The 144,179-nt window shown below is 43.0% G+C and overlaps 1 protein-coding gene across 2 annotated transcripts; it reads left to right on the top strand.

The window, feature by feature from the left end:
- Positions 1-46,083: 46,083 nt before the first annotated feature.
- PANK1 (pantothenate kinase 1) lies at positions 46,084-116,728 on the top strand (the record flags this gene model as incomplete). 2 transcript variants are annotated; one of them, XM_080694273.1, is made up of 7 exons in its annotated part: positions 46,084-46,765; positions 86,321-86,673; positions 99,905-100,158; positions 107,378-107,554; positions 108,061-108,184; positions 115,245-115,370; positions 116,669-116,728. In XM_080694273.1, 7 exons carry the CDS (start codon positions 46,084-46,086, stop codon positions 116,726-116,728), a joined length of 1,776 nt encoding a protein of 591 aa, XP_080550399.1. The 2 variants fall into 2 exon arrangements, with proteins under 2 accessions (XP_080550399.1, XP_080550400.1); XM_080694274.1 differs by lacking the exon at positions 46,084-46,765 and adding an exon at positions 47,209-47,545.
- Between the last annotated feature and the right edge of the window lie 27,451 nt (positions 116,729-144,179).

Below are 144,179 nucleotides of genomic sequence, written 5' to 3'. Positions count from 1 at the left end.
AAATAGAACTAGAGAGCTGAGGATGTGGCAGAGTGTTCCCCTGGTATGTGCATGGCCCTGGATTCAATCTGCAACACTAGAGAGGGAGGGAGGGAGAGAGAGAAAGAGAGATAGAGAGGAAGGAGGAGGAGGAAGAGGAGGAGGAGGAGGAGGAAGAGGAGGAGGAGGAGGAGGAGAAGTGGTTGTTAGAAATGTATATAGCTCTTTCAGATAAAGAAGGAAAATGGTTTTAAAAACTAAATGAAGCCAGGCATGGTTAGGAGGCTGAGATAGGAGGCTGGAAGGTTTGAGGCTATCCTCAGAAACTTAAGACCCTCAACAACTTATGGAGACCCTGTTTCAAAATAAAAATAAAAAGGGCTGGAGGTGTAGCTCAGAGGTAGAATGCCCCTGGTTTCAAACCCTAATAACAAAGCAAACAAATAAAAACTAAATGAAATGTGAAAGAAGAGAAAATAATTTTGTTGATATATTTGTGAATTATAAATGCAAGCTGGGCTTTGTGATGCAGGCCTGTAATCTCAGCACTTAGGAGGATTAGACAAATAGTAAGACTCTCAGAAACCTACTGAGACCCTGCTTCCAGAAAGAAAGAAGAAAGAAAGAAAGAAAAGAAAAGAGGGAGAGAGAGAGAAAGAAAGAGAGAAAGAGAAAGAAAGGAAGAAAGAAAGAACTGGGAATGTAGCTTGGAGGTAGAATGCCCCTGGGTTCAACTCCCAGTAGCACACACACCAAAAAAAATTATAGATACAATCTGCATTGGAAGAACTATGTAATTGTCTTTTGTGATACTTAGTTCTGCATTTTCCGTATATCTACATAAGGAAGCAATGTCTGTAAATCTATAAGAAAACAAACGAATTAAGCCTTGCCTTGCTTTTACTGAAGGACTTCTAGGAATGTGTATCTGCTTCTATGTGCTATTTTATGTTGATGCTTCACTTATATTTTACATAACAAAATAAGAAACCCAATCCTTTCTTTTTAGGTGTTTTGGCATTATTTTTCTAATTTTTCTATTTTCGCAAACACCATACCCATTAAACAACTCTCCATTTCCACTCCCGCCCCTAGCCTCTAATAATCACTATTCTACTTTCTATTTATATTGACATACTCCTTTACAATCCATAGCCCACACTCACCCATGGTTTTTACTTTCTGTGGTTTCAGTTATCCATCCATGATATATTAGTCAGCTCTCCACTGCTGTGACAAAATACCTGAGAAAACAGCATGGAGGAGGAGAGCACTGTAGCTCCAAAGGTTGCCATCCACAGGGCTTGAGCTAAGTAAGGGAGAACGTTACTGAAGGCACACAGGTGGAGGAGAACTACTCACCTACAGCAGCCAAGAAACAAAGAAAGAAGAAATGGTAGAAAGCCAGGCATGGTGGCACACGCTTGTAATCCCAGCATTTGGGAGGCTGAAACAGGAGGATCGTTGTTTGCAGACAGCCTCAACTACTTAGTGAGGCCCTTTGCAACTCAGTGAGACCCTGTTTCAAATTAAAGAATAAAAATAGGGCTGGGGCTATAGCTTGGAGGTAGAATGCCCCTGGGTTCCATCCCCAGTGCCACGAAAAAAAGAAGGAGGAGGAGGAGGAGGAGGAGGAGGAGGAGGAGCATAAATGGCACAAAATGCGGCTTTCCAGGGTCACCCCAGTGCCGCTGGAGTTAGGTGAAATCTCAGGGTAGTTTTGATTTGCATCTCTCTGATTGCTAATAATGTTGACCATTTTTTCATGCATTTATTAACTTTTTTTTTTTTTGGTGGTACTGGGGATGGAACCATGAGCCTTCTACCTCTGGGGTACACTCCCAGACCTATTTTATATTGTTTATTTGGAAACATGGTCTCTTAAGCCAGCGGAGGTTGACTCCGAACCTGCGCGATCTTCCTGTCTCAGCCTCCCAAGCACAGGGATTACAAACGTGCACCACCATGCCCAGCTGACCATTTTAATTTCTTCTTTAGTGCAGTGTCTATTTAGTTCACTTGCCCATATTTGATTGGATTATTTGTTTTCTTAGTACTGAGTTTCTTGAGTTCTCTGTATATTCTAGATATTAGTCCTCTATTGAAGGAGTATTCTAATATTCTAGATATTAGTCCTCCATCTTTTCCCATTCTGTTGTCTAGCAGTTGACGTTTTTGATAGTTTCCTTTGTTGTACAGAGCTCTTCAGTTTAATGCAATCCTATGTAATGATCCACCTTTTAGTTTCTTGTGCCTTTGGGAGTCTTGTTGAGAAAGTTTTTACCTGTGCCTATGTGTTTTAGTGTTGGACCTATGCCCTCTTCAAGGAGCCTCAAGGTCTCTGATCTAATTTCCAAGTCTTTGATCCATCTTGAATTGACTCTTGTGCAGGATTAAAAAGTGGAGTTTATTTCCATTTTTCTGCATATGGTTAACCAGTTTTGCCAACACCATTTGTTGAACAGGCTATCTTTTTTCCAGTGTATGTTTTTGGCTCCTTGTCAAAAATCAATTGGCTGTATGTGTACAGATTTGTTTCTGAGTCTTCTAATCTGCTACATTGCTCTATGTATCTTTTTTTGTGCCAATACCGTACTGCTTTTATTACTATGGCTTTGTAGTAGAGTTTAAAGTCAGGTATTGTGATTCCTCCTGCATGGTTTTTGTTGCTGAGAACTACTTTGGCTATTCTGGGTTTTTTGTTGTTCCAAATGTATTTAAGGACTGATATTTCTATTTCTCTGAGGAATTACCTTAGTAATTTAATGAGTATTGGGTTGAATCTGCTGTAGATCATTTTTGGAAGTATGGTCATTTTGAGTATATTTGTTCTGCCTACCCACGAACATGGAAGATCTTCATCTTCTAAAGTCTTCTTCATTTTTTAAAAAAAATTTATAATTTTTTGCAGAGATCTTTTACCTCCTTGATTAAGTTTATTATTAAGTATTTTTTTGTGAAATACCCTGAGTGGAAGTATTTTCTGACTTTTTTTCTCAGTGGATTTATGATTGGCATACAGAAAAGCTTTTGATTTTTTAAGATTGACTTTGTATCCAGACACTTTGCTGAATTTATTGATTAGTTCTATAAGTGTTTGGTTGAGTTTGTTGGGTCTTCTAAGTGTAGTATCATGTCATCTGCAAATAGGAAAAGTTTGAGTTCTTCTTTTCCTATTTGTATTCCTTTGATTTCCTTTTCTTGCCTTATTACCCTGGCTAGAGTCTCAAGCACTATATTGAAAAAAAGTGGTGATAATGGATATCCTTGTCTTGTTCCTGTTTTTAGGAAGAATTCTCGCAGTTTTTCCCCATTGAATATGATATTGGCTGTGGGCCTATTGTAGATTGCCTTTATGATGTTGAGAAATATTCTTTCTATCCCAATTCTCTGCGGTGCTTTTAGCATAAATGGGATGTTGGATTTTGTCAAATGCTTTTTCAGTATCTATTGAAATGATCATGTGATTTTTGTCTTTGGTTCTGTTTATGTGATTAATTACCTGGATTGATTTTTGTGTGTTGAACCAGCCTTGCATCCCTGGGATGAACCCTACCTGGTCATGGTGTATGATTTTCTTGGTGTGGTTTTAAATGCATGTTGGCTAGTATTTTGTTTAGCAGTTTTGCATCCATGTTCATCAACAATATAGACCTGTCATTTTCCTTCCTTGAGCTGTCTTTATTTGGTTTGGGTATTAATGTAATGTTGGCTTCATAGAATGTATTTGGGAGAGTCTCGTTTCTTTCATGAAATAGTTTGAGGAGTATTAGGGTTAGCTCTTCTTTAAAGGTTTTATAGAATTCACTTGGAAAACCATCTGGTCCTGGGCTTTTCTTTGACGGTAAGCTCTTTATTGCTGTTTCAATATCTTTGATTGCTATTGGTTGGTTTAAATTTTCTATATCTTCTTGACTCAGTTTAGGCAGATGTATTTATCTAGAAAGTGGTCAGTTTCTTCCACATTTTCCATCTTGTTGAAGTATAGTTTTTCAAAGTAGTTTCTGATAATCCTCTGGTTTTCTACACTAACAGTGGTAATCTCTCCTTTTTCATCTCTTATCTATGTAATGTAAGTTAGGTTGATTCATTCTCTCTCTCTCTCCATCCCTCCCTCCTCCCTCTCTCTCTTTCTGGTTAAGTTGGCTAGTGATTTATCTATTTTGTTTATATTTTGAGAGACAAGCTTTTTGTTTTATTGTTTTCTGTATATTATTCTCTACTTGTTGATTTCTGCTCTGATTTTAATAATTTCCTGTCTTCTACTGGCTTTGGGGTTAGACTGTTTCTGTTTCTCAAGGGCTTTGAAGTGTGTCATTAGGTTATTTATTTGATAATTTTCTGTTCTTCTTATGTGGGCACTCAGTGCTATGAATTTTCCTCTTAATTCTGCCTTCAAAGTGTCCCAGATGTTTTGATATGTTGTATCCTATTACCATTCATTTCTAAAAAATTTCTTAATTCCACCTCTTATTTCTTCCATGACCCATTTCATTCTTCATTCAGCAGTGTGGTGTTCGGTCTCCACATGTTTATGTAGTTTCTCTGGGCCTTATAGTTGATTTCTAGTTTCATTCCATTATGGTCTGAAAAGACACAGAAAAGTATGTTACTTATTTTTTAATTTGTTAGTGCTCACTTAGCAAAATAGATCTCAAAACAGATCAGGATATGATCTATTTTGGAGAAAGTTCCATGAGCAGGTGAGAAAAATATATGAACTCTACTGTAGTTTGGTGGAATATTCTATATGTGTCTAATAGGTCCATTTGTTTGATAGTGTTCTTTTGGTCTGAGGCATCTTTACTGGCCTTTTGTCCAAAAGATCAGTCTAATGGTGTGAGAGGGGTGTTAAAGTCTTCCAGTATTACTGTATTGGGACTTATATGCGATTTAATATCACAAAGAGTTTGTTTTATGAAAATAGCTGCTTCTATGTTTGGGGCATAAATGTTGACAATCATTATTTCCTCTTGCTGTATTGTTCCTTTTACCAGTAAAAAAATGACCTGCTTTGTCTCTTCTGATAAGCTTGGGCTTGAAGTCTAACTTGTCTGTTATTATAGTTGCTATTTCTGCTTGTCTTTGAGTTCTGTTGTCATGGATTACCTTGTTCCAGCCCTTTACCTTTAGTTTCTTACTATCTTTATTTGTAAGGTATGTTTCTTGCAGGCAGGAGATAGATGAATTCTGGTTTTAAATTCATTTTGTCACCTTATGTCTTTTTATTGGGGAATTTGCACCATTTATGTTCAGTGTGATTATTGAGGGATGGTTTTTAATTCCTAACATATTGAAATTTAACTTCTGATTGAGGAAGTGTTTGTTCTTCTTTGCTTAGTTGTTTGCTGGGTAGAAATTCTTGTTACTCTGGTTCTGGCATGTATTACTTATTTCTTTATAGTTAATCTCTTTTTTCTGATATTACTTTTACTTCTTATTTTTTCTTTTCTTTCTTTTTTTTTTTTTTTGTGGTACTGGGGGTGGAACCCAGAGGCTTTCTACCTCCGGGCTATATTCCCAGACCCATTTTATATTTTATTTGGAAACAGGGTTTCACTAAGTTGCTGAGAGCCTCACTAAGTAGCTGAGGTTGGCTTTGAACCTGTGCGATCCTCCTGTCTCAGCCTCCCAAGCACGGGGATTACAAGCGTGTGCCACCATGCCCAGCGCTGATATTACTTTTTTAAAAATATTGTCGATCCCTTTGGTTTCAGCTTCTATTCCTTCTTCTATGCCAATTATTCTTAGGTTAGCTCTTTTAAAATGGGCCCATTGAGCCGGGCGTGGTGGTGCACGCTTATAATCCTCGCGCTTGGGAGGCAGAGACAGGAGGATCGTGCAGGTTCGAAGCCAGCCACGCACGCTGGCTTAGGAGACCCTGTTTCCAAATAAAAATGTAAAAATAGGTCTGGGAGTATAGCCCGGAGGTAGAAGGGCTTCCAGGAACTCCAGTACCACCAGAAATAAAAAATAATAATAAAAAAAATAAAATGTGCCCATATTACTTCAATATCCAATTCATGTTGTCGAATTGGTTTTTTCTAAGTTATATGTGTTCATTTTTATTGATCATCTAGGAGCAAGATTCTATTATTCATGTGGTCTAAATCAATGGTTTATAGTTTGAATTATGCCTTCACTTCAATGATTGCATCCTTTATTTCTTTCAGACTCTCTCTAAATTCTTTTCAAAAGTCTTGTATTATTTCTACAATTACATTCCTTATTTGATATTCTAGAGATTTCTGTAATTCTGTGTTCTCAGGTTCTGTTATTGTGATGTTGTGAGAGCTCATTGCTTCCTCGTTATTCCTCATTCTCATGATTTCAGAAATTTGTATCTGTTGCTTTTGATAGATTTCTCTCAGTCTCTAGGTGTCCGCTGGTATATCCAAGGGCAAGTTGTGTTGTATTCAACAGTGAAAGTTGAGTAGGAGGGAAGTGAAGTCATAATGCAAGAATAGGGTAAAGCCACAAAAAGGATTGAATAGATTGAAAGTATGAGTTTGGTAAGATAATTTATAGTAGATATTAGAGATAGTGAATATGTAGTGATATTCTAGTAGCAAATGTAGAGTTTTTAGTATAGTGATATGAATTGGATTTTTAATACAAGACAAAGAAGAGAAAAAAGAGAGGAAAAAAGAAAAAAGAGAGAAGAGAGAAAGTAGGTATGTTCAAGGGAAGAAGCTTGGAAGAGGGGTTGGGAAGAGAGCAAACAAGCATACTCACTCACACCAAAAAAAAAAAAAAAAGAAACAAAAAACAAAACAATAACAACATAATGCAACTCTACAAATATATAAATATTCAGCAGACTGGGACTCTGTGCAGACACTGAGTGCCACTGGCACCTTTTCTGCTGCAAGCCTGGTTCTCTGAGTCTTTCTCAGTCTATGCAGATTGCTAGTATCAATGGGGTTAGATCTAGAGTTAAGTGTGGAAACCTTTTCCACAGACATATAGTCTTCGTCTCCCCCTGCCTCCATAGGTAGCAGATGCCTCTGAGACAAAACTCAATGTAAGAGTCTCTGTTATCCACAGCTAGGGCTGTGCTGGTCTGATTTCTTCCCATTCTCCATGAATGGGGGGTCTGTTGTGATCCCGGAGATTCTATTAGTGGGATCTAGTGTGAAGCATAGGTCTCCCTCCACACTTTCCACTGATGCCGAGCCTGAGTATGAGCTTCCGCTATATCCAACAGCAGACTCCATCCCCACCTTCACTGGGTTGAACTGTAAAGTCTCAGACCCAGGGAGTTTATCTCAGCTGTGTGCGTCCCTGAGGGCGCCGTGGTAAGTGTTCTCCCGTGGGGACGGTAGCTTCACTTACTGTAGTGTTAAGGCAAGTCTGGATCTCTAGAGAACATGGTGACCTCACTGCCACTACTGCAAGTTGTAACCAGTGTTTGTGCAGGAGGAACTGATGGCTTACAATTATTTTTTTTAATTTTTTTTATTGGTGCATTGTAATCATATATCACATTGGAATACAAGACTTGAGAGGATATACAAGCACACATCAATCCCAGCTTTGCTGTGTCCGTCGCTGGCCTCACCCCTCAGCAGGCTCCAATCCGAGCACCATCTTCACCCAACCAATTGTACCACGTTCTCGAGGGTGCGTGGTGGTAGCATTCTGCCTCTGGGGTTATTATTCTAAAGGTTCCAGATGTAATGCATCAGATCTCTGCCTCCCCTGAGTACTGGCCACTGACATTGCCACTGCCTCCACCATTTCAAATCTTTCCCAAGCTCTTTTTCCACTCTGAATGTTGTCCAGTGTTCCTAAGCATGCGTGACGGTAGCATTCGACATTTGGTGTAATTTCTCCAAAAAAATAAGGTTGGTAGGATCCAATTTCTGCTTCTCCTGAATACAAGTCTCCACCACCATTGCGGAGACCACTTTCAACACCGCATTTCTCTGCTAAACTCTCTCCTTACAGGTGATGTCCAAGATTCTTAACGATATAGAGAAACAGTAGTCCTCCTTCACGGGGAATTTTCCCATAAGTTCTAGTGCATTTTGATAAGTTTTGTCTGCATCTCCAGTATCCTGGCATCCGCCACAGCCTTCTTAACCTCTCTCCGATATTTTTCTTTTTTCTTTTTCTTCAGTATGTGTGGTTTGAGGAGGTAGTGGGATCAGGCACTCAGTAGCACTGTGACCTGGCCCAGTTTCCCCATGGGTTCATTGTGCTCCACACTACTCCACCTGGGGCCCAGAGTCCTGTGACCCGGGCCCCGGCTGGTCTGGGATTTGGTGTGTCCCGCCCGACCCCTGCCCGGGACCCAGGGTCTTACTGGGCCCGGTTTCTCCAGGGGTCTGGCGTGCTACGCACAGTCCGGCCCAGGGCCCAGAGTCCCGCGACCCAGGCCCCGGCTCTTCCGGGGTTCCGGCATGCCCCACGTGACCCCTGCCCGGGACCCAGGGTCTTACTGGGCTCGATTTCTCCAGGGGTCTGGCGTGCTACGCATGGTCTGGCCCGGGGCCCAGAGTCCCACGACCTGGGCCCCGGCTGGTGTGCCCCGTGTGACCCCTGCCCGGGACCCAGGGTCTTACTGGGCCCGTTTTCTCCAGGGGTCTCGATGGCTTACAATTCTGATGATCTGTAGCTGCTTGCTTCAAGTCCTTGGTTATTTTCCTGTTCATCTCTGGAGTCGGTTGCTGTGAGGCAAGATGGCACCACAGCAAGTCAGGCGGGTTTCTTTTCTGCTCTCTGACTGCTTTTTTCCCCTTATGCCTTTTATTTATTGTGTTTTTTTAAGTTATGGTGTTTTATGGCTTTTGTAAAACACTGTTTTTAAGGCAGTGGAGATTGGGTGTCAGTAGAACTGGTATGTGCTGCTTCCCTGGATGACCATCTTCCCAGAAGTCTTCTATGTGTTTATTTACTTGCTTATTTTGTGGTACTGTGTTATTGGATGTAGGAACATTCTACCTCTGAGCTAAACCCCAACCCTTTTTATTTTTTAGTTTGAAACAGGATCTCACTAAGTTCCTGAGACTGGCCTTGAACCTACAATTCTACTGTCTAAGCCTCTCAAGTACTGGAATTATATCATGTGCCACCATGCCCATCTTGATATAACCCATTTTAAAGAGAGAGAGAGAGAGAGAGAGAGAGAGAGAGAGAGAGAGAGAGAGAAAGATATGTCAGCTGGGTGTGGTGGCGCACACTTGTAATCCCAGCATTCGGGAGACTGAGACCTGTGGGGATCGCAGTTCTCGGACAGCCTCAGCTACTTAGTGAGGCCATCTGCAACTCAGTGAGACCCAGTTTCAAAATAAAGAATAAAAAATAGGGCAGGCGGTGTAGCTCAAAGGTTAAATGCCCCTGGGTTCTATCCTGAGACCCGCAAAAAAAAAATAAATAAAGAAAGAAAAATATCTCAAAGAAGTATCTTGCTAATAAAGGGTCCTATTGGATCAATATTCCATGTTCTATTCACAGGCAGGATTGGATTTCACCACCTATATTCTTTCCTTATCAATTCCTGGTTTTGTTTAGATGCCCATTCTTCTTTCAGATGGTTCATGACCCAAAAGAACTCAACCTAATCCTCATCTTTGGGAGTTTATCATTTCAACTCTAAACCACTTATGGTAATCCTAGCACATTGCCAGTGAGAACTCATTCAGCCTATAACTTTCCCCTGTTGCTGGCAGAGGAGTGGGCATATAACCTAAGTGGGCCTACTCAGACTGAAGGAAAGGTTTCTATGGTATAGTGGGTGGAAGGTTTTCTACAGAACACTAGCAAATAAATGCATCCCTGTTTGCTGCTGATAGCCATTTCTTTTTCTTTTTTTTTTCCTTTTTTTTTTTTTTTTTTTTTTGTTGTTGTTTGCAGAACTGGAAACTGAACACAGGGATATTTTACCTTCAAGGTATACCCCAGCCTTTTTTATTTTTAGTTTGAAACAGAATCTCACTAAGTTGTAGAGGGCTCACTAAGTAACTGAGGCTGGCTGAGAACTTACAATCCTCCTGTCTCAGCCTCTCAAATACTGGAATTTCAAGCATGCACCACCACTCCTGGCTGCTCAGAGCCATTTCTTAATAATGAGGACCTTAGTGTGGAGACAAAGCATATATACAAAGAATGATCACACCAAAAGAATACTAAAGAAATGGGAAGAAGCCCCACTGCACTGGCCTTGAGTCCTCTGAGTTCTAGACAGTCTGTTAATAAGCTTCATTGTGTAAACTAGCTTGAGCTGAATTTTGTTACTTACAGACCAAAGAACCTGATAATTCTCCTCTGCTTTTCAGGAAGTGTGAATGAAGTTTGAAATCCATCTATCTATCTTACAACTCTGAGGTCTAACAACAGCTCCTGCTATATCTCCTTTTGTTTTTTTTTTTGTTTTTTTTTTTTGTACTGGGGTTGGAACCCAGGAGCATTCTATCTCCGAGCTACACCCCCAGCCCTATTTTTTTATTCTTTATTTTGAAATAGAGTCTCACTGAGTTGCAAAGGGCCTCAATAAATAGCTGAGGCTGACCATGAACCAGATCCTCCTGTCTCAGCCTCCCAAATGCTAGGATTACAAGCATGTGCTATCACCCCTGGCTATGTTGCCTCTTTGTATATCAATTGGTCAGTGTGGCTATATGGTTTCCATATGACCTGCACAAACTGCCTGGAGATTTTACTCCTCAGGAATTTTTTTGTTTGTTTGGAATTTATTTATTTATTTATTTATTTATTTATTTATTTATTTATTTATTTTGAGGAGGTTTTGATGGTTTTTTTCTCTCCCTCTCTTGGTGCTGGAGATTGAACCCAGGCCTCATGCTGGCTAGGCAAGCACTCTACCACTGAGCTACATTCCCAACCCCTCCTCAGGAGGTTTCAAAATCCAAGAAAAGGTTTTCATTTCTGTTGCTGAAAGAGGAATGAGGAAAGGAGTTAACCCATTTTACCAGGAAATAGCCTGTGGCTAGATCTAATCTAGAGAAAGAGAAGTTGTTCCTCCGTGTGTTGGGTAGGGGAAGGTGGAGGGGATGCAGTGCAAAACCACTGCACGCTGGTACAATTATTTATTTATTTATTTATTTATTTATTTATTTATTTATTTATACTGGAGTTTGAAACCAGGGGCATTCTACCTCAGAACTATACCTCAAGCTCTGCATTATTATTCATTTTGAGACAGGATCTCACTAAGATGCTAAGGGTCTCACAAAGTTACTGAAGCTAGCCTCAAACTTGTGATCCTCCTGTCTCAGCCTCCCAAATACTGGGATTACAAGTAGGCATCACCAATTTTGGCTTAGACCCCACCTCTTAAAGGTTCCATGACCACTCAAAAGCACCATGGGCTGATGACCAAGCATTTAACACATGGACCTTTGGGGGATATTTCAGATCCAAAGTATACTTACCAGACAACTAAAGGATAGACACTGAGGTTGATGCTGTAGAAAAATCTGCTTTATTTAATGCACTTGCCAGAAGAAAGCAGCCAGAATGTAGGAAGATGGTCTTTGCTTCATTTCCTTCTTCCAGGTCTCAAGTGGATATCCAATTGGCAGAACCAAATTAGTAAAACTAAATTAGTACCCAGAACTCTAGCTGCAAGAAAGCCCTGAGAAATATAAATTTCATCTTCCCAACCTTGAAAATACAGAAGGACACAACCAGAAAGGTAAAATGGAAGTTGAGCAAGCCAGTAAATAGTATCTGTGGCAGAGATAATGCTGGATCTTCATTAAACTCATTTCATGTTTTTTATAGGCATATAACTAAATTCCTCACCCTCCCTGGAGGTTAGTGGTGCCCTATAATTGATTTCAGTAAATGAAATATGTGCAGAATTGATATGTTACTCAGAGGCCTGGCTCCAACAGCATTCTGTGTGACCATCCAAACTCTGTTCCTAACTGGCTGGATGTTGAGGCTCAGGACAACGTTGGAGAGGAGCATAAAGATGGTGGAGCTTTTGTTAGCTTGGGCTCTGCTGGACTGCATGCAGAGAGCTCCCTCTCTCCACCCTCACCCTACACAGGGTGAAGACTATGTGTGTTTATTGCATTAAACACTGAGATTTGGAGGTTATTTCTAGGCAACTAATGCCATTACTAAAATCACAACTGAGACCTTGAAGCAGAGTGTTTCCAAAACAAAAACCTACAAGAAGTAACACTGATTTAACACACCAGTTGTGGGAGGAAAGGAAACTGACGCTTGAGGCTGAGAAGATGGCAATCTATGCTATGCAGTAGCAAAACATTTGGCAAAAATCTTCATATAAAGTAACTTAATAGGCAGCCATATGCTTCCTGATTTGTCAACTCCAAGAGAAGCAGTTTGAGAGAGCCAAACTGTTCGTGTATTTTGGCTACTATTGGCTGGCAAGTAGTGGCAGTTTGCAAGAAGAAATGAAAGAAAATGGGAAAATTATATAAATTTGAAGTTTTAAAGTAAACTACTTCTAGATCTTGAATTGTAAGGAATAAGATTGAGAAAACTGAGCAACAAAGAGGCCTTCTAGGTTACCATCAATAGCAAAGATCATATTAAAGCTGTGTCCTTCCCACTCAGGCCTGACAGCATTGTACTGTCAGTCTCCTACAAGCAAGGCTGCCTCCTGATAGAGGCATGAGTAGAAGGCAAAACAACAGAAAGACTGAGAGCTATGTCCAGAAAATACTGGGGATTGTGGCAGAAGAACTGTCTACAAGGAAATAATGAGAAGCTTGTCAAGCTTCTGAGGAATCATATTTCCAAAGAAAACAAAAGTCTGGGACAAAGACCAGTCAAGGCATAAAACAGCTCTCGACTGTCTAAGAGGAGGAAGTAGACTCTAGAACCTACGTACTCCTACAGAAAGCCTGCTCTCTTTCTCTCTCTCTCTCCCTCTTTAGATATCATTGTAGAAAATAATGAACAAGGAAGATAATTCCCAAAAAACAAAACCAGGTGTCAGAAAAATGGACAAAATAACTCCTATCATAGAAGAGAAACAGGCCAGTCAAGGAATTTTCCCAATGCCCTCTGATCTAAGAAACTTCACAATGCCTGCAAGAATTCTTTAGGTCAGTGATGGCTTTGTATCTTTTATTTCCCCTTTCCAAATGGGACACTGAACTTGTCACTACTTACTATTATATGTTTGAATATGAGAAAGGAAAAGGAGATAAAGAGCTCTTCACCCAAAAAGAACCACATCTATATTAAATGGACATGACTAAGTATCACCAGTTCTTTTCACTGAATACAGAGACTTTAAATAATCTCCTGAGAGTTTGGATGGAGGAGTATATTCTCTGCATTAGAGGAAGAATTAAATGGAAACTTACTGACCAAAAGAGCAAACTAGCAGAGACTGACCATGTGTTTACCAAACTAATTTCTTTCTCCTCCTTAGCACTAAGCTAAACTACATACCCCAGCCTACAATAGGATAGGGGTCCTGTAATTAAGTTATGCCCAGTGAGATGTGGGTAAAGTTGATGTATGATACTTTAGGCCTACTCCTAAAACATCCCACACAACCCTCTATGCTCTTTTTTGCCCCTTATCTACCAGCTGATTGTCAACACCAAAGATCCCAAAATATTGCAGGGAGCAGAGACCCAAGCTGACCATATGATGTCTATGAGCAACAAGTTATCTTTTCTGGTATCGAGCCAACCAAAATTTGGAATTATTTGTTAGAAAAGCTAGCGTTAATTGGGCTAACTAAAAAAAGAAAAGAAAAACAAAACAAAAACCTTACCATACAAATTTAACATGCTAAATGTTATGTGAGAAAAGAGGAGCAAACAAGACAACCTAAAGGAGGAGAAAGGAGGGGGGAAGAGGAAAATCTCTAAAGCACACAATGTACTTAAACATATCGAAGTCAATTACTAAGCCAAGCAAGGGAGTGAGGGACGGGGAGGGAATGGGGTGGGATTTGGGTAGGGGTTAAATCAGCGATGAGTACATGTTTGTACACACAAGTTTTTTACCCCAATAAGTTTTATGAATATAATGCACCAATAAAAAAAATTAAAAATAAATAAATAAATAAATAAATAAATAAATGTTATGTGAGAGAAAGCATAGCTAAATGTATAAGATTCCAGGTGAATGAATACATTATTTCATCTGATGGAGGATTACAAACCAGCCTGAGATAATCAGAGGCCCCATGAAAAACAGGATCCCTCAAGATTAAGGATGTGAAATATCTCATGAGGTGAATGAGACAGCCAAGCTGGCTCTATTATGAGGTTAACAGACATACCAGAAAACTAGAGGCTAAAAAGTAGACCAGTCTTTAAAGGCCACAAAGTTAAGAAAACATACCAGAAGATAGAAGGTTGAGGAATCAGCTCAGCCTTCAAAAACTACATGGTCACTGGAGAGACCAAAAATCCAGAGCCATGAAAGAAAAGGTCATTAAAATCTAATCTAGTGAGGCAGGGCAGTAGTCTGCCATGCACCAAAACCCAATTAGGAATTCTCTCAGATATGGAGCAATTTCCAGGTGTTGAAGGGCAATGCATGCATTGAATGGTCACTGAAGTTACCTTTAATTTTTGTTGCTTGTTTGTTTGTTTTGATACTGAGAATTGAATCCAGGGCCATTCTACTTTAGACTACACCCCAGCCTTTTTAATTTTGAAACAGGGTCTCACTGATTTGCTGAGGCTGGGCTTGAAATTGTAATCTCCCTATCTCAGCCTCCCATATACTGAAATTATAGGCATGCATCACTGTGTCCTGCTCCTCTGCTTTATTTTATTTTATTTTTTGTGGTTCTAAGGATTGAACCCAGTGGCATTCTACCTCTAAGCTACAACCCCAGCCCAATATTTTTATTCTTTATTTTGAAACAGGGTCTCATTAAGTTGCAGAGGGCCTCACTAAGAAGCTGAGGCTGGCTGCAAACCCAGATCCTCCTGTCTCAGCCTCCCAAGTACTATGATTACCAGCATGTGCCACCATGTCTGAATCTTTTATTTTATTAACATAATAAAAATTAAACCCTAGCCTGGCATGGTGTGCACACTTGTAATCCCAGTACTTAGGAGGCTAAGACAAGGTTTAATGAGGCCTTCGCCAGCTTAATAAGACCCTGTTTTAAAATAAAAATATAAAATGGGCTGAGGGTATAGGTCAAAGGTAGAATGCCCTGGGTCTAATCCCTAGTCACACACACACACACACACACACACACACACACCCCAAAAGCAAATCCTGAGGTGGAGACTGCAGATGTTAATGAGACAGGCTTCTCACAAAAAGTCATAAAGAGAGCAGGCACAATTAAAACTCCACCTCTACATGTGATAATAAAACAAGAATATCTATGGGTTGAGGTGGGGTGAGATCTCCACCCCAGATCCTCAGCGTATCTCAGTTCTTGTCTCTAGAACCAAAAGAATTGAGTTTAGGAGACATAAGAATCAGAGTAAGCAATTAATAGAAGGAGACCAGGAATGGCAGCAGGACTCTCACACGAGGGATCTGGAAAGGGCTTCGGCTCCCTAGTGGTTGCACTGGGCCTCAGTTGCCACTGCTGCAGAGAATGCACCTCAAATCCCTGTTACTGCTACTCTGCTGTGCTGGCTCTGCAGCCCTGCAAGCCTGCTTGCTGCGGCTGCCACTGCTACCAGCACCTCTGCACTTTTCTCTTCCTGCTAATGGCCACTTCTTTCCTTCTCTCCACATCGATCCTCTGCTTATTTGTGTCTCTACTTCTCTCCTCATCACTGCTCTACTTCCTTTCCTGCTGCTCTCCTCTTCACTTTCAGGAAACAAGCTTATATATCTGGCAAGTCCTCTGATGGGTCCTTAGATCTGGGCCCTGCTCGATTGATCCATTTTCAATTCTCTTTGGAATCCTTCATCAGTCTTGACCTTATATCTGGGACCTTATTGATTCATGTTTAATCCTTTTGGAATCCCTGATCAGTCTTGACTTAGAATTCAGGAAGAGATGCTGCTCTGGCCCTTACTCTAGCTTGTCACCATTTATCCTTTATTATCCCCTCCTATTCTACTGGTATTCCTAACTTCTTTTAGGGAATAGGGATGATGATCACTTGAGATGCTTTCTGATAAGGGCTGACAGAGGAGAAACAGCAGCTTGGGTCCCGTATAGGGTTTCTTGGGGTTTGGGAGGATCAAGGGGTCCATGATAGAGTTTTCCGAAATATCATCTGTAACTCCATCTGGAACACCATCTGTCATTCATCCACTCAGAAACACACAGCCTGATGGTCATGTAAAGCAGACATGGACTAAATAGCAAAACCAGGCAAAGGGGCACTACAAATGGGAGGATCCAGGACCAGATATATGACTCATGGGATTGAAATAAAGATTATAACCATCCTGGTTCAGCACAGGTACCTCCCATTTTAACTGTAAGAACATCAAGTGTCCAACAGTTTTAGAGCACTAGAGAGGCAAGAAAATTAGTACACCACAACTGGTATACTAAGATGATGAGACTTAGTACTGAACATTCAAGAAATGGGATATCAGAAAATAAGAAACCTTTAGCAATAGAATTTTCTATCATTGGTCTTTCTAGGAGAGGGTTATCATAGGTGTATCCACCCCATCCCAGTCTGACAAGTTGGCACCTAACCCTTCTGGGGCTTGGATAATACTTCATCCGATACAGTGTGGCAGGGGTTATTATAGAAAAGATCCAGGGTTAGAAAAGCTGCCAGAGACCATTTTGTAACTGTTAAGAAACTGCAATGAAGGAACAGGTGGTACATTAGTACAGATGTGGGGTAGAGATAAATAGAGCCAAGCCCTAAAAAGAACATAACAAACTGTACCCATTAGTGAAAGTTCTCCTAAGTTCCGAAAGGGGTAAAAGCATTGCTTCCACCCAGGCATTGTGGCACAAGCTTGTAATCCCAGTACTTGGAAGGCCAGACAGGAGAATCATAGGTTCACAGTCAGCCTTGGAAATTTAATGAGGCCCTTCACAACTTAGTAAGAACTTATTCCCAAATAAAAAATAAAATCACTCTGGAAGTGTAGCTCAGAGTTAGAATACTCTTGGGTTCAATCCCCAGGGACACACACACACACACACACACACACACACACACACACACACAGAGTGTTGTTTCAGAGGATCCTCAAAAGCAAATAAGAATTGAGAGTTCTCATATACCGGGATACCAAAAAATACATTTTTAAGGTCCAGGAAAGAAAACCAGTAACTGTCTTCAGGATTTTTGAACCACAGGATGTAGGGACACAACCACCTAATTGATGAGGTTTAGGTTGACTTTGTACTAGCCTCCAAGATCCATTAGGTATTTTTACACCAACAATGGAGGGGTGTTGAAAGGAGTCAACAACTGTTTATCTAAAAGACTCCTGATGCTGGACATGGTGGTGTGCATCTGTAATCCCAGTACTTAGGAGGCTGAGACACGAGATTCCCAGGTTCAAGGACAGCCTCAGCAACTTAGTGAGGCCCTTAGCAACTTAGTGACATCCTGTTTCAAAATAAAAAATACAAGAGGCTGGGATGTGTAGCCCAGAGGTAGAGCACCCCTGGGTTCCATTCCAGTACAAAAAATAAAAATTTAAAAAGACTCCTGTTAATAGGGACAAGCTTCTCTTGGGCTTGTGATTTAGAAGGGTATTATTTCTGTTTAAGGAAGCAGGTTAGGTTTTTGAGATGTCTAGTGGCAGGCGGCATGCATTTTTGTTCTAAGTTGGGAGAGAAGATTCCTCCCCACTAATGGGTTAGGACACTGAAGTGAAGCATTACTAAAAATTAGTATGAAAGAAAATATTTCCCCCAAGAGCAACTGAGAGGAGGTATAAAGTATTAAACCAGAGACTGACCTGATGCCCAGTGACAGCTGTTGACCTTTTTAGACCCAGAGCCGTGGTGATAAGTCAAGAGAGAACATGTAGCACTGGTGGTCCAGTAAAAAGTTGCTCGTCTTACCTTCAACTCTCATAGTTACCCGAGGATCTTAATATTGGTGAGAATAGGAGTCTTGGGAGGCTGGGACCCATCGATTGGCGGGTTTTCATTGGACCATTTAAGTGGAAAGCACTGACCCCTGGGTTCTAGGCTTCTAAAGGAAGTCTCTTTCAATGGTCTCCATGGCAGATGGGACTGGGGTTGGGAGGTGGGCACCTTTGTCAGGACACTCCCTTCTGCAGTGTCCTGGCTGAGATTGGGAGGTAGACACCTTTTCTTGGGGTACTCCCTTCTCCAGTGTCCTGGCTGGTGGCACTGGTAGCAGTTACCAGTCCTTTTGGTCCTTGGAGCCAAGAAAAAGCCTCTCAAAGCTGAGATTAAAGTGTTGGTTTATTTCTGTGTGGCTTCCTTCCTAGGGGTTTCCTCCTGGTCCGGGTTGTAAAAAAACCAATGTAGCCAGTTTTAAAATGTCACCTAAGGTATTGCTTCCTGGCCTCAGGCCACCTTTTTGAGGTTTTCACCTGACAGAAGCTGCCACGCTAGGAAATTATCCTTTCAAGAGAATCTGCCCTTCAGTGGAATCTGGGTCTACTGGAGTAAACTTTCATTCTTCCCTTAAGAATTCTAAATATGTCTTGGTATTTTCCTGTGGTCCTTGGTCAATGGTGGGAAGTTTGGAGTAGTTGAAGAGTTTGAACTTTCTTGGGGACCAGGCTGATTTACAAACTCTGTCTACACCTTCATTCTGCTCTAGAGACATAGAAAACTTGGTGAAGAGCTCTCTGGCCTCTGTCATCCTGTTCTTTTAACTTTCTTTTTCACAAGCAATGGCAGAGGCATCAGCCCTAACACTCATTGTGCTTGCCCCCCACCCTTATTGTGAGCCCCTCTGAGGTAACATTCCCAACTCCAACAGAAGGGGGATTTTACTGGAAGGCTGATTCTCAAGGTTTGAGAAGTCAGAAGTCCCTGGGTAGAGCTGGGCATGTTAGTACATACCTATAATTCTAGTACTTGGGAGACTGAGATAGGAGGATTGCAGGTTTGAGGCCAGTCTCAGCAACTTTGTGAGTCTCTCAGCAGCCTAGTAAGCCCATGTTTCAAAAATAAATAAATAAACAAATAAACAAATAAATAGTCTAGGGGCATAGTTGGAAGTAGAATGCCCCTGTCTGTGTTCAACCACCAGTAGTACCAGAAAAAAAAGTCCCTGGATAGAGCATGCAGGTGGAAGTGTAACACCCTGATGGGCCTTGGTGGATGCAGAGAATCGTTAAGACCTTTCAGCAATATCCAGGAGTAGCCCAGACCATGCCCCAGCAATTGCATACCTCTAGGCTCTAATGTACATACACAACACTTCCATAAAGGGATGGAGAAAGGAGAGAAAGAAATATCCAAGTTATAGCACGATGAAACAGGAAACCACCATGCGTTGGGTTGGGGCAAGGAGGTCTCAGTCCCAGACCTACAGTCTACCCCAGTTCTTGTCTTGAAGAACCAGAAGAATTTAGCTTAGGAATCACAGAGTTAAGTTTAATAGGAGGTAGAAAAGGAGCAATGGGCACAGTCAGATTGCTATCACTGCTACTCCGCTTTGCTGGTGCTATAGTTCTGGTGATGTTACCACCATTTGCTGCTATCACCACTTTTCTTTCTTGTTTGTATTTGGGAGAATGAAACAGGAGGATCACAGGTTCATAGCCAGCCTCAGCAACTTAGTGAGACCCTGTTTTAAAATAAAAAATAAAATAGAGTTGGGGGTGTAGCTTAGAGGCAGAATGCCCCTGAGTTCAATCTCCAATACCACACACACACACACACACAAAAAAAAAAAAGTTATAATAGTATTTAAAACCAGGTGTGGTGGCACACACTTGTAATCCTAGTACTTGGGAGGCTGAGACAGGAAGATCATAAGTTCAAAATCAGCCTCAGCAAATTAGTGAGGCTTTTAGCAATTTAGCAAGACCCTATTTCCATATAAAAAATAAAATAAGGCTAAGGTTATAACCCAGAGGTAGGAGGACCCTGGGTTCCACTCCCAGTATCCCCCTCACACAGTTATAATAGTATTTATTTATTTATTTATTTATTTATTTATTTATTTATTTTGGTACTGGGGGTGGAACCTAGGGACATTCTACTTCTGAGCTACACCCACAGCCCTTTTTTTTATTCTTTATTTTTGAAACGGGGTCTCACGGAGTTGCAAAGGGCCTCACTAAGTAGCTGACACTGTCCACAAACTGTGATCCTCCTGTCTCAGCCTCCCAAATGCTGGGATTATAAGTGTGTACCACCACGCCCAGCTATCATAGCATTTATATAAACTAAAACCACACGAAAATAATACTCACATCTACATATCTTAAGAAGTTAAACTATTTAATGATTTCTTGTCCCTTCCTTACCTCATCTTTGAGTATTCTTGCTTTGTTCCTAGTCATAAATGGTACACACACACACCTGCTTTTACCAATTAATATTTGATTGGAAATTTTCCCACAGTGCTACATAGTCTTCATAATGATCATGCTAAGAGACCACATGACATTCCCTCTAACTGATCATATTCCTATACCTAGCCCTATATTTTATTCTTTGTTTTGAAACAGCGTCTCACTGAGTTTCAAAGGGCCTCACTAAGTAGTAGCTGAGGCTGTCCTTGAACCGCGATCCTCCCGTCTCAGCCTTCCTTGTGTTTTGATGGTCCTCTAGCAATCTGTCACACAGCACACAGCAGCCAGACCTAAACCATGTTTCATCAGGGCATAGTGGTACACCCGAGTAATCCCAGTACTTGTGAGGCTGAGATAGGAGGATTGCAGGTTCGCAGACAGCCTCAGCTACTTAATAAGGCCCTCTGCAAGTTAGACCCTGTTTCAAAATAAAAAAATAAGACATATCTGTGAGTGTAGCTCAGAGGTAGAATGCCCATAAATTCATTTCACAGCAACACACACACACACACACACACACACACACACACACACACACACTTCACCTAACATGGTGCGCACGCTTGTAATCCCAGCATTTGGGAGGCTGAGACAGGAGGATCACAGTTTGTGGACAGCCTCAGGTACTTAGTGAGGCCCTTTACAACTCAGTGAGTCCCTACTTCAAAATAAAGAATAAAAAATAGGGCTGGAGGTAGAATGACTCTGGGTTCCATCCTCAATACTGCAAAAACAAAACAAAATAAAAAACATGTTTTTTGCCAGGTGTGGTGGCGCACACTTGTAATCCCCGTACTTGGGAGGCGGAGACAGGAGGATCGAGCAGGTTCGAAGCCAGCTGCCCTGGCTTAAGAGACCCTGTTTCCAAATAAAAATATAAAAAATGGGTCTGGGTGTGTAGCCTGGAGGTAGAAGGGTTTCCAGGAACCCCAGTACCACCCCCACCCAAAAAAAAAAAATGTTTCTTTAACAACTCCCAACCATTGGAGGCCAAACCATTTTAAGTTACTCACGCAGAACTTCAAACATAGGCTCTTCCTACATTTTCAGCTTGGCACTGTTCTCCCCACCCCCACCTCACTTTATATTTCCTATGTTCCCTGAAAAGTATATGGAGTCATGTTGAGGTTTCCTTTGCCCAGAATAACTCTCCCACCCCTCCTTTCTCCCTTCTACCTGGCAAACTCCTGCTCATCCTTCAACACTTGCTGTAAGCATTGCCTCCTCTGGGGAGTATCACTTGTCTTCCCAGAGGGAGGGACAGGCTCCTGTTTCCACACTCCTAGATATAGTCAAACATAGCTCCATTGTATTCTGTACTTTCCATGCTTACTGTCAGCTTATCTCTCTCACCAGAGTATGATTATGTTCAATTTGGCTTATTATTTCTAGCACTTCACTATCTGGCACATATCAGGTACCAATGTTATTTTAATAATGTGACAATTAGCTGGGATGGTGGCACATGCTTGTAATCCCAGTACTTGGGAGCCTGAGACAGCAGGATTGCAGGTTTGTGGCCAGCCTCAGCTATACAGTGAGGCCCTCCACAACTTAGTGAAACCCTGTTTCAAAATAAAGAATAAAAAAATAGGGCTGGGGTGTAGCTCAAAGGCAGAATGCCTCCAGGTTTGATCCCTAGTACTGAAAAAAAAAAGTAATAATTGTAACTAGTGCTAATTTAGCACTATTTACCAAGCACAGTTCAAATTGTTTTTCACATAGTATCTCAGCCCTCTAGATGGCCCTATAAGACAGGTACTATCATCACCATTATATATATAATTTTTTTTTTTTTTTTTTTTTTTTTTTGCGGGTCTCAGGATGGAACCCAGGGGCATTTAACCTCCAAGCTACACCCCCTGCCCTATTTTTTCTTTATTTTGAAACTGGGTCTCACTGAGTTGCAGAGGCCTCACTAAGTAGCTGAGGCTGTCCGTGAACTGCGATCCTCCAGGTCTCAGCCTCCCAAATGCTGGGATTACAAGCATGCGCCACCACATCTGGCTTTATCATCACCATTTTAAAGATGAAGAAATGGAGGCACAGAAAGGCAGGGCAACTCACCACACATCATCTCACAGTGAGTAATTGAGCAGCATGAACAGCAAGACCAGGAGTTAAACTCACACAGTGTGATTCGATTCTGGAGGACATGTTCCTATTCATTACACTCCCAAAGTCACGTAAAAAGCAAAGACACAGATGGCTGTGCTGGCTCCTGCCTGGCATGCCAGTACTTAGGAGGTTGGGACAAGAGGATTGTAGGCTCAAGGACGACCTCTGCAAGTAGTGAGATTCTCAGTAACCTGAGACTGTTTCAAAATAAAATAAAAAAATAGGGCTGGGGTATAGCTCAGAGGTAGAATGCCCCTGGGTTCCATTCCTAACACCAAAAAGAAAAAAAGAAAAAGAAAAAGAAAGAAAAAGAGAAAGAAAAGAAAAGAAAGAAAAAAAGCAAAGACATAAAAAAAAAGCATTCTCTTAAGCCAGGCGTGGTGGTGCACACTTGTAATCCCAGTACTTCAGAGACTGAGACAGGAAGATGGAAGGTTCGAAGCCAGTCTTAGCTACTTAGTAAGCTCTTCCACAATTTAGTGAGATCCTGTTTCAAAATAAAGAATAAAAAATAGGGCTTGGGGTGTATCTCAGAGGTAGAATACCCTTGGGTTCAGTCCCAGTTCCAAGAAAAGCATTCTCTCCTCTCCTCTCCTCTCCTCTCCTCTCCTCTCCTCTCCTCTCCTCTCCTCTCCTCTCCTCTTCTCTCTCTCTTTCTCTCTCTCTCTCTCTCTCTCTCTCTCTCTCTCTCTCTCTCTCTCTTTCTTATCCTCCTCCTTCTTCTTTTCTCACTTCTTTTCTTCTTTTGAATTTGGCTTAAGATAAATCTGTGCGAATTTTAAGATGTATTATAAGATGAAAACATTTTTCTGGATCTTGACATATCCAATGACAGTGTTATTTAACCTAATGTCATTTGTGCCGAAAAGGTGAGAGTTCCAGGGCCACCTGCCACCCAGGCTGTATCTAGCTACACGATGTGATAGTCAGGCAGCCAAGTCCAGTACCCTGAGGATGGCAGCAAGACAAGTGCAGGGAAGTGCAGGTGCGCCCACCAGCCTGGCCACAGCTGCCTAGCTTCTCCCTGCAGCTTAAAACATCGTTTTAGGAGGAAAGCACTTCTATGTGCGGCTGCCTCCTCCCCCTCCTCCTTCTCTTCCTCATTTGTGTGCAGTACTAGGGATTGAACCCAGGGCATTCTACACCGAGCTACACCCCCAGCCAATTTCTTCATTTTTATTTTGAAACAGAGTCTCACTACTTGCTGAGGCTGTCCTCACACCTGTGGCCCTCCTGTCTCAGCCTCCCAAGCACTGGGAGTACAAGGGAAGCCACCATGCTGGCTATGTTGGGCTTAAAAATGACCAAATGTGTCTTACTCTCTTTTGGAGACTACTCCCCTCTGTGTGGGAAGCTGTTTTTGTTTTCTATCTTTCCTTGACTTTAAACTTTCATATTTCTAAAGAAAATGCCCAAATATTAATAATTTAGTTCTAAACTGCAGCACCAATTTTTCAATGTCATTTTTTATGCCATAAAGTAAGTTAATCTAACAGGATGAATATACATTTTTGGCCCATGTGGTGGCTCATGCTTATAATCTCATTACTTGGGAGGCTGACACAGGAGGATCACAGGTTTGAGACCAGCCTCAGAAATTTAGTGAGACCCTGTTTCAAAATAAAAAAATAAAATTGGTCTGGGGCCGTATAGCTTGGAGGTAAAACACCCCTGAGTATGTATATATACATACATATATATGTATATGTATGTATATATATTCAATATATTTCAATATATTCAATTTTTTTTTCAGTACTGGGATGGAACTGAGGGGCATTCTACCTCTGAACTGCACCCCTAGCCCTATTTTTTATTCTTTATTTGAAACTGGGTCTCACTGAGTTGCAAAGGGCCTCACTAAGTAGCTGAGGTTATCTACTAACCGTGATCCTCCGGTCTGAGCCTCCCAAATGCTGGGATTACAAGCGTGCGCCACCACACCCAGCTTTATTCAATATATTTTTGAAGCTAGCTCCCCATTAACTCTGACAACCTGAAACTGCCATGCTTTGAAGGAACCCACGTTAGCCAAGCAAAGACATCAGGTAGAGGGAGAATGATGATCAGCCAGCCCAGCTGTCCAGCCATTCCAACCTGGGTGCCAGATATGGAGATTGATTCAGCTTCAGCAGAGAGGATGTGGAGAATGACTGAGGAAGCCAACTGACAGCCAGAAGAAAGGCTTCAGCATTGCCTTTGTCTTGTTGGATTGCTACAACCAAACCAACCAGACTGGGTGGCTTCTAGACAATAGGAATTTATTTCCCACAGACCTGAAGGCCCGAGACAGGTCAAGATGCCAGCACAGTGGGGTTCTGCTGAGAGCCCTCTTCAGAATCGAAGGCTAAGCTGGGCGTGGTGGCACACGCTTGTAATCCCAGTACTTGGGAGGCTGAGACAGGAGGATTGCAGGTTCCAGGAAAGCCTCAGCAACATAACAAGACTCATTTCAAAATAAAAAATTATATTTATATAATTATATTATAAATATACGATATTTATATTATTATATGTTATATATTTATTATAGTATTAATATAATATAATCTTTTTCTTTTTTTTTTGTGGGCCTGGGGATGTAACCCAGGGGAGTTCGACCTGCGAGCTACACCCTCTGTCCTATTTTTTTTTTTTTTACTTTTTTTTTTTTAATTTTATTTTATTGGTGCACTGTATTCATACATCATAGTGGGATACAAACTTTTGTAGACATACATGCACACATCGCCCAGTCAGCCCCCACCCGATCCCCACCCCATTCTCTCCCCATCCCTCCCTCCCATGCTTGGCTTAGTGGTTGACATCTAGTATTATAGCAATTTATCCAAAATTAAAAATGATAATCTCACATAACAGTTTCATTTGTCTGATACCAAGCTTTTGATGACTTAAAGATAACATTTCAATATTTCTTTTTGCTTTCTTTCTTACCAGAGAATATTTTTTTCTTTTTTTTAGGTGAAACTATCATATATTTATTTTTCAGAAAAAAATCTGTCCTGATATGGAATATGGACTCTAGATACCCAAAACAATCTCGAAGCAAAAACAAAGCTAGAAGATGTATATTTTCTGATTTCAAACCATATAAAGCTACAATAATTGAAACAGTGTAGTACTGTTCTAAAGGCAGATATATAGACCATTGGAGTTAAATACAAGCCTAGAGCTAACTTCTTCCCTATATTGTCAAGTTATTTTTGACAAGGTTTCCACGAACATTTGGTGGTGGAAATAATAATCTTTTAACTAAATATTGTTGAAAAATAATAATTACATGGAAAAGAATAAAATTGGACCCTTACCTAATCCCACATACAAGTATTAACTCAAACTAGATAAAAGACCTAAATATAAATCATAAGACTATAAACTTTTAGGAGAAAATCTGGGTCATAAAACCTCACAACATTGAAATTGGCAGTGATTTCTTGGATATGATTTCAATGGCACAGGCAACAGAAGAATATACAAACTCCCTAAAAAATAAAAGAAAATATTGTATATCCAAAGACAATGTAAACAGAGTTAAAAGTTACTAATAGAATTGGATAAAATATTTCCAATTGCTATATCTGAAGGTATATTAATATTCCAACTAGAAATCCTAAAAATTAACAACAATAAAGGCAAACAATACAATTTAGAGATAGGTAAAAGACTAACATAAATAATGAATCTCCACAGATAACCAATCTTAGTTGTCTGTTGGATGGAAACTCTTGTTTCTCTGGTTCTGGTGAGGGTTACCTATTTCTTCTTTGTAGTTAATCTCTTTGAGTATTTTCTCTAGCGCTGGTTTTGAAGACATAAATTCCTTCAGTTTCTGTTTGTCATGGAAGCTTCTTATTTCTCCATCTAATTTGATAGAAAGTTTTGCTGGATAGGAAATTTTTGGCTGGAAGTTGTTTTCTTTCAGAGTTTGGAATATGTTACTCCAAGCCCTTCTGGCTCTCATGACTTGGTTTGGGAAGTCTGGAGTGATTCTAATTGGTTTGCCTCTGAATGTCACTTGGCCCTTTGTTTTTGTTGCCTTTAAGATTCTCTGCCTGGCTTCCACATTGGTCATTTTGACAATTATATGGCGTGGGGATCCTCTTCTCCAATCCTGTCTAAAGGGAGTTCTATAAGTTTCCTGGATCTGTGTATCAACCTCTTGCTCTATATTTGGAAAATTTTCTGCTATTACTTCCTTGAAGAGATTGTTGATCCCTTTGGTATCACTTTCTTTTCCCTCCTCTATTCCAATTATTCTTAGGTTAGCTCTCTTAAGATGGGCCCATATTTCTTCAATATCAGATTCCTGCTGTTGGATATCTTTTTCTAGATTAGAAACTATGCATTCATTTTTGGATTGCTCATCTTCTAAGAGCGAGATTCTGTTCTCCATGTGGTCTAATCGGTTGTTTGTGCTTTGAATTGAGGCCTTTACTTCATTAATTGCATCCTTTATCTCTTTTTGGCTCTCTCTGAGTTCTTTTCGAAGCACCTCTATTATTTCTACAGTTATTTTCCTGATTTGATCTTCTAGAAATATCTGATTTTCTGTTTTATCAGGTTCTGATGTTGTGGGGTTGTGCACATTCATTACTTCAGTGTTATTCCTCTTTCCCATGATTTCGGAGGTTTGTGCCTTCTCTGGGTTCTTCCCTTGGGTCACTATGGCTTCACTTAAGGTGCTCTGGATCTCGAGTCTGTATTATCTCAGACCCTACTACTCCTTTACTGGGTTGTATCACAGAGTCTCCGACCCAGGGAGTGAATAGAGGCTGCTTTAAACTATGGGGGGTGCCAGGTTGCACGCTCTCCTATGGTGTGATATCTCTGCCACCACCACTCCCTCACTGGGTCGAGTCCCAGGAGGCACAATACTGGGATTTCTCCTTTGTGGCCCGCAATTTGACTCACTGTTCTTGAGTACGCAGATGTAGCTGTACTGGATTCGGTGAATTCACTGCTGCTACCGCCGCCGGTGGCAATATGGCGCCTCTGCCACGCCCTCGGCCATGAGGCTGGCGTATTTTTTCTTCTCTGGTTTTGATTTCCATTCTGAATCCCTGCAGCGTGTGCTGAGCTCAGCCACTGGGAGCTTTAAATGCTGTCTGCGCCGAAAGATCCCGCCTGGCTGTTCCGCATCGGCTCACCTCGGCTTGCTGTAGCAGTCCGCTGAGTTCGCCGCTGCCGCCGGCAGTATGGCGCTGCTGCCGCGTCCTCGGGCGCGTGTGTCTCCTCTGTGGCCCTGAGCTCTGTTCTCAGTCCGCTTTCTCTCTGGAGCCTGGTGGTTTTTTTGTTTTTCTGGTGATGGTGTTTTCTGGCTATGAGAGGCGCTCTTTTTGTGGTAATGGAGATTGGTTGTTAGCGGGACTCTTAAGCCCCGCTTTTCTCGGTCGCCATCTTCCCGGAAGTCCCTCTGTCCTATTTTTTATTCTTTATTTTGAAACCGGGTCTCACTGAGTTGCAATAGCTGAGGCTGTCCGCGAACCGCGATCCTCTGGTCTCAGCCTCCGGAATGCTGGGATTACAAGCGTGCGCCACCACGCCCGGCTTAATATAATCTTATGTTATAAAAGTATATAATAACTCAAAGGTAGAAAGGCCCTGGGTTCCATCCCGTGTACCAAAAAATTAATAAATAAAATAGCAGAGAACCTGTCCTCATGTAGTAAAAGGGAAAAATGTCTCTTTGGAGCCTTTGTGTATGAGTGTGTGTGTGTGTGTGTGTGTGTGTGTGTGTGTGTGTGTGTTTTACTGGAGATTTAACACACAAGCATTGTACCTTCAAGCTATGCACCAGCCTGTTTTTATTTTTTGTTTTGAAACAGGCTCTTGGTAGGTTGCTAATAGTCTCAATTACTGAGGCTGGCCTTGAATCTGTGATCCTTCTGTCTCAGTTTCCCAAGTACTGGGATTACAGGCACACTACACCCAGCTCATTTCTACTCTTAAATAAAAGCCATGTGTGCTGGCACATGCCTGTAATCCCAATACTTGGAAGACTGAGACAGGAGGGTCACAGGTTCAAGGACAACCTCAGCAATTTAGTGAAATACTGAGAATTTAACAAGACCCTGTTTAAAAGAAATAATATAAAGTCAGGCTGGAAATGTAGCTCAGAAGTAGAATGACTCCTGAGTTCAATCCCCAGCCCCAGCACACACAAAAGAAAATGAAATGAAAAATTATAAAAGACCTTTTGTGTATATGTGGGGATTGAAGCCAGGAGTGCTCTACCTCTGAGTTATACCTACAGCCCTAATTTTATTTTTATTTTTTAAAGAGGGTCTCACTTAGCCGGGCGTGGTGGCACATGCTTGTAATCTCAACATTCGGGAGACTGACATGGAATGAACAGAGTTTGCGGGCAGCCTCAGCTACTTAGTGAGGCCCTCTGCAATTTAGTGAGACCCTGTTTAAAAATAAAGAATAAAAAATAGGGCAGGGGGTGTAGCTTGGAGGTCAAATGTCCCTGGGTTCCATCCCCAAACCCACACACAAAAAAGAGGGTCCCACTCAGCCGGGAATGGTGGCACACGCTTGAATCACAGCATTTGGAAGGCTGAGACAGGAGGATCACAGTTTGCAGCCAGCCTCAGCTACCTAGTGAGACCCTGTTTCAAAATAAAAAAAAAAATAGGGCTGAGGGTATAGCTCGGAGGTAGAATGCCCCTGGGTTCCATCCCCAGTACTGAAAAACAAAACAAACAAACAAACAAAAAACAGAGGGTCCCACTGAGCCGCTCTTTAAAAGGTGGTACACAGCCGGGCGTGGTGGCGCACGCTTGTAATCCCCTCGCTTGGGAGGCGGAGACAGGAGGATCGCGCAGGTTCGAAGCCAGCCGCGCTGGCGTAAGAGACCCTGTTTCAAAAATATAAAATAGGTCTGGGAGCGTAGCCCGGAGGTAGAAGGGCTTCCAGGAACCCCAGTACCAACAAAAAAAAAAAAAAAAAGGTGGTACACAGTTGTAATCCCAGTCCACAGTTCGTGGACAGCCTCAGCTACTTAGTGAGTCCCTTTGCAACTCAGGGAGATCCTGTTTCAAAATAAAAAGTTAAAAAGTAGGTCAGAAGTAGAATGCCCCTGGATTTCATCACCAGTACCACCAAAAAAGAAAAAAAGGGTCTTACTAAGTTGATGAGAGTTTCTGTACTTGTTGAAGCTGTCCTTGAACCTGGAACCTGTGGTCCGCTTGTCTCAGCCTCCCAAGTGCTGGGATCACAGGTGTGCACCACCATGCCAAACTGAAGGCCATTGTTTTGATCTAAGCTACTGCACTATGCCCCAATATCAGGCTAAAAATCAAAAGTTCCAAGTCACCAAGCTGGAACTAAGCAGCTTATCTGACCTTTTGACAGAAATCAGGATTAGAGAGACAAACCCAAATTTCCCAAACAGGCCATTTTTAATTGGCATAATGGTGAAGTTCCCTCTGCCATAATATTTGCATTAAAAAGCTAATATGAAGTAACCTGATATTAGCCAATTATTTTTCTATTGTTCAATCTTTTTGTCCTCACCTTACAAGGAAAGTCACTTTGAAATAATCCATTTTGTTTTTTTGCTTTTAGTTTTGTGGTCATTGTTATTTTGCTTTCTTCATCCCTTTTTCTGTCTATAAAACCAAACTCTTCTGCTGTATTCCTCAGAACTCTTATTCTATTTTATGGAATAAAGTGTTGCCCAATTCTAGAATGAAAATAAATACTATTAAATCAGGTTGTTATTGTGTGTGTGTGTCTGTGTGTGTGTGTGTGTGTGTGTGTGTGTGTGTCTGTGTGTGTTACTGGGGACTGAACTCAGGGGTATTCTATCTCTGAGACACATCTACACCCGATTTTATTTTTTATTTGGAACAGGGTCTAAGATGCTTAGGCGGGGTTTAGACCTCATATCTATCTCCACCACCCAAGTACTGAGATTACAGGTGTGCACCACTGCACCAGCTCCATATAATTTTGTCTGTTGATACTGTCTGTGCAACTAAATTGGCTCCTATATTGAGGGGGGAGGTTATTCCTATGTTCAAAAGCAGCTGCTCACCAGCTGGACACAGTGGCACACACCTGTCATCTGGAGTCACATGTGTGACCTCTCCAGAGCAGCAGTGGGATGACAGCTGAAGGCTGGTGGCCAAGTTTTCATCTGCTGCTTCAGCCCAGTGGCCCAACAGTAGCCTGTGCACGCTGGCCTCCAGCTGTCAGGGGTTGCTGTAGCCACTTGGAGTCCCAATACACAGACTACCTGAGCCTGCCCTGTATGGTGGAGAAAGCTCAGGCTTAAAGAGTTCCTTAATTTGGGTTCAAAGCCAAGCTCTGCCGCTTTTAATTTGTGGACTCTTGAATATTTATTTATTTATTTATTTATTCATTCATTGACACTGGGGATTGAACCCCAGGGGCATTCAACTTCCCAGCTATGCTCCCGGCCCTATTTTATTTTTATTTTGAAACAGGGTCTTCCTAGGTTAATGAGAGTCTTCTCACTATTTGCTGAGGCTGGTTTTATTTATTTTTTTCCTTGCGGTACTGGAGAGTGAACCCAGTGGCATTCTACCTTTGAACTATACCCCCACCCCTATTTTTTATTCTTCATTTTGAAACAAGGTCTCACTAAGTTGCAGAGGGCCTCACTAAGTAGGTGAAGCTGGCTGAGAACCTGCAATCTTCCTGTCTCTGCCTCCCAAGTACTGGGATTACAAGTGTGTGCTACCACACCTAGCAGAATTTTCTTATCTTTAAAATGAGAATGACAGCCAGGCGTGGTGGCGCATGCTTGTAATCCCTGCACTTGGGAGACAGAGACAGAAGGATCGTGCAGGTTCGAAGCCAGCCTCGCTGGCTTAAAAGACGCTGTTTCCAAATAAAAAGTATAAAATAAGTCTGGGAGTGTATCCCAGAGGTAGAAGGGTTTCCAGGAACCCCAGCACCACCACAAAAAAAAAAAAAAAAAAAAAAATGAGAATGAGAACTGGGCATGGCAGCACACGCCTGTAATCTCAGTACTTGGGAGGCTGAGACAGGAAGATCATAGGTTTGAGGCCACCCTCAGCAACCTTGTAAGGACCTCTGAAACTAAGCGAGACCCTGTTTCAACATAAAAAATAAGATGGGTGTGGTGGCATATGCTTGTAATCTCACTTATTTGGGAGACTGAAACAGGAAAATCACGGTTCAAGGACAGTCTCAGCTACTCCTTAGTGAGGCCGTTTGCAACTCAGTGAGAACTTGTTTCAAAATAAAGAATAAAAAATAGGGCTGGGGGTGTATGTAGCTCAGAGGTAGAATGCCCCTGGGTTCCATCCCCAGTACCACAATAAATAAATAAGAATAACACCTAATTTCATAAGCTTTTATCTGGTAATATTTGGGATAGAGTGCAGGATTTAAATAAGCCTTACGAAGGAGGCTGAGGCAAGAGAAACTGAAGTTCAAGCCAGCATGAGTAACTTAGCAAGACCTTGTCTCAAAATAAAAAAATTAAAAGAGTCAGGGTCAGCTGGGCATGGTAGCACATGCTTGTAATCCCAGTACTTGGGAGGCTGAGGACAGGAGGATCACAGGTTGGAGGCCACCCTTGTGCACCTTGGTGAGGCCATTTGCAACTTAGTGAGATCCTGTTTCCAAGTAAAAAATAAAATAGGGCTGGGGGTGTACTTGGAGGTAGAATGCCCCTGGGTTCCACCTCCAGGACCACACACACACATACAAACACACAAAAAGGGCTGGAGTTGACAGGCGTGGTGGCGCACGCTTGTAATCCCCACGCTCGGGAGGTTGAGACAAGAGGATCGCACAGGTTTGAAGCCAGCCTGAGCTACTTAGTGAGACCCTGTTTCCAAATAAAATATAAAATAGGTCTGGGAGTAGAGCCTGGAGGTAGAAAGCCCCTGGGTTCCACCCCCAGTACCACAAAAACAAAAACAAAAACAAAACAGTCCTTCCCTTTGTGATCTGGATCCCAGTGCCTTCCACCTCTCCACTGGCTCATTCCATAAACATTCACATTGACTCTTCCGTCTCTCAGCTTTGGCAACCTTGTCTCCCATTCTCCCTACGGCCATCCTGTCCCTCTGCTCCCTTCGCAGCCAATTCTCAAGAAAGTTTCCATACAAGTCATCCCACTGCCTCACCTACCCATGCTACAGTTCACTCAGGTCTAGATTCCAGCGCGATCACTCCTCTGAGATTGTTCTTGTGCAGGTCACCAATGACCTTTGGATGCAATCTGCAATGTCCCCTGTATTGTCTTATTCTACTGCTTGGTCTTTGTTAAACACTCCCCCCTCTTAACTTCTGTGATACCATACCATACCATCCTGTCTTTTTTTATTTGTTTTTTTGTGCTACTGGGGAAGGAACCCAGGGGTATTCTACCTCTGAGCTACACCCCCAGCCCTATTTTTTTTATTCTTTACTTTGAAATAGGGTCTCACTGAGTTGCAAAGGGGCCTCACTTAAGTACCTGAGGCCGTCCGCGAACTGTGATCCTCCTGTCTCAGCCTCCCAAATATGAAAGTCTCCATCCTCAGCCTCCCCTTTTTCCCTCTCTCTCTTTTTTCCTTCCTTCCTTCCTTCCTTTCTTCCTTCTTTCCTTCTTTCCTTCCTTTACTTATTTTTTGTGGCACTAGGGATTGAACCCAGGGGAATTCTACCTCCGAGCTACAACCCAAGCCCTATTTTTTTTTTTTTTTTTTTAGTTTTGAAACAGAGTCTTGCTAGGTTGATGAGAGTTTTACTCTTTGCTGGGCTGTCCTCGAACCTGTGAACCTCCAATTCTCCTCTCTTAGCCTCTCATATGCTGGGATTACAGACACTGCCACCAACGGCCCCAACAGGGTTTTCTTTTTAAATGCAAATTAATCCACTCCTGTCACCCTCTACCTCACACTGTCCACAGTTTCTCACTGTGCTTCTCTGAGTGAAACCCAAACTACTTCCCGTGGACCACAGTGTTCCTAGCCTGCAGTGCCTGCCTGCACCTTCAACCTCATCTCACCCCACTGGCTCCCTCGTGAGGCTCCCTCACGTGGCCCTCTCCAAGTCCCCAGTTCCCTCCAGTCTCAGGGCCCTTTGGCTGCGGTGCCCTCTGTCTTACTCTTCACCTAGATTGTTCCTGCCCATATTTTGAATCTTAGCTCAGTTATGAACAGGCTTGTTTACAAACAAAAGAAACCCTGTGCTAGAGTGGCTTGAACACCTCGAGGTTTTCTTGAATCTTACACCCAGATTTCCAGACGCAGGCATCGTGGGCCAGTGCAGCCGCTCCAAGAGACCACGGGACTCTGCCTCTTGCTGTGTCTCAGCTACAGCACCCTTCATATACTAACCTCACACATCTGACCTCATTCTTGCTGCCTCGAGGTCACAGCAGGATGCTGCACCTTACAGGGGAAGATGAGAGTAAAAGGACAAAGTTCACTTTGAATTTTTTATTATGCAGAATCTTACAAAAAATAGAAAAATACAAACAGCCTTTCATGAGTCCTCACACAGCTATAAGAGTCATCAACCTGTGGCAACTCTTGTTTTATCTATTACCGTCCCCTCAACTCACCCTCCCTCCTAATATTTTGAAGCAAATTCTACACATCCTGTCATTTTTTTCCCCCAAAGTGTTTCACAGTGAATTTCTTTTCTGTTTCTGTTTAATTTTGCTTGGCTATGTTTTTGAGACTGATTCTTGCTACGTTGCCCAGACCAACCTCCAACTTCTGATCTCAAACTGTCCCTCAGCTTAGTCTCCCACATAGCTGGTACTTCAGGTACACACAACTGCTCTAGGCTCACTGTTTCTTAGTTTAGTTTTTTTGTCTGTGTGTGTATATAGGGTGTGGGGGGGGGAGGACTGAGGATTGAACCCAGAGGGGTTCTACCAACTATAACACCAACTTTTTAAATTTTTTAATATTGAAACAGAATCTCACTAAGTTGTTGAGGGGCTCCCTAAATTGCTAAGGCTGGCCTCAAACCTGTGATCCTTCTGTCTCAGCCTCACAAGTACTGGGATTACAAGTGTGAACACCATACTTTGCTCCCACTGTATATTTTTTAAATATATGTTTTTCCTTTTTAAACATAACCAATATATTTCCTTTTTAAACATAACCAATATATAATAACACAAAAATATCAATTTCTTAATATTATCAAATATCCTATACTAGCCAGCATTTGGAAGGCTGAGACAAGAGGATTGCAGTTAGCAGACAGCCTCAGCTACTTAGTGAAGCCCTTTGCAACTCAGTGAGACCCTTTTTCAAAATAAAGAATGGGAAATTGGGCTAGGGGTGTAACTCAGAAGTAGAATGCCCTTGGGTGTGTGTGTGTGTGTGTGTGTGTGTGTGTGTGTGTGTGTGTGTGTTTGTGTGTGTGTGTGTATTTATTTAATATATATCCTATACTGAAATTTTCAATAGACTCAAGTAATTTTTTGCATATGTAATGGTGCTGGGGATCAAATCCAAAAGCCATATTTTTTTACAGATTAAATTATCCAAATAAGAACCGTGCATGGTGGCAACACTTGTAATCCCAGTACTTGGAAAGCAGAGACAGGAGGATCACAAATTCACAGCTAGCCTCAGCAACTTAGTAAGGCCCTCCACAATTTAGTGAGACTGGTTTAAAATAAAGAATAGCCAGACGTGGTGTTGCATGCTTGTAATCCCAGCATTTGGGAGGCTGAGATAGGAGGATCTGGGTCCACGGCCAGCCTCAACTACTTAGGTGAGGCCCTTTGCAATTCAGCGAGACCCTGTTTCAAAATAAAGAATAAAAAATAGGTCTGGGGGGTGTATCTCAGAGGTAGAATGCCCGTGGATTCAGTTCCCAGCGCTGCTGAATAAATAAATAAAAATAAATAAATGAATAAAATTCTTTCTTTTTCTTTTTCTCTTTCTTTTTCTCTTTCTTTTTCTCTTTCTTTCTTTCTTTCTTTCTTTCTTATGGGGATTGAACCAAGGGGCATTCTACCTCTGATCTATATTCTCACCTTATTTATTTATTTATTTTATTTATTGGGGATGGAACCCATTGGCCTTTTACCTTTAGGCTATACACCCAGACTTACTTTTTTTTTTTTTTAAATTTGGAAACCGAGTCTTGCTAAATTGCTGAAAGCCTAAGTTGCAGAGACTGGCTTCAAAACTGCGATTCTCCTGTCTCAGCCTCCCAAATACTGGAATTATAGGTGTGTGCCACCACACCTGGCTTTCAATTTATTTATTGTTAAAATTTATTTATTTACTTATTTATTTTCGGTACAGGGATTAAACCCAGAGGCATTCTGCCTGCAAGCTATAACTCCAGCCCAATTTGATATCTTTCTTTTTGTGTGTGTGTGGTTTTGGAGATTGAACTCAGGGGCATTCTACCTCTGAACTATACCCTAGCCACATTTTATTTTTATTTTGAAAGAGTCTCGCTAGGTTAATGAGAGTCTCACTACTTGCTGAAGCTGTCAAACCTGTAATCCTCCTGTTTCAGCCTCCCAAGTACTGGGATTACAAATGTGCACCACTGTGCCTGGTTGGATTTGATATCTTATTTGGAAACAGGGTCTCAGTAGGTTGCTGAAAGCTTCAGCTAAGTTGCCAGGGCTGGCTTTAAAGTTGTGATCCTCCCGTCTGTCTCAGCCTCCCAAATACTGGATTACAAGTGTGAGCCACCATTCCCGACTGAAATTCATTTTTTAAAAAGACAGGTCATGGACCTGTAGAGTTTCTTACAGTCTGGATGTTCCTCATTGTATCTCTATAGTTTCCTGTGTCCTATGTATATCTTATAAATTAATGGTTGGAACTACTAGCTTGATTAGATGACAATTTGATTTTGGTTGCCCCCCCCCCACTGCAAGACTATTTTATAGGGAATATTGTGTTCTGCTTATTATATTACCTTTCTGGGGCTATGAAAAATAATTCATGTAAGGCTGAAAGATTTACTTTGGCTCAGCTTATCAGTGAGAAATAAAGCAACCCAGTCATTGTTACAGAGGCAATGCCAGGTATGGAGGAGCACGCCGATCCTAGGACGTGGGAGGCTGAGATATGAAGATAACAGATTTGAGGCCAGTGCACAGGAACTTAGTGAGACCCTGTTTTAAAATTTAAAAAAAGGCTGGGGGTGTAGATTGGAGGTCAAATGCCCCTGGGCTCAATCCCTCGTGCCAATGTACACATATATATTTACTTATATTATACTGCACTAGTTTCTGGGGCTTTCCAGACCTGAGTTCAAATATCAGTGAGGCCATTTTCTGTTGTGTGAACTTGGATAGCAAGCCTCTCTAAGCTCATTATCTGGAAGATGAGGATAATAATGGTACCCAGCTCACATGGCCACTGTGACCATAACAATGACATCTGCAATGGGCTTGGTACAGTGGATATGGCATGTGAGGACCCAATGGATGTTAGGTTAATATGACAATTCCAGAAACAGTCTCTCACTAAGTTGGGGGTATAGTATAGTTGGAAGTAAAACTTGGTCCTTCTTTGGTGAGCATCTGTACAGTAGTAAATCCTTTTATCTTAGGAATTCCTTGGTCTCAAGAGTTTTGGTTTAACAAAACAAAACTATGTTTTTTTGGAGGAGGGTACTAGGGATTGAATCTAGGGACGTTCTACCTCTGAGCTACACCCGAGCTCTTCTGTTTATTTCTAAACAAGGTCTTGCTAAGTTGTTTAGAGTCTATAAGTGGCTAGGCTGTTCTTAAACCAGTGATCCTCCAGTTTCAGCCTCCCAAGTACTAAGATTAGAGATGTGAATCATCCTGCCTGAAAAACTATGTTTTTTTTTTTCTTTTCTTTTCTATTTTTCTTCATGCTACTGGAGATTGAACCCAGGAGCATTTCACCTCCAAGCTACACCTCTAGTCCTATGCTTTGTTTTGAAGCAGTGTCTTGCTCGGTGGCTGAGTGTCTCATCACTTCCTGAGTGTGGCTGCCTGTCAACCTGAGAGCCTTCTGTCTCAGCCTCCCAAGTACTAGGATTGCAGGCCTAGGCCAGGCCTGGCTTTTTTTTCCCCTCTCTTCCTTTCTTTCTTTCTTTCTTTCTTTCTTTCTTTCATTCTTTCTTTCTTTCTCTTTTTTCTCTTTCTTCCTTCCTTTCTTTTTTTGGGGGGGCGGGTCTCGATATGGAACCCAAAGACATTTGACCTCTGAGCTACCCCCACCTCCTGCCCAATTTTTTATTCTTTATTTTGTTTTGTTTGTTTGTTTTTTGTGGTACTGGGGTTCCTGGAAGCCCTTCTACCTCCGGGCTACACTCCCAGACCTGTTTTTACATTTTTTATTTGGAAACAGGGTCTCCTAAGCCAGCGCACGCAGCTGGCTTCGAACCTGCGCGATCCTCCTGTCTCTGCCTCCCAAGCGCAGGGATTACAAGCGTGCGCCACCACGCCCGGCTTATTCTTTATTTTGAAACAGGGTCTCACTGAGTTTCAAAGGGCCTCACTAAGTAGCTGAGGCTGTCTGTGTACCTCAGTCCTCCTGTCTCAGCCTCCCAAATGCTGGGATTACAAGCTTCTGCCACCATGCCAATCTCCTTGGCACTTTTAACATTTAAATTTTTTTGTTAGAGGTGGGCATGGTGGCACACACTTGTAATCCCTGCGTTTGGGATGCTGAGACAGGAGGACCGCACAGGTTCAAAGCCAGCCTCAGCTACTTAGTGAGGCTCTCAGCAACTTAGTGAGACCGTTTCCAAATAAAGTATATAATAGGCCTGGGAGTATAGCCCGAAAGTAGAAAGCCTCTGGGTTCCACCCTCAGTACCACACACAAAAAAATATTTTAAATTTATTATTTGTGCTGGGCATGGTGGTACATGCTTATAATCCCAGTACTTGGGAAGCTGAGACAGGAGGATCCCGCAGGTTCAAAGCCAGCCTCAGCTTCATAGAGAGGCTCTCAGCAACTTAATGAGACTGTTTTCAAATAAATATAAATAGATCTGGGAATGTAGCCCGGAGGTAGAAAGCCCCCGAGTTTCATCCCCAGTACAAGAAAAAAAGTTATTTGCACACGTGTGCGTGTTTGTGTGTGTGTGTGTGTGTGTGTGTGTGTGTGTGTGTGTGTATGAATGTGTGTGGTACTGGGGATTAAGCCTAGGGGCATTCTACCTCTGAATTACACCCCCAGTCCTATTTTATTTTTTCTTTTGAAACAGGGTCTCACTAAGTTGCTGAGGCTGGCCTCGAATTTGCAATCTTCTTGTTTTAGCCTTTCAAGTACTGTGATTACAGGCATACACCAACACTTTTTTAATAAGGTCTTGTTGAGTTGTCTACACTGGCCTTCTGCCTTAGTCTCCCAAGTGTCTGGGATTACAGGCAAATGCCACTGAATCTGACAAAAACTATGTCTTCAAGTGTACCCTTTCTTAAAGTCCACACTGGAGCTGAGGTAGTAAAGCGAACAGAAGCCGTATCATGGTTTGTCTTTGTTTCTGGTTGACTTATTTGTGGGGCTGTGGATCAAATCCTGCTTTTTGGTTTCACCTGGTTATGCATAGGCATATTTTGATTTTATTATCACTTTTGCAAGTAAGTAGGATTTTTATGGTGATACTGTGTAATGATGGAAGAGTGGGCAGATTTTATCTGTATGTTTTCAGAAAATAGCAAGTAAATTACAAGTCTGGTTTAGAGTCAATAAAAATCAGGTTACAGGGCTAAGGATTTAAGTTAGTGGTAGGTCCCTACCCTAGTATGCAGGAGGCCCTGGGTACATCCCCAGCACTGCAAACAAAACACAACAAAACCTACCTTGCGAACTTCCATTTTTTTTATTTTATTTATTTATTTATTTATTTTTGTATTGGAGGTTCAACCTAGAGGCATTCTATCTCTGAGCTACTTGTACAGTGGGTGACCGTACTCTCCATTGATCCCACCCACACTTCTTCAGTGTGAGCCCTGGGGATTCAACAAAAGCTCCTACTTCTGGTTTAGGAGACTGAGAGCTATCAGAATTGCTTCTGGGGCCAGGCAGGTAACATACATTAGCTTTCCTGCTTTCTAACCCAAACTTAATTGAAAAACACCCAGCTGAACAAAAAGAACTTGTTGACTAAAGAGGATCCTTTGTTGATCCTTAAAGAGACAAAAGAAGAAATATTACACTGATATGTAAATTATACTGAGTCAGGCTTTTTTAAGGAAGAACATCAAAATGGACATGGCTGGGCATGGTGGTGCACACTTGTAATCCCAGTACTTGGGAGGCTGAGACTGGAGAATTGCAGGTTCATGGTCAGCCTCAGCTACTTTGTGAGCCTCTCAGCAACTTACTGAGACCCTGTTTCAAAATAAAGAGTGAAAAATGGGGCTGGGGGTATAGCTAGGAGGTAGACTGCTCCTGGGTTCAATCTCCAGTACCGTTAAAAAAAAAGAGGAAGGAAGGAAGGAAGGATAATATTAGCCAGATGTGAGACTGGAGGGTTACAGGTTTGAGGACAGCTTCAGCAAATAAGTGAGACTTTCATCAACCTAACAAGACCTTGTTCAAAATAAAAAAATAAAAAGCCGGGTGTGGTGGCGCACGCTTGTAATCCCCGCGCTTGGGAGGCTGAAACAGGAGGATTGCGCAGGTTCGAAGCCAGCCTCAGCTACTTAGTGAGGCTCTCGGCAACTTAGTGAGACCCTGTTTCCAAATAAAATATAAAATGGGTCTGGGAGTATAGCTCGGACGTAGAAAGCCTCTGGGTTCCACCTCCAGTACCACCAAAATAAATAAATAAATAAATATTAAAAAAATAAAAAATAAAAAATAAATAAACAAAGGCTGGGGTTATAGCTTGGAAGTAGAATGTCCCTGGATATTCCATCCCAGTAAAACACACACACACACACACACACACACACACACACACACACACACAAATAGCAGTGGTTCAGGATACTTAAAATGGCATCAGGAGGCCTTGTTAAATCTGGTTTCAAGACAGTTCACAGCAGAACCTTTGAACTGGGCTGCAGACACACCCCTTCTCCCGTGTAAGCGGATCATTATACTGGGTCAAACCTCATATTCCTGAGACACCCTTTATTAACCTATAAGGACCTTCTATACAATGGATCCCTCTCCCCAACTACCCAGAAACTAAGATGGCACCCAATTCCTTTCTTACAAGACAGCTTAACTTTGGCCAGCATCAATCATAATTCTTGATTAGCAAACTGAAAAAAAAAAAAAACTGGGGGTATCGTTCAGTGGCAGAGCTGGAAATGCAAATGGCATTTTGTAAAACCTTGGAGCACTTACTCTGGGCAACCCAACCACATACACTCTTCCCGGGGTGGCCACCCTCACTTTGGCTTAATGAAACTTGTAGTCTCCCCCTCTTGGTGTGCTTCAACTTGTGTTTTAGGTTGTTAGCTTCTACCAGAGGAGTACCCACCCCAGGCTGGGCTTGGGATAACTCAGAAGGGTTGAGGCTCTGTCCAGGGAAGACCTTCCATTAAGTGACTCAGAAGAATGGAGCCTTGATAAATGAGGATTTAGCCACAGGGTACCTTTAGGGAGCAGCAGTGTGTGTGGATTTACAGGAACATGGGGTATTGAATGGGATGGAAGAAGAAAGCTGAGGCAGGTGAGGTATGTAGGACTCAGATGCTCTACTAGAGGTTTATATGTATTACACATTGTCTGGCATCCATGAAGAAATTCAGGAACCAGAGTGTCATGATCTGATCTGCATACTTATTTATTTTGTGATACTGAGGATGGAACCCAGGAGCATTCTACCTCCAAGCTACACCCCAGCCCTATTTTTTATTCTTCATTTTGAAATAGGGTCTCACTAACTTGCAGAGGGCCTTACTAAATAGTTGAGGCTGGCTGCAAACCTGTGATTCTCCTGTCTCAGCCTCCCAAGTACTGGGATTATAGGTGTGCACCTCCAGGCCTAGCTTGCACATTTATTTATTTACTGGTGTTACTAGGGTTGGAACCCAGGGAATTGCACATGCTAGGCAAGTGCTGTACCACTGAGCTACATCCCCAGCCCTCAATGCAGATGTAAAAAGGAGGACTCAGTAGTAGAGCTCTTGCTGATCCTGTGTAAGGCCATGGGCTCGATCCCCAGTACCACCCAAAACAAGGAAGATATGTGTTGTAAAGGAGCCAGGAGCAGTGGCACATGCCTATAGTCCCAGCTACTTGGGAGGCTGAGGCAAGAGAATCACTCATGCCCTGGGCAACATAGCAACACCCTGTCTCTTACAAAAAGAGTTAAAAGGAAAAACTCCCTCGGTTATTCATATATAACACTGATGTTGAAAAACCAGTGATTTCTCTGTCTTTCTAGTAAACTGTTAGCCCCTTGAAGACAGGGAAGGCATTACTTTATCTTTGTATCGTCACCATCTGTCTTAGTGCTGACAACATAATACACACTTAATAGATGACTGACATACTAATGAATGAAGAAGGAAGAGACGGTCTTGTGGCTTCCCACCTCCCTCACTCTTTCCCACACATTATTTGCTTTGTACCCCTCCTGGGGCACGTGACAGCTCACGCCTCAGTCACTCTTCTGCACGCCCCCGTGAGTAAACCTGTGACCAGCCACCTGGCTTTCTCCCTACGGCACACAGGGGGTAACTGATCCAGGGCACCAGCCTGACACGGGTGAAAGGCAGCAGGTGAAGACGTTCTGTCCCCTGTACCAGGACTTCTGCCCTGGTTGGGTCTCAGCCACCTGGCTCGGGGTGGCTTCGCCAGGCCTGAGAATCAAGCTGAAGAGAATGTGTCCTTGGAGATCCTGCCATGCTAAGGCTTCGATTTGCCATCTCCGGTGTAAGTTGCTTCCTAAGTCATTCAGTGCACTGATGTGTGAATTTGGAAACTATATATTTAGTATTGAGGGGTGGCAATGGCATGATTTTCAGCAAGTTTACAGTAGGAAGTGAGAGGGAAGTTGGGTGAAATACTATTGAAGTCACGTATTCAGTCACAGATGATTACTGATTACCAAGAGCTTCCTAGGGATAGAGTGATGAACAAGAGCCATCACCTTAATGGAACTTACAGTGCCATTAAGTACTGGAATCTCAGTACTTGGGGCTGAGGCAGGAGGATCCCAGGTTCAAGGCCAGCCTCAGCAATTAAATAAAATGTAACTGGGCACTTCACATATATTAATTCATTTCGTCACTGTAACAACTCAGAGCTGTGCTATTTTTAAGATCATTTACAAATGAGTGAAAAGATGCGTTTTGTAGTTACAAACTGATAAGAGGCAAGAAGAGAGTATAGGAAGTTGGTAGAATACCGCAGGAAGACTTCTTGTAATCCTAAGGGTCAGGTAAGTTTTTCTAAATATGGGAGGTGGAAATGGAGACCTAAGGGGTAAGTAGAATTGTAGGAGACAAAAGAGGTCCGATGGGAGAGGAGTGCAGGCAATGGAAAAGATGTTTCAGGACCGGAAAGCAGCATAGGGAAAGCCAGGACGAGGTAGAGAGGGGGACAGGGACTAGAATTCTCTACATCTTCAAATAGTATGAAGAGATCAGAGAAGCAGAGTTGAAATTTCATGTGGAGCCCCAGCCTTGCCCTTTATAGCCTCAGCCATTTCTCTGTGGCTCAGTTTCCTTATCTGAAACAAAACAAATGGATGGACCAGTGCTCTTCCATGGCCCCAGGTTCTAGAGCTCAGTTGTAGATCTGCTGGAAGTACCTGCCAGACCCAAGGTGTAGGTCCAGACACTGAAGAATGTACTGAGGCCTGGGGCCCAACAGCCCGGCGGCCAGCCAGTCTTTGCCCTTTGTAGGTTAACTATAAACTATGAACATCACACACGGCAAATCACGCCGTGAATACGCTATGAGCATGGTTTGTTCTCCTCACTTGAAAGATGGGTGCACTCCTAATAGTAAGTGTAATAAGCTTAATGATTCCCGCTTTTCAAAGGACAAAACCATAACAACTTAGTTTAATGATCTTAATTGGCTTTATTTATTTTAGTACTGGGACTTCATCCAGGGACCTTCTCCTCTGAGTTACACCACAGCCCTTTTTATTTTTTGTTTTGAAACAGAGTCTTTCTAGGTTGCTGAGAGTCCTGCTGTGTTGTTGAGGCTGCCCTTGAACCTGCAATTGTCCTGTCTCCGCCTCCCAAGTATTGAGATTACAAGTGAGCACCACCATGCCTGGCTTAATTTAAACATTTTAAATTTTATTTTTGTGGTACTGGGGACTGAACCCAGGGACAGTCTACCTCTGAGCTGCATCCCCAGCATTTTTCTTTTAAATTTTGAAACAGGGTCTTGCTAGATTGCTGAGTCTCATTACTTGCTGAGGCTATCCGCAAGCCTTTAATCCTCCTGTCTCAGCCTCCCAAATACTAAGATTACAATCATATGCCACCATGCTCAGCTTAATTTTTTTAATCTCATTTATCTTTTGTGGTACTGGGATTGAACCCAGGGGAACTATACCTCTGAGCTACACTCTCAGCCTTATTTTGTCTTTATTTTGAAACAAGATCTCACTAGGTTGATGAGAGTCTTATTATTTACTGAGGTGGTCTTTGAACCTATATTCCTTCTGTCTCAGCCTCCCAAGTACTGAGATTACAGGCATGCAAATGCCACACCTGGCTTTAATTTCTTGTTCTGAAATAAGGTCTCATGAAATTGCTGAGGCTAGATTCGAACCTATAATCTTCTTGTCTCAGCCTTTCAAGTACTGAGAGTTTAGGAGTATGACACCACCATGCCCATGCTGGCTTTATTTTTAATTCTAGAATAGGACAACACTTCATTCCATAAAATAGAATAATGTTCCAATGGGCAGGGCAAAGGAAGTTGGTTTTGCAAACAGACAGGCTTGCAAAAGGCAGAAATAAATGCTAAAGTAAGTTGATCATTGCAGCTCCTTTCCTTGTAAGATAGGAGCAGGGAGGCAGAACAAGAGAAAATTGATTTATTAGTCAATATCACTTTAACATCAGGTTACTTCTCTTCCCCTAGGATTAGGGCAGAGGGAATTTCACTATAGGCCAATCAAAACTGGCCTATTGGGCTAGAGATGCAGTTCAGTGGCAAAGTACTTGCCTAGCATGTGGTAGGCCCTGGGTTCCATTTCCAGCACTACAAAACAAATCAAACACCTGGTCTATCTGGGAGCTCTCAAATTCAGATTTCTAGGGAGGTCAGAGAAATATGGTGACCTGGAACTTTTAGTATGAATGACTCCATTTTGCTTTTAAGCCTGGTCTGCGCAGTAGGTTAGTCTAAAACAATAGCTTTTTGTAATTTTTATTTAACTTTCTTTTTAATATTTATTGTGTTAAGATTTTGCTAGGCATTCAGGGTACTGTGCCATAAACCTGTAATCCTAGCATTTGGAAAGCTGAGAAAGGAGAGCCCAAGGTTCAGGGTCAGTGCTCGGTGATTTATAAGAGACCCCGTTTCAAAAACAAAAAATAAGCCAGGTGTGGTGGGGCACACCTTCAACCCTATTGCTTGGGAGGCTGAGACAACTGGAGAATCACAGGTTAGGGGCCAGTCTGAGTAATTTAGCCAGACTCTCAGAAACCTGGAGAGACCCTGTTTCAAAATAAAAACGTCTGAGTTGTAGCTCAAAGGTAGAATGCCCCTGGAGGTTCAACCCCTAGTAACCCAAACACACACACACACACACACACACTCAGGGTGGTATAGCTCCAAGGTAAAGCACCCTGGGGTTCAATCTCTAATATCCTCCCCCACCTACACACACACAGTTTGTACCAGATACTTTGGGGTAAATTTCTTCACAATTGCTGAGGCCTCAAGGGAATAAGTAACTTTGGTAAGATCCTCTCCATCCAAATTCGTCCTGTCTGCGCCATAGTCCCAGGGCGCCTTCCTACCACCAGGTGCATTGAGCAACGACTTTTTCTGGGGTTGCTCTGTGGCTGACTTGGAGTCTGAATCCAAGGCTGACTCCAAGTTCATGGTGTTGATCACCATATGATGCTACTTTCCCTTCTTAAAACAAGAGGCAGCTCCTCGTTCCATAAATAACATGACATTGTCGAAGTCCTTTCTGAGTGAGGAGAGCGCTTTTTATAGTTGGGGGTTGCTTCTGTTTACTTGGTCTCTTAATCCTGCCTAGTTTTGCCCTTCACTGTCCTTACGCTGTATTCCTAGTTTTCCTTCCTGCAAAAGACAACTAACGCCAAGAGATCACTCTGTGTGTGTGTGTGTGTGTGTGTGTGTGTGTGTGTGTGTGTGTGTGTGTGTGTCCCAGCAAAGAAATTTCACTCCCCTCCCTCCCCAAGTGTGCCTACCTTTCTATAAATAGTCTTCTCTTCCCTCCCCTCAGGCCAGAGTAGTTTGATCACTCTAGCGCCAGCACACGGATACACACCCTCTCACGCTGGGGGAGGGCAGGGGCGGGGCAGGGTGGCTACATGGGTGACCTTGCAAAGGTATCTAGCCCCCTGGGGACGGGATTAGCAAACCTGAAACCTCTGCAGATATTTGGCTCCCTCCCGCATTCCTCCTGAAACTGCGGGATCTCTCGCGTCTACTTCACCCAGTACCCTTTCGGCTCGCTCTGGACACAAAGCCCAATCCGCCCATCTCTTCTTTGCAAACCCAGAGAACTTCATTCCCCATGTTGAAACTCGTCGGTGGCGGTGGCGGGCAGGACTGGGCATGCTCAGTGGCAGGGACAGGTCTGGGAGGCGAGGAAGCTGCATTTGAAGTCGCACGGCCTGGGGATCAGGGGGAAGCGGCCGGCCCGGCCCCGGGCTGGGGGTGCGCGCAGACCCCGGACCCCGCGCCCGGCATGCGCCCGGCGGGCGGGACGCGGCGGGCGCGCGGGGGGCTGGGCGCCGAGGAGGTGGGGGAGCCGGCGGGAGGAGGGGAGGAGCGCCTGGCTCGCCATCCCCCGGCGCCGGCTCTGCGGCTGCTGAATCGGAAGCCGCAGGGAGGATCCGAGGAAATAAAGACGCCCGAGCATGACCTCCAGGGAGGCCGCCTGAGCCGGAGCGCGCGCGCGGCCCCGCCGGCCCCGAGCATGGGCGACCGCGGCGGGCACCCGGGGCGCTCGGCCCCGCACTCCCCCGGGGTCCCCGCGGGCACGGGCGCAGCCCTCGCCAACGGGCTGCTGCACAACGGCTTCCACCCGCCCCCCGCCTGCAGCCGGGGCCCCGCGGGAGGCGGCGACGCGGCGCCCACACGCCCCCCGCTCCGCTCCGAGCTGCAGCCGCAGCCGCCGCTCGCTCAGCATGACTCTCCGGCCAAGAAATGCCGGCTGCGGAGGAGGATGGACTCCGGGAGGAAGAACAGGCCGCGTAAGTCCCGCCGGGAGGGGAGCGCACGGGGACGCGGCGCCCGCGGTCCGGACACCGCACGGAGGGGGCGCGCCTGAGCCCGCCCCTCGCCGGGTCCTGTCCGCAAGATGGGCCGATCGGACACGGGCTCGAGCTCCGCGGCCAGGGCTCTACCAGGCGAACGCACTGCCCACCCTTGTTGTGGGTCGCTGGGGACATGCAGGCTGTGGGCGGTTGGGGTGTCTGGGATGGGCAGGAGCGGGGGCGCAGCCCAGGCTGCCTCCCCTTCCCCGAGCGCATCTTCCTGGGGCTGCGGCTCGGGCGACCAGCTTGCCCTTTGAATCGCAGAGTAACCGCCAGTACCTCGGGTCTATTGGCGAGCTCAAGTCTGGGAGGCGTGGAGTTCGACAACCCCCAAATCACAGCCTATTAAACACTGTCTCTCCGCAGCCAATGAGAGGGCCTGTTGGGAGGGACACACCCACTGATACCATGTGGGCCGGAACTATGCGGGCCAATGAGGAGGAGGGTGGGCTTTTTTTTTTTTTTTCTGGGAGGGAGGAGATAGAGTTGAGGGATTGTAATTGTAATGTACAACTCTGAAAGCCCAAGTGCGTTATTTCACAATCTGAAACTTGTATATATAATGGTAGTTTGTAAAGGGCACTTTCCCTGCTGGACATTCTGGGATGTAAATTTGTAAGTCGAGTTTACGACTTTTTTCTTATCTGAGCCGAACCTCATTCAACTGGTTACCTCTTTGAGTGTCTTTAATGAAGCTTATAAATGGCAAAAAGCAAAGTAAGTAGAATGCATGCTAATAAACAATCGCATTCAAACTTTCACCTTCTGCATAAGATTATTTTACTTGATGTAGAGAAATTGATAGGTTTTGGATTTCTGTAAAGGTTGCTATTTGACAAACAACTTAACACCACTTTTCCTAGTTCTTTTATTTTCTCCATTTGACTCAGCTTTTCTTCACTGAGTTAAAGTTTCTAAGACTTCGGAAAAACTTAAACACGACTAAGAGAATCCAATGTTTGTGTCTTGTAGGTCTTGAAATGTTAAGGTTGCAAGTTAAGGTTTTGTGTGGCGCTTTCCAAGGACACAGCAGATTTGGTTATGGTTTCAAGAAATGAATGTTGCACCTGAATGTATTTTACTTTGTTTTTAGTGCTTGTTAGAAAACGACTTTTTTTATGGACTTAATGTTGCTTGCCTATGATTTATTGGTTTGTTTTACTTATTTTGAAACCACGTTATTTTTCTGATCTACATTAACATGTACTAGACTTCGCAATGAAAATATTTAAACTATAATGAAAGATAACTGTATTGAAGTTTTTGTTTAGTATTTGCCACTTTCAATGGTCTGTTTCATTGGAGATATAACACCTCTGGAAACAATTTTTAGGGAATTGAACATATAATCTCTAACAATAGCTTGAAGACAGAAAAACTAACCTGAGTTTTAATTTGTGCTTGCACACCTATAGTAATTATTTTAATATACAAGAAAATATAACTGTCTGCCTCTGTGCTTCACATTAGACATTAAAGTGGTTTATATTCTTACAAAATAAAAATCTTAATTATTTTAAGTGGTCATGATAATTATTTATGAAGTTGTGTGTTTTTGTCTTTATGTGTATATGTGGTGCTGGGGATAGAACCCAGTGGAGTTCTACCTCTGAGCTATACCCCCAGCTGTATTTTATTTTGAAATAGGGTTTCATTGAATTGCTGAGGCTGTCCTTGAACCTGCAATCTTCCTGTCTCAGCCTCCCAAGTACTAGGATTGCCGGAGTGTCTCACTACACCTGGCTTATAAAGTTTTAAAAAATATTAATCTGGCTTTTTATTACTCCACCATGTTTTTTTTCGGATTTGAATGAACATTTTTGAAATAAACTTTACCTTTTTGTTTTGCGGGTCCGGGGATGGAACCCAGGGACATTCGACCTCCGAGCTACAGCCCCTGCCATATTTTTTATTCTTTATTTTGAAACCAGGTCTCTCTGTGTTGCAGAGGCCTCACTAAGTAGCTGAGGCTGTCCGAGAACCGCGATCCTCCGGTCTCAGCCTCCGGAATGCTGGGATTACAAGTGTGCACCACCACGCCCGGCTCAAACTTTACCTGTTTTGAGGAGTCATATACGCACATCACAATACCAAAATTCTTAGTTAAAACAGTGTAATTTAATGTTCCTGTACTTTGCCTATTAACATTCAGATATCTTTTGATAAAAAACATTATTTAGTCAATTGATTGGTAGGTGCTCCTACGGAGAGTCCACTGAAGTTGAGCGTGGTAGTATGTCTGCAGTGCTTGTACTTGGGAGGCTGAGACTGGAGGATCCCAAGTTCAAGGACAGTCTCAGCAATATAGTGAGGCTCTCAGCAATCTAGCAAGACCCTGTTTCAAAACAAATGGTTAAGAGGACGAGGAGGGTAGCTCAGAGGTTGAATGCTTCTGGGTTCAATCCTCAGTACTACACACACACACAGAGGAGTCTACTTAGAATTAAACTTATCCTTTTTTTTTTTTTTTTTACTACTGATGCAGTCTCATGAGCAATCACTATAAAGAATATTTGGGTCTTTTAAATATGAACTTTGAGTATATAGGTGTTTCTGGGTGTGGTCATACACATTTGTAATTCCAGCAGTTGGTAGGCTGAGACTGGAAGATTGCAGGTTCAAAGACAACCTCAGCAAATTAGTGAGACTCCTGTTTCAAAATAAAAATAGGGCTGAAGGTGTAGCTCTAGAGTAGAACGCCTCCAGGTTCAATTCAATTCCTATTACCCCCAAAAAGTATGTAGGGGGTAAAGCATCAAGTTGGACAAATAATTTCCCTGTCGAAACTAGATGCATATCAGAACAGCTAGTGTTGTTGTTGTTGTTGTTGTTGTTGTTATTATTATTATTATTATTATTATTATTATTATTTTGTATGGGGGATTAAACCCAGGAGCTTTCTACTTCTGAGCTATACCCCCAGGTGCTTTTATTTTTTGTTTGAAACAGGGTTTCATGCAATCGCTAAGAGTCTAGGTATGTTGCTGCAGGGATGGCCTTGAACTTGCAATCCTTCGGTGTTGGCCTCCCAAGTACTGGGATTGCAAGTATGTGCCATCATACCTGGCTGCCGGTGGTATTACTTTGAAAGGTCTGAGGAATGTGTTTGTGGATAGGGCATGTTTCTATGTGGTAATAGTTTGGGTAGAGTAGAATACACATCAAAATATTTCTTGTTTGAAAATGATGAGTGAAAGAAATAGTTCAGTATTATTTTTGTCTATTGTCTAATATCTGACAATAATTTGTCTATATTATCAATATATTTTTTTCTTTTTTGTAGCACTGGGGATAGAACCCAGGGGTATTCTACTTCCAAGCTACACCCCCAGTCCTATTTTTTATTCTTTTTCTTTTTCTTATTTATTTATTTATTTATTTATTTTTATTTTTTGTGGTATTGGGGATGGAATCCTTCTACCTCCGGATTCCACTCCCAGACCTATTTTATATTTTATTTGGAAACAGGGTCTCTTAAACCAGTGCGGCTGGCTTCGAACCTGCTCAATCCTCCTGTCTGCCTCCCGATTACAAGCATGCACCACCACGCCCGGCTCTTTTTAATTTTTGAAATAGGAGGGTCTTACTGAGTTGTGAAGGGCCTTGCTAAGTAGCTGAGGCTGTCCACGAACCACTATCCTCCAGTCTCCACCTCCCAAAAGCTGGGATTACAAGTGTGTTCCACCATTGCCAGCTATAATCAATATTTTTGTCTATTATTTTTTGTCTATATTCTATTTGTTGTTTGTTTTTGTGTTACTGGGGATTGATCCCAGGAGAATTCTACCTCTGAGCTATACCCACATCCCTATTTTATTTATTTTTTGAAACACTATGTGTAGGTTGATGAGTCTCACTACCTGCTGAGGTTGTCCTCAAACCTTTAATCTTCTTGTCTCAGCCTCTCAAATAAGGGGATTATCTGTGTGCGCTTTCACGCCCGGCTCATTAAAGTAAATCTTAAGATTAATGCAGAGCATATTTTGCATGACATGGTAACCAAAGGTGGAAATAATGCTGTTAATTCTTAACATTTTTTTTGTGTGTGTGTGACACTGGGGGTGGAACCCAGAGGCTTTCTACCTCCGGGCTATACTCCCAGACCTATTTTCTATTTTATTTGGAAATAGGGTCTCATTAAGTTGCTGAGAGCCTCACTAAGTAGCTGAGGCTGGCTTCAAACCTGTGTGATCCTCCTGTCTCAGCCTCCCAAGCATGGGGATTACAAGTGTGCGCCACCACGCCCGGCTAACATGTTTTTGTTTTTGTTTTTGCGGGTCTGGGGATGGAACCCAGAGTCATATGACCTCTGAGCTAACCCCCTGCCCTATTTTTTATGCTTTATTTTGAACCCAGGTCTCACTGAGTTGCTGAGGGCCTTACTAAGTAGCTGAGGCTGTCCAGGAACCGCGATCCTCTGGCCTCAGCCTCCCAAATGCTGGGATTACAAGCATGCGCCACCACACCCGGCAACATGTTTTAACACTTAATAAAGTGAGTAAAACAAAGCCCATTACAGTTTTGGAAATAGAGGAAACAAAGAAGTACTGGTTTTAGTGGCAGGTTTTCATTCTTGTTCTTGTAATGGCCTGACTCAGTATTTTGTTGGTGCAAGTGCATGTACATGTAAATACAAACCAAGTATGATGAATAAGTCAGAATTTGACTAATACTTAATTGCATGTGCTTTAGCTTTAATATGTATGACAGTGTTCACTTTGGCATAACGATATTCTGGATCAGATATGGAAACTGGTCAGGGTACCTGGTGTGTGCAACATTTCTAAGTAGGCTTAGAGACCTCTACATAGTGCAGCTGTCAAGCTTAGTGTCTCATTACTTAATTTATGACATCTTTTAGATGTTTAGAGTTAATCAGTCATGTGTGTATGCACGTGTAAATGTATGTGTATGTATTATCTCATTGGAAATTTATTCAAGAGTAGCAGATGATTGAAGAGGTGAGGATGTTATTTTTAGAGCTCTTAACATCAAATTAATGATCTGGACCCCTATCAGATTTCTCTATAGTTTATTTATTTATTTATTTAGTATTTTTATTTTTTATTTTTATTGGTGCATTATATTAATACATCATATTGGGGTAAAGAACTTGTGTGTACATACATGTACACATCACTAATTTAACCCCTACCCAATTCCCACCTCATTCCCTCCCCATCCCTCCTTCCCTTGCTTGGCTTAGTGGTTGACTGATATGTTTAAGTACTTTGTGCGTTTTAGAGATTTTCCTCTTCCCCCCTCCTTTCTCCTCCTTTCGATTGTCTTGTTTGCTCCTCCATAGGATTTCCTTTTTCATCTAGAGTTCTTCCTATGACCCATTTCTCCCTAACTCTCACATATTAGGGAAAGCATCTGATTTCTTATTTTTTGTGACTGACTAATCTCACTTAACATAATGTCCTCCAGTTCCATCCATTTCCCTGAAAAAGATGTAATTGAGTTTTTTTAATGGCTGAGTAAAATTCCTTACTATAGTTTAGAAAGAAGGTAGAGAAACTCATGACAGTATTGGGTCCTTATAGTGAGAGAGAGAGAGAGAGAGAGAGAGAGAGAGAGAGAGAGAGAGAGAGAGAGAGAGAGAATGTGTGTGTGTGTGTGTGTGTGTGTGTGTGTGTGTGTGTGTGTGTGTTTTACTGGGAATTGAACCTAGGGTCGTATACATGCTTGGCAAGCACTCTACTACTGAGCTTCATCCCCTAGGCCCAGAAATAGCTTTTGATTCACCTGTAATGTAGGTGAGCTATATGTCCATTTGTACGGAAGGTGCTTTTGCAAAAGCATGTGCTGCCCATTCTTCATTTTGCGGATGGGGAAAGAGGCTCAGAGAAGCAAAGCAACCTGCCTGAAGACCTACAGACGTGATTGGTAGGGGCAAAATTTAAAGCCAAGTCTACACCATTGCCAGCTGGCTTTCTTTTCTACCACAGTAATCCCCGTATTTGTGTTGGGAATAGGAAATGTGTCCTGTAAGCCTTCAGAAAAGATAAGATAGGTGTGTATAATCTGTACAATGAGCTCATCTGTGTGTCTGTGGAAGTTGACTGTAACCCACATTAAGGAGTACTTAACTTGGGTGCTAGGCACTAAGCTAGCCACTTTACATTGGTTCTTTTTTTGGGGGGGGGGTACTACGGATGGAACCCAGGGGCACTCTACCTCTGAGCTACACCCTCAGTCCTATTTTTTATTCTTTATTTGGAAGCAGGGTCTCACTGAGTTGCAAAGGGCCTCACTAAATAGCTGAGGCTGTTCACAAACCCCGATCCTTCTGTCTCAGCCTCCCAAATGCTGGGACTACCAGCGTGTGCCACTATGCCCAGCTATTACATTGGTTCATCAGAGGCCCCCAACACCCTGTGAAATGGGTCCAGTCCTTATCTACAAATGAAAAAGCTGAGGGCTCAGGATTTTGACTCTGATGAGCAGGATCCTAGGGGGTTCCCAGGAAGTAAGTGTTCTGTAGTAGAGAGATTTTGGAGCCATCAGACATGGAATCAGGTTCTCATTCCAGTTCTTACTAGCTGTGTAGGCGTGGGTGAGATTCTCAGTTTCTCTGAGGATCACTTTGCCCATGAAGATAATGATGCTCATTTGATCAGGAAGACCAAACAGTGTACAATATATATAGCGCTTACCATGGTATAGTCACAGTAAAAGATAACTTACTATTATTTCTAGCTGCATTAATATCAATAAAGGACATTTAATATTAATATCATTGCTCCTATTTAGTCACAGAGGCATTCACAATTTTCCAGAATCTCAGGAGTCCCATGAACTCACATTGCCCTGACTGAATATCTCCCTCCTTCCTTCCTTCCTTCCTTCCTTCCTTCCTTCCTTCCTTCCTTCCTTCCTTGGAAGTGAACACAGAGGCATTCTACCACTGAGCTATACCCCCAACCCTTTTTACTTTTTGTTTTTGAAACAGGGCTCACTAGGTTGCTGCTAAGAGTCTAGTCTCCAACCTGTGGTCCTCCTGTTTCAGCCTCCCAAGTACTGGGATTACAGGGGAGTGCCATCACACCTGACTCACTGAGAATTTTTCTTTTTTTCTTTTTTTCTTTTTTTCTTTTTTTTTTGTGGTACTGGGGATGGAACCCAGGGGCATTCTACCTCCGAGCTACATCCCAGCCCTATTTTTTATTCTTTATTTTGAAACAGGGTCTCACTGAGTTGCAAAGGGCCTCATTAAGTAGTAGCTGAGACTATCTTTGAATCGTGATCCTCCTGCCTCAGCCTCCCCAGCCCTATTTTTTATTCTTTATTTTGAAACAGGGTCTCACTAAGTTGCGGAGGGCCTCACTGAGTAGCTGAGGCTGGCCACAAACCTGCAATCCTCCTGTCTCAATATCCCAAGTAACCCGGATAACAAGTGTGTGCCACCATGCCCAGCTTCATTGAGAATCTTTTGGGGATGGGGTTTCCCAGTATCTTTCAATCTGATCTGACATCTCCTGAAAGGAAACTTCCCTAATGCCCTCTGATGTTTCTAGAAGCATAGGCTGTCACAAGTCTTGATTTCATTGACACATTCATGAATCACTCCACTGCAAGCCCTGCTGCCCAGCGCAGTGTGCCCTAAGAGAGGTGTTGGCAACTTAGAGAATAAGAAGACTGTGTAATTTATTTGACTGCTAATTAAGTGTCAAGACAAAGTTATTTTTAAAAACAGGAAGTGTCCTCCTTTGTTCTTGATTGTTTGATGATATCACAACCCTTGAGTGTGGCAGATAGCAGAAAAGATGAAAAGGACTGACTGACAGCACTTTTTCTAAAGAGCCATGTGCGTTTTAACAAGACTTCAGAATGAGACCAGCTGCATCCAGTTTTTTGGGTCTTCTTAACCTTGTCTCCTGGTGCTGAAAACATGGCCCTGCATTCTGGCAGATGATGACTGAGACGGCTGTTTCTGGGTGCCTGTTGCCTTTAGCACTAGCATGTGGGACTTCGGGTCCTTCTGGCCTTGACCCAGGCTGAATCTAAGGTCGCTAGGACTTCACAGAGAGGTTCAGGACAGACGACCTGCATCAACCTCTGAGCTGTGGCCAGCCTGTGCAGTGCCAGTTAGTTGGAATCCTCTGGGGCTTCGGGAAAAACAGCTCCTTTATAGCCAAAGGCAGGTTGTTCAGGGGTGAAAGAGCAGGGATGGACTTAGTTGACTTCAAGCCCATTGTGAATCAGCAGTATAGTGAGGTTCTCAACAAAGGTAAGCACTGGATAAATGTTAGCTGCTATTATTATTATTTTATTATTATTATTATTATTATTATTATTATTATTATTTAGTGGTATTTGTCTTTCTTGTACCACCTCAAGCTGGATGTGATGGCACATGGCTGTAAACTCAGTACTTAGGAGGCTGAGTCAGGAAGATTGCAGGTTCAAGAACAGCCTCAGCAATGTAGCAAGACCCTGTTTCAAAAAAAGTAAGACTAGGGGTATAGCTAAGAGAATTCCTCTGAGTTCAACTTTTAGTACTAAACAAACAAAAATTTTGTACCACCTCATAATCTTTCCCTGTAACTCATACCTTGTGTTCTTGACAACCCAATGTATCAAACCCATATTCTACACTTCTTCAGCTTTTTAAAGTTTTTTTTTTCTTTTTCTTTTTTCTTTGTGAGTCTAGGGATTGAACCAGGGCATTCTACCTCTGAGCTACAATCCAGGCCAATTTTATTTATATTTTGAAACTGGGTCTTGCTGAGTTACTAAGGCTAGCCTCAGCTTTGTGTTTTAAGTTTCTAATGAGCCAGGCATGGTGGCACACACTTGTAATTTCAGTATTTGGGAGGCGGAGGCAGGGGGATTTTAGGTTCAAAGCCACCTCAACAGCATAGCAAGGCCCTCAACAACTTAGTGAGACCCTGTATCAAAAATAAAAAATAAACAGGCATGGTGGCGCAGGCTTGAAATCCCAGCATTTGGGAGGGTGACACAGGAGGATTGCAGTTTTCGGACAGCCTCAGTTACTTAGTGAGGCCCTCTGCAACTGAGTGTGAGACCCTGTTTCAAAATAAAAATAAACAGTAGAGCTGGGGGCTATATCTTGGAGGTAGAATGCCTCTGGGTTCCATCCCCAGTACCACCAAAAAAATAAAAATAAAAATAAATAATAAAAAATAAAGTAGAACTGGGGGTATAGCTCAGAGGTAGAAATGCCCCTGGGTTCAATCCTTAGAATCACAAAGAAACAAACAAATGCAAACAAATAATTCTGGAGGTACTTGGGTTGGAACCAGGGGCATTCTACCTCCGAGCTACAACCCCAGTCCTATTTTTTATTCTTTATTTTGAAACAGGATCTCACTGAGTTGCAAAGGGCCTCACTAAGTAGCTGAGGCTGTCCGTGAACTGTGATCCTCCTGTCTCAGCCTCTCAAAATCTGTTCACCATCAAGCCCAGCTACAAACAAATAATTCTAATGAGTTCAATCCCCAGCACCGTTGAAAAAAGAAAAGAAATATAAAGACGACTGTATTATATTAACTGTTCTTCTGGCTCCTACCTTGTGAAGAACCAAGTCTTACGCTCTTCTGGCCAGATTCCACCCATGTAACAGTGGTGCTGGGGTATTAGGTTACGGGCAAGTTTTAAAGCAAAACTGGAAGGGCATCTTGAAATTGTCATAAAGGGGACCAAGAAAGCATTGGCTTAGGTGGCTTTGGACTCTGAGATTTAATGATTGCATGGTACCCACAGGGACTAGTCAGTTTTTATCCCCGGGCTGGGCTGTGCTAGACTCCAGGTGTGGTGTTCAGTTTCATGCCACTCTAAACTGCGGTGTAACCGAAGCCAGTTGTGGGCTTGATTTTACTCAGATGCCACAGCAGCTCCAAAAGTCACAGAATAGCCTGCTGGGGTAAGGACCTGGACAGTAGCTAAATGTGTTTACTATTCATACTTCCCCAATGACCTACCTTTATATCATATTATATTACATTATTATGTGTGTGTGTATGTGTGTGTGTGTGTGTGTATGTGTGTGTGTGTGTGTGTGTGTGTGTGTGTGTGTGTGTTACTGGGGATTGAACCTAGGGGCATTCTACCTCTGAGTTATACTCCAGCCCAATTTAATTTTGTTTTGAAACAGGATCTCACTAGGTTGCTGAGTCTCACAACTTGCTGAGGGGCTGTCCTCGAACCTGTGATCCTCCTGTCTCAGCCTCCCAAGTACTGTGATTACAGGTGTGCACCACACCACTCAGCTCTGGATCTTATACCTTTCTGGGGTGATTTATACTTTATCTATCACTGCTGAAATGTAAGGATGGAGTTGCCAGAATATCTTCATTCATGTTTCTTGGTAGAGAGGGCAGGTTGAAATTTGTCCTAGTCAAGTGGGAAAGGAACTTAATCTGATTGGTTCGATAAACAGGATCTGGGAGACCAATAGACTTCCCCAGTTCAGAACCATTTGTCCTCTCATGGTCCCGAATGAATCTCTGGAGAGTGTTGGGGTTTAAAAAGCTTTTTTGTTTAAGATAATTTTTTTTTTTTTTTGTGGTACAGGGAATCTCAAGCATTAATCAAAACTAGAGAGCATAGAATAAGGAACTGCCAGCTATTCATAACTCAACTACTTTGCTTATTAAGACATGTTCACTCTGGGCGTGGTAGCACACACCTGTAATCTGTGTACTTGGAAGGCTGAGACAGGATTGCAGGTTCACAGCCAGCCTCAGCAACTTAGCAAGGCCCTGTTTCAACATAAAACCATAAAATAATAAAATAAAACTGGGCTGAAGGTGGAGCTCAAATATAGAATGCCTCTGAGTTCAATCTCCAGGAACACACACACACACACACACACACACACACACACACACAGTACCCACCCTCATCTTTCCAAACTGGATGATATTAAAGTGAATCTCAGAAGTCATTATATCATTCTAATATTTGATTTTTTTGGCAAAACTGAGGATTGAACCCAGGGGCATTCTATTTCTGAGCTATATACCCCCAGCCTTCTTTCTTTTTTTATTTTGAAACAGAGTCTAAGTTATTATGGGCCTCACTAAGTATCTTAGGCTGGATGCAGACCTGCAATCCTCCAGTTTCAGCCTCCCAAGTACTGGGATTACAAGCATGCGCCACCATGCCCAGCTAGATGTAGAGATGTGTGTGTGTGTGTGTGTGTGTGTGTGTGTGTGTTTATATGATCCCTTTAAAAATATAACTATAATCTGTTATTTGCTGAAAAAGTTAATGTATTTAATATCCAGTTGAGATTATAGTATTTTATAATTCTCATTCAGATAAATAAATTCAGTTATGTAGCCTCAATTAAAATTGTCATGCTAGCCGGGCATGGTGGTGCATACCTGTAGTCCCAGTACGTGGGATGGATGCATGCTCAACTGCTGAACTACACCAGCCCTCTGAAGTCTAAAAGTTTGGCTTGTAGAAATATGTCCACAAAACATTGCACAAGTTCTAGCGCACCACTTCAGCACATGTGTGCCGCACACCGTTAAATCTTAGTCAAGACTTAGGACTATTTGCTTGCCAACTGGTCTCACTCTGGCTTGTGTTCGTTGTGAAATAAAATAAGTGGGTAACCTGTCAAGCCCTTGATAATGCTCTATTAGAATTTTAGTACTTCTAGCCGGGCGTGGTGGCGCACGCTTGTAAACCCCGCATTCGGGAGTCTGAGACCAGAGGATCGCGGTTCACGGACAGACTCAGCTACTTAGGCCCTTTGCAACTCAGTGAGACCCGGTTTCAAAATAAATAATAAAAAATAAATAATAAAAAATAAATAATAAAAAAATAGGGCAGGGGCTGTAGCTCAGAGGTCGAATGCCCCTGGGTTCCATCCCCAGACCCACAAACAAAACAAAACAAAAAGAATTTAGTACTTCTTGTTAAAAGGTTTGGATGGCTTTCCATTGATTATTTTTTATACTTATAATAATCAAAGTTTCATGATTAGATATAGGATGCTCCCTGAGTGCTCACAGTATGTTTGTTTGTTTGTTTACAAAACTAGAGATTGAACCCAGGGGCATTCTACTTCAGAGCTACACCTCCCAGCCCTAGTTTTTCTTCTCTTTCTTTCTTTCTTTCTTTCTCCTTCCTTCCTTCCTTCCTTCCTTCCTTCCTTCCTTGTTTCTTCGGGTCTGGGGATGGAACCCAGGGGCATTCGACCTCCGAGCTACACTCCCTGCCCTATTTTTTATTCTTGAAACAGGGTCTCTCTAAGTTGCGGAGGGCCTCACTAAATAGCTGAGGCTGTCTGCAATCAGTGATCCTCTAGTCTCAGCCTCTCAAATGCTGGAATTAAAAGTGAGTGCCACCACGCCCAGCTTTATTCTCTATTTTGAAACAGGGTCTCACTAAGTTGCAGAGGGCCTCATTAAGCAGCTGAGGCTGGCCGCAGGAACCTGCAGTCCTCCTATCTGTGATTACAAGCTTGTGCCGCCGCGCCGCTTTAGAGTTCAAGTATTAATGTTCAGAGTTGAACAGTTAAGTCCTGAGGGTTGTCTGGGTTGTAATCTAGGCTGGTGGGGTGTGGCTAGAGTAGGTCCTTAGGGATTGTGTTTGTGTCTTCAAATCCCCTCTTGCTTGCTTGCTCTCTCTCTGCCTTCCGCCTCTGTTATGTGGGGAGGGGAGCCCTGGTGCTTGCCTCCTGCTGCCATTCCCTGGGATCTATAGAACCTGGCTTCACATCGATGGAACCCTGAATGTCTGAGCAAATAAGTCTTCCTTCCTCTAACTTGTGTGGTCAGGTTAACTGGGATACCACGGTGAGAGTGCTGACTAAGACACAAAGTGAAGAGTTAGGTGTTTTTAGATTCAGCTTTCTGTGAAATATTTTCAGGAAGTCTTTCTAAGCTACCAAATCAGTTTTCAGGAATTCCTGAGATTACCAGGAAAGCTGTTCAACAGTTATCATCTGCACTTGCTCTGTGAATCAGGCTTTGCTTTATATTATGTAAACCAAAGTGCAAAACAGGCGGAGGCTGCCATTCACAAACAGCCACACATAAACCACAGTGTCCAGCTATTGTGTTGATCTAACAGCATCAATGTTCTCATGAATTAACTTTACATTAAGTGTGTGGTGTGTTTGTAAAATAGAACAATGCAAAGTCAAGCCAAGCATGCTAGCACCTGCCTATAATCCCACTACTTGGGAGGCAAAAACAGGAGGATCACAGGTTCAAGGCCAGCCTCAACAATATAGCAGACCCAGTCCCTGGGTTCCCTGAGTTCAATCTCCAGTACAAAAATAAATAAAACAGTGCAGGTCAGATTTTGCTCCTCTCTTTTATTGTAGGGTTCAGAGTTAAGATGAACCCAGGGCATTCTATCTCTGAGCTATGAGCTATGCCCCCAACCTTTTTTATTTTATTTTCCAATTAAGAAAATCTTTTTTATGGTATTGGGGGTTAAATCCAGGGGTATTCTAAGTTATACCCCCAGCTGTATTTTAGTTTTTATTTTGAAAGAGGATCTTATTAAGTTGCTGAAGGCCTCGCTAAATTGCTGGGTCTGGCTTTGAACCTGCAATTCTCCTGTCTCAGCCACCCAAATTCTTGGATTACAGGAGTGTGCCACCATGCCTGGCCAATTCTATGGCTTTTAGTGTATTCACTGAGTTGTGCAACTATAACCACAATTAATTTTAGAACACCTTATCACTTCCCCCAAAATGTATTAGTGGTAACTTCCCACAAACCAAACTGTAGGCAGCCACTACTCTGCTTCATAGATTTGCCTGTTCTGGACGTTTCTTGTGTGGGTTTTTGTGATTGGCTGCTTTTACTTAGCATATTGTTTTCAGGATTCATGGGTTTTGTATTATGTATCAGGATTATATCCCTTTTATAAATATTTCATTGTATGGCTATATCAAATTATCCACATTTGTCAGTGGGCAGACATTGAGGTTCAACTTTTTGGCTATTATGAATAATGCTGCTATGAACATTCATGTATAAGTTTTATGTCTATATGTTTTCATTTCTCTTGGGTATATACCTATTAGTGGAATTGCCAGATCATATAGTAACTCTGTTAACCTCTTGCAAAATTGCTAAACTGTAATCCAAAGTGATTGAACTATTTGACATTCCCACCAGGGTGTATGAAGATTCTTATTTCTCCATAGTCTTACCAACACCTGTTGTTTTCACCTTCCTTCCTTCCTTCCTTCCTTCCTTCCTTTCCTCCTTCCTCCCTTCCTGCTTCTTTGGGTACTGGGAATTGAACCCAGGGGCATTCTACCTCCAAGCTACACCCCCAGCTTTATTTTATTTTTATTTTTGAAACAGAGTCTCTAGATTGATGAGTCTAATTTCTGAAGCTGTCCTTGAACCTGCCGATCCTCCTGTCTCAGCCTCCCAAGTACTGGGATTACAAGTGTGTGCCACCAACTTGGCTCCATTTCCAATAAACCTGTTGTTCTGCTTGGTGGTGCCACCTAACCATGCTAGTGTCTCCGAAGCCTCTTTACCTAACAACACCCTGGCATTAAATTGACAATAGCATCCCTAGAGTAAGCGAGCATTCTCTGGGGCCTTGTCAACGCAGAAAGCTAAACCTCTTGGTGCTTTAACCTGGGATTTGCCTAAGCAGGTAATGAGATTACCATCTTGAGCCCTGGAGCATGGCACTAGGAGATTAGAGGAGCCCTTCTCGGGTGGACACTGATCAGCTCTGGTTGCCACAGGGTCACATTGGAGATACTCAGCTGCAGTGCCAAGTCTAATGTCTAGACAGGGTTGAAACTATGGCATCTTCCATGCAGGGACTATGTTTCTGATGAAGAAGGTGATGTAATTCAAGCTGATGATCATATGGGAGGTTATATGTATCTTCGATTACCCTGAGACCAGGCAGAACTGGCAGCTTCCTGGTGAGAAGTAAGGCTCATGACCACAGGTGTCTGTTTCCCTCACATCTCCTCCTGACAGCCTGAGAGCATTACTATGGAATAGAAACCAAATTTCATCTGCCTACCATTTCCTTTCCTTAAGATCTGGAGCAGAAATCCAGGGCTTGACTGCCAGGAGTAGTGGGGAGATGTCACTGGTCCCTGGAATAACATTCCCCCCTCTATTTGAACTTCTCTTGTGCGGATGACATGGAGAGGCTCCAAGACCACTGAGCTGCTCAGTGACTTGAGGAAGAGACCGAAGGAAAAATGTTCTTATAACCTCATGGGTTTGGCATTTTGGGGTCCCCTCATCTCCAGCACCATCTTGCCCCTGGTTCCTCCTGGCCCAGATCCAAGCTAAGAATATCTTTACTGGTGCTACCAAAAAGTGCCTCAGTGTCTCAGTATATGATTTTCTTTGTTTCTGTAAAAGCTTCCCCCCCCCCACACACACACACAAAAAAAAACACATAACCTTAAAACACAGATTTTATGTTGGTGTTTCTATTTCTTTTTTTTTTTTTTTTTTTTTTGGTGGTTGTACTGGGGTTCCTGGAAGCCCTTCTTCCTCCGGGCTACACTCCCAGACCTATTTTATATTTTTGAAACAGGGTCTCTTAAGCCAGCGCGGCTGGCTTCGAACCTGCGCAATCCTCCTGTCTCGGCCTCCCAAGCGCGGGGATTACAAGTGTGCGCCACCACGCCCAGCATCTATTTCTTATTTTGATTTCATATGGCTGTGTCAAGGTCAGCCATGTGGGTTGCAAATCAAAGCATATCTACCTGTGTGACCTACTTCCCTAAATACTATTGCTAGAGCTAACTTCTTTGTGCAGGGGTGCATGCTTACCTTGAAAATGCAGCAACTGGGAGACAGGAGCCCATACATGGGATTTAACTATAAGTGGACTTTCTAAACCACGGCCGTGGATTTAATGATGCGTGGGATGATACCTAGAACTTCAAAGGCTGTACTTAAGATTTGAAAATCACCTGTGGCACTCGTTATGAATCGTTCATAAGTAATTTCATTAACAAGCAGTGAGTGAGACACACTCTGGGAACGGGAGTATCTGCTGGGTCATTGTCGGACATTGCCCTCAGCAAAGACAGCTCATTCAAAATCCCATTTCTTGCTTTTAAGACCTGGTCCAGCTATTTATAGCATTCATTTGAATTCAACTGAGATAGTAGTTCTGAACTTGACCAGTGTGAGTTACAGGGCCCCCTCGCTGAAAACATTTGCTGGGCACCACTCCAGTTCTGAGGGAAGCCAAAGCTCCTGGTGATGGTGTGGTGGTCAGTATTTTTCCCCCTTTGGTACTGGGGGGGGGGTTGAACCCACAGGCATTCTACCTTTGAGCTATACCCCCTCCCCACCAATCCTTTGTTTTGAAACCTAGTTTTGCTCTGTTCCTAAGAGTTTTGCTACATTGCTGAGGCTATCCTCAAACCTGCCATCCTCCTGTCTCAGCCTCCCAAGTACTGGGAATACAGTCACACACCACCTTACCTAGGCTATATTTTATTTTATTTTAATTTTTTGCAGTGCTGGAGATTGAACCCAGGGCTTCATACAAGCTAAGCAAATGTTCTACCACTGAGAACATCCCAGCCCTGCAATCTGGTTTTTCTTTTTTTTTTTCTTCTTTTTTTCTTTTTTCTCTGTACTGAGGATGGAACCCAGGGAGATTCTACCCCCGAGCCCTATTTTTATTCTTTATTTTGAAATAGGGTCTCACTGAGTTGGAAAGGGCTTCACTAAGTAGTACTTGAAGCTGTCCTGAACCATTATCCTCCTGTCTCAGCCTCCCAAATGCTGGGATTATAAACATGCGCTACCACGCCTGGCTTGCAATCTGTATTTTAATAAGTGCCTTAGAAGCCGGGCGTGGTGGCGCATGCTTGTAATCCCAGCATTTGGGAGGTGGAGACAGGAAAATATCAGTTTCAGAAAAGCCTCAGCTTAGTGAGGCTTTGCAACTCACTGAAACCCTGTTTCAAAATAAAAGAATAAAAAATAGGGCTGGCGGTGTAGCTCAGAGGTAGAATGCCCCTGGGTTTCATTCCCAGGACTGAAAAAATAAAAAGAATTAAAAAATAGGGTTGGGGGTGTAGCTCAGAGGTAGAATGCTGCTGGGCTCAACCCCAGTACTGGGGGTGGGGGGGAGAATAAAAAATAGGGGTGTAGCTCAGAGGTCGAATGCTCCTGGGTTTAATCCTAGCATCACAAAATAAAATAAAATAAAATTTAGTTGTGCTAAATACTGAAAGTAACTGTGGTTGTGAATAAATCATAGAGACCTGATTCAAATTGCAGATGCAAAGTAGATTCTGGTGTGGTCTCATGCCAGTTTTCTGCTGAGGTTGGTGTGGATCAGTGTCAAGAGGCCAAATCGTGGGACCCCCACTTTTTTGCCTTTGTGGGCCCCCTTTTTCATAAAACTAAATTTAAATTATTTTATGGTTATTTTGGTATAAAGGTGAATGTATTAATATTGTATTTTACTACATTTTCTTCAGCCTAGACATTTATATTTTTTCTTCTGATTTTTTGTTTGGGGGGGCGTGCATGGGTATTAAACGCAGGAGCATTCTGTTTCCTAGCTACACCCCAACACTATTTTTTTTTAACTTTTTATTTTTAATTAATTTATTTTTTAACCTTTTTATTGGTGCATTGTAGTCATGCTTTTTAATGGAGTACACGATGGTGGAGGCATATTTTACTACATTTTCTTCAAACTAAACATTTATATCTTTTCTTCTGATTTTTTTTTTTTTTTTGGAGGGGGGAAGCATGGGGATTGAACCCAGGAGCATTCTACCTCTAAGCTACACTCCGACTCTATTTTTTTTTAACTTTTTATTTTTAATTAATTAATTTTTTAAACTTTTTATTGGTGCATTGTAATCATACTTTTTTAATGGAGTAGAAGATGGTGGAGGCATACATGCACACATCACCCAATTAGCCCTTACCCAATACCTTCCCCATTCCCTCCCACTCCTTCCTTCTCATGTTTGGCTTCGTGACTGACTTTGATGTTTGTTAATGTACATTATGAACATTAATGAATTTCCCTCTTCCCTTCTCCCATCCCCTCAGGTCACCTTATTTGTACATCTCTAATATCCTCTTCTACACCTAGAGTTCCTCCTATGACCCATTTTCTCCCTAGCTTTCACATATTAGGGAGAGCATTCGATTTCTTATTTTTTTGTGACTGACCAATCTCACTCACTTAGCATGATGTTCTCCAGTTCCATCCATTTCCCTGTAAATGATGTAATTCTGTTTTTCTTTATGGCTGAGTAAAATTCCATTGTGTACATATCCCATAATTTTGTAATCCATTCATCTGTTGATGGACATCTTGGCTGGTTCCATAGTTTGGCAGTTGTGAATTGTGCAGCTATGAACATAGATACACATGCATTAGTTTGGTAGTTTTGTTTCCTATCTTTTGGGTAGATACCCAGGAGTGGTATTGCTGGATCAAATGGTAGGTTTGTTCCCATTCTGAGGATTCTCCATACAGTTTTCCACAGTGGTTGCACTAATTTGCAATCCCACCAACAATGTCTTAGAGTTCCCACTTCTCCACATCCTCACCAGCATCTGTTGTTGTTTGTGTTTTGAATGATTGCCATTCTAGTTGGAGTTAGGTGAAATCTCAGGGTAGTTTTGATTTGCATCTCTCTGATTGCTAATAATGTTGAACATTTTTTCATACATTTACTTGGAACAGGATATTGTCTCATTAGGCTGATAAGACTGTCACTACTTGTTGAAGCTGTCCTCAAACCTGTGATCCTCCTATCTCAGCCTCTCCAGTATTGGGATTATACGTAGGCACCATCATAGTTGGTTTTCTTCTGATTTTAAAAGAAATTAAAACAATATTCAAACTGGACATGTTGGTACATGCCTATCATCTCAGTACTTGGGAGTCTAAGATAGGAGGATTACAGGTTCGAGACCAGCCTCAGCAATTTAGCAAGAAGACCTTGTTTCAAGATTTTAAAAAATTGTGCTGAGCCAGGTGTGGTGGCGCATGCTTGTAATCCCCGCACTTGGGAGGCAGAGACAGGAGGATTGTGGTGGTTCGAAGCCAGCCGCACTGGCTTAAGAGACCCTGTTTCCACATAAAAAAGTAAAAAATAGGTCTGGGAGTGTAGCCTGTGGGAGTGTTTCCCGGTGTATGGATGAAAGTATTACAAGTCCTAGGCCCTGTGTCTATTGTGCCTAACAGATAGGTTGTTCTGAAGTTGCAGAGGTGAAATCCAGATTCTACTTGTTTTTTTCCCCCTCATGTGATAATACTTCTACTTGCCTCAGACTTCGTAAAAGGGATCCTCCTTGTTCTCTTTTCTCTCTTGTATCTGTGAATGTGATAAACCCTTTGGTTCCTCCCCTTGTCTGGGGAGGGGGAGAAAGCGGACAGGAGCCAGGCTGGCCAGCGGAAGGGACGTTGTTGTCGCATGAGGACCGAGGACGGGCAGTGTTTCTCCCGTGATCCTTTCCCACAGCCACGCCTGTGCCCCCGAAGTGTGTTCTGGCTTGCCCAGTTGGACATAGGCCGTTTGTTCTGATGACGGCGTAGTTTTGGATGCTGGTTCTCCCGGTGGAAAGCCATGTTGAAAGTCGACTCTCTGTGCGGTGGTGCTGGGGTGTGAGGCCGGTGGGGTGATTAGGTGGCCGGGACACTGCCCTCACGAATGGATTAGTGTCTTTCCAGAGACGGGGTTCAGTCCCACAGCGCACTAGTGAGTGTGGGTGTTTCAAAGCTAGTCTGGCACTGTCTTGTACACGAGTCCTTCTGCACGCGCCTGCCTCCCTTTCACTTTGCCGTGATGTGCCACAGCACGAGCCCTCACCAGACGTCCAGCAGATGCTGCCCCGCGCTCTCGGACTTGCTTACTCTCAAACTACGAGGCGAACCACACCATTTCTTTTCTTTTCTTTTCTTTCTTTTTTTTTTTTTTTGCTTATAAGTTACCCAGCCTCTGGTGTTTTATTCAGGCTATAGAAAGTGGACTAAGACTGGAGGCAAATCGAGCCTTTTTCTTTAAATCCCTGCCTGAGAAAAGCTTTATGATGTCAAATATTTAACTTGTTCTTTAACAACTTTGCTTCTGGCCAGGCAGAGTGGCGCACAACTGGAATCCCAGTACTTGGGAGGCTGAGACACGATGATCGCATGTTCTCTGCCAGGCTCAGCTACTTAATGAGGTTCTCTGCAACTTAGTGAGATCCTGTTTCAAAAGAAAGAATTTTTAAAAATAGGGCTGGGTGTGTGATTTGGAGGTAGAATACCACTGGGTTCAATCTCCCCAGATTTTCCCATAAAAGAAAAAAGAAAAAACTTCGCTTTTAGGTTTCAGGCTCCCCGCTCCCCTCACGCACACACTGCTGGGATTAAACTCAGGGCCTTATAGCCCATCACTGAGCTAAACCCCAGGCCCCATTCCCTATTATTCTTTTTCTATTTTCTTTTGTTTTTGAGGATTGAATTCCTGGGACTTTCAACCTCCAAGCTACACCCCCAAGCAACACTTTTTTTTTTTAATTTTGAAGTAGTTTTGCCAAGTTGCTGAGACTGACCTTGAACCTGCGATCCCCCTGTCTCAGCCTCTCAAGTACTGGGATTGCAGGTGTGCACCACTGTACCTGGCTCCCTGCTGTCCTGCATGGCTTGCGGCAGGTGGATTTTGGAAAGAGGTTTGATTTGATAGACATAGTAGGGTGCTGGAACAGAAGAAAGGGAACCGTTGAGTTAAGGATTGGAGGCAGCTGGGGGTAGTGGCACACACTTGTAATCCCCGTACTTGGAAGCCTGAGAAAGGATTGCAGGTTCATGGCCAGCCTCAGTTGCTTAGTGAGATTCTGTTTCAAAATAAAGAATAAAACACAGGGCTGGGAGTGTAGTTCAGAGGTAGAATGCCCCTGGGTTCCATCCCTAGTACCACAAAAATAAAAAAAGATTGAAGGCATTCTGTCTTCCTTGGGCAAACCACAGACATGCTATTTACTCATTGAAATAAAGTTAAAACAATTTATTTTTCTTTTACATCGTTAAAAGAGAAGCTTTTAACTGAGAACTTAAAAATAACTTCAATTGTAAATTTTTAATATACTGATTGTAAAAATTTAAAAGGGCCAGAAAAAAAAAATACCCCCGTCCACAATCTAGAGATAATAGCTGTTAACATTTTGGCCTTAGTTGCTGGTCATATTTTCCATATCTAAATAGCAATATAATTTTTAGACAAAACTATTATGTTATGAAATGTACCATTTAATTTGCCTTTTTTTGTGTGTGTGGTACTAGGAACTGAACCCAGGGGCATTCTACCTCCAAGCTACACATCTAGCCTTATTTTTTTTATTTTTTATTTTGAGGGTCTCACTAAATTGTGGAGTGCCTCACTAGCTGAGGCTGGCCACAAACTCATGATCTTCCTGTCTCAGCCTCCCAAGTAATGGGATTACAAACCTGCACCACCATACCTGGCTAATCGGTCCTTGTTTTGCAGGATGAAACCCAGGAGCATTCTACCTCTGAGCTATACCCCCAGCTTTTTTTTTTTTTTTTCCTTTATTTTGAAACAGGTCTCACTGAGTTGCAAAGGGCTTCGCTAAGTAGCTGAGGCTGTCTGTGAACCTCAATCCTCTTGTCTTCGGGATTACAAACCTGCACCACCACGCCCTGCTTTTAATCTGACCTTTTTTACCTAAAAATATTTAATGAACATTCTTCTCATGTTGTTAAATACTGTCCAACAAAATGTGTATTGTATTAATGGGTAATCACTTGTTTATCTAGCCTTGTGTTGTTAGTCAAATTAGTTTTCACATCATTACAAATAAACCTTCAATTTTTAAGGTAAGATTTTGAAACATACATAATTATTTTCTTAGGAGAAAGTAGAACCAAGGCACCAAGAGGGATAGGAATCTGAGCTTTTTAATCTATGTTTCTAAATAGCCCCATGGAAAGATTGCAGCAGCTTACACTCTGGTTGGTAGAGTATGAGTGCTTTTACCCTGGCCAACATCGGCTATTACCGCGTGACTAACATTCAAACTAAGGAGAGCTTTGCATTCATTTGAAAGAAGGCATAGAAGGCATGTTTTTTTTTTTTTTTTTTTTGCATGGTGTGTTTAATGTTTAACAGATTGCTCCATGTGCAATAATTATGGGCTTCTTTACAGCGCTACAGAAACCCTCTTATTAGATTTTATATTCATTACTTCAAGGTCCTTAAATAGTTCTAAGGTTTTCGACTCTTATGTTTTATGCTGTTGAAAGTATAGTTTGGAGGGCTTATGTGTGCTATTTAGGATGATGACCTGTGAGAACCAGAGAGGGAGGACTTCAGTGATGGATGAGTCCACTGTAAGATTGAAGAAATGCGGTGTGCCCCATTAGCATAGAAACACGCCGAGATCTATAATCGGTCTTATGGATATCTTTATTCGTGGGGGGTCAACCTCCAGCCCCCGCGTGGCCGCGGGGGCCGGTGGCGGTCGGGAGAGTGCCTCCCTCCCTCTCCGGGTCCTCTCTGAACTCTCTCTTCCGGGGCGGGAGGCCTGGTCCCCGGAATCGCAGGGCTCCGCCTCCTAGCTTCCGGCCCTGCCCCAACTTTACATTCCGACCTCTTTGACTCAGGGGTGCAGAAGGGCTTTGACTAAGGGAGTGCAGAAGGGCGTGGTTTTTGCTCATCTAGCGGCTTCATGCTGAGACTGGGCGACGTCAATCAAGGGCCCCAGTCAAAGGCCCCAGGTCGGGAGAAGTCGGAATTTGAGCCGCCGGAAGGGAGCAGGTGGCTGTGGTCGCAGCGAGAGTTGGAGGTTACCCTGGAGAGCTCGGTGACTGGTTTGCTTTGAGGAGACTAACAGGCAAGGTGCTATTAAAGAAAAAGAAAATTGTGAGAACGGAACCCAGGCTGGGCAGAAGCCCTTTTAGACGCAAGGCAGTCACTAGATCTACTAACTTAAATAGCAACATTTTCCTGAGGAGAGCGTCTATCACCCCTTTAGCAGTTTTTCATTAGACCAGAGTTATTAATAGCAGCAACTCCCGAAGCAGACCCACACCACTCTTTTTAGCATTGAGTGAGTATGGATATGTCTGGTTAAACACCTGTCACTGCCTTGGGAGCATCAGTTACCCATTTTGGAAGTTTAATACTTAGGCAATTTGGCATCCGAGGAGGGAGAGCACCATAGTATGTAAACAAGTGGACCTGCTAAAATATAAACATCAAAGAGAGTTATGTCGAGAGAAACAAAGTTTAGAGGGTCCCAACACCGTGCAAGAGAATTTGTCCCTGGAGCTGTTGTAACAGAGCCCTTTTAGATATGGCCTAAGCTGTGGGCAGAGGCTGGAGGGCTTGCCTCATCATCCTGAACCGAGACTTGAGAAGGAAACTAAGGCCTGAAAGATCGAGCAGGCCACCAAAGAGGAAACTGGCTTACCCTGTACCTGCAGTTACCCTGGGCCAGCAAGGAAGATGGAGGAAGGAGGGCGAGGGATTCCAGGAGCTGTCAGTCCTTGGTCAGACCAAATAGGGCCAGCGGCGGGTCCTTGTCCAGAAGGGTAGACCCCCTGTAGTGAGGTACCTGAGGTCCACCGCTTTTTAAAGGATACTCGCCTTCCAATGGCCATATACTCCACACCTGAAACAGGCTCCTGGAGGTGGTTGTTTTTACTGTCGTCCTCTCCTGGGTGGCGCTTGCCACCCGGAGGGCTGACCTTCCTCCTCCGGCCTCAGGGCTGCAATCAGGGCCTGGGACTGTAAGTCCGCCATCTGACGAAGATGGAGAGTACGCTCCGCTTCAGCCTGTTCCTCTCTGTAATTAAAGACTTTAAATGCCATGTTCATCAAGTCTTGAATAGGAGTCTGTGGGCCATCCTCAACTTTTTTTAGCTTTTTTTTTTATATCAGGAGCCGCTTGCCCAATGAAATGGGTGGCCAATATGATCGAGCCTGCCTCAGAGGATGGATCTAGACGGGTATAGCGCGTAAGGGCCTCTCGTAACCGATTAAGAAAAACTGCTGGATTTTCATTTGGACCCTGGGTGATTTCCCTGAGCTTATCATAATTAACCGCCTTATGAGAAGCATCTCGCATACCATCAAGAAGACATTGTATCATATAATTTCTCATTTCTATTCCCTCCTTTACATTATAATTCCAATGGGGCTCCTCAGATGGAACTGCAGCCGTACCAATAGGAAGCCCTGGATCTGTTAAATGACTCTGGTCAGCCCTCTCTCTGGCTGCCTTCAGGATCCGATCACGTTCGTCTGGAGTTAGAGAAGAGGTTAGAATGACATGCAAATCCCGCCACGTTAGATCATATGCCTGCACAATATGCTGGAATTCCTTGATAAAACCAGAAGGATTGGTAGAAAAGGATCCCAGTCTCTTTTCCAGTTGAGTGAGGTCAGGAAGGGAAAAAGGAACATGGACCCGTATCACCCCTTCTGCTCCAGCCACTTCGCGAAGTGGGGCCAGGAGAGAGGAAGATGGGGCTTGTGACCCAGCTGGGTCAGACCCCGGCCCCCATGTTTTATTGCAAGATGGCGACTGTGGGTCCGCAGAATTGTAAGCCTGTGACCCAGAATGGCCACCAGGTGGCGCCTGTGAGTTGCCACGTGGTGTCCAAGATGGCGGCTGTGGCTGGCGGGATACTCCAGCCCGCATGCCCTGGGCAGCAGTAGAGCTGGTAGAGGGAGAAAACAGAAAATGCAGCCGCCAGAAGGGCTGTAAATATTGGAGGTCACACCATTTTGCTGAACGCGTGCAATATTCACTGCGAGCCATCAGCGTCCTAGAGTCTAGCGTGCCCATGGCAGGCCATCGATTATCATTGGTTAAATCATATGTTGGCCAGATCTTAGTACAAAGGGAAATAAGTCTCTCTGGGGACAGTTCCCCTGAGAATCCCAGAGCCTGCAGATTAGATAACACACGGCCCAGCGGGGATTGAGAATCGATCTCAATCTTAGATGGCTGACTTCCCCCCATGAGTTGTAAGTGGGCGAGCGAGAACAAAGGCAGGAGACTCCAGCGTCCCAGGGCCCTGCCTAGTTCGGTACAGAGTAGGTGTGACCGAGAAAAGACGTCTCTTTGTCTCTTTTACACACCTCGCAACCGTCCTGGACGGTCGGAGAACTGGAGGATACCAGTATACCGGATATTACAGCAGTCAGTCAGTCAGAACCCTCCGAGTTAGGCGGAACCCACTTATTCCCTTAAGAGGAAGCTCACCGCTGAGAGAGGCTGCTGTGGAGGTCTGGCCTGAAGATGGCTGCGAAAAGTTTTTTTAAAATGGCCGCCGACTCCTAGGATTGGTTAGGAATGGAAAGTGGGCGGGAATAAAGATGGCGGGGCCTCCAGCGAGGCCATGAGGTGGGAGGGGTCAAATATGGCGGGGCCTCCAGTGAGGCCATGAGGGGGGAGGGGTTAAAGAAACATGGCGAACCTCCAGCGAGGCCGTGAGGGGGGAGGGGTTAAAGAAACATGGCGGCTCCTCAGTGATTACACGTGGGCCAAAGATGGCGGGCCTCCCCCCCACAGTGATGCCCTGTGGGTGCTTACCGAAATGGTCGGGTCCGGGCAGCGGGGGTGGGCGGGCATAGGGTGAAAGAATCGGCAGGAGCACGGGATATCAGCAGAGAGCGGGCGCAGGGGCCTGCGCCATCTGGCAGGCAGGGGCGGGCGGGTCCAAGCACGCCAGGCACAGAGAAGGCATGTACGGCACAGGCTGAGTGGCGCCGTTTAGCAGAGTGGCGGCGCTAAGCAACAAAGTGTGGCGCGGTGGGGTCGCGGTGCTGGCGTGGCAGTCCGCGGGGCCGGGGGCTTGCCCCGGTGATGGGAGCGGGGTGCGCCGGCAGCTCAGGCCCATCCTGGGTCCACGGTCGCGGCGGCGCGGTCCTCGGCGCGCGCAGGGTGGTGCAGGCGCCCAGAGTGGCGTGGGCGCGGCGCCATACAAGCGGCGGGCTGGCGGCTGGCGGCTCAGGGCCGCGGGCGTGCTCGCGGCGCGGCTCGGACCGGGGCGCAGCTTGGCCGGTCGCACAGCCCGGGCTGGGGCGCGGCGGGGGCAGGCGGCGTGAGCGCCCATTTTAGCAGAGGCGGCTCGGCGTGCCGCGGGCGGGCGCGGCGGCCCATCCCAGCGGAGGCGGCGCCGCGTACCTTTTTTCAGCAGTTTGCAGAAGTCCGCGGGCCGGGCGGGCAGGCGGGCGCGCAGAGGCCGCGCATGTAGTTAAATAAGCTGAGAGTCCAGTAAGCGCAGATCCAAGCCAGGTCCCATAAGTCTGGTACAAGTTTCGGCACCAAAATGTAAGATTAAATGAGTGTGTGTGGTGTGCCCCAGTGGCATAGAGACACGCTGAGATCCATAATAAGTTACCAGTGGCTTTATTCGTGGGGGATCAACCTCCAGCCCCCGCGTGGCCGTGGGGGCCGGTGGCGGGCGGGAGAAATGCCTCCCTCCCTCTCCGGGTCCTCTCTGAACTCTGCTCTCCTTCTTCCGGGGCGGGAAGCCTGGTCCCCGGAATCGCAGGCTCCACCTCCTAGCTCTCGGCCCTGCCCCAACCTTACATCCACCTCTCTCTACAGATTAGTAAATGGCTCAAATAAAAACATTCCCACATACAATCTATCTTTTGGGACTTTTGGTTGTGGCAGACAATTCAACACAGACTGGTTGAGCAAAATGGGAGATTGGTTCCTGAAGCTGAGAATGGGTTCTGATAGCTACTATGACTGACTTTGGACAATTCACTCCTTAATCTAAGTCTCAGTTTTCATATCTTTAGATAGGATTTTGAACTAGACAGAAGGTTCCTTCTCCCTTTTAAAAGTTAAATGATGAGTCAGGCCTGGTGGTGCTCACATATAATCCTAGTACTTGGGAGGCGGAGACAGGAGGATCACAGGTTTACCACCAGCCTCAACTACTTAGTGAGGCCCTGTTTCAAAATAAAATGTAAAATAGGGCTGGGGGTGTAGCGTGTAGCTCAGGGATAGCATGCCTCTGGGTTCAATCTGCATTGCCACAAAGGAGAATAAAAGCCAAATGTTTCTATGTAGCAGGCGTGGTGGTGCACACTTGTAATCCCAGCATTTAGGAGGCTGAGACAGGAGGATCACGGTTAGCAGACAGTATCAGCTACTTAGTGAGGCCCTTTGCTGTTACAGTGAAATATGTTGTGGTATGTGTGAGGGGAGAAATAATTCCCCCAACAAAACCACACAAAGATAAAAAGTGCAGATTCTGGTTCTGAGCTAAGGGTCAATACACATTAGCCCGGACTCTTAATGAAAATTTAAAGAAGTTTATTAAAAAGATAAAAATACAGAAGATAGTTACAGCCCCATGGGGGGGATTCAAAATGAATGCCCCACCCCAAGATACAGCATGTGGACCTGACTTTTAATCCCATGACCTCCATCTTGTTTAGGTAATTCTGACTTAGTAAACCTCCCTCTAAGGTTCCTCCCCCAGCAAGGTGTGGCAAGGTGTGGCAAGGTGTCTCCTTTCACAAGACCCCTCCTACCATCCTAGCTAGATTGTGTAGATCTGTCTTTTAGAAAGAGGTAGCCCTAGCTCCCCTCTCCTATAGACTTATTACTTTTATCTAAGTCAATTTACATTGGAATAGTCTCCCGCTTTTAGGCAGAAACCAAGTCCTCTCTCCAGGTCTGCCATTTTGACACAATTATTTCTGAAATAATATCTATTAATAATCAGAGCTTTCTCAAATCTTCCTAAGCCATTCCCAATACTGGTACATTTGCAACTCATTGAGACCCTGTTTCAAAATAAAGAATAAAAAAATAGGGCTGGGGGTGTAGCTTGGAGGTAGAATGCCCCTGGGTTCCATCCCCAGTACCACAAAATAGTTTCTATGTATATTACTAACAAATAATTACATAATTAACCAAATTTGCACATTAGTGAAGAGAAGGCTAACTCTCCAAGATAAGAATTTTCCAAAAATTTTTTGTAGTTCTGGGATTGAACCCAGAGCCTCCTGCATGCTAGGCAAGCACTCTATTGCTGAATTACATCCCCAGTCCAAGATAAAAATACAATTTTATTGCACACTTAGATCTGTGTTAAGGAGTTTTATTTATTATTATTATTTTTTAATTTGTTGAAGTCCTTAGACAACTTGAACATAATTAGTATTAACTCAGTGTAAAAATATCTTCATCTGGGTGTGGTGGTGCATTATCTGTAATACCAGTACTGGCAAAGCTGAGGTAAGAGGATCACAGGTTCAAGGCCAGCCTCAGCCACTTAATGAGACACTGTTTCAAAATAAAAATAAAAAAAAGGAAATTTCAATTCTGCTGCTCCCTATTCACAACTATTCTAATTAATTTTAAGTTAGTAGAATCCTGAGAGAGCTGTTACTGTGCTTGGCAGTGACAAATTATTGAGTCAGACGCATGCCCAAAGGCATGATGGTGCACTCAGGTGCCCAATTTACATAAATGAAGAAACACAGTCTGACTTGGAGGGGCATGTTCTGATAAACATGTCATATATTGAGCCATTTCACTGTTGGGCAAACATTGTAAGAGTACACTCACAAACCAGGATGACTGACATTACTAGCCCATCTAATCTTTTTTATTTTGCAGTACTGGGGATGGGACCCAAGGGCATTCTACCTCCAAGCTATACCCCAAGCCCTATTTTTTATTCTTTATTTTGAAACATGGTCTCACTGAGTTGCAGAGGGCCTCACCAAGTAGCTGAGGCTGTCTGCGAACCACAACCTCTTGTCTCAGCCTCCAGAATGCGTGTGCCACCACATTCGGCTCCATCTAATCTTTTTTTTTTTTCTTTTTCTTTTTTTCTTTTTTTGTGGCACTGGGGATTGAACCAAGGAAATTCTACTTCTGAACTACATTCCCAGCCCCATTTTTATTCTTTATTTTGAAGCAGGGTCTCACTAAGTTGAGGAGGACCTCACTAAGTAGCTGAGGCTGGCCTCAAACCTGCAATCCTCCTGTTTCAGCTTCCCAAGTATGGGGATGACAAAGCGTGTGCCACCATGCCCGGCTGTCTTTTCTTATTTGAAACAGGGTTTTGTTAAGTTGCTGGGTCTGGCTAAGTTGCTGAAGCTGGTCTTGAACCTGCAATCTTCCTTTCATCTGAAATCTGGGACTATATGCTTGTACCACCGCACTCATCTTCTAGGCCATGTGATCTTCTGAGACAACTGTCATATATGTTGTACGTTGTTGACTGAAATGTAATTGTGGTTAGCATGACTGAGCATTAGGGGAACTTTCCTCACCAGGAACACTGTTTTTTTTGTTTGTTTGTTTTTGTTTTTTTGCAGTACTAAGGATGGATCCCAGGAGCATTCTACCTCTGAGCTACACCCTCAGCCTTATTTTTGATATTCCAAGATACTTATCCAGACCTATTTTTTATTTTACTTTAAGATAGATGATTGATTGATAGATAGATAGATAGGGATGAAACTCAGTGGCATTTTACCTCTAAGCTCCACCCCAGCCCTATTTTTTATTCTTTATTTTGAAACAGGGTCTCACTGAGTTGCAAAGGACCTCACTAAGTAGCTGAGGCTGTCCTTGAACTAGGATCCTCCTGTTTCAGCCTCCCAAATGCTGCTACTAGGAACACTTTTTTTGTTTTGGTGGTACTGGAGATGGAACCCAGGGTCTTTCTACCCTTAGACTACATTCCCACACCTTTTTAATATTTTATTTGGAAACAGGGTCTCACTAAGTTGCTGAGAGCCTCACTAAGTAGCTGAGGCTGGCTTTGAACCTGCGCGATCATCCTGTCTCAACCTCCCAAGTGCTGGGATTACAAGCGTGCGCCACCACGCCCCCCCAACACTTTTTAAAGCTCTGTAGCTCCCACTGAGTGCTGTGTGCATGTATGTCACTATTACTATGAATTACATTATGATGTGAGACTAATATACCGACGAAAGTACAAAAATGCCAAAAAATAAAGCTCTGTGGCTAGTTTTAGGGAAACTCAGATTTTTACATTTCGTCCTACATTGGGAAATCAAGAGGTCAGTTTTCTCATGCCAGCTTCTTTAGCTCTTTTAAACCGTTTCTAAGCCTGGATGCCAATAATCTCAGCTATTCAGGAGGCTGAGACAGAAGGATCACAAGTTTGAGGCTAGTTGCAGCAACTTAATGAGACCCTGTTTTAAGAAAGTCTTTGTGTTAAAGCTAGGTGGGTTAATGGGAATCTTGCTATTTGCTGAGGCTGTCCTCAAACCTTCAATCCTCCTCTCTCAGCCTTCCAAGTACTGGGATTACAAGTGGGCTCATTTTACTGTGTGTGTGTGTGTGTGTGTGTGTGTGTGTGTGTGTGTGGTACTGGGGTGCAACCCAGGGGCCTTCTACCTCTGGGCTACACTCCCAGACCTATTTTTTTTTTAATATATTTTATTTGTAAACAGGGTCTCACTAAGTTGCTGAGAGCCTCACTAAGTAGCTGAGACTGGCTTCGAACATGTGTGATCCTCCTGTCTCAGCCTCCCAAGTGCTAGGATTACAAGCATGCGCCACTATGCCTGGCTTCATTTTACAGTTTTAACTAATACTAGATTGACCATTGTGGTTTGTTTTTGCAGAAAGTTTCAGACAAAATTAAATACAATAGGACCTATATACCTTTCTACTAATGCTCACCTACCACAGGTTTTATCAGGCTCGGGGATAATGACAGCCCCTATATTTAGTTCTGCCAGAAAGAGAGCACTCTATGGCAAAAAAAAAAAAAACAAACAACAAAAAAAAAAAACAAAAAAAAAAACCCCAAAAAAACAACCTAGGATTTTTTTTTTTTTTTTGGTGGTACTGGGGTTCCTGGAAGCCCTTCTACCTCCGGGCTACACTCCCAGACCTATTTTTACATTTTTTTTAAATTTGGAAACAGGGTCTCCTAAGCCAGCGCGCGCGGCTGGCTTCGAACCTGCGCGATCCTCCTGTCTCTGCCTCCCAAGCGCGGGGATTACAAGCGTGCGCCACCACGCCCGGCACAACCTAGGATTTTGATTCAGGTTACATTACTCAGGAGAGGCAGGTGCTGTGGTTTGCACACGTGTCTCCTAAATGCCCAGAGTGAAAAGTCTCATCCCCTGGAATGTGCAGTTGGAGGGAATTGTGAGAGCCTGGGTCCTTCTCCCTATCTCCTGTTTGCTTCCTGATTGATGAGGTGAGCAGTTTTGCTCCGCCTCAAGCTCCGGCTACAATGTGCTGCTTCTTCACCTTAGGCCCAGAGCGATGAGGCCACATGGTCTTAGACTAGAATCTCTGGAACCAGGAGCCAAAATAAACTTTTTTCTTTTTATCAGTTAATTATCTCTGGTATTTCGTTATAGTAATGCAATGCTAACGAATACAGCAAGTTACTCCTGCAGTAACACAGAACCCTGAAACATCAGTGGCTTAAAACAACAAAGGTTTGTGTCTCACAAGTCCACTTATGGGTCACTAAGAGATCCATTATGATTCACTTTCTTCACTCTGAGACCTGGATGATGGAACAATCATTATCTTAATTTTTTTTTTTTTTTCGTGTTATTGGAGGTTGAACTCAGAGATTCTACCTCTGAGCTACATACCTGGCCCTATCTTAATTTTATTTTGAAACAGTGTTTTGCTAAGTTGATAAGAGTCTCACTACTTGCTGAGGCTGTCCTCAAACCTGTCTCAATCTCCCAAGTACTGGGATTACAGGTATGTACCACCACACCTGGCTCTACTATCTTAAATTTTGCTGGATATGGTAACAGAGACAGAATCCTGAAGGATTTCTCTGGGTTGGAAGTACTTTTTTCCTATAAATGTGAATGCATTCTTTCCATTCTTCTTATTAACCAGATTAGAAATATTTTAATAGCTCAGTTATCAAATGTCCAGGAGTTAGCCTGACCCCATGGGCCTGGAAGGAAGAGACCAGAAATATTTGGCCAGTAGCACCACTGACCATCTCAATTTACTCCTCTGATTGCCAGATATTTGGTGCATTCTTCTTATTCTTTTTTTTTTTTTGGGGGGGTCCTGGAGTTTGAACCAAGAGACATTCTTTATAGTTTACTTTGAAACAGGGTATTGCTAAGTTTCTGAGGCTGGCTGTGAACTTGCCATGATTCTGTCTCAGCCTTCCAAGTACTGAGATTACAGGCGTGCACCACCACGCCTGTCTCCATTTTCTCTCTAGTAGGAGAATTACTCTCGTGACTTCCCCAGAGTAGACTGGGACCCCAAGGCTCCACCACTTACAGCATCTGGATGATGCCTAACTTTAGCCTTCCATTAGAGCATGATACAGAGTCATTTGCATATCAGACTTCAGGACAAAAAAGACAAGTTAACTGCTCTTTAATCCCCCCCATACATACTATATATAATACAGCAAAATAGTGATTAAAAAACTCAGTATCTACTATGTGTTAATCAGCTTCTTATTACTGTGACAAAATATCTAAGAAAAACATCAGAATGGGAAAGATTTTGGCTCGTGGTTTAAAAGGATTCAGTCTGTGGCCGGTGGCTCCAATGCTATGGCCTGCTGTGAGGTGAGTCTCATGCGGGGAGGGTGTAGTGAGGCAGAGGTGCTCACCTATGGTGTCTAGAAGGCAGAGAGGAAGGGGCCAGGGACAGGATGTGCCCTTTCAGGGGACAGCACCACCATGACCTTTTTTTCCAAGTAGGCCATACCACCTACATTTTTTTTTTTTTTTTTTTTTGGTGGTACTGGGGTTCCTGGAAGCCCTTCTACCTCCAGGCTACACTCCCAGACCTATTTTATATTTTTATTTGGAAACAGGGTCTCCTAAGCCAGCGCACGCGCCTGGCTTCAAACCTGCGCGATCCTCCTGTCTCTGCCTCCCAAGCGCGGGGATTACAAGCATGCGCCACCACGCCCGGCCCACCTACATTTTTTACCATCTCCCATAGTCCATTCAGTTGTGAACCTGTCAATGGATTAAATCCATTGATGAGCCGGGTGTGGTGGCGCACACTTGTAATCCCTGCGCTTGGGAGGGAGGCTGAGACAGGAGGATAGCGCAGGTTCGAAACCAGCCTCAGCTACTTAGTGAGGCTCTCAGTAACTTAGTGAGACCCCATTTCCAAATAAAATATAAAATAGGTCTGGGAGTATAGCCCAGAGGTAGAAAGCCTCTGGGTTCCACCCCCAGAACCACACACACACAAAAAAATTAAATCCATTGATGAGGTGAGATCTCCCATCATCCAGTCACTTCCCAAAGCCCCACCTCTGGAGACTGTGGTGCCAGGGACCAAGCCCTCAACACAGGAGCCTCTGGGGGCACCAGATCTAACCACGGCACCTGCCATTGGAGAGGGAAGAGTGGGAGATACCAATACCCCCTGGTCCCCAGTTGTTCCACAATGCCCAAGCAATTCTAAAATCCCTCTGGGATCTCTGCCTAGTAGGAAGAGAATTGGGGCTCCGATTGTCCCTGTGAGGGCTTCCACAGTCCATTTTTCTCTTCAGCCCTTGGCTCTACCCTTGGGAGGCCTCTCCTTTTCTAGTAACCTCCTTGATCACATCGGGTAAATAAAAATTGGAGGATAACAATTGCTTTGGATTAAGCTCCTGCACTAGGCCCTTGCAGACCAGGCTAATGATCAAAATGGAGTCACTCACATGAACCTGACAGGTCACCAGGCTGGAACTAAACAATTTATCTGACTTCTTGAGAAATCAAGATGAGAGTTATAACAGCCACAGTTTTCATTGGCATGATAGTGAAGTTACCGCTGCCTTAATCCTGATACAAAACAAGTAACCTGACTTAACCCATCAAATATTGTTCTATTGTTCAGTCTTCCTGTTCCTGCCTTATATAAAGAAAGTAACTGAAAGGATCAGTTCACTTTTTGCCCTTTGTTTTTCCTTTCTTCAGTCTTTCTCTGTCTAGTAAATTCAACTTCTTTTACTCAAACTATGGAACATTTCTTCTATCTTATGGAATAATGTATTATCCAGTTATAGAACTGAACATAAAATAGGCTGGAGCTGGACATGTTAGCTCATACCTGTAACCCTACTCCTTGGGAGGCAAGCCAGGTGGATTGCAAGTTCGAGGCTAGCCTCAGCAACTAAACAAGACCCTCAGCAACTTAGTGAAACCATGTTTCAAAGCAAAAAATAAATAGGGCTGGGGGTGTAGCTCCAAGGTAGAATGTCCCTGGGTACAATCCCCCGTACAAGTTAAAAAAGAAAGAAAAGAAAAACGGAAGTCAGGCTCAGGGTAGAGTGTGTGCTCAATATGTCCAAGACCCTGGCTTTGATTCCCAGTACATGTGTGTGTGCATGCACACACACACACACACACACACACACACACACACACACACACTAATGCCAAAACTAAATTGTAATTCTTTTTCCTTTGACAGATGTAAACACTAAAGGTGTCCCCTTCTTAGAGGCTCAGCAGCCTCCTAACTTAGTTGGGGGCTCAAGAGTTCTTTTGGAGCCGGGTATGGCAGCTCACACCTGTATTCCCAGTACTTGGGAGGCTGAGACAGGAGGATCACACACAGGCTCACAGCTTTGAGGCCAGCCCCAGCAACGTAATGAGACTCAGCAACCCAGGGAGATCCTGTTTCAAAAGAAAAAATATAAAAGGGTTGAAGGTGCAGCTCAGGTAAAAAATGCTCCTGGGTTCAATCCACATCAACACACACACACACACACACACACACACACACACGCACGCACACACTTCACGCTTCTTTGGGTCTTGCCAGTTAGCCATGCTAGGCCCAGGCTCATGGTTTCCTTGGCAGTGCAAACTCTTTTTCCAAAGGAAACAGGCTTCTCCTCTGTTGGGTCCCCTTTATCCCACATGCCTGTGGAGAAGCCCTCTGCTGTCTCGGCCTGGCCTGCTCCTCTGTTTGCCTGGGTGGTTTTGCTCCCCAGCCTTCCTTTGTTGACTTAACAGCTGATACTTTGAACCAGTCTGGCTTTGTTGGTAGAACCACACCTTTAGTTTCTCTTCTCTGAGCCATTCTTATTGAAAGATGAACTGTGAAGACAGAACCTTTACTGTGTCTTTACTTTGACAACATCTTAACCCTTTGAGAAGAGTGTTGATGGTGCAGTTATGAGAGCCGTTCTTTATTTGAGAAAGTGTAGAAGCTAAGTGTTAAGTGCTAATAGGCCTTTTTCATTCGAAGGTTGTTGTTTTTTTCTTCAGCATTTACTTTTTATTTGTTGGGGAAGACAAGCAACACTTTTTTATCCCACAAGTCTTGACTTTATTCACTTTGGTTTTTTGTTTGTAAACTAGTCAGTTCTTCTTGAGCAAACTTATCTTTTAAAATGGAGCCAGTGGTAGTCAACGCAGGCTACTCACACTTGACTTTTCAACTCTTCACTAGATCAGCTCATTCTCTGGGTGTATTATCTGTCTTCCGACTTGTCATAGGTGACCATGTTACCAAATGCCTTGCCACTTTCCAAAATCTACTTCCTCACTTCTTGTCCCTGGCCTTTAAACTCAGGCCACATGTATTGTGGTTAAAGCCACAGTCCATGGCAAGGATCAGAACAAGCCAAGTTCTGCTGCAGTAACAGCTAACACTCAAATCTCAGTGATTTCAAAGAACAAAGGTTTATTTATTTATGCTGTGAAAGGACAAAATTACAGCAGTTTTATTTAACAATCTTATTTGGTTTTATTTTTAAATCTAGAATGAGATTTAAAAATTGATTAGCCGGGCGTGGTGGCACATGCTTGTAATCCCCATGCTTAGGAGGCTGAGACAGAAGGATCACACAGGTTCGAAGCCAGCCTCAGCTACTGAGTGAGGCTCTCAGCAATTTAGTGAGATCCTGTTTCCAAATAAAATATAAAATAGGACTGGGAGTATAGCCCATAGGTAGAAAGCCTCTGGGTTCCACCAAAAAAAAAAATTTTTTTTTTTAATTAAAAAATGTAGTAAATTTTCCAATGGGTCAAATGCAGGAAGTTGGTTTTACAGACAGAGAAAAGGTGAAGAAAGTAGAAAAAAAACCACAAAAAGTGGATTTCCCATTTCAGAGAAACAATAGAAAAATAAGTGATAAGTTAACATCAAGCTCTCTTAGGTTACTTCAGATCACTTCTTTTGCATAAGGATTAGGGCAGAGGGATCTTTACTCTGGCCAACTGACTGCTGGCCTGTTTGGGAAATTTGGCTGTTATCGCTCTAATCCAAATTTCTCTCCAAGGCCAAATAAACAGCTTAGTGTCAGATTGGTGTAAGTGACTCCATTTTGATTGTTAACCTCTTCTGTCGGGACTAGTGCAGGTGCTAATGCCCAAATAGTGGCTTCCTGGAATTTTTATTTGACATTCCTTCCCCAAGAGTCTAATTGTAAAGTTTGAATCTGGTCTTCTGCCAAAGATAGTTGATGAATACATTAGAATTTTTTTTTTTTTAAACTCACATCTGGTTTAGGACTAAGACGTGAATGTAACTCTGTGTGTGTGTGTGTGTGTGTGTGTGTGTGTGTGTGTGTGTGTGTGTGTGTTACTAGGGATTGAACCCAGGGGCATTCTACCTCTGGGCCCTATTTTTTTTTTTTTTTTCTTTTTTGGTGGTACTGGGGGTGGAACTCAGAAACTCTCTACCTCCGGGCTATACTCCCAGACCTATTTTTTTATATTTTATTTGGAAACAGGGTCTCACTAAGTTACTGAGAGCCTCACTAAGTATCTGAGGTTGACTCTGAACCCGTGTGATCCTCCTGTCTCAGCCTCCCAAGTGCAGGTTTACAAGCGTGCACCACCACGTCTGGCAGCCCTGTTTCATTTTTATTTTGAAACAGGGTCTTGCTAGGTTGATGAGAGTCTCACTACCTGCTGAGGTTGTTCTTGAAACTGTGATCCTCCTGTCTCAGAATCCCAAGTACTAGAATTACAAGCATATGCCTTGCTTGAATGTAAACATTCTATATCTAGAAGAGAACATTGCTTCTGGCAACCCCAGGGTAGGCTCTTCTTCTTATCAGTAGTTCTGCTGAATTTTCAAAGATCTGAATATCCTAGATAAATAAAAATTAGAGCCAGGGATGCAAGAGCTGAGTTATCTTTATTCCCTTCTCCTCTAGCTCCACTCACAGCTTATATATGGGACACCTAGGGTTAGGCAGATCTTGAATGAAGCCTCACTTGTAAAATGTGATAGTTGTGAAAAAGCATTACAACTCCAGGCATGGCGGCTCACACCTTGTCATCTCCGTACTTGGAAGGCTGAGACAGGAGGATTGCAGGGTCAAAGCCAGCTTTCAAGGAAAGAAAGGCCTTGTTTGCTCCCTGAGTCTTTTAACTCGGTTTTTGTTTGTTTGTTTTTTCTTTTTTGCAGTATTGGGCTTTGAACCCCAGGGCATTCTTCCTCTGAACTACACCCCCCAGCCCTATTTTATTTTATTTTATTTTACTTTTGAAGATTTAAAGAAGTTTATTAGAAAGATAGAAATACAGAAAATAGAAATACAGCTCCATACCAGACTGGCATGGAGGGGTGACTTGAAATGAATACACCCTATTTTATTTTCATTTGTAATCAAATTCTCAGTAGATTGAGAGTCTCCTACTTGCTGAGGCTCTTCTGGAACTTGCATGAACTTCTGTGTCAGCCTCCCAAGCACTGGGATTTCTGGGATTAACCATCATGCTGGGCTTTAACTCAGTTTTAACACCATAGTTCAGGTTTCTGTTGAGAGAAATGAAAAAGAAGACTCCAGCATTTGTGTTCCCGATTGGGTTCATTCTGTGTTTACACTACTGTTTGGTAGCATAGCATTGACTTTCCAGGATACCTCTAGCGTCAACCTATTCGGTTAGCTCAGCCCTTTCTCTTAATATCTATAAACATAATTGTGATGGAGATTCATTTAGTCTCAGATAAACATCTCAAGCACATTAAGTATTCACACACCTCACACACTGAGAGACATGCATTGTGTTTCAGACCTGTGGTTCTTTGTGGGTACATGTTGGTTTCTTTCCTCTGGTTTAGTAGTTTCCACCCCTGTATTCTGGAACCACTGGGGAACTTTTAAAGTATACTTGTGCCTGAGTCCCACATGTGAAGTAAATTGGTGTTTCTGGGAGAGGAGACCAGAAGTGGAATGTTAAAGGCTTCCCAACTATAATCCCAGTACTTGGGAGGCTAAGCAGGAAGATCTCAGACTTGCTGAGAACAGCCTCAGCAAGTAGTGAGACTCTCATCATACTAGCAAAACCTCATCTAAAAAAAAATTTTAAATAGGGGTAGGGTTGTAGATTAGAGTTGTAGAATGCCCCTGGCTTCAAGTCCTAGTACGGAAAAAAAAAAAAAAAGAAAGAAAAAAGAAAAAGAAAAAGAAAAAAGAAAAGGAAAGTTTCCCAAGTGATCCTAACACATTCAGGTTGAGAGAACTTCAGGTGAGTCATTTGGGTGGAGAGAGTCAGACATAACATGAACTGTTCTTAGAATCCTGCCACCCCAGAGATCGTGTTTGTCCATCATTTCTCATACTTTCTCTCCGCTTCTCCTTCCTATATGTTAAGGAGTCACATCTTACAAAATCAGCTCATGATGCAAAACCCAAATCCTCTGAAGTGCTCCAGGAAGGCGCCATGCGGGTTAGAGACCAACACACACCCTGAGTAATCAGTTTTTTCTTTGAGTTTGTTTGGCTAAGATTTTGATAAAAAGCATCTGGGAGGAGTGTGTGTGTGTGTGTGTGTGTGTGCGCGCGCGCGCGCGTGTATCTGTCTGTCTGTGTGATCTTTAAATTATTGGAATAGCACTCATAGTGGCAAAATACTCAAGCTCCAAGCAGCCTCCTTGAGACTGGCTTGGCTTCAGGAACTGCATAATCCTGTTTCTCCTCTCACTCAGTTCTGAAGCCCATTCATCAAGGGGAGTGTGGGCAAAGTTAGGGTCACCACTGCAGTCATGTATTTCTCTTTCTTATTTTAGGTACACAAGTAGCCAAATTCAAGGAAATCAAATAGTAAATACATTCCTTTTTTTTTTTTTTTTGGTGGTACTGGGGATGGAACCCAGGGCCATTCTACGTCTGAGCTACACTCCCAACCCTATTTATTTATTTATTTATTTATTTTGGTGGTACTGAGGTTGGAACCCAGGGACCTTCTATCTCCGGCTACACCCCCAGATCTATTTTATATTTTATTTGGAAACAGGGTCTCTTAAGCCAGCTGAGGCTGGCTTCGAACCTGCGCGATCCTCCTGTCTCAGCCTCCCAAGCGCAGGGATTATAAGTGTGCGCCACCATTCCAGGCCCAGCCCTATTTTTTATTCTTTATTTCGAAAAAGGGTCTCACTGAGTTGCAAAGGGCCTAAGTAGTAGCTGAGGCTGTCTGCGAACCGCGATCCTCCGGTCTCAGCCTCCCAAATGCTGGGATTACAAGTGTGCACCACCAGGCCTGGCTAATACATTCCCTTATTGAGTATTAAAAAGTTGAAAATTTTTGGCACCCATAGAATTCAGCAGCACTTTCTTTCTGTCCTCTAGCATTCCCATGGTTTGGCATGGATATTGGTGGAACTCTGGTCAAGCTGGTCTACTTTGAACCGAAGGATATTACAGCCGAAGAGGAACAAGAGGAAGTGGAGAACTTGAAGAGCATCCGGAAGTACTTGACTTCTAACACGGCTTACGGGAAAACCGGGATCCGAGACGTCCACCTGGAACTGAAAAACCTGACCATGTGTGGGCGCAAGGGCAACCTGCACTTCATCCGTTTCCCCAGCTGTGCCATGCACATGTTCATCCAGATGGGCAGCGAAAAGAACTTCTCCAGCCTCCACACCACTCTCTGTGCCACGGGAGGCGGGGCCTTCAAGTTTGAAGAGGACTTCAGAATGGTAGGTTGTTCTTGTCCTTGTTAAAATAACCAAAGCTTAGCGGAGCATGGTGGCCCACTCTGGTAGTCCCAGTACTTGGAAGGTTGAGACAGGAGGATTGCAACCTTGAGGCCAGCCCTAGCAATTTTGGGAGACTCTCAGCAATTTAGGAAGACCCTGTTTCAAAATGAAAAATAAAATAAAAAGGGTTAAGAGTGTAACTCGGAGATAGAATGCCCTTCGGTTCCATCCCCAGCACCAAATAACAACAACAACAACCAGGCCTCTCATACGTCCATAATCATGGTCTCCTATACCCAAGAACTAGACTGCTACCCTGGGGACTTGGTGTTTACTTCATTTCTGTGTCTCACTTTCCTTACTCCATAGAGTCATTACAGAAAAATTAAATGAGATGATATATACCTGACACTAAGTGCTCAACATACATTATTATTATTATCATTTCTGTTATAGTTAGTGCTGTATAATATACTAAAGACAAGGTGTTATAAATCCCCTTCTGTTGGGCATGGTGGCACAGGCCTATAATCCCAGTACTTGGGAGGCTGAGACAGGAGGATCACAGGTTCAAAGCCAGCTTTAGCAATTTAGGGAAACCCTTCACAAGATCCTATTTCAAAAATGTCAAAAAGGGCTGGGGTGAAGCTTGGAGGTAGAATGCCCTTACGTTGACTCCTCAGTACCTAAATAAATAAATCCCCTTCTGAAGTGTATATTTCAGTTAGGATATTCTGTAGACTCTTACTACATAATCATGAGGCCAGTTTTATAGGTCTATAGACTGAGGCCTATGGGAAGACTTTGTGTAAGTCCTGCTCAAATTATTACTTCTCTCTACCCATTTGCTCTCCTAAGTGTCTTTTTGGTTAAATGAATGCCATTCAAAAGTTTTGTTTATAAATAATACTGAAATCTTTGATAGTGTTTATAGGTGGGTCTCTTCCCCAATGAATACTGTTTAGGGAGTATGGTCCTACATAAGGGGAATAATGCTGTATCCTGGCAGGCGGGCAGTACCACGTCTCTGTGGCTCATTTTGATTTGACAGATGACACTAAATGTAAGACGTGGATGAGTAATATGGAGTCCAAAGTTCCTCCTTATGTAGCAATCCCTTAGCATCTGAGTGTCCCAGTTTCCTATCGTATAGTCAAGATAATAATCTCTATGTTGTCCAGCCTTATCTCCCAGAGTAATGTAAGAATACAGCTAATAATAAAGTAGATATAACTTGGGGGAAAAAGGGAGCTAGATAAACAAAAGTGGCATGACAGTAGGAGAAGGAAGAGTTAGACAATTTTAGGATTAATCTATTTTTTGAGTGTGTATATGGTGCTGGAGATTGAATTCAGGGTCATTCTACCTCTAAGCGTCACTCCCAGCCATTTTGCTTTTTACTTGGAAACAAGGTCTCACCAAGTTGCTGAGGCTGGTCTCGCACCTCTGACCCTCTTGTCTCAGCCTCCCAAGTACTGGGATTACAGGTATGGGCCACCACACCTGGCTATAATTAATCTTATCACAAAGTGGAAAATATAGTGAGATAAGTTGTAAAATATATTTTCTCAAAGCCTGTATTGCAGACTACTGCATTTTGTCTTGGAATTGAGATGATCTGTTCTCGCTGTGAAGTCTGCCATAGCTGGGTGTAGTGGCTCAGGTTTGTAATTCCAGTACTTGGGAGGCCGAGGCAGGGGGATCACAGGTTTCTGGCTAGCCTCAGAAATTTCAAAATAAAAAGTAAAAGCCAAGCATGGTGGTACACACTTGTGATCCCAGTACTTGGAGGCTGAGGCAGGCGTATCGCAGGTTCGAAGCCAGCCTCAGCAACTTAGCAAGGCTCTTAGCAAACTAGTGAGACCCTGTTTCCAAATAAGAAATAAAAAACTGGGCTGAGGTTATAGCTTGGAGGTAGTATGCCTCTGGGTTCAGTCCCTAGTACCAAAATATATAAATAAATAAATAAATAAATAAATAAATAAATAAAAAGAAAAACTAAAATAGGGCTGGAGGTATAGCTCAGAAGTAGAATCCCCCTGGATTCAGTTCCTAAAACCACAATCAATCAATCAGTCAATGTGATTAGCAAATACAGAATCAATTCACTATTCATAGCATACATAAATATGTAATTAAACTGTAAGGGCAGATTCAATTTGTGTTTTCAAAGGCAGCTCCCTTTGCCTGCTTGATATTAAATGATTTCTAGAGGAGCTGGCAGCAGAGCCCCAGCACAGTGGCCTAAGTGTGACTGACTGCCTTCAGGTTTTTTGGCTTTTTTCTTCTGTGTTCCCCTTTCCTAGTGAAGTATGACATCATCACTTACATAAATGACCCATGGGCCAGGCGTGGTGGCGCACTCTTGTAATCCCAGCATTCGGGAGGCTGAGACGGGAGGATCGCGGTTCACGGACAGCCTCAGCTACTTAATGAGGCCCTTTGCAACTCAGTGAGACCCTGTTTCAAAATAAAGAATAAACAATAGGGCTGGGGGTGTAGCTTGGAGGTGGAATGTCCTGGGTTCCATCCCAGTACCGTTAAAATAATGATGATGATGACGATAATAATAATAATAATAATAACAACAACAACATTAAAAGAATAACAACAACAACAACAATGAATGATCCATGGAATCTTTTTCCCATCAAAGGGGCTCCATGACTAAACAGGTTTGTAACTGAAAAGTGAAAAGGTTAAGGTTCCTGAACATGAGTGCTGATTTTAAGTCCCTAATGGAAAAAGCGATGAACCTTAATTCTAGTTCTCTTTCCACATTTAACCAGTTGGGTGAGTTTGGGCAAGACATGTCCCTCCTGTGAGCTTCAGTTTCATCATCTGCAAAAAAGGCAATAAGGAAGCCGGGCATGGTGGTGCATACCTGTAATCCCACTACTTGAGAGGCTGAGACAGGAGGGACGCAGGTTGGAGACCAGCCTCAGCAACTTAGTGAGACTTTAGCAGCCTAGTGAGACCCTGTTTCAAAGCAAACAAACAAACAAACAAACAAAGGACTGGGCAGGTGGCTCAGAGGTACAGTGACGCTGGGTTCAAATAAAAAAGGTGGCAATAAGGAGTAAGGTAAGAAGAGGAGGAGGATTTCTAGAACATTCTGCTGGAGGGACTGGTGGAGATGAGGAATTAGAGCCATCCTGTGAAGTAGCCTCTGGAGATGAGGAAGTGCAGCATTCCCGAGCTACCTGGATAAGGAAACTGAAGTTTAAGGGGCAATTAAGAGGCTCCAGTGTAGTAGAGCTTTCCAGGCAAGAGCTGGGTCTTTGGCTCCTTCCTGATTCAGGAGGAATGTTTACTCATGGGTGGTGGAAGTTCTCTGAGCTGCCGATCCCTCAAGGACACACACACATTCTCTGTCCTTTTCCACTGGAGAACCTCAAGTGAACCAAAGTGACCCAGTAGATTTATGCAACCTCCACCAAAGCCTCCATCCCTTCTCTGGGGTAAACGTTTCTCAACACATGCCGGCCATAAAGTTTCTCAAGGTTCTGAGCTGAGAAAGGTCATGTCCTCCTTCAGGCAGGAGGAGACTGGAGCAGGGAGCAAGCCTGGAGTATTTACTCAGTAGCCCGGCCAGGCTAAGCATCCACATGTTGAACAAACTCCATGAGCTGCGTTCTGTCACCCTGCTCAGTCCTGGCCAAAACGGGGACAGAATTGAAATGGACAGATCTGTCCTGGGGCCAGTTTGACAGTGCACTGAGAGGTGTGCCTAGATTTTCCCAAAGTTTGTGAGATCAAATAGGCTTTACCATCCTCATTCCTAAATATTCGTTTACTCATTTAACAAACAATTTATTAGTAAGTTGTTTTTGAGCTGGGAGTGTTGGTGCACGCTTGTAATCCCAGTACTTGGGAGGCTGAGGCAGGAGGATCGCAGGTTTTCGGCCAGCCTTAGCAACTTAGCGAGGCCCTCAGCAACCCTGCTATAAAACAAACAAACAAACAAACAAACAAACAAAAAGGGCTGGGCTGTAGCTTGGATGTAGAATGCTTCTGGATTCAGTCTCTGTAAAACACACACACACACACACACACACACACACACACACACACACACACAAACACACACGGGCAATGAAAGGGGAAATACGAGTAGACAGGGACAGGGAATCCTGGGTGGGTCTCTGTGGTGAGATAAAATTGGAGCAGAGACCTGCAGAAGCAATAGAACAAGCCATACAGATATCTGGAGAAGAACATTTAGGCAGAAGAAGGAGTGAGTTCTAAGGTACATTGGTGTCAAAACCTAAGCGCTCCTTTCTAGGATAGGAAATACAAGATGCTTACTTATTTATTTACGTATTTGTTTGGCAGTGCTGGGAATTGAACCCAGCCCCTCTTGCATGCTAGGCAAGCTCTCTACCACTGAGCCATATCTGCCAGCCTGAACACGCTCAGTTGGAAAGGCTCAATATATACTTTGGTATGTATTAAACAATTTGACAAATAATAAATCAGTGCATATACATACCTGTAAAGCCCATTTTTGTACAAAATCACTCCTTTTTATATAATGCACTTTTATAAACAAGGGTTATCAGCAATTATTAGGTATGATACCTATATCCTTGTTGTATATAGTAAATATATTTAAATTCTTTAGATAATGTTAACTATTCTTCATCTGATTTAGAATATATGAGAAAGCTGTAATAATGAGACAAGCATTACATGAGAACCAGTGTAGACTATTTTAAATTGGACAAAGCTGCATTTGTTCTTCCCTTTTTCCTAACTTTTCTTCCCTGCCTCTGTCTCACCCTCCCTCTCTCCTTTCTTCCACCCACCCCTAACATTTTAAGATCACTGTCACAATCAAATTTTTTTTTCCGTTGGTACTGAGAATGGAGCCCAGGGGCATTCTACCTCTGATCTACACACACCCCCAGCCCTATTTTTATTTATTTATTTATTTATTTATTTATTTTTGCGGTACTAGGGGTGGAATCCAGGGGCATTATGCCTCTGAGCTATACCCTCAGCCCTACTTTTTATTCTTTAATAAAAATTAAAGAATTTTATTTTGAAACAGGGTCTCACTGAGTTGCTGAGGCTGGCTGTGAACCTGTGGTTCTTCTATCTCAGACTCCCAAGTACTGAAATTACAGGCATGCACAACCACACCTGGCTGCAATAAAATTTCTGACTGGTAAAAGTTAGTTTTCAAAATTATTGATTTACCAAAATGGAGCATAAAAGAAAAATTTAATCTAACTTCAAAAGGTTTAAAGCACTGATTAAACCAATAAGGAATTCCACTGTTTTAAAAATGTTCTTCCTAGCTGGGCATGGTGGCGCACGCTTATATTCCCAGCATTCAGGAGGCTGAGACCGGAGGATCTTGGTTCATGGACAGTCTCAGCTACTTAGTGAGGCCCTCTGCAACTCAGTGAGACCCGGTTTCAAAATAAAGAATAAAAAAAATAAAAATTAGGACAGCGGGTGTAGCTTGGAGGTCGAATGCCCTTGGGTTCCATCCCCAGACCTGCAAAAAAAAAAAAAAAAAAAAAAAATTCTTTCAGCTGGGCATGGTGGCACATGCTTGTAATCCCAGTACTTGGAGATTGAGACAAGAGGATTGCAGGTTCATGGCCACCCTTAGCTACTTAGTGAGGCCCTCTGCAACTTAATAAGACCTTATTTAATATAAAGTATAAAAAATAAGCCAGTCGTGGTGGCGCACACTTGTAATCCCAGAATTTGGGAGGTTGAGACAGAAGGATCGCAGTTCAGTTCGTGGACAGCCTCAGTTACTTTGTGAGGTGCTTTGCAACTCAGTGAAACCCTGTTTCAAAATAAAGAATAAAAAATAGGGCTGGGGGTGTAGCTCAAGGTAGAATGTCCCTGGGTTCCATTCCCAGTACTGCAGAAAGGAAAGGAAAGGAAAGCAAAGGAAAGGAAAGCAAAGGAAAAAAGAAAAGGAAGGAAGGAAGGAAAGAAAAGAACAGAACAAGGCTAGGGGTATAGCTTGAAAGTAGAATGCCTGAGAATTCTATCCCAGTAAAAGTACTTCAATACCCAGTTAACACACACACACACACACACACACACACACACACGCACGCACGCACGCACGCACACACACAGAGGATTTATCACTCACTGAACAGGTTTGAAATTCATCTCTCTCTCAGTCTCTGTTAGGTGTCCTTAGTGAGAAAAAAAAAAAGAACCCTCAGTATAATTCAATAATCAACCATTTTATGTGCAAATTGTTCTTGGTTTAGTAAAATAACCTCTTCTGCCACTTCCAATATGATTTATTGGAAGTGTCAGCAAGAGCGCCTTGGGAAGTGTAATATTTCACACAGACTTGTATTCTATCCCTTTCTTTCTTTCTTCCTTTCTTTCCTTCCTCCTTTCTTTGTACTGGGGATTGAACCCAGGGGCATTCTACCTCTGAATTACACCCCCATCCCTATTTATTTTTATTTTGAAACAGGGTTTGCTAGATTGTTGAGAGTCTCACTACTTTTTGAGCCTGGCTGTGAATCTGCGATCTTCCAGCCTCAGCCCTCCCAAGAGCTGGGATTACAGGCCTGCGCCACCACGCCCAGCTTTTTCTACTTGTTTCTGAAGTACAGTTTGGTGACTCACTTCTCTACTCTAGATGAATGCTATAACTGGTTGAGGTGGTTCCATGGAATCCTATCAGGAAGTTGCTATATAACTTCTTGGTGTAGTTTTTATAGGATTTATTTTTCTTATGCATTTAGCTATTTAGTTAGTTTTTTTTTTTTTTTAACATCCTTAGCTAACCCATATTGGGTGTCTCTTTTGCAAATGTATTTGTGTGGGGTTGGGGAGGTACACTCTCAGACCTATTTTATACTTTTTTTATTTGGAAACAGGGTCTCTTAAGCCAGCGCGACTGGCTTGGAACCTGTGCGATCCTCCTGTCTCTGCCTCCCAAGCACGGGGATTACAAGCGTGCGCCACCACACCCGGCTAATAACAGTAGTTTTCTTACCTAAAGTCCTATCAATTTTATATCGCCTCTGCTACATCGAATTTGAACCTTAGGACAAGTTTAGTTCTGCTGTTTTTAAGTTTGTGGAGTGCTTTGTTTTTGTGGTATTGGGGATTGAACCCAGAGCTACATTCCAAGCCTGATTTTTATTTCTTATTTGGAAACAGGGTCTCGCTAGTTTGAGCCTCATTGCTTGCTGAGGCTGTCTGCGAACCTGCCAATAACAGGTGTGTGCCACTATGCCTGACCCAATGGGATGGTTTAAATTTAACTGAAAAATCTAGAAAATTCAGCCAGATCTGGTGGCAAACACCTGCAATCCTAATACTTGGGAGACTGAAATAGAAGGATCACAGGTTGGAGTCCAGCCTTAGTAATTTAGTGTGGCCCTCAGCAACTGAGACAGGAGGATCGCACAGGTTCGAAGCCAGCCTCAGCTACTTAGTGAGGCTCTCAGCAACTTAGTGAGACCCTGTTTCCAAATAAAATATAAAAAAGGTCTGGGAGTATAGCCCTGAGGTAGAAAGCCTCTGGGTTCCACCCCCACTACCACCAAAACAAAAAACAAACAAAAAAAGAAAATCCAAAAAACTAAAAAATAAAATAAAGCTGTGAGTATAACTTGGAGGTAGAATGCCCCAGGGTTCAGTCCCCATTACCACGTGCACACACAAATAATAATAGCTGGGCATGGTGGCTCACACTTGTAATCTCAGTACTTGGGAGGCTGCAACAGGAGGGTCACACAGGTTCAAAGTCCAGCCTCAGTTACTTAGTGAGGCTCTCAGCAACTTAGTGATACTGTTTCCAAATAAAATATAAAATAGATCTGGGAGTGCAGCCCAGAGGTAGAAGGCTCCTGGATTCCATCTCTAGTACCACGTACACAAAAAAATAAACTAATAATAATAATAATTGCAGAATTTATTAATAATTTTGGAGGTACTGAGGATTGAATCCAGAGGCATTCTACCTTTGAACTACACCCCTAGACCTATCTTATTTTTATCTTGAAACAGGGTCTCACTAGATTGATGAAAATCTCACTGCTTGCTGAGGCTATCCTCAAACATGTGATCCTCCTGTCTCAGCCTCCACAGGAATACACCACCTTGGCTAATTGCCAAGTCTATAATCTCCAAAATTGCTAAGAAGAGTTACAAGCAGTGGGGAGCTGGAGCCCACTCCTACTGGTTTAAAGAAGCCCAAGTGTGCATCCCTTCCCGTTTTTGTGTGTAGTGACACAGGTTTGAAGTTTGAAATTGTCCATGGTGAGCGTGACTATACTTCTGAAATCAATAAATGCTACAAGGTTGGGCTTTTGCTCCCAGAGAGCTGATCCTTAACATGAATTAGCACACCTTGGCTACAAGCTTATATTCCAATTAGCAGAAGCTTCATCTACATATCAGCTGGATATGATATTTCAGATCTATCACCATTTAAATGCTCATTATAAGTTGAGGATGGTGGTGCACCCAGTACTTGGGAGGCTGAGATAGGAGATTCATAGGTTTGTGGCCAGTCTCAGCTACTTAGTGGAGCTCTGTTTCAAAACAAAGAATAAAAAATAGGGCTGGGGGTGTAGCTCAGAGGTAGAATGCCCCTGGGTTCCATCCCTAGTACCAAAAGAAAAAAAAAAAAAAAAAGCTCATTCACACACTGCATAACAATATTTTGTTCAACAACAGACCACATATATGGTAGTGGTCCCATAAGATTCTATCACCTAAGGATGCCGCGGCCTTCTACCCAGGGGCATTCGACCTCCGAGCTACAACCCCTGCCCTATTTTTTTTCATTCTTTATTTTGAAACCAGGTCTCACTGAGTTGCAGAGGGCCTCACTTAGTAGCTGAGGCTGTCCGCGAACCGTGATCCTCCGGTCTCAGCCTCCTGAATGCTGGGATTACAAGCGTGCGCCACCACACCCGGCTGCCTTCTTAGTTTATGTTAGTATACTTTCTGATGTTTGCACAGTGATGAAATCACCTAGGGAGGTATTTCTCAGATTGCGTCCCCATTGTTAATGTGTGACTATTGTATTAGTCAGCTTTTTGTTTCTATATCAAACACTCAAGGCAGCCTAACTTTATGAAGAACAGAGGTTTTTTTAGCTCACAGTTTTGGAGGCCGAAAGGCAAACATGGCTCAGGTTCTGAAGAGAACCCTTTGGCAGATGGTAGAAGAACATGTGGGGGAAGGGATGTCTCTTTTGGGGTTTGTGGGGGCATTCTTCCTCCATGCCACACTCCTAGTACGTTTTATTTTGAAACAGGTTCTCACTAAATTGTTGAGAGTCTTATTAAATTTCTGAGGCTGTCCTCAAACCTGTGATATTCCTGTCTCAACCTCCCAAGTACTGGGATTACAGTGCAGGGGTGTGCTTGGAGGAAATCATATATTGAAACAGGAGAGAAACTCAGGGGTCAAGTTCAGTTTTTTTTTTTTTTTCTTTTTTTTTTTTTCCAGTACTGGGAATTGAACCCAGGGCATTCTACCTCTGAGCTACACCCCCATCCCTATTTTTAACTCTTTACTTTGAAACAGGGTCTTATTAAGTTGTAGAGGGCCTCTAAGTAGCTGAGGCTGGCCACGAACCTGCCTCCTGTCCTCTGCCTCCCAAGCGCGGGGATTACAAATGTGAGCCACCACATCCGGCTTCAGGGTCAGACTTTTTTTATTTTTTATTTATTTATTTTTTTGGTGGTACTGGGGTTCCTGGAAACCCTTCTACCTCCGGGCTACACTCCCAGACCTATTTTATATTTTTGAAACAGGGTCTCTTACGCCAGCGCGGCTGGCTTCGAACCTGCGCGATCCTCCTGTCTCCGCCTCCCAAGCGCGGGGATGACAAGCGTGCGCCACCACGCCCGGCGAGGGTCAGACTTTTTTTAACAACCCCCTCTCAGAGTTGTTTTATAACAACTCACTCCAGGGGTCCAAGTGCCCCCTTCTTAGAACAGCACCCCTAAGGACCTAAGGGTCTCCCACCAGACCCTCCCCTCTTAGAGGTCCCACCAACTCCTGCCTCTTCTCACTGGGGACCACACTTCCAACACATGGACGCTTGTAGGGGGGCAAGCAACATCTGAGCCATAACAACTGTACATAAAATAGGTGAAAATTGTTAGCCTGCGATAAGTAGACCAAAATTAGGCACCAATATTGAAAAATTAAAAGATTTCACATTAATAAAAAGATTTCACATAAAAATCTAGGTGTCTGCCTCTTGAAAAATATGAGCAGCTGGCGACACTGGGGCCATTACCGGGTGGCAGCGACAGGCTGGAGGTGAAGAGGAGAGAGGTGCGGTCCAACGTCTTGTCGACTGTCTCCATCGTTCTGTGACTGTCACCTACTCCAGCGCTTCACTCCATCGTGCTTTCTTTCTGTCTCCTTAAGGCACTAGAGTGTGTGAGCCCACACAGAAAGAAAACTCAGCCCAGTTGAGTTCCAGGCAGCCTATTTTAAGCTTTCCACCACGTTAATTCAGGATTATCAACAAACTGCCCCGTCTGAGGGTTAATTTCCAACTTGTTTTGAATTGGTGTTTCCAAACAGGCCCTCTGAAATGTTTGACTCATTACCAGCATTTGGGAACCTCTTCTTTTTCCTCTAGGTCTCTGTGAAAGTGACTAATACCTGTGTTTCCCTTCTCTCTGGGGCTGCATGACTTCAGGCTCCAAAAATATCTAGCCTTCTGCAAAATGTGTAGAAGTCATGCTTGTTTGCCACTAGCACTTTATTTGAGAATCGTTTTGAGGGGAAAGGTGAGATAGTGATGTTTCCTTTCAGATCGAAGCTGTGCGTGCTCAGTTTATTTGCCTTGACAGTTTTTTGCCCCCCTACTAGCATGTTTCCAGGGTGTCCAGCTGGACGGACTATGCCTCTGTTCATGTTTATGGTGTTGGTTCTGGGGTTGGCTGTCAGTATTGTTGATGAAGAACCTCTGATTAATTTTTAAGCAGGTTAACCTCTGGTCCCAAGACTGGCTGATGAAATCACTCCTCTGCAGCTTGGGGTGATCCATGAGGTGATAACTTACTTTCCCTGTTCACTGAATGCATGTTTGTTAAGCAAGGGCCTTTGAGCCTGTGCAGAGGGTCACGTGATAAATCCCCAAATGAGCAGATTGTGACCAGTGCTGTAAATACACGGAAGGCTGTGGAATCAAGGATGATGGAGGAGATGGGTTTTGCCCATCTTTGTCCCACTGTAGTCTTTCAGGTCACTGGATAGACAGTTCTGTACTGATAGCATTGCCCCTCAAAGCCTGTGTAATTCCATGCATCTCTTGCAAAAGCTTCACTTGATAACAAAGGAAATGTTTGAAACCATTTATGAGATACATTTACTTTATGACCAAGGGCCATTTAGAATGTTTATTTTCTATGTATCAAAAATATTTCCACTGCCAACTGGTAACTTGTTCTAACTCTGCTGGGCAGGAATGGATTCAGTCCATTTTGTTAAATAGAAAACTCAGATGATTGATGTGAAGTCAAAAGTCTTATTTTGGTTGCTGACTTGCCTAATGGCGGTGATATTGTTTTGGCAAAAGAGCTAAGTCTAGTGCTCAGAGAGGTTGTTTCCAGATCCCAGACATGGTACCCACTATGGCAGTGAGGATGCTAGAACAGGGGGTCACTGGTAGGTAGGTGTGTGCTAGTTGAGCACTTACCTCCTGCAAGTTAGTAATTTAAAGTAAGTTTCGAGCTAGAATTCAAAGCCAGAGCTAACTCCAGAATCCACATTTGGGTAAAGCGTAGTCAACCTTTGCGGGCTCCACGAAGGTTCTCCGCAGTTTCCAGGTCTTTGGGGGGCTTCATGCCCTGGGAAGGAAGTGGAAGGGTCTTATTTTCTGAATATCTTCATTCCGCTCACCCTGCTGGAGAGCAACCCCTTCAGCAGCATGCCATATTAGAGCCCATGGCTGCTATAGCAAATTATCACAAATTTCGTGGCTTAAAACAACGAACATTGTTTGGCTTCTTCTCAAGGCCAGAAGTCTGAAATCAAGGCATCAGCATGGCCGCACTTCCTTGGAGGCTCTGGGGAGCTTCTGTCCCTAGCCTCATCCTCGCATCCCCGGCGTGTGGGCGGCATGCTAATGGCTGCCTTCCTTTCCACATGGCCATGTCCTCTGTGGCTCTCACGTTTTTCCTATGTGTCTCTTATAAGGACTTTTGTTATTGGATTTAGGGCCATCCAGATGACCTAGGATGATATCTTCAAGATCTTTAACCTAATTATCTTTGCAAAAACCCCTTTTCCAAATAAGTACATGTGCACAGGTTCTAAGAAGGCATGGGCGGGGCCACGTTCAACCCGCTATGCTTGCCAATAGATGCCTTTCCAGGACTGAACCAGGCTCCTGTCTGTTAGCACAGGTACTTTTCCAGGTGATTATCAGCAGGATTTCACAACTTGGTGTTTCAAAAATGTTTCCATGCTGTGTGTGTGTGTGGGGGGGTACTGGGGATTGAACTCAGGGGCATTCTATCTCTGTCTACCTCTGTGCTATACCTCCAACCTTTGTATTTTTTATTTTGGAACAGGGTCCCACCAAGTTGCCAAGGCTAGTCTTAAACCTGCAATCCTCCTGTCTCAGCCTCCCAGGTACTGAGATTACAGGTGTGTGATACCTTGCCCAGTATCTGTTTCTATGCTTTTAACGAGAAAGACCCACATTTTTTGTTTGTTTCTTTGTTTTGTGGTACTGGGTGTTGAATCCAGGGGCATTCTACCTCTAAGGTACACTCTAGCCCTACTTTCTGTGTGTGTGTGTGTGTGTGTGTGTGTGTGTGTGTGTGGTACTGGGGAAGGAACCCAAGAGCCTTATACCGCTGGGCTATACTCCCAGACCTATTTTATATTTTATTTGGGAACAGGTTCTCACTAAGTTGCTGAGAGCCTCACTAATCTGCTAAGGCTGTCCTTGAACCTACGTGATCCTCCTGTCTCAGCCTCCCAAGTACTGGGATTACAAGCATATGCCACATACCTGGCTCCTAGCTCTACTTTTAATTTTTATTTTGAAACAGTATTGCTGGTTGATGAAAGTCTCACTCTTTGCTGAGGCTGATTCCTCCTGGCTCAGCTTCCCAAGTACTACTAGTATTACAGACATGTGCCACCACGCCCAGCTGGAATGACCCAATGATGAATCCAGCTGAAGCCCCTGGGTCATCTCCCCGGGAGGGCCCATGGCATCTGACAAGGTTTTGTTATCTTTCAGATTGCTGATCTGCAGCTGCATAAGCTGGATGAACTGGACTGTCTGATTCAGGGCCTGCTTTACGTCGACTCCGTCGGCTTCAACGGAAAGCCAGAATGTTACTATTTCGAAAATCCCACAAATCCTGAATTGTGTCAAAAAAAGCCATATTGCCTTGATAACCCATACCCTATGTTGCTGGTGAACATGGGCTCTGGCGTCAGCATTCTCGCTGTGTACTCCAAGGACAACTATAAAAGAGTCACAGGGACCAGGTAAACCTGCCTTCCACTAGGAGAGCCTCCCTGTGCTTGAACCACCTCCTGACACACATTGTATACTAAAAAGTGATTTATGTTTACACACATTTTGTAAAGAAATATCTTGGCCCCCTGAGCCAACCAGTAAGGACTTATTGGGTGATATGGTAAATGAGTAAGAGTGCGATTTATATACAGGTTAATAAAACAGTCTTTGCCTTGCTGGAAACCGTGGCCAGGTAAGAGAAGGAAACCTGAGAAGTTTGCCAGCAAGGTGGTACGTATCGAGCCCAAAGGAACAGAAAGGACAATAAGCCCTGCAAAAGCCAGAGAGAAGGGTGCTGGGGATGGTCAGGGAAACTTCTTTGGCATGTTCTTGGTGCCTAGCACAGGGTGAGCTGCTTGACAGAGCACACCATTCCAGCCAGCAGGCAAAACGAGCTTTACAAAGAAGGTTATTTTTCTCCTCAGGTAAATGGAGTAGTCAGTGCAGCTCCTAGGGGATTCTGGAATGCAGCCTCGGGAGCCCAGCTGGTCAGAGTGTCTTGTTTTTAAACACGCTTTGAGACAAACGGGCTCAGCTTTCTGTAAATGGGGATTTTTTTTTTTTTTTTTTTTTTTTTTTTGTGGTGATGCTTGAGTTTTAACCCAGAGGCATTCTACTTTGGGCGATACCCTGCTGCCCAATTTCTCTTTCTTTCTTTCTTTCTTCCTCTCTTTCTCTCTTTTTCTCTTTTGCTGTACTGGAGATTGAACCCAGGGGCATTCTATCTCTGAGCTACACCCTCAGCCCTATTTTATTCTTTATTTTTTTAATTTTTTTTAATTTTTTTGAAGATTTAAAGAAGTTTATTAGAAAGATAGAAATACAGAAAATAGAAATATAGCCCCATGCCAGAGTGGCATGGAGGGGTGACTTGAATGAATACACCCTTATTCTTTATTTTGAAAGAGTGTCTGAGTTGTGGAGGGCCTCACAGGTTGCTGAGGCTGGCCACAAACCTGCAATCCTCCTGAGCCTCCCAAATACTGGGATTATAGGCCTGCATCACCATCCCGGCTTTGATTTTATTTCTTATTTGGAAGCCTGGTCTCACTAGGTTGATGAGAGTCTTACTGCTTTGCTGAGGCTTTGCTTTGAATCTGCAAGCCTCCTGTCTCGGCCTCCCAAGCACTGAGATTAGGTGTACACCTCCATGCCCAGCTTGTTAATGGAAAGTCAACATGGGGAAAATTGCTGTCAGATACCTTTGAGAAACCTCAGTGTAAACAAAAGTAAATAGGTTTTTCATACTGATTTGGTGTGAAGATTTTCTCCAACGTTTTAGACTATAGAACACATTTTTAGAGGAACAATTTAAGGAACTAGTGCTGTGTAGAATGTACTTTGGGACACAGTGTTAAAACCATTGCTTTTTTTTGTGAGGGGAGTGAAGGGGGAATAATACTGTGAATTGAACCCAGGGGCATTCTCTGAACTACACCCCCAGTCCTATTTTATTTTATATATATATATATATATATATATATATATATATATATTTTTTTTTTTTTTTTTTTTTTTTTTTTTTGGTGGTACTGGGGGTGGAACCCAGAGGCTTTCTACCTCCGGGCTATACTCCCAGACCTTTTTTATATTTTATTTGGAAACAGGGTCTCACTGTCTCACTGAGTTGCTAAGAGCCTCACTAAGTAGCTGAGGCTGGCTTTGAACCCATGCGATCCTCCTGTCTCAGCTTCCCAAGTACGGGGATTACAAGTGTGCGCCACCACGCCCAGCTATAAAATAATTTTTTTGGAAACAGAGTCTTGCAAGTTGCAGAGAGTCTTGCTAAATTGGCTGAGGCTGGCCTAGAACCTATGATTCTTCTGTTTCAGCCTCCCAAGTACTAGACATGTGCCATTTGGCTGAAACCATTGTTTTTGAAAGATAAAGATACAATACTTTTCTGAGTCTCACTATCCACATTTCTTCCATGAAAGCTGTTGTTGCTTAGATTGTTCCTATAGTTTTCTAGCACTGGAAGCAGGGGAAGATTTAGCCTCTGCAGGGGATGTTAGACTAATGTCTGGAGACATGCTTTGGTTATCATCACTGGAAGTGGGATGCTACTGGCATCTAGTACGTTGAGGTGAAGGATACTGCATTGTACTGTTCCACGATGCATCAGGCAATTCCTTCAGTATCCAAAATTATCAACCCCGATTCATTAGAGCTGCTGTTGAGAAACCCTAGCAACACATACACACTCTCTCTCTCACTCTCTGTCTCTCTCTTTGTCTCTCTCTCTCTCTCTCTCCCCATATTGAAGCCTGCTTGAGTCCAATGTATAGGCTCTCATGTTAGTTCATTTCTACTAGGCATGCATTTTTTTTCTCCATTGAGACTACGGAAGCTTACCTGCTCACATGTGCATCTAAGAAGACTAAGCTTGTTCACCTAAGAATCAAAAGCGGCCCCGTAGCCTCGTTACTACTGCCAGGAGTATAAGAGACATGAATATTTCAGCTGAGCTACTTTTACCTTGGAGAGTAATCTGATAAAGGGATAATTTTTAAGAAGCTGCAGTCTTACTCCCAGGAGGAGTCATTGAATTGGTAAAGCTGATCCCAAGGGAACAACAAGCCCAAGATTCTCCTTGATTATAGATATTTAGTTTTGTTGATGAACACTTAACAGTTCCATGAACTATATCACAGATATAGTCTCAGTCTTGGAGACTCCAGGGATCTGGGTCATCTTAAGTAGCTTCTGAAGAGCTAACTATGGTGTTTGGCTCCTTATATATATGTAATAATGCCTATCAGTTCTAGTTATTGGTAAATGCCTGTTAATGGCCAGTGTTCTCCACGTAGCAACAACTCCTGTCTCGATGTCCAAGTTTCCCTTTAATCTCTGTCTTAGCCAGTGGTTTTAGAAATGAGCTATAGGAGCCCTCTCTGGGGCTGCCACAGGTAGTGGGGGTAGCAGGCAGGATGAAACCTCCTGTCTCTGGAGCCTCTGATCCTTCCAACCTGAGCAATTCTGCCAAGGTTTCTGTGTGTTTGTGGTGGTGGGGATGGTTCTGGGGATTGAACCCAGAGGCATTCTACCTCTGAGCTATACCCCCAGCCCAATTTTATTTCTTATTTGGAAACAGGGTCTCACTAAGTTGTGGAGGGCCTCTCTAAGTTGCTGAGGTTGGCTGCCAATCTGCAGTCCTCCTGTCTCAGTCTCCCAAGTACTGAGATTATAAGTACTGAGATTATAAACCTGGTTTATTTATTTTTTTTCTTTCTTTCTTTCTTTTTTTTTTTTTCTTCCCTGTATGGTACTAGGGATGGAACCGCTGAGCCACACCCCGAGTCCTATTTTATTCTTTATTTTGAAAGAGAGTCTCACTAAGTTGTGGAGGGCCTCACAAAAATTGTGGATGTTGGCTGTGAACCTGCTATCCTCCTGTCTCAGCCTCCCAAGTACTGGTATTACAAACGTTTGCCACCACACCCAGCTTATTTTTTATTTTCAAAGAGTCTCATGCAGTTGTTGAGGGGCTTGCTATGTTGCTGAGGCTGGACTTGGACCTGCAATCTCAGTCTCCCAAGTACTAGGATTCCAGGCATGTACCACTACATCCTGCTCTGAAGGTTTCTTTTGATCTGAGTTAGAAAACCCCAATATAAGCTGAGTATGGTGGCGTACACTTGTAATCCTAGCATTCAGGAGGCAGAGAAAGGAGGGTCAGGGTTTGTGGACAGCCTCAGCAACTTAGTGAGGCCCTTTGCAATTCAGTGAGAACTTGTTTCAAAATAAAGAATAAAAAATAGGGTTGTGAGTATAGATTGGAGGTAGAATGCCTCTGGGTTCCATCCCTAGTACCGAAAAAAAAAAAAAAAAGCCAACATAAACTATTAGAGTTGCCAGTAAATGTTAGCATGTGGAACACACTTTGGGAATCACGGATCTAAACAAGTGGTTTAAACTTTAAGTTTTGCTACTTGTGTGATTTTATAGCTGTAACTTCAGGTTTTTTGTCATTTGTAAGAAGCTATGTCATTATGGAATATCAGTTTTCTTTTAAGCTTGGATTTAAAAGGTTCATATCTGTAATTTTCCCAAGTTAAATAGCAACATTTTTTTCTCCTAGTATAACAACTCTAATTTTAGTGTGGAAAGCATTGGAAAAAAGAGTACTTTAGAGCTGACACCCTTAGTGTTAGTCTGTTAAAAAGAAAAATGTAAGCCAGGTGTATGATGGTGCGTGCTTGTAATCCCAGTACTTGGGAGGCTGAGATAGGAGGATTGCAGGTTCAAAGCCAGCATCAGCTACTTAGTGCGGCCCTCTGCAACTTAGTGACATTCTTTTTCAAAAATAAAGAATAAAAAGTCAAGTTGGGGGGTGTATCTCAGAGGTAGAATGCCCCTGAGTTCAAACCCCCGCACCACAAAATAAATAAACAAAAAGAAAAACAAGAATATAAGCTGGGTATGGTGGCGCATGCTTGTAATCCTAGTACTTGGGAACACACACACACATACACACACAGAGGAATATAAATAACTTCAACTTAAGCCAGGCATGGTGGCGCACGCTTGTAATACCAGCACTCGGGAGGCTGAGACAGGAGAATTGCAGTTCATGGACAGCCTCAGCTGCTTAGTGAGGCCCTTTGCAACTCAGTAAGACCCTGTTTCAAAATAAAGAATAAAAAATAGGGCTGGGAGTGTAGCTCGGAGGTAGAATGCCCCTGGGTTTCATCCCCAGTACCGCAAAAAAAATAAAAGAAAGTAACTTCAACTTTGTAGAAAGTAGCAGGGAGCAGGGTGTCTCACCTTATCATTTTGGAATCTATTTAAGAGCATTTAATCTATTCAAGAGCATCTCTTTATGTCCATTAATGTCTGGGGGGTTCTGTAGTTACCAACAAATCAATCTCTAAAATGAGTAACTGGAAATTTCTTTTACTTCTCAAACATCTTTCACTATGATGAGTACACAGTGGCTTTTTCTAGCAACATGTCTTTGTCTCTGATATACTGCAGGTTTTACTGTGAGTCTGTTAAAATAAATAGATATATCTGATTGTGAGTGAGGAAATCCCTCGATTAAATAACTCGCTGCAGGCTGCGGCTCTGACCCCAGAGTGAGGAGGTGTGGCGTGTCTGTGGCCATGCACCCCCTTCTGTCTGCAAGCCAGCTGTGCCCCTGCCTGCTTGCTTTCCCCATTCAGCTCTTTATCTGGAGTCACCTCTCATTTTCCAATTGAATTTGCCCCTTCTCACTTTTATCCACACATCAGTTGAGTTACCTTCTTTCTCAGTCAGCCAATGTCTTCTGTTGCCTACATTGGGAGTAGGTTGTTGAATGCCTTAATTCCCTAATATTCAAGGAAAGATTAAGGACTGAAGGCATTGAGAAGCTAGAAATGTGAGCAAAGGCTTCTTTAAAAAAAATTTTTTTTGCCGGGTGTGGTGGTACACACTTGTAATCCTAGTACTTGGGAGGCTGCAACAGGAAGACTGCAGATTGAAGGACAGCCCCAGCAAATAGTGAGACTCTCATCAACCTAGTGAGATCCTGTTTCAAAATAAAAAAAGTATAGGGCCAGGGGTGTATCTTGGAGGTAGAATGCCCCTTAGTTCAATCCCCAGTGTCACAAGAAAGGAAAAAAGAAAATCAGAGGGACTGCATGTTAGAATGCTTGCTTGTATACAAGAGGTCCTGGGTTCCATCTCTAGGAGCTCAAAAGAGAAACAAAGATCAGAAGAACCCTCGCCAGCTTTGTAGGGAGACTGAAACCAGCAGTGCAACATGTCATGCCCTGTTAGACGTAAATAGACACAAACTCTCCTGGAGGAAATGCACAATTTCTGCTGCGACTAAGTTATCAATGTGATAATGTCCACGCAACTCTGTTTCTTCACGGCATTACGCCTACGTTTGTGTAGATGCGACTGTTGGTGTCCAGCTGCCTAATTGTCCATGAAAAAGATCCCATAATTTCAATCAGGGACATATTTTTGTAAGAATCAAAGTTTAAGAATAGGATACACAGTTTTGCTTTAGATGCAATTTACATTGTAGGTATCTGTCTTTAACCTGGTGTCTCCTTGTTAAGTTATTGACAGTAAATATCATTTACCCTAAATGTTCTCTTTTCAAATTTAAGGTAAAAATAAACTTGATCCCAACTTTTTTTTTAACAATTAAAATCCAGCATATAAATGCAAATTGGGTTCCCAAAGCCTGTGGCTTTTGAGGGCTTCTGAGCCAATTGCTATGAACAGCTCTCTTACATTTATTCTCCTATGTGGTAAATAAAGAATAAAACCTATGTCCAGCAATTTAGGAATTAGAGCTATTTTTCCTGCCAGTGGTAGCATGACCCTGAATCTGCTTTTCTTCCCAGAGCTACCTTTGATATTAATTCACAATTGATTTTATTCTCAGTTACCGTAATTACTTTCCAATTCTGTCTGAAAAGACTATATTTTAAAGGAATTTCCCTCCCCCCAAACAATTGAAAGTTTTTAAAACATAGTTCAGAAGTGATTTTGTGACCTTTGTTGCTATTTTTTTTTTATTCCTGGGTGGTTCCTAAAATATCAATAATCTTTTCCAAAACAATACAATATCAGATAGGTCAGTAGTTTCCTTGTCGCAGTCTCTGAGGAGGTGGGATGAGATTGCCTCTGTTGCAGAAGCGAGCTCAGGTGTAGGAGCCCCTGGGCTGGCTCCTCCTGCCAGAGCCTGGGTGACTTCTGTCATTAGACTCTCTGGCTCCATGGTTGTGAACTATGCACACAAGATCTCTTTCTTTAAGTACTTATATTCAGCTCCATACGGTTTCAAAAGATCAGTGGTTTATCCTTCCTTGTTGCTTCAGGCCATGCTTGGCCTGTTTTGTAAGTGGGAGACTGATGAGAGCCCTTAGGTTAGGGGTAGTTGAAGGTCTCACAACGGAAATCAGTGAGAGTCTTTCTGAGTTTTCTTCTCAAATTTAGGGGCAAGTTTTCCTTGCTGTTTAATTTTGGTCTCTGCCCTCTTGTTCTTACCCATTCGACCCTAAAGTTCCTTTTGCGCTCTAGCACTTTAATTCAAGTGCCCCTTTGTTTTTAAACAAAGCGCTCTTTTGCCTTTTTTTTTTTTCCTCCTGTTTTTCTTAACCCATATGAATAGTCTTGATGTAGTTGGGGACTTGGATGGGCATATCTTAAACTAAAATTTAAAAATAAACCTTATTGTTCCTTTAGTCTTGGAGGTGGAACATTCCTAGGCCTATGTTGCTTGCTGACTGGTTGTGAGACCTTTGAAGAAGCTATGGAAATGGCAGCTAAAGGCGACAGCACCAATGTTGATAAGCTGGTGAAGGACATTTACGGAGGAGACTATGAACGATTTGGCCTTCAAGGATCTGCTGTAGCATCCAGGTAGAGACGAAGTAGCTAGGAGCAGTAGTGATTGTCCACAGAGCAGGCTCTCCGCCCTGGCCATTCACTCAGTCTTGTTCTTACAATGTCAACCCACCAGCCTGGTGCAAATATCTTTCCTATTGGACCTCAAACTTGATCTCCTGTCCTTACTAAAGCACTGAGATGTTGAACTCTTGATGCTTGTGCTTAAAACAAGGCAACTTTGAAAGAAGGTTCTGGAAAACTACAACAGTTTCTCCTGTTCCATTCTTGTCCAGATATCTAGAGGCATTAGAAATCCCCTCCCCCCACATACACAATAGTAGCCATATTACTTTGTCCCTCTTAAGCAGGGGGCAGCCATCCATCCATACTGTAATCTTGTCTGCTTATAAACCTTGGTAGCAAAATCAGGCAATTTGAGTTGGAACAGTCACTCGTAGACCTGTCCACAGTACTTTGGTGGAAGCACGGGTCCTGCCTGGGGATGATTTTGAACACTCTCACTGATATCTCCAACATAGCTTCGGCAACATGATGAGTAAAGAAAAGCGAGATTCCATCAGTAAGGAAGACCTGGCCCGGGCCACACTGGTCACCATCACCAACAACATCGGCTCCATCGCTCGGATGTGCGCCCTGAACGAGGTAAGGCTGGCACCCGGGGAAGCCCGGTGCTGTCGATCACAGCGCGACAACCATTGGCCTTCTCACAAACTGCATATCCTCGCCAAAACCTGCCTTCATGGCGTCGTCGCAGCTTGGAGAGCAGAAGGGGTGTGTGTTGGGGGAAGGAGGGATTTTTGCTTTTAAGTACAAATGGGATGATAACATAATAAAGTATCCCGCCATGATAAAGTATCCCACTGTGAAACGTGGTCAAATTCCAACCCATGCCATAGCCTCTGTGACCGTCATTGTTTACCAAGGGTCCACTGAAATGGGAGGAAAGGCTTTGCGCATCCTTGCAAATAATTGCAGATAAAATGCTTCCGCTTGCAATATTTGATATTCTCTCTGCTTTCAGCTTCTTTACAGTGTTGCCTTGTGGCATGGAGTTCAAGCAGCATTGTACAGGGCTATCAAAGCACAGAGAGCTCGCTACAACAGCCCTGGCCAGCCAGGGCCCAGGCACCAGAAGGGGTGGAGCCGGGGGGGAGACACAGCTTTACTAACCTGTTCTGAAACACTACAAAACAGAACCTTTTCTGAAAGACAATACTTGTAAAGTAGAATAACTCACCGAGGACTGTCAGGAAGACAAAAGAAGTTGGGGTGTGGAACAAGTAATAGGAGACACAGTGATCACAGATCAGTGATGGAGTTTTAAAAGGCATGATCTTTCATAGGAATATGGCATACATGCTGGGCATGTTGACCTACGCCTGTAATCCCAGTACTTGAGACTGAAACAGGAAGATTGCAGGTTCAAGGCCAACACCAGCAACTTAGTGAGACCCTGTATCAGAATAAAAAAATGAAAAGGGCTGGAGGTGTACCCCAGAGTGGAGGGCCCCTAGGTTCAATCCCTAGTACCAAGGAGAAAGAAAAATAAGAAATCTGGCATATATAAGGAAAAGGTCTCAAATTATAAGTGGTCAGCACAATGACTTTTCACATGGATGCACACCTATATAGTCACCACTCTGGTCAAGAAATAGAATAGAGCCAGGCATGGCATCCCAGTACTTAGGAGGCTAAGACAGGAGGATCACAGGTGTGAGACCAGCCTCAGCAACTTTTTGAGACCTTGTTTCAAAATAAAATAATAAGTGGGCATGGTGGCCTACTCTTGTAAACCCAACATTCAGGAGACAGGGGGATTACAGTTCTTAGACAGCCTCAGCTACTTAGTGAGGCCCTTTGCAACTCAGTGGGACCCTATTTCAAAATAAAGGATTAAAAAATAGGGCTGGGGGTGTATCTCGGAGGTAGAATGCCCCTGGCTTCCATCCCTAGTACCGCCAAAAAAAATCATAAAAGGGCTGGGAGTTTTTCTCAGAGGTAAAATGCCTTTGTTCAATCCCCAGTACCAGAAAATAAAAAATGAAAAATTTAAAGAAGAGGATGGAAGATTTAAGGTCAGCCTCAGGAATTTATCAGACCTTTTAAATAAAAAGGGCTAGGCGTGTAGGTTCAATTTCTAGTGCCACAAAAGAAGGAAAAGAAGGGAAGAAAGAAAAGAAATGGAGGCTTAGAAACCTCTTCATAGCCCCTCCCAGTTGAACAGGGGAATCTTAAGGTATGAGACATTCTTCATGATGGCTGGGGACTATCCCTGACTTTAAGCTTTGAGGTCACAAAAGAGACACCTCTTCATAACTGGGTGTGGTGGTATATTCTTGTGATCTCAGTACTTGGGAGACTGAGACAGGGGAATCAGAAGCTCAAGACCAGCCTCAGCGTCTCAGTGAGGCAGCAACTTAGTAAGACCCTGTTTCAAAATAAAGAATGCCGGGCGTGGTGGCACACGCTTGTAATCCCCGCACTTGGGAGGCTGAGACAGGAGGATCGCACAGGTTCGAAGCCAGCCTCAGCTACTTAGTGAGGCTCTCAGCAACTTAGTGAGACCCTGTATTCAAATAAAATTGAAAGAACGAAAGAAAGAAAGAAAGAAAGAAAGAAAGAAAGAAAGAAAGAACAGAAAAGAAAAAAAAGAGAAAGAGAGGGAGGGAGGGAGAGAAAGAGAGAGAAAGGCAGGCAGGCAGGCAGTACTTGGGAGGCTGAGGTAGAAAGATCACAGGTCCATGGCCAGCCTCAGCTACTTTGTGAGGCCCTCCACAACCTAGTGAGACCCTGCTTTAAAATAAAGAAGACAAATTTAAAAAATAGGGCTGGGGGTGTAGCTCAGAGGTAGAATGCCCCTGGGTTCAATCCCTAGCACACACACACACACACACACACACACACACACACACACACACACCACCTTTGACACCACCACCCAATACACCTTGATTGAGTGTAGCAGTGGTATAGGAATCAGGCTCCTAACTCTGGAAATCCCCAGTTCAGGTGGAGTTGAAGTGGGGGAGACTGATAATTAGATAAAGGACTATGTGAAATGTGCCTTTTCAAAGTCCACTTTGGTCATGAGATGCATTTTAACAGAGGGTTTATTTTTTGGCATTAACCTTTAAAGGTTTTTTGTTTTTTTTTTTTTTTTTTTTTCACATGGCCAAACAATCTCCAAGACTGTGTGTAGCTGGCTGGACTCACAGGCATGCAGGGGTCAATTAGGGCGATACCCTTGCCTCACCAGCAACAGCTGCCCTTTCCCCTGGTCATCCCGGCACCGCTTGGGCCTATGCTCCGCAAGAGCCAGCCAGCCAGCAGGTCTTTCTGCAGGTATTGCAGTCCCTTCAGGGGAAGGCAGTCGATTCATTTTCCACCATTTGAAAATGGAGCCATGTTATATACTGGTTTGAACAACTGCTTTAGATGTTTCTGTGGAGGTTGAGCCCTTGGGTGTTCAGTGAGTGCGGGCTCCCCGGGGACACACTAGAGACTGGCAACCTCGAATTCCCAGAGAGATCAGTAACCAAAGTCTGCTGTCTCTGAGATGCTCTCTGGAGTAGCTGATCTGAGATTCTTTGACTTTGGCCGTTTCATTGAGGGTGGCTCCACATTTACTGAGCCCAAAACATTTTGTTGTGATGATCGGAATGCTATGAAATATTTCCCTTTTGACTTTAAATTTTCTGTATGTGTGTGTGTGTGTGTGTGTGTGTGTGTGTGTGTGTGTGTGTTACTGAGGATTGGAACCAGGGGCACTCTACCTCTGAGCCTCCACCCCCAGCACTATTAATTAAGTAATTAATTTAGTGATACTGGGGATTGAATTCTGGGGCGTTCTACCTCCAAGCTCCATCCATCCCCAGCCTTTTTTTTTTTTCTCTTGAAACAAGGTCTTATTAAATTGTTCCAGTTGGCTTCATACCTTCAATCCTCCTATCTCAGCCTCCCATCTCAGCCTCCCAAGTACTAGGATTACAGGCATGTGCCACCATGTCAGCATTTTATTATAAAAACTGGTACACATACGTAAAGGAAGGATAGTTTGAGGAGCCTCCATGCATCCATCAGCTCTGACTCAAAGTTAAGCTTTAGCCACAATGTGCTTTTTCTGTTGGCTTTCTCCTCCCTTCTCTTTTCTTCTCTTTTTTTGTTTCTTACCTTCTCCTTCTCCTTCTTTGCTAACATATCAGGAATGAAGTCCCGGCCCTTTTATCAGTCTCCATCTACTTCAAGCGCACCTCTCAAAATACTGCCCTTGGATTTTTCACATAAACTATTGAAGCCGGGATGGGGGGCACGCTTGTAATCCCAGTACCTGGAAGGCTGAGACAGGAGGATTCCAGGTTCGTGGCCAGCCTCAGCTACTTAGTGAGGCCTTCCACAACTTAGTGAGACCCTGTTTCAAAGTAAAGAATAAAAAAGAATAGAATAGAGCTGGGGATATAGCTCAGAGGTAGAATGCCCCTGGTTTCCATCTTTAGTTCCCCCCCAAAAAAGAAAGAAAGAAACAAAGAAACAAAGAAACAAAGAAAAAAGACATAACCTATGGAGATTGTTCATATCAGTACCATAGTGGTATGGGGATTGAGCTCAGGGATATCTACATCTGAGCTGCACCCCCAGACCTTATGTTTTATTTGGAAACAAGGCCTTACTGAATTGCTGAGGCTAGCTTCAAAGCTGTGATGCTCCTGTCTCAGCCCCCCAAGTACTGGGGTTACAAGCGTGCGCCCCCACTCCCACTTCCTATCTGCATATTTTACTTTATTTATTTATTTATTTTTTGTGGTATTGGGTGTGAAACCCAGGGGCATGCTACCTCTGAGCTACATCCTCAGCCCTATTTTTTATTCTTTATTTTGAAACAGGTTCTCACTGAGTTACAAAGGGCCTCACTAGGTAGCTGGGACTGTCAGCAAACCTCCTATCTCACCCTCCCAAATGCTGGGATTACAAGCGTGTGCCACCATGCCTGGCTCATATCTGTATTTTTTTTTTTTTTTTTTTTTTTGTGGTACTGGGGTTCCTGGAAGCCCTTATACCTCCGGGCTACACTCCCAGACCTATTTTTTACATTTTCATTTTGGAAACAGGGTCTCCTAAGCCAGCGCGCGCGGCTGGCTTCGAACCTGCGCGATCCTCCTGTCTCTGCCTCCCAAGCGCGGGGATTACAAGCGTGCGCCGCCACGCCCGGTGCATATCTGTATATTTTAAATGCCCTGTTTTCATTGGCCATAGCTTTCTAACATATAGATATGTCATTTTTGAGTTGATCACTTTCTAGTGATATTTAGTTTCTTCTAGTCTCTAAAATGTCTGCACTATATTTATTTATAATTATCCAGACAGATACACATGTTAGTGTATCTGTAGGAGAAATTCCCAGAAGAGAAATTGCTAAGTCAAAGTACAAGTTGACTATAATTTTGACAGACACTATAAAATTCCTTCTATGAAAGTGATTCTAATTCTCACCAAGCTAGTTTCTCAATAGAGGGTTATCAAACTTTTTTTTTTATCTTTTCTACTCTAATAAACAAGAAATTGTACCAGTTAGATTGGCATTTTCATATATTTAGTAGCCAGCTCAGTGTGGTGGCAAACCCCTATTATCCCAGTATTTGGAAAGGCCTTCAGCAATTTAGTGAGACCTTATTTTAAAATAAAAAATAAAATGGGCATGGTGGTACATACCTGTAAATCCCAGTATTTGGGAGGCTGAGATAGGAGGATTGCAAGTTTGAAGTCAGCCTTAGCAACTTAGTGAGGCTCCCAGCAATTTTGTGAGACCGTTTCCAAATAAAAATAAAACAGGGTACCACAAAATAAACAGACAAACAAACAACTTGAGATACTGGGGTCTTTGAGATAGCTGGGCATGATGGCACATGCCTGTAATCTTAGAACTTGGAAAGCTGAGACAGGAGGATCACAGGTTCAAGGCCAACCTCAGCAATCTAGTGAGACCCTGTTTCAAAATAAAAAAATAAGAGCTGGGTGTGGTGTCACATATCTATAATCCTAGTATGTAGGAGGCTGAGACAGGAGGATCTCTGGTTTGAGGACAGCCTCAGCAAGTAATGAAACTCTGATCAACCTAGAGAGACCCTGTTTCAAAACAAAAAAATAGCACAGAGCTGAGGTGTGGCCTGGAGGTAGAAGGCCTCTGGGTTCCATCCCCAGTACCACATACAAACACAAAAGTAATTAATTAATTAATTAAAATAAATAAAATGGGCTAGGGTGTAGCTCAGAGGTAGGACCGTTCCTGGGTTCAATCCCCAGTGTTGCAAAAAAAAAAAAAAAAAAAAACACAAGAAGAAGAAGTAATGGTAGTAGTATCTGGGGGTATGGAGAGTACTGTGAGCCCTGGAGCTGGGAGCTTTGGGGCTGGGAAGCAAGTCTGCATGGCCAGTGTAGGACAGGAGCGTTCCTAGGTGTGGGTTCAGAATGCAAGTCTATATTCACGGTGACAAAAATACAAGTACATTTTTTTGTTGTTGTTCTGGAGATTAAACCCAGGGGCATTCTACCTCCAAGCAATGCCCCAGCCTAATTTTATTTCTTATATGGAAACAGGGCCTCTCTATTTGCTGAGAACCTCATTAAACTGCCAGAACTGGCTTTGAACCTGTGATCCTCCTGTCTCAGCCTCCCAAGTACTGGGATTACAAGCGTGCACCACCATACCTGGCTCCTTTTTTTTTTTTTTTTTTTTTTTTTTTTTTTTTAGTACTAAGGATTGAACCCAGAGTCCTTCCACTTCCAAGCTATCACCCCAGCCCTATTTTATTTTTATTTTGAAACAGGGTCTTTCGAGGCTGATGAGAGTTTCACTATTTGCTGAGGCTGCTCTCAGACCTGCAGGCTTCCTGTCTCAGCCTCCTAAATTCTGAGATTACAAGCCTTCTCCATTACACCCATTCAAGTGTATTTTTTGTTACCGTGTTTTAACCCATAGGTTGATCAAAGTGGCTACACCACCACCATATATCCTGAGGGAAAAGGGTGGAATATTGTTTCTTTTTTTATATCCTCAGTGTTTGGCACAGAGCAAACCAAGCAAACTCATCTGATGACTAAGCCACACCATAGCCATGTCATTTATGAGTTCATTATAATAGTGTTCTGTGCTTGAAAGTTAAGGGGATTAAGGCAGCGCATGAGAAAATTCAGCTAATCTCCGGTGACAATTTTATGTATGTGTGGGAAGTTGAATCGCATGTCAGGCCTGATGCATTCTGATCATAACACTTGCAAACAATCCTAATATTAGTTTCTTTTTTTGCCCAACTAAAAATCTCACCCTCCTATTCTATGGAATATACTGGAAAATTTGCTGAGCTTTGCTTTGGAGATACTGAAAATAGTTTCACTTTTAAAAAAGTTCAGAACCAGGCACCACACTTGTAATCCCAGTACTTGGGAGGCTGAGACAAAAGGACTGCAGCTTCAAGGCCAGCCTCGGCAACTTAATGAGACCGTGTTTCAAAATAAAAAATAAAATAGGGCTGGGGGTATAGCTCAGTGATAGAAAATCCATGGATTCTATCCCCAGTACCAAAAAGAGAAGAAAAAAAGTTCACTGAGCCAAGCAAGATTCTGTACAATACAAAACAGGACACTGGGGTCTTTTTAAAATATTCTTTTCTGCAGTGATTGAGTTGTTTTTCTTTAATTTTTTTTTCAGAATATTGAGAGAGTTGTGTTTGTTGGGAATTTTCTCAGAATCAATATGGTCTCCATGAAGCTGTTAGCATATGCCATGGATTTTTGGTCCAAAGGGCAGCTAAAAGCTCTGTTTTTGGAACATGAGGTAGGTTGAGTTTACACAGACTTAATTGTCCTGCATGAAGTTTATTTTGGGTTGTCTAACATATGAGCAGGTCTGGGGTATAAAGCAATTGAACTCAAAGCAGAGAGTAAAATGGTGGTTAGGAGGCGTGGGCGATGATAGTCAAAGGCTACAAAATCTCACTGAGATGGGGGAGTAAGTTTTTTTTTAGATCTATTGTATAGTGTAGTGAATAGCGTTAATAATAATGTATTTGCTGGGCATGGTGGTGCATACCTGTAATCCCAGTACTTGGGAGCCAAATATGTTAATTTATTTAATATAAATAAACAAGTAGGCACTCAAATAAATTATTATTACACAAAAAGTTCAGTTTGGGGTTTTTTTTTTGTTGTTTTTTGTTTTGTTTTGTTTTTTTATGGCCCTGGGGAATCAAGCCCATGGCTACCTACATGCTAAGCATGTACTGTACCACTGATCTGTATCACCAGCCCAAGAATTCAGTTTTTTATTTTCTTATATAAATTTTGGGGGCATCGTTCCTAGAATAATAATAATAATAATAATAATAATAATAATAATAATTGTTATTATTATTATCATCTTTTTTTTTTTTTTTTTTTGCAGTCCTGGGGTTGGAACCCAAAGACATTCTACCTCTGAGCTACACTTCCAGCCCTATTTTTTTATTCTTTATTTTGAAACAGGATCTCACTAAGTTGTGGAAGGCCTCACTAAGTAGCTGAGACTGGCTGAGAACCTGTGATCCTCCGGTCTTAGCCTCCCAAATGCTGGGATTACAAGTGTGTGTCACCACGCCCAGCTTCATTCCTAGAATTATTAAAAATAATGGGTCTTAGCCAGGTGTTAATCTCAACACTTCGGAGGCTGAAACAAGAGTATCACAGGTTCAAAACCAATTTCAGCAACCTTGCAAGATTCTCAACAACCTAGCAAGACTCTGTTTCAAAACAAAAAATGAGCCGGGCGTTGTGGCGCACGCTTGTAATCCCCGCGCTTGGGAGGCAGAGACAGGAGGATCGTGCAGGTTCGAAGCCAGCCGCTCACGCTGGCTTAGGAGACCCTGTTTCCAAATAAAAAAGTAAAAATAGGTCTGGGAGTGTAGCCCGGAGGTAGAAGGGCTTCCAGGAACCCTAATACCACCAAAAAAAAAAAAAAGAAAAGAGCTGGAGGTGTAGCTCAGAGGTAGAAACACTCCTGAGTTCAATTCCCCATACCATAATAAAATAATAACAACAAGTAGGTCTTTGGCAAAGGTCCCAGGAAAATCCTACCGAAGTTTTCCCCTTTTTTTGTAGGGTTATTTTGGAGCTGTTGGGGCACTGTTGGAACTGTTCAAAATGACTGATGACCAGTAGAGATGAGCAAAGTGGGAACAGCCTCCTGTGAGGACAGAGAGCTGACAAGTACCGACAGAAAAGGTGGAAGTCACCAGGGGATGGACGCCAAGCCGTTTGGCACATACACCTGCTGGATTTGTAAATAACTCAAAATCCTCCTAGCTGATCTTTTACTCTTAGGTTTTGGGCTTATGATTCAAAATGGGGAATATAAAGTTGTTGTGTTTTTTTTTCTGTATACTATATTTAAAAAAAAAAAAAAAAACTGTGCAGCGTGGCCAAACCTACAAATTTTATGCATTAACTTTAAGAAATTCTATGATGTCTAAGAAGGCCCCGAAACGTAAGCGCTGTTCATTTTTCTTCTGGGGTTTACTGATCAGTGTGGTAATTTTAACTTCATTTAGTAATTACTCTAGGAGATTTTACCTTTAATTATATTTTTCATGACGTTTCATGATTTGCTGTTGGTTTCAAATGAAACTACAAATCTGGCATGTTTTACCGTGAACGCTTTTTTGTTTGTTTGTATACTCTTTTTTGTCTTTTCTGTTTGAATGTCTTATTAAAAAAAAAAAAAAAAAGTAGAGCTCTTCTCCCTGTTTTGGTCTCGTATGGTCTCCCTCTCCCTACCCAGGACCTCTCTTTAATGTAATCGTTCCTATCAATCAAGGTGCTGACCAGCTGAATACAAAGTTCACAATCTAAACCTCTCAAAAGTGCCCTCAAAGAGAAGATGCCAAAAAATGTTGATGAATCTAACAGGTCTGGTAAAGGTTGAAAATTATATGCAATTTTGTCTAACCCCTCACAGTCATTGGCTGGATTTATTTTATGCTACTTTATAATAAGTTGAAATATTCAATGATGAAATGCCCTCATCCATGTGCACCATATGAGCGGCAGCAAATCCTTGTGCGAGAAGCTTGGAACTTATTGGGGAAAGCCTTCCAGGAGATGAACTGTTCGTACCAGATACCGGGGAAGTCATGGCTGGAGGTGTCTGGTAGTACAAATGATCTGCTTTGTACATGTATGTACCTAGGAGCTTTGTAATAAAACATCTTAAGTATAATGTTAAAGTTTTTTTCATTTTTAATATTTTAAACTGAAAGCTGTACTTTAATCCCAGTTTCTAAAATTAAAAATATAATTTATGATACTGATGTAGATATCTTTTTTTCTTTTTGAAAGATGCCGTTGAGACTGGGTAGCTTTCAAGTGAGGGTCTTATACACATATTGGGATGGATGAGATCTAATGAGCTTTTGGGCTGAGCCTATCATTGAAAATGACTTTCAAAGGGCAATACAATTGCTCCAGGATGAATGTTCCCTCTTCTGCCTTCTGAGCACCAGCTTTAATTTCCCTATCTCTAAGTCTTGAAGAAGTTGATGCTAATTGAAGAATTCACTTGTCCAGTTGAAATAAAGCCCTTTTCTGTTGTGATGTTTTTAGTGTATATGTTGTTTTCGTTCCTTAATCCTTGTCTTCATATTATCTGCATTGTACAGGAAAGCTGACTGCGTTGTAGTTTTGTAGCTCTCTGTACCATCATTTGATGCTTGATTGTAGCAGAGTAAGGTCCAAAACCATCTTCATTCTGAGCTGTAGACCCTATGGTGTGTGTGTGCGTGTGTGTGTGTGTGTGTGTGTGTGTGTGTGCATTTTTAATGCCACTGTCACCACTAAATATTAAAATATAAATTCTTTTTTTTTTTTTTTTTGCGGTACTGGGGGTGGAACCCTGGGGCTTTCTACCTCTGGGCTATACCTTCAGCCCTATTTTATAAGCTCTCCTCTATTGACTTGTTAATTACTTTGAGCTAGGTTGATTACATTGGAATAGCTGCCTGTTTTAGGCAGAAACCAAGTCCTTTCTTTACCCGTGTCTGCCGCCATTTTGACACAACTATTTTGAAATATACCAATTATTTTCTTTTGAAATATATTATACTGGTACACTGAGCTGAGCTAAAATGTATTCTTAGACTTTGAAAGCCTTTTTCCAGGCTTACTGCTGCACACAAGTACATATGCGTGCACACGTGTGTGTGTGTGTGTGTGTGTGTGTGTGTGTGTGTGTCTTTATTTATTGTGAAACAGGATCTCAGTAATTGACCACAAAATGGCCTTGAACCTTTGATCTTTCTGTCTCTGTCTCCCAAATATTGGGATTACTCTCTCAGTTTATCAGTACTTTATTTGTGTGTGTGTGGTTTGGGGGATTATACTTGGGGCACTTTCCCTATAAGCTACACCCTCAGCCCTATTTTATTTTTTATTTGGAAACAGGATCACACTAAATTGCTGACAGCCTCACTAAGTTGCTGAGACTGGCCTCTAACCTGCAATTCTCCAGTCTCAGCCTCTGCGGTCTTAGGGAGGGTGCTCCACATTTTCACGGGTGTACCTCCAGGAACCCCGACAGGCTCTCATGGTGAAGAGCCAAGAGACATCCTCTCATGTCTCTAATGGAAGAAAAGGATTTCTTTAGAAATAAGTCGAGTGTTCTCTGAGAACAAGGCCTGCTTTCTGAGAAGAGGAATTATCAGAACCCTTTCTCAGGTTTTTGTGGGGAAGAGTAAGGGGTCAAAGCCAAGGAGCTACCCTCCCTCAGCCCTTTTTATTTTTTTTTAATTTTTCAATTTTTAAATTTTTTGCGGTACTGGAGATGAAACCCAGGGGCATTCTACCTCCAAGCTACACCCTCAGTGTACCAGTATTGGGAACGGCCTAGGAAGATTTGGGAAAGCTATGATTATTAATATATTTCAAAATAGTTGTGTCAAAATGGTGGCAGACGTGCTTAAAGAAAGGACTTGATTTCTGCCTAAAATAGGCAGCTATTCCAATGTAAATTAACCTAGCTCAAATTAATTAACCAGTCAATAGGAGAGGAGAACTAGGCCTGTCTCTATCTAAAGACAGATCTTGAGAGGAGAACTAGGCCTTTCTCTAAAAAGACAGATCTACATGATTGGATAAGCTAGCTAAGATGGTAGGAGGGGTCGACCTTCATGAAAGGAGACACCTCACCACACCTCGCTAGGGGAGGTACCTTACAGGAACATTCACTACGTCAGAGTCACGCAAACAAGATGGAGGTCATGGGTATAAAAGGCCGAGTCCACGTGTAAGCCCTTTGGTGTATTCATTTTGAGTCACCCCCTCATGCCATTTTGGCATGGGGCTGTATTTCTATTTTCTGTATTTCTATCTTTCTAATAAACTTCTTTAAATCTTCAGCAACTGTCCAAGCTATGCATACTTATTCTTAGCTTAGGACAAGAATACATGGTTTTTCTGTTTGGGGTCGTTTTGGGTTTTTGTTATGGGTTGGGGTTAAGTGTGTCCAGGACCCTAGCAGAGGTTCCCGGGGAATGGCTTCCCCAAACCATAGTCTCCCAATCCGTAACACTCAGCCCTATTTTTTATTCTTTATTTTGAAACAGGGTCTCACTGAGTTGCAAAGGGCCTCACTGAGTAGCTAAGGCTGGCTGCGAACCTCGATCCTCCTGTCTCAGCCTCCCAAATGCTGGGATTACAAGCGTGCGCCACCACGCCCGTCTCCCTTTTTTTTTTTTTTTTTTTTTTTGTGGTACCAAGGATTGAACCCAGGAGCATTCTACATTCAAGCTACATCCCCAGCCCTATTTTTTTAAATTATTATTTTATTTTGAAACAGGGTCTCACTAAGTTTCAGAGGGCCTCACTAAGTAGCTGAGGCAGTCAATGAACCGCGATCCTCCGGTCTCAGCCTCCCAAATGCTGGGATTACAAGCGTGCGCCACCACGCCCGACTCTTATTGTATTTTATTTTTATTTTTTATTTTGTGTGGTACTGGGATGGAACCCAGGGTCATTCTACCTCTGACTGACATCCATAGCCCTATTTTTTATTCTTTATTTTTTAAACAGGGTCTCACTGAGTTGCAAAGGGCTTCACTAAGTAGCTGAGGCTGTCCATGAACCATTATTCTATGGCCTCAGCCTCCCAAATGCTGGGATTACGAGCATGTGCCACCACGCCTGGCACAGCTTTCAATAATTTTGAAACAGGGTCTCACTAAGTTGTGGAAGGCCTCACTAAATACCTGAGCCTGGCCATGAACCATGATTCTCCAGTCTCAGCCCGCCAAATGCTGGGATTACAAACATGCACCAGCACACCCAGTTTATTTTTTTAATTTTGAAACAAGATCTTGCTACATTACTGAGGCTGGCCTCGAACTTGCAATGCTCCTGTCTCAGGTTACTGGTATTACAGACAGGCATCACTATGCCTAAATAATCTCATCTTTTAAGATGGGCAATGGCCCATTTTCAGCCCTTTCCATTCTCCCTTCCCCATCTTCCCCAGCGGGTAGAGAAAATGCTAAAAATCCAGGCATAATGGCTCACGCTTATAATCCCAGGACTTGGGAGGCTGAGACAGGAGGATCACAGGTTTGAGGACAGCCTCAGCTAATAGTGAAACTCTCATTTGCTTAGGGAGACCCTGTTTCAAAAAATAAAAAAATAAATAGGACGAGGACTGTAGCTTGGAGGTAGAATACTTCTAGACTCAATACTCAGCAACACACACACACACACACACACACACACACACAAAATATAAAGACTATGTTGTAGAAAAGTAGGTCCCCATGGTCAGAAAACAGCAACCAAAGTTGGAAAGCAGGTTTCTTTATTCAGTAGTGAAGCTTCAGCAAGCAAAGCTTCAGGCCTGAGCACTGATCACTGAACATACAAGCCCTTTCATTTATTTATTTTTAAAAGTTCTTTATTTGGTACTGGAGGGGTATTCTACCTCTGAAGTGCACCTCCAGCCCATTTTTGAAATATTTATTTATTTATTTATTTATTTATTGCGGGTCTGGGGATGGAACCCAGGGGCATTTGACCTCCGTGCTACACCCCGTGCCCTATTTTTATTCTTTATTTTGAAACTGGGTCTCACTGAGTTGCAAGGGGCCTCACTAAGTAGCTGAGGCTGTCCGCAAACCGTGATCCTCTGGTCTCAGCCTCCCGAATGCTGGGATTACAAGCGTGCGCCACCATGCCCAGCTTAAAATTTTTATTTAGAAACAGAATCTTGCTAGGTTGATGAGAGTTTCACTACTTGCTGAGGCTGTCCTGGAACCTACAATCCTTCTCTCTCAGCCTCCCAAAGAGGACTGGGATTACCGGTGTGTGCCACCATGCCCGGTGATACAAGCTCTTTTTTTTTTTGTGTGGTGTTGGGGATGGAACTCAGGGGCATTCTGTCTTCCAGCTACACTCCTAGCCCTATTTTTTTATTCTTTATTTTGAAACAGTGTCTCACTAAGTTGCAAAGGGCCTAGCTGAGTAGCTGAGGCTGTCTGCTAACCGCTATCCTCCTGTCTCAGCCTCCTGAATGCTGGGATTACAAGTGTGCACTACCACGCCCAGCTACAAACTTTTTATACATTTGGTCACCTAATGTTGGTAGGGGAGGGGTAGGCATGAGACGTGTGTTTCCTAGCATAAGCATGATGACAGAACAGACCAAGCAATTAATCATTATATTAATCATTAGACTTTTTCTTTTTATCACTGCTTTGTTTATTTTAGAGAGAGGCTATGCTGAGCTCTCTTATCTCTTGAACTGTCTGCTTGTTAACATCTTGGGGAGGGGTGTCTGTGAAGAAACCTTCTTTTCATTTTGCTTTTAGTCAATATAGTTTTAGGATAAAGCCGAGGGTCCTGCCTCAACTGCAACGCAGAGACACAGGCCCACCGTAAGGCTGAGATTTCATCCGAAGATATGGCCTGGTTCTCTTCTGTATATATAACCTCAATAGCAGGGCTCTAGAAAAATAACAGAATGATAGAGCAGAATGTCCAAGAACTGTGGGGGTAATTTTAAAAGGTATAACGCATGCATGATTGGAATGCCAGAAAGAGAAAAAATGGCATAGAAGAAATATTTACAACAATAATGGGCGGATCTGGGAGCGGTGGTGCATGCCTGTAATCCCAGTATTTAGAAGGCTGAGACAGGAGGATCACAGGTTTAAAACAGCCTCAGCAATTTAGTGAGCCCCTCAGCAACTTAGTAAAACCTGTTTCAAAATTTAAAAAAAAAAAAAAAAGCCAGGTATATATCCCAGTACTTGGAAGCCTGAGACAGGAGGATCATAGGTTCAAAGGATAGCCTCAGCAAGTAGTGAGACACTTATCAACCTAGAAAGACCATGTTTCAAAATAATGAAAAACAGGGCTGGAGGTATGGTAGCACACGCTTGTAATCCCAGTACTTGGGAGGCTAAGACAGGACGATCACAGGTTTGAAGCCAGCCTCAGCAACTAAGTAAGGCTCTCAGCAACTTAGTAAGACCCTGTTTCCAAATAAGAAATAAATCTGGGAGTGTAGCCTAGAGGTAGAAGACCCTGAGTTCCATCCCTAGTACCACAAAAATCAATCAATCAATCAATCAGTCAAGCTGGGCATGGTGGCACATGCCTGTAATTCCAGTACTTGGGAGGCTAAGACAGGAGGATCACAGATTTGAAGCTAACCTCAGCAATTTAATGAGGCTGTCAGCAACTTAGTGAGATACCGTTTCCAAATTTATTTAAAAAAAAAAAATAGGGCTGGGGGTATAGCTCAATCCCCAGCATCACAAAAAGGAAGGAAGGAAGGGAGGAAGGGAGAAGAAAAAGGACTTAAGTCTGTTATAGTGGCGCAATGTAATCCCAATATTTGAGAAACAGAGGATTGCAGGTTTTGAGGACAGCCTCAGCAACCTAGCGAGACTGTTTCAAAACAAAAAATAATAAACCAGGCATGGTGGCAAGCTCTTGTAATGTCAGTATTTGAGAGGTTGAGACAGTGAGGCCACAGGTTTGAAGCCAGCCTAGTCAATTTAGGGAGGCTCTCAGCAACCTAGTGAGACCCTGTTTCCAAATAAGAAATAAAATGGCCTGAAAAGCTGGGCATGGTGGCGCACACTTGTAATCCCAGTACTTGGGAAGCTGAAACAGAAAGGTAGCAGGTTTGCAGGCAGCCTCGGTAGAAAGACTCTGGGTTCAACCCCCCCACCCCAAACAAAACAAAATTAATTAAGCCAGATGTGGTGGTACATGCCTATAACCTTAGTACTCTGGAAGCTAAGACAGGAGTATTTAAGGTTTGAAATCAGCCTCAGAAACTTAAAGAGACTCTCAGCACCCTAATGAGATCCTGTTTCAAAACAAAAGTGGAAAGAAGCTGGTGGGTATAGCTCAGCTCTGAGTTTAATCTTCAGTACCACCACCACCACAAACTAATTTAGTTAAAGCGTATTTTTAAATTTAATACTTAAGTAGTTTGTCAAATGTTAATTTTTTGTTTGTTTGTTGCAGTACTAGGGATCCAACCCAGGGGCATTCTACTTCTGAGCTAGACCTATTTTATTTTTTATCTTGAAACAGGGTCTCGCAAGGTTGCTGAGGCTACCCTTGAACCTGCAATCCTTCTGTCTCAGCTTCCCAAGTACGAGGGTTACAGGCAAACGCCACCACAACCAACTCCACCGTGTGTGTGTGTGTGTATCATATATAATATATACGATATTGAAGATTGAACCTAGGAGTATTCTACCTCCAAGCTACACTCCCAGTCCTTTTTTTTTTTTTTTTTTTTTTTTTAATTTGGAAACAGGGTCTTGCTAGGTTGATAAGCATCTCACTACTTGCTGAGGCTGTCCTGGAGCCTATAATCATCTTGTCTCAGCCTCCCAAATAATGGGTTTATAGTATTTGGTTTACATGCCTAGTTCATTTTTTTACTTTGGAGACAGTCTCACTAAATTGCTGACAGCCTCCCTAAGTTTCTGAGTCTGGCTTACAACCAGTGATCCTCCTATCTCAGCCTCTCAAGTACTGTAATTACAAACATGAAGCACCAAGCCCGGCTTAGCATTATTATTTTTGGGGGGTTATTGGGATTGAACCAAGGGCTATTCTACCACCAGCCCTACTTTTTATTCTTTATTTTGAAATAGGGTCTCACTAAATTGCAGAGGGCCTAAGTAGCTGAGGCTGGCCGCGAAACTGTGATGCTCTTGTCTCAGCCTCCCAAGTACTGGGATTACAAGTGTGGGCCACCAAGCCCAGCTCAACATATAGGTTAAGGGTATTTTTGTATTAAATTCTGTAAGTATGTAGGTTTAAATTAAATAAGTTAAATGCCATTGTGAATTTTCTTTGTGTGTGTGGTACTGGAAATTGAACCGGGGTCATTCTACCTCTGAGCTACCAAGCTACACCTCTAGCCCTATTTTTTATTTTTATTTAGAAACAGGATCTCATTAGGTTGATGAGAGCCTCACTACTTGCTGAGGCTGGCTGCGAACCTGTGATCCTCCTATCTCAGCCTCCCAAGCACTGGGATCACAGGCGTGTGCCACCACACCTGGCTGCCATTGTGAAGTTTATTTATTTATTTATTTATTTATTTATTTATTTATTATTTTTGGTGGTACTGGGGTTCCTGGAAGCCCTTCTACCTCCGGGCTACACTCCCAGACCTATTTTATATTTTTTGAAACAGGGTCTCTTAAGCCAGCGCGGCTGGCTTCCAACCAGCACGATCCTCCTGTCTCCGCCTCCCAAGCGCGGGGATTACAAGCGTGCGCCACCACGCCCAGCGTGAATTTTAAATAGAAACATTTTTCTTTAGGGATTCTTCTTTGGGGTTTGATTGCTACTTCTACTGGATTCATAAATATTAAAATGAGCAGTCACTCTTCCAACGGTCAGTTCATGTGCCAGCGTCAGCATTGAATTCACCAAGTCGTTATTTATCCGATGTTGAGACAGGCAAAATGAAGTGGAGAAGTGAGGTCATTAGCCACAGAACTTCCCCACTCGACTTCCAGCAACGGCCAAGAAAAAGGTTTTCTCGTCCAGAACAATTCAGTGTTGTTGGCGCAGCCCTGAACATTCAGTTAATTTATGTCCTTTAGCCTGGGTTCTGCAATTCACATCTGACCTCATCATTCCCAGAAACCCCCGGTGGGCATTAATTAATTAAAGCATTGTCTGAGCAAAATCAAACTGTGAAGATCGCTGTCCATTGCAAAGCGTGGTTTCATGAACTTGTGAGGGCAAATTCATCTGTGGCATAATCTCTTTTAATGGCCACAGGAATTATGGCCACGATATTGCCAAGATATAACCTCTCTTGGATATAAGAAATTGACTCTCTATATGGAGCTGGGCGTGGTAGCGTACAACACATAATTCCAGTATTTGGGAGGCTGAGACAGGAGGATCGTAGGTTGGAGGGCAGCCTCAGGAACTTAGTGAGACTCCCAGTGACCTAGTGAGACCCTGTTTGAAATAAAAAAAATATATATATAGTCGGGTGTGATGGTGCACGCTTATAATCCTAGTACTTGGGAGGCTAAGGCAGTAGGATCACAGGTTTGCGGCCAGCCTTAGCTACTTAGTGAGGCCCTCCGCAACTTAGTGAGACCCTGTTTCAAAATAAAAAATAAAAAATAGGGCTGGGGGTATAGCTTGGAGATAGAATGCCCCTGGGTTCAATTCCAAGTACTGCAAAAAATTTTTTTAAATTAAAAAATAAAATAAAATAGGACTGGGGGTATAACTCAGAAGTAGACTACCCCTGGGTTCAATCCCCAGTACCACAAAATAAATAAATACAATAGCTGGGCGTGGTGGCGCACGCTTGTAATCCCAGCATTCAGGAGGCTGAGACACGAGGATCATGGTTCGCGGACAGCCTCAGCTACTTAGTGAGGCCCTTTGCAACTCAGCGAGACCCTGTTTCAAAATAAAGAATAAAAAGCTGGGTGTGGTGGCGCATGCTTGTAATCCCCGCACTTGGGAGGCTGAGACAGGAGGATCACACAGGTTCGAAGCCAGCCTCAGCTACTTAGTGAGGCTCTCAGCAATTTAGTGAGACCCTGTTTCCAAATAAAGTATAAAATAGGTCTGGGGCTGGGGATGTAGCTTGGAGGTAGAATGCCCTTGGGTTCTATCCCCAGTACTGCAAATAAAATAATAACAATAAAATAAAAAATTAATTAAGCAAATAAACAGGTATATAGCATTAAGATTTAAATTTTCTTTTCTTTTTTTAAGTACTGGGGATTGAACCTAGGATCATTCTAGCTCTGAGCTACTCTCCCAGCCCTTTTTTATTTTTAATTTTGAAACAGGGCCTCACTAAGTTGCTAAGGCTGACCTCAATCCTGCGCTCCTCCTGGCCTAGCCTCTCAAGTACTGGGATCACAGGAGTGCTCTGTCCTGCCCAGCTCTCCTTTCCATCTGAAGGTTTTGCATTACATAGTCCTCATTGAGCAGTCGTTGTTGTTGTTGTTGTTGTTGTTGTTGTTGTTGTGTGTATCCCGTGGTACTGGGTGTTAAACTCAGAGGCATCCTACCTCTGACCTACACCCCCGGCCCTATTTTATTTTATTTTATTATTTTTTTGTTTTTGGTGGTATACTGGGGTTTCTGGAAGCCCTTCTATCTCCGGGCTACACTCCCAGACCTATTTTTACATTTTTATTTGGAAACAGGGTCTCCTACGGGCACGATCCTCCTGTCTCTGCCTCCCAAGCGCGGGGATTACAAGCATGCGCCACCACGCCCGGCTTTATTTTTATTTTGAAACAGAGATGACTCACTAGGTCAATGAGAACCTCACTAATTGCTGAAGTTATCCTTGAACCTGCGTTCTCTGGCCTCAGCCTCCCAAGCACTGGGATGAAAGGTGAGCGTCACCACACCTGGCTAGTAACCAGTCTTCCACGATGAAACGTAAATGACCCATTGAGACAAACAGCTCTGAGATGGTTCTTTCACCACTCATCAAAGCTGGGGGTGGCAGGTGCCAGGGGCGATATTTGTTTAGTTTCTGGGCAGACCTGGTGACCTGGCCAGCCCTGGCGTCCCTCTTGCCTCCTGCTCTGCTAACATTCACAGCAGCTGTGGCCGACCAGAGCAGCAGTAGGCCCCAGAGGAGGACAGAGCGAGAGGCTCAGCTCTCGCGGGCCTGGCTGGCTCCGTATCTACAGCGGCGGCATCGCCAGATTTCAGGGTTTCAGGGCCATCTTCTAGCTTCTTACCAGAAGGGAGATCAATCTTTTCTTTCAGCTCAACAAACTCACAAGCAATGTGAGTCTGTAGCAGGTGAGGACAGAGGCAGAGCCAGCCCGGATGTCCACCGAGCACTGAAACTAGGGGCTTCCATTGGTTGATCGTTTTGACTGTCACCACCCCTGTTGCTACAGTGACCATCTTTGACAGGCACGTTCTTTTTTTTTTTTTTTTTTTTTTTTTTTTTTAGTACTGGGGATTGAACCCAGGGGCATTCTACCTCTGAGCTACATCCCCAGACCTATTTTATTTTTATTTTGAAACAGGATCTCTAGGTTGATGAGAGTCTCACTAATTGCGGAGGCTGTCCTTAAACCTACCATCCTGCTGTCTCAGACTCCCAGGTACTGGGATTACACACGTGCACCACCACTCCCTGTTGGCACTTTCTTGACATTGAAGCCCACACCGTCCCAGGGAGGGCCTCCCTCAGAGTTTCACGGTGCGCTTCAGCAGATGTTCCTTCAGTTGTGACAACTGGAGCAAAGGTGGCCAGTATGCTGGGTCTGAGAACACCAGACTCCACTTGGCCAGCAGGGACAGTATCAATACCAGCAATGGCGCAGACATGCCGGAGGGGCGGATACAGAGACTTGACCGTTGGACGGGTTGCTGTAGATTAGTCATAAGCTTTAAGCAGCATGGGTCCAGTGGCATGGCCATCTTTATGGGACACTTTCCAGTCCTTGAATCAAGGCATGTCAGCAATTGGTTCCAGAATTGTCATCATTCCAACCAGAAATCGACCAAGTGCTACTGAGTCAAAGTTTTAGACATTTTTTTTCTTTTATTGGTACTGAGGATTGAACCCAGGTCCATTCCACCTCTAAGTTACACCCCTAGTGCTTTTTATTTTTTATTTTTTATTTATTTATTTTTGTTGCTGTTGTTGTTTTGGTGGTACTGGGGGTGGAACTCAGAGGCTTTCTACCTCTGGGCTATACTCCCAGACTCATTTTATATTTTATTTGCAAACAGGGTCTCACTAAGTTGCTAAGAGCCTCACTAAGTAGCTGAGGCTGTCTTCAAACCTGCGCGATCCTCCTGTCAGCCTCCCAAGCGCGGGGATTACAAGTGCCACCATGGCCAGCAGCCCTTTTTATTTTTGGAACAGAGTCTTGTTAAGTTGCTGAGGCTGGCCTGGAACCTGTGATCATCCTGTTTCAGCCTCCCAAGTACTGGGATTACAGGCCTTTACCACCATGTACCACTGACAATTTCCTTCCTTCCTTCCTTCCTTCCTTCCTTCCTTCCTTCCTTCCTTTCTTCCTTCTTTTGTGCTGGGGATTGAACCTGGGGGCAGTCTCCCTCTGAGCTAACCCCCCAGCCTATTATTTATTTATTTTGTATGTGTGTGTGGTTGAGATAGAACCCAGAGGCATTCTACGTCCAGGCTCCAGCCTTGTTTTACTTTTTGTTTGGAATCAGGATCTTGCTAAATTGATGAAAGTTTCACTACTTGCTGAGATTGTCCTTGAACTAACTACCATCCTGTCTCAGCCTTTAAAGTACTAGGATTACCAACATGTGCCACCACACCTGGCTCTGTGTGTGTGTGTGTGTGTGTGTGTGTGTGTGTGTGTGTGTGTGTACCCCCCCCCCCGGACTGGGGATGGAACTCAGGGACATTCTATCTCCAAGATACACCCCCAGCTCTATGTTTTTTGTTGTTCTTTATTTTGAAACAAGGTCTCACTAAGTAGCAGAAGGCTCACTAAGTAGCTGAGGCTGTCCACGAACCACGATCCTCCTATCTCAGCCTCCCAAATGCTGGAATTACAAGCGAATGCCACCATGCCCAGCTTTATTTTATTTTTGTAAGAGAATCTCACTAAATTGTTAAGGCTGGACAAACACCTTCAATCCTCCTGTCTCAGCCTCCCAAATACTGGGATTACAAGCATGACCCACACCCAGCTGTAGCCAATTTTCTAAATGTAGGTGCTGACTTCCTCAACAATGTCCTCATCTCTCTCTCTCTCTCTCTCTCTCTCTCTCTCTCTCTCTCTCTCTCTCTCTCTTTTGGTACTGGGGGTGGAACCCAGGGGCTTTCTACATCCAGGCTATACTCCCAGCCCTATTTTATACTTTATTTGGAAACAGGGTCTCACTATGTTGCTGAGAGCCTCACTAAGTAGCTGAGGCTGGCTTTGAACCTGCACGATCCTCCTGTCTCAGCCTCCCAAGCGCGGGGATTACAAGCGTGCGCCACCACGCCCAGCTCTCATCTCTCTTCTGATGCCAGGGTGCCACAGGAATCTGTTTTGTTCACACCAACCACTAGTTGTTTCACATCCGGTGTGCAAGTCAGAAAGGCATGCTCATTGGTCTTCCCGTTCTTAGAGATATCAGTTTCAAATTTACCAGTGTCGGTGGCAATCATCAGGATTGCAGCGAGCCATGTGCCTGCAATCATGTTTTTGCTAAAGTCTCTGTGTCCGTCCTGGCATCAGTGACAAGTCACGCAGGGCATTAATGACAGTCATGTAATCCTTGCTGGTCTCAAATTGCCCAGGGAGATGTCAATGACCGTACCACACTCAGGCTCTGCTTTCAGTTCATCCAAGATCCAGGCAACCTGAGGAGGCTCTTCCATCTCAGCAGCCTCCCTCCTCGTCGGACTGTTCGGTGGTTCTGTTGTTGATTCCCCTTCATTCACAGATCTCCTGGCAGTGGTGGTGGGCTTGCCGGAATCTGCGCGTGCAATGACAGTGATGTCGGTGGGAGTCTTTTCCTCCCCCTCCTTGGCTTTGATTTTGCAGTGACTTTTCACCACACCTGTGTTGTTTTGTTTTGTGGGACCAGGAATTGAACCCAGGAGCATTTTACCTCCTAGCTGCGCCCCGGCCCGATTTTAGTTATTGTTTTGAAACAGGGTCTCCCTAGATTACTGAGTCTCACTAAGTTGCTGAGGCTGTCCTCCAAGCTTTGATCCTCCTGTCTCAGCCTTCCAAGTACTAGAATGACAAGGTGTACATCACCATACCTGGCTACAACACTTGCATTCTAATAGTAAAGCTAAGGAAGACAAAGAAGTAACTTAAGAATTCTTCATGACCAAATGATGTAGAGATTTGCCTCCATTTTTCACAAGGGATTATTTACAGAGCCAATATGCGAATGTATAACTATAGCCTTTGTCATTCATCTTATTGAAGTTCCTGCATGACCAGGCCCAAAATGTCTCACTGGCTGGTCTGAGGTTCTAGCTCAAATGACTTCCTTCCATTGTCACTCAGTTAATGTTAATAACCCTCCCTTGGCCATCTCTTTTTTTTTCCCTTTTCATTCTCTAGTCTACATAAACACTGATGCTAGCTGGGCGTGGTGGTGCATGCCTGTAATCCTAATACTTGGGAGGCTGAGACAGAAGGATCACAGGTTGGAAAGCAGCCTCAGAAATTGAGTGAGGCCCTCAGCAACTTAGCAAGACCCTGTTTCCAAATAAAAAATAAAATAGGGCTGGAGGTGTAGCTTGGAGGTCAAACACCCCTGGGTTCAATCACTAGCATCCACAAATTTTTTTTTTTATGAAAATGGATGCTATTTTTGTGCATACTAAAATATTTATTAAGCAAGCAAAAAATCTACTTATTGACTAAACGGCTGTGAGGCTAAAATAATATGTGTTCCATTCTGTTCAGGAAGAAATGTTTGCATTGACCATGAGGGTCCATGGCAAAATTAGTTTAGAAAAAAAATAATAATTATTGATTATAAAATCAATTTTTTCAATTATTACTCGAAATAAATATTTTCTACTTTATCCAATAATTTGCATTTCTTAGCTCTACTGTTACTTTAGAAAATTTGTGTCTTTCATAAACCCAGCTTATTGTGTGTGTGTGTGTGTGTGTGTGTGTGTGTGTGTGTGTTGCTGGGGAAGGAACTCGGGGGTATTCTACCTCCAAGTTACCACCCTAGCCCTATTTAAATTTTTTTTCTACTTCCGGGAAGATGGCGACCGAGAAAAGCGGGGCTTAAGAGTCCCGCTAACAACCAATCTCCATTACCACAAAAAGAGCGCCTTTCATAGCCAGAAAACACCATCACCAGAAAAACAAAAAAAACCCACCAGGCTCCAGAGAGAAAGCAGACTGAGAACAGAGCTCAGGGCCACAGAGGAGACACACGAGCCCGAGGACGCGGCAGCAGTGCCATACTGCCGGCAGCAGCGGCGAACTCAACGGACGGCTACAGCAAGCCAGGTGAGCCGCTGCGGAACAGCCAGGCGGGATCTTTCGGCGCAGACAGCATTTAAAGCTCCCAGTGGCTGAGCTCAGCACACGCTGCAGGAATTCAGAGTGGAAATCAAAACCAGAGAAGAAAAAATACGCCAGCCTCATGGCCGAGGGCGTGGCAGAGGCGCCATATTGCCACCGGCGGCGGCAGCAGCAGTGAATTCACCGAGTCCAGTACAGCTACATCTGCGTACTCAAGAACAGTGAGTCAAATTGCGGGCCACAGAGGAGAAATCGCAGTATTGGGCCTCCTGGGACTCGACCCAGTGAGGGAGTGGTGGTGGCAGAGATATCACACCATAGGAGAACGTGCAACCTGGCACCCCCCATAGTTTAAAGCAGCCTCTATCGACTCCCTGGGTTGGAGACTCTGTGATACAACCCAGTAAAGGAGTAGTGGGGTCTGAGATACTACTGACTCGAGATCCAGAGCACCTTAAGTGAAGCCATAGTGACCCAAGGGAAGAACCCAGAGAAGGCACAAACCTCCGAAATCATGGGAAAGAGGAATAACACTGGAGTAATGAATGTGCACAACCCCACAACATCAGAACCTGATAAAACAGAAAATCAGAGATTTCTAGAAGATCAAATCAGGAAAATAACTGTAGAAATAATAGAGGTGCTTCGAAAAGAACTCAGAGAGAGCCAAAAAGAGATAAAGGATGCAATTAATGAAGTAAAGGCCTCAATTCAAAGCACAAACAACCGATTAGACCACATGGGGAACAGAATCTCGCTCTTAGAAGATGAGCAATCCAAAAATGAATGCATAGTTTCTAATCTAGAAAAAAATATCCAACAGCAGGAATCTGACATTGAAGAAATATGGGCCCATCTTAAGAGAGCTAACCTAAGAATAATTGGAATAGAGGAGGGAAAAGAAAGTGATACCAAAGGGATCAACAATCTCTTCAAGGAAGTAATAGCAGAAAATTTTCCAAATATAGAGCAAGAGGTTGATACACAGATCCAGGAAACTTATAGAACTCCCTTTAGACAGGATCCAAGAAGAGGATCCCCACGCCACATAATTGTCAAAATGACCAATGTGGAAGCCAAGCAGAGAATCTTAAAGGCAACAAAAACAAAGGGCCAAGTGACATTCAGAGGCAAACCAATTAGAATCACTCCAGACTTCCCAAACCAAGTCATGAGAGCCAGAAGGGCTTGGAGTAACATATTCCAAACTCTGAAAGAAAACAACTTCCAGCCAAAAATTTCCTACCCAGCAAAACTTTCTATCAAATTAGATGGAGAAATAAGAAGCTTCCATGACAAACAGAAACTGAAGGAATTTATGTCTTCAAAACCAGTGCTAGAGAAAATACTCAAAGAGATTAACTACAAAGAAGAAATAGGTAACACTCACCAGAACCAGAGAAACAAGAGTTTCCATCCAACAGACAACTAAGATTGGTTATCTGTGGAGATTCATTATTTATGTTAGTCTTTTACCTATCTCTAAGTTGTATTGTTTGCCCTTATTGTTGTTAATTTTTAGGATTTCTAGTTGGAATATTAATATACCTTCAGATAAAGCATTTGGAAATATTTTATCCAATTCTATTAGTAACTTTTAACTCTGTTTACATTGTCTTTGGATATACAATATTTTCTTTTATTTTTTAGGGAGTTTGTATATTCTTCTGTTGCCTGTGCCATTGAAATCATATCCAAGAAATCACTGCCAATTTCAATGTTGTGAGGTTTTATGACCCAGATTTTCTCCTAAAAGTTTATAGTCTTAAGATTTATATTTAGTTCTTTTATCTATTTTGAGTTAATACTTGTATATGGGATTAGGTAAAGGTCCAATTTTATTCTTTTCCATGTAATTATTATTTTCCAACAATATTTAGTTAAAAGATTATTATTTCCACCACCAAATGTTCGTGGAAACCTTGTCAAAAATAACTTGACAATATAGGGAAGAATTTAGCTCTAGGCTTGTATTTAACTCCAATGGTCTATATATCTGCCTTTAGAACAGTACTACACTGTTTCAATTATTGTAGCTTTATATGGTTTGAAATCAGAAAATATATATCTGCTAGCTTTGTTCTTTTTCAAGATCGTTTTGGGTATCTAGAAGTCATATTCCATATTAGGATAGATTTTTTTCTGAAAAATAAATATATAAATATATGATAGTTTCACCTAAAAAAACAGAAAAAAATATTCTCTGGTAAGAAAGAAAGCAAAAAGAAATATTGAAATGCTATCTTTAAATCATCAAACGCTTGGTATCAGACAAATGAAACTGTTATGTGAGATTATCATTTTTAATTCTGGATAAATTGCTATAATACTAGATGTCAACCACTAAGCCAAGCATGGGAAGGAGGGATGGGGAGAGAATGGGGTGGGGATCGGGTGGGGGCTGACTGGGCGATGTGTGCATGTATGTCTACAAAAGTTTGTATCCCACTATGATGTATGAATACAGTGCACCAATAAAATAAAATTAAAAAAAATAAATAAATTTTTTTTCTTTTTCTTTTTTTTTTGCATTTTTTTTAATTGGTGCACTGTATTCATACATCATAGTGGGATACAAACTTTTGTAAACATACATGCACACATCGCCCAGTCAGCCCCCACCCGATCCCCATCCCTTCCTCTTCCCATCCCTCCCTCCCATGCTTGGCTTAGTGGTTGACATCTAGTATTATAGCAATTGATCCTAAATTAAAAATGATAATCTCACATAACAGTTTCATTTGTCTGATACCAAGCTTTTGATGACTTAAAGATAGCATTTCAATATTTCTTTTTACTTTCTTTCTTACAACAGAATATTTTTTTTCTTTTTTTTAGGTGAAACTATCATATATTTATATATTTATTTTTCAGAAAAAAATCTATCCTAATATGGAATATGGATTCTAGATACCCAAAATGATCTTGAAAAAGAACAAAGCTAGAAGATATATATTTTCTGATTTCAAACTATATAAAGCTACAATAATTGAGACAGTGTAGTACTATTCTAAAGGCAGATATATAAACCATTGGAGTTAAATAAAAGCCTAGAGCTAAATTCTTCCCTATATTGTCAAGTTATTTTTGACAAGATTTCCACGAACATTTGGTGGTGGAAATAATAATCTTTTAACTAAATATTGTTGAAACATAATAATTACATGGAAAAGAATAGAGTTGGACCCTTACCTAATCCCATATACAAATATTAACTCAAAATAGATAAAAGACCAAAATATAAATCTTAAGACTATAAACTTTTAGGAGAAAATCTGGGTCATAAAACCTCACAACATTGAAATTGGCAGTGATTTCTTGGATATGATTTCAATGGCACAGGCAACAGAAGAGTATACAAATTCCCTAAAAAATAATAAAAAAATATTGTATATCCAAAGACAATGTAAACAGAGTTAAAAGTTACTAATAGAATGGGATAAAATATTTCCAAATGCTATATCTGAAGGTATATTAATATTCCAACTAGAAATCCTAAAAATTAACAACAATAAAGGCAAACAATACCATTTAGAGATAGGTAAAAAACTAACATAAGTAATGAATCTCCACAGATAACCAATCTTAGTTGACTGTTGGATGGAAACTCTTGTTTCTCTGGTTCTGGTGTGTGTTACCTATTTCTTCTTTGTAGTTAATCTGAGTATTTTCTCTAGTGCTGATTTTGAAGACATAAATTCCTTCAGTTTCTGTTTGTCATGGAAGCTTCTTATTTCTCCATCTAATTTGATAGAAAGTTTTGCTGGGTAGAAAATTTTTGGCTGGAAGTTGTTTTCTTTCAGAGTTTGGAATATGTTACTCCAAGCCCTTCTGGCTCTCATGACTTGGTTTGGGAAGTCTGGAGTGATTCTAATTGGTTTGCCTCTGAATGTCACTTGGCCCTTTGTTTTTATTGCCCTTAAGATTCTCTGCTTGGCTTCCACATTGGTCATTTTGACAATTATGTGGCGTGGGGTCCTCTTCTCCGATCCTGTCTAAAGGGAGTTCTATAAGTTTCCTGGACCTGTGTATCAACCTCTTGCTCTATGTTTGGAAAATTTTCTGCTATTACTTCCTTGAAGAGATTGTTGATCCCTTTGGTTTTACTTTCTTTTCCCTCCTCTATTCCAATTATTCTTAGGTTAGCTCTCTTAAAATGGGCCCATATTTCTTCAATATCAGATTCCTGCTGTTGGATATTTTTTCCTAGATTAGAAACTATGCGTTCATTTTTGGAATGATCATCTTCTAAGAGCGAGATTCTGTTCTCCATGTGGTCCAATCGGTTGTTTGTGCTTTGAATTGAGGCCTTTACTTCATTAATTGCATCCTTTATCTCTTTTTGGCTCTCTCTGAGTTCTTTTCGAAGCACCTCTATTATTTCTACAGTTATTTTCCTGATTTGATCTTCTAAAAATCTCTGATTTTCTGTTTTATCGGGTTCTGATGCTGTGGGGTTGTGGACATTCATTGCTCCAGTATTATTCCTCTTTCCCATGATTTCGGAAATTTGCGCCTTCTCTGGGTTCTTCCCTTGGGTCACTATGACTTCGCTTAAGGTGCTCTGGATCTCGAGTCTGTAGTATCTCAGACCCCACTACTCCTTTACTGGGTTGTATCACAGAGTCTCCGACCCAGAGAGTCGATAGAGGCTGCTTTAGACTGTTAGGGGTACCAGGTTGCACGTTCTCCTATGGTGTGATATCTCTGCCACCGCCCCTCCCCCACTGGGTCAAGTCCCAGGGAGTACAGTACTGGGATTTCTCCTCTGTGGCCCGCAATTTGACTCACTGTTCTTGAGTACGCAGATGTAGCTGTACTGGATTCGGTGAATTCACTGCTGCTGCCGCCGCCGGTGGCAATATGGCACCGCTGCTACGCCCTCGGCCGTGAGGCTGGCATATTTCTTCTTGGTTTTGATTTCCACTCTGAATCCCTGCAGCGTGTGCTGAGCTCAGCCACTGGGAGCTCTAGATTTTACCTGCGGCGAGAAATCCTGCCTGGCTGTTCCGCAGCGGCTCACCTCGGCTTGCTGTAGCCGTCCGGTCACTATTTAAATTTTTATTTTGAAGCAGGGTCTCACTGAGTTGTTGAGCCTGGACCCCCACCTAAATTTGCTCCTTTTCATTCTGCCTTGCTTTCTCTTCCCTTCACGTTTAGTTCCCTGTCCATACTTTCCATAGCAGATGGAATAGTGGCAGTTATACCTCTCTTATCTTAGGTTGAATACTCTTATTAATCTTTTTGTCTATTTGAGCCCAAACTACCTTCTCACCTCTTCCTGGAATCAAACATACACAGGCAGGCCCACTATTTCTGCAAGGCAATTTATTTATTTATTTATTTATTTAATCGGTGCATTGTAGTCATACATCTCAATGGAGTGCAAGATGGTGGAGGCATACATGCACACGTCACTCATTTAGCCCTTCCCCAATTCCCTCCCCTATCCCGCCTTCTCATGTTTAACTTAGTGATTGACTTGGATATGTTTGTGAATGTACATCACATACATTAGGGAGTTTCCCTCTTCCCCTCCCATCTCCCTCATTCAGGTCGCCTTATTTTCTCATCTATGGTTTCTCCTCCTTAGCCTAGAGTTCCTCCGATGACCCTTTTTCTCCCTAGCTTCTGCATATTAGAGAGAGCATCCAATTTCTTACTTTTTTGATTGACTAATCTCACTTACCTGCAAGGCAATTTAATTGATTATTCCTAGAATCAAATTTCCTGAGTAAAAATCCAAACTCCCCTGATAGACCAGGAAGCTCTAACACATCCCCTATTTTGGATTCTTGTTGTCCTTGGTATCCTTCTCGTTGTCTAGATCATCCGGTGCAAAATTGTTTTATGTCTTCTGGTTGGAATTATGATGGATGCTGCTAGGCCTATGTGCTGGAGCCAGTCAGAGGATCCTAATAAATGTGAGGAAGAAACACCCAGCCATTAAATTGGTCTTAAAATAACCCCCCTACTGGGGCATCAGATAAGTAGCAGGTTTGTCCTCATTAATTCTTCTTTCCTCTATTATTAGCCATCTCCTAATAGTGTCTAGCCATGGGTACTAACTGTGGGTGCGCCCTTGATACGTCACTGCTGGACCTGGCTCTTTGGTCCACCCTGGTAGACTCTGATTATATGAGAGTACCTTCAGGTAGACTGCAGTTAGTCCAGCAACTCAGTGACCCTGTTTCAAAATAAAGAATAAAAATTAGGACTGGGGGTGTAGCTCAGGGGTAGAATGCCCCTGGCTTCCATCTCTAGTGCTGCAAATATCTATCTACATCTGTCTATCTATCTATCTATCTATCTATCTATCTATCTATCTATCTATCATATATCTATCTATATTAAAATAAAATAAAAAATAGGTCTGGGTAAGTATTTTGGAATTTCCTGGGTCCAATCCTCAATACTGAAATATAAATAAATAAATAAAATTTTGCTGAGCAGAAGGCAGTGTGATTAAACCCATGCTTCTTTTCCAGCTTAAAACTTATATGCCAGGTGTGGCGGCACACACCTGCAATCCCAGTCCTTGGGAGTTTGAGACATGAGGATCACGGTTAGAGGCTAGTCTCAACAACTTTGGTGAGACTCTCAGGAACCTAGCAAGACTCTGTTTCAAAACTAAAAGTAAAATAGGGCTGGGTGTGTAGCTTGAAGATAGAATACCCCTGGGTTCAATCCCTAGTATTACTCTCACACCTACACACACACACACACACACACACACACACACACACTCATAAAGTGATAAAAGTTATAAAAGTAACACTGTCCTTGCAATATTCCAGAAACATCATGTCAAATGAGTTCCACTTCCTATTACTGTGGTCCTCTCTCTCCTCCCTGCAGTGAACAATGATGTCAGTTTAGTTTGTGTATTTCTAATTTTTCTATTTACCTGTATTTATAAGTATTTATGGAAATATAGATCATGGTTGGTTAGCTGTAGATTGGTTTAATCTATAGATTGATACATACATGTTAGAAATCTCTCGATCTCTCCATCCCTCCCTCCCTCCCTTTCTTCTTTCTTTTTCTTTCCTTATGAGTACTGGCTAGTGAACCCAGAGACATCCTACCTCTAATTTACACCCTCAGCTCTTTTGATTTTCTTTTTGTTTTTGTTGTCATTTGTTTAGTCTTGTTCACTGGGAATTGAACCCAGGGGCATTCTATCTTCGAGCTATATCCTTAGTCCAAGTTTATTCTTTGTTTATTCTAGTTTATTCTTTGTTTCGATATAGGGTCTCACTAGATGCAGAGGGCCTCACAAGCAGCTGAAGTTGGCCATGAACCCGTGATCATCTTGTCTCAGCCTCTCAAATACTGGGGTTACAAGCATGCACCACCATACCTGGCTTATTTTTCATTACTAAAGGCTATATTTTATTAAAAAGTTATATTCCTGTTTGAATCATGACTATATTAGATCAGACCAGTAAAACACTGATCAATAAAAGAGCTCCTCAAAAGTAAGGTCCTCTTTTCCAGATCACTCTCTGCCCCTATGTCCTCTAGAAACCTTACTCACTTCTAATAAATTGATCCCTATTACCAAACAACACTTAGTAACTAAAGCATTAATCCCCCAGGATCACTTGCATATGACAGAGAATCCCACCATTTACAGAAAATAATCAAGTTACATTGTTAGAAAAGAAGGAACATTTCTAAGTTAGAAAGTTTACATCAATCTTTTAATCCTTACCAAAGTTATATATGCCATTTTTCTTCATCTAAGTGTGTGTATTTTAGGCAATAATTCTCCTTATGTTTAATAAAAGAATGGAAATATGGAAGAAATGTTAGATACCTTCCTTATCTCATTATCTTTTTGTACAACTGTAAACTCTTTTTCTAGGAACAGCACTACATAAAGTAGACCGGGTTTCTCAGCCCCTAAGCGGGAGGGTTACTCATGGAACTAGGTCCCAACCAAAAGGGTATGTGGAGAGTGACAGTGAGACTTCCAACTTTCAGAAAATGTCTTTAAAAACATATAATCCACATATTCTAAAAATGTGGGACAAATATCACAAGAAGTTGGGATTTGGCAGAAGCCAAAAATATGAGCCACAGGCATTATCAAGGTGCACTGTTAAAAATGCTTTCTGAAGCTGGGCGTGGTGGCACACGCTTGTAATCCCCGCACTTGGGAGGCAGAGACAGGAGGATTGCGTAGGTTTGAAGCCCAGCCGCCCGCGCTGGTTTAGGAGACCCTGTTTCCAAATAAAAATGTAAAAATAGGTCTGGGAGTGTAGCCCGGAGGTAGAAGGGCTTCCAGGAACCCCAGTACCACCACCACCAAAAAAAAAAAAAAAATGCTTTCTGAAGGTGAAGGGCTCATTTTGACTTGTAGGAACTAGGTTTCTCTTTCTTTCTTTCTTTCTTTCTTCTTCTTCTTTTTTTTTTTTTTGGTGGTACTGGGGTTCCTGAAACCCCTTCTACCTCCAGGCTACACTGCCAGACTTTCATATTTTTTTTTTTTATTTAGAAATAGGGTCTCTTAAGCCAGCGAGGCTGGCTTTGAATTTGCGCTCTCCTCCTGTTTCTGCTTCCCAAGTGCGGGGATTACAAGCATGCGCCACCATGCCTGGCTAGGAACTAGGTTTCTTGTTTGTGGTGATCTACAAAATGGGCCGGGAATAGTAGGTATCACATAACAAATTCTCCCCCATTCGGGCAAAACGACCTGTGACTGGACCACAGGGCTCCTTGTGATCTGTTGGCATCCCCCAAATTTTTTTTTTTTTTTTTTTTGGTGGTACTGGGGGTGGAACCCAGAGCCTTTCTACCTCCTGGCTATACTCCCAGACCTTTTTAAATATTTTATTTGGAAACAGGGTCTCACTAAGTTGCTGGAAGCCTCACTAATTAGCTGAGGCTGGCTTCGAACCCGTGTGATCCTCCTGTCTCAGCCTCCCAAGCATGGGGATTACAAGCATGCACCACCACACCTGGCTTGGCATCCAATTTTTTAAATAGTTTCATTTGTGGTCAAAAGATTAGATTTGAAAAACAGCACCTGGGTCACTTAAAATATTCCCAACAACAAGACATAATTAGGTTCTCTTGAACTCTTGACAGGCACCTTGGTATAAAAGATCATGTCAATCACAGCCACCTAAAAAACAGGTATATCTGACTGTCAAGAATATGACCTACAGAGCTTAAACAAAATTTCCTCCATTCCTGCTTTATAGCTCCTAAATGCTGTGAACTGCTAGCTCTTTAAATTACCTTTAAAATGTTATTTTAGCAGTGGGGCGTGGTGACACACGCTTGTTATCCCAGCACTTGGGAGACTAAGACAGGAGGATCGCACAGGTTTGAAGCCAGCCTCAGCTACTGAGTGAGGCTCTCAGCAACTTAGTGAGACCCTGTTTCCAAATAAAGTATAAAATAGGTCTGGAAGTATAGCCTGGAGGTAGAAAAGCCCCTGAATTCCACCCTCAGTACCACACACAAATAAATAAGGTCAGGTCTCCTTAGATGCCTTTTGACTGACTTCCCTGGTTTTTGGTGACAGTGACAGTTTTGAGAAGTACTGAGCAAGCCGCTTGTGCAACGTCCCTCAGCTGGGACTTGTCTGGTGTCCTCTCACAATTAGTTGACATTATGGGCTTTGGGGAGGAAGATCACAGAGGTGAAGTGCCAGTCTTGTCATCGTGTTAAGGGACCAACTATCAACCTGACTCATCACCAAGATGTTGACCTCTATCACCGGGCTTAGTGCTTGTCGGTTTCTCCGCTGCAAACCTTCCTTTCTTTCAGCCTTTTCCATACCGTACTCTTGGAAGTCTCTAGTAACCCACACTGAAGGAGTGGGGTGTTAGGCTCTGCCTTAGACGATTTATTTTGCATCTGTTGCCTGGAAGCAGGCTGCCCGAGCTCTCGGTCAAAGCAGCATGGTGGGAATTTATTTCTAGGTATTTGCCAAGTGCTTTCCAGATGAGAGATGCTTCTCAGAATACTAATTCCTGGATCTTCCAGCTGGAGCAGGCAACAGAGATGCATGCCACTGTGCTTACAGTGTTTTAAATCTAAAGTGAAAGCAGGGCTGGTGACGTATGCTGTAATCCCAGTACTTGGGAGACTGAGACAGGAGAATTCCAGGTTCGAGGACTGCCTCAGCAAGTAGTAAGACTCTCATCAACCCAGCAAGATCTAGTTTCAGAATAAAAATAAAAAAAATAGCCGGGCGTGGTGGCGCATGCTTGTAATCCCCGTTGTTGGGAGGCGGAGACAGGAGGATCGCTCAGGTTCAAAGCCAACTGCGCTGGCCTAAGAGACCCTGTTTCCAAATAAAAAGTATAAAATAGGTCTGGGAGTGTAGCCCGGAGGTAGCCCTGGGTTTCCAGGAACCCCAGTACCACCAAAATAAATAAATATTAAAAAATAAAAATAGAGCTGGGATAGCCGGTGCATGATGGTGCACGGTTGTAATCCCAGCATTTGAGAGGCTGAGATAGGATCGTGGTTCTTGGCCAGCCTCAGCTACTTAGTGAGGCCCTTTGCAACTCGGTGAGACCCTGTTTCAAAATAAAGAATAAAAAATAGGGCTGGGGGTGTAGCACGGAGGTAGAATGCCCCCTGGGTTTTATCCGCAGTATCCCCCCCCAAATAGGGCTGGGGGTGTAGGTTGGAAGTAGAATGTCCCTGGGTTCAGTCCCCAGGACCCCCCCACACACAGTTAAGCAGAGGTTCTGTACACAGGTATGATGGTTTTCATCAAGCCCCGGGTCAGAAGCACCTGCCCTGCCTAGTCCCAGTGAGAAGCGCTCTTCCTTCTCCAGGTGAGCAGAGTAGGATCTTTGGTGTGCCACTTGTCACATTTTATCTTCAAGTATTTTTACTTAATTATTTATTTTAAAATTTTTAAGGGGGGGATTGAACCCAGGGGTCTAAGAGTTAACCCAGGGGCATCCTACCTCCAAGCTATACCTCCAGCCCTTTTTTATTTTTTATTTTTTGCTCTGGAACAAGATCTCACTAAGTTGCTAAAGCTGGCCTTGAACCCTCAATCCTGTCTAAGCCTCCCAAGTACTGAGATCACAAACATGGACCATAAACCCAATGAGTATTGTTATTTAAATACACAATGGCAGCTGGGCGTGGTGGGCACGCTTGTAATCCCCTTGCTTGGGAAGCAGAGACAGGAGGATCGTGTAGGTTCGAAGCCAGCCGCCCGCGCTGGCTTAGGAGACCCTGTTTCCAAATAAAATGTAAAAATAGGTCTGGGAGTGTAGCCCGGAGGTAGAAGGGCTTCCAAGAACCCCAGTACCACCAATAAATAAATAAATAAATAATAAATAAATAAATAAATAAATAAAGACACAGTGGCTCACCATCATTTTAATTTTTTTGTGATACTGGTATTTGTGTTTGTGTGTGTGTGTGTGTGTGTATGTGTGTGTGTGTGTGTGTATGTGGCACTGGGGATTGAACCCAGGGGCATTCTACCTCTGAGCTACAACCGTGTCCTATTTGATTTTTATTTTGAAACAGGGTTTTGCTAGGTTGACGTGAGTCTTACTTGTTACGGTTTGAGAAGATGGTTTGGGAAACTGTCCCCGGGGACCCCTGTTAGGCTCCTGGACACAATTTCCCTCAAAACACACACAAAAAAACAAAAAGATAAAAAAGCACAGGCTCTTGTCCTGAGCTAAGGATAAATATGCAATAGCCCGGACTCTTGCTGAAGATTTAAAGAAGTTTATTAAAAAGATAGAAATGTAGCCGGGCGTGGTGGCACGTTTGGGAGGCGGAGACAGGAGGATCGTGCAGGTTTGAAGCCAGTTGCATTGGCTTAAGAGACCCTGTTTTCAAAAATAAAATAGGTCTGGGAGTGTAGCCTGGAGGTAGAAGGGCTTCCAGGAACCCCAGTACCACCAAAAAAAAAAAAAAAAAAAAGAAATATAGAAGATAGTTACAGGGTGACATGAGGGGGGTGCTTCGAACGAAATCACCGAAATACAAAGCACAGAACAGATTTTTTATACACGTGACCTCCATGTTGTTTACTTAATTTTGACATAGTAAAAGTCCCTGTAGGGTCTCCCCCACCAAGGTGTCTCCTTTCCAAAGGTTGAAGGTTG

This window comes from Muscardinus avellanarius, assembly GCF_963383645.1.
Source record: "Muscardinus avellanarius genome assembly, chromosome: 4".
Lineage (NCBI taxonomy): Eukaryota > Metazoa > Chordata > Mammalia > Rodentia > Gliridae > Muscardinus > Muscardinus avellanarius.
Note: the sequence above shows the minus strand (reverse complement) of the source record. Positions and strands in the feature narration are given on the sequence as shown.